General features: G+C 34.5%; 1 protein-coding gene across 7 annotated transcripts; it reads right to left on the minus strand.

Moving 5' to 3' along the window:
* Positions 1 to 4152: 4152 nt before the first annotated feature.
* LOC111057583 lies at positions 4153 to 79536 on the minus strand. 7 transcript variants are annotated; one of them, XM_039430709.1, is made up of 9 exons: positions 79296 to 79500; positions 25778 to 25905; positions 24484 to 24729; positions 22964 to 23161; positions 21505 to 21609; positions 9413 to 9647; positions 8617 to 8854; positions 6921 to 7126; positions 4153 to 5026 (listed from the first exon to the last, which is right to left on the minus strand). In XM_039430709.1, exons 3-9 carry the CDS (start codon positions 24568 to 24570, stop codon positions 4929 to 4931), a joined length of 1167 nt encoding a protein of 388 aa, XP_039286643.1. In that variant the 5' UTR covers positions 24571 to 24729; positions 25778 to 25905; positions 79296 to 79500; the 3' UTR covers positions 4153 to 4928. The 7 variants fall into 7 exon arrangements, with proteins under 7 accessions (XP_039286643.1, XP_039286644.1, XP_039286642.1 ...); XM_039430710.1 differs by lacking the exon at positions 79296 to 79500 and adding an exon at positions 28658 to 28737 and having other exon boundaries at positions 25778 to 25902; XM_039430708.1 differs by lacking the exon at positions 79296 to 79500 and adding an exon at positions 28658 to 28732.
* Positions 79537 to 144179: the final 64643 nt, after the last annotated feature.

Here is a 144179-nt window from a genome sequence, read left to right on the forward strand (position 1 = left end):
ATAATCGGAATTTCCGAATCATTTTTGAAGCCTAGTATTTCATCAAATTTTGTTGCATTGCCTGGATATAATCTTTTCCGGAATGATAGATTAAATAAAGCTTGTGGGGGTGTAGCAATTTATGTGAAAGATGGTATCAAAACAAAAGTTTTAATCACATCTAAACAAGAGTATTGTTCCAGACCAGAGTTTATGCTACTTGAATTATCCTTATCTAGTAATGATAAATTACTCGTTGGTATCTGTTATCGCCCACCAAAAATAGGTCATTTCACAGATTTCGAAAATGCCTTGCTTTCTCTTATGCCTTGTTATAACCGTATACTAGTTATGGGGGATATGAACACCGACTTGAACATGACGAATCGTAACTTTGACTACTTTCAACTGACTACAATTTTCCAATGCCTAAACATGACTATTTTACCCCTCGATCCAACTCATCATACTAATGAATCAGACACACTCATTGACCTTCTCATTGTTAGTGATCCCAATGAGGTTGTTCAAGCAGGCCAAATCTCAGTCCCAGCTATTTCTAGACATGATTTGATCTACTGTGTACTTTCCCATAAGATACCCAAGCCAGAACAGAAAATTATCACTTATAGAGACTTCAAAAACTTTGATGAAGCCGCCTTCCTGACTGATGTGGCTCAGACTCCATGGCATCAAATTGAAGCATTACCCTCAGTTGATGACATGGTCAAGACTTTCGAGAATTGGACTTTGACTTTGTATGACAAACATGCACCTTATGTGACAAGGAGGATTAATAGAAAACGACGAGTACCGTGGATGACTGAAGACATACTTAAGATGATGGGACGTAGAGACAAAGCACATAGAAAATTTAAAAAGACATTTGACTTGGACAGTTTGATAGAGTATAGGAGCCTTAGAAATAGGGTTAAACAGGAATTACGGAACTCAAAGATTAGGTACTTGAATTCGTTTATGACAAACAATAGACAAGACTCTAAATCACTTTGGCAGGGAATAAAAGAATTCGGGCTTGGCAAACAGAAATCGAATCCACAAATTGACTTACCATTGAATAATATAAATGACCATTTCGTTTCACACTCTAACCAACGCGACGAAGTTGTCATTGCTAATCATATAGATGATCTTGAAGAGCAGGTTACAAACTTAGATTTACCAATCACTGATCAATTTCATTTCCATCCAATCTCAGAAGAAGACACTTTCAGAGCAATTCAACGTATTCATAGTAATGCTACGGGTGTAGACAAAATTCCTATTAAATTTATCAAGAAGATGTTATTTGCTGTTTTACCAACCATTACATACATTTTCAACAAGTCACTTGAAGAAGGCATTTTCCCTGAAAACTGGAAGTTTGCTCTGGTTCGCCCTCTAAATAAAGTTCCATCACCCAATAAAGTTGAGGATTTTAGACCAATCAGTATTTTACCTGCATTGTCCAAAGTGCTAGAAAGACTCATTCATGCTCAAGTTGTAAAATTTCTAGACAACAATAGTAAGCTTCATAACTTTCAATCAGGCTTTAGAAAATTCCATTCAACTGAGACAGCTCTGCTTCGTGTCACTGATGATATAAGGTTAGCTATGGACCAAAGAAAATGCACCATCCTCACCCTATTTGATTTTTCTAAAGCATTCGATACTGTTGATCATACAGTCCTTCTGAATAAGTTGGCTATTCTTGGTTTCAGTCACAACTCGTTAGTTTGGTTTAAATCCTATCTATTAGGTAGGAAACAATGTGTATCTGTCGGTGACAAAAAGTCAACTTGGAAAAACGTTATGCATGGAGTACCACAAGGTTCAATTTTAGGCCCTCTCCTCTTCACTTTGTATGCTAATGACCTTTCTTCCATTATCAAATTCTCCAGTTTCCATACTTATGCAGACGACCTTCAAATCTATTTAAGCTGTCCCATAACAAAAATTAATGAAACAGTTGGAATAATGAATCAGGATATCAATTCGATAGTGGAATGGACAAAGAAAAATGGCCTTAAGCTTAATCCCATCAAAACACAACCCATTATAATTGGATATTCTCGTCTTATAAACAATATTGACCTTGAATCGATTCACAAAATTAGTGTAGACGGTAATGACATTCCTTACTGTAGCTCAGTTAAAAATTTAGGCATTATTATGAATAATACTCTTGACTGGTCAGAACAAGTGAACAAAACTTGTAAAAAGGTATTCTCAGCCATGCATGCATTGAAGAAAATGCACGATATCCTCCCTAGAAACATTAAATTATTATTGGTTCAATCTCTCATCTTCCCACATTTAATGTATTGTAATTCTGTTCTTAACGATATGCAAGTCACTCTGAATGATAAACTACAGCGTTGCCAAAATTATTGTCTACGTTTCGTCTACTCTCTCCAACGCCATGATCATATCACCCCAGCCCACATTGCTAGTTCAACATTGAAGCTTCCCGATCAGAGGCTTTTTCGAATAGTCAAGCTTGTTAGAGATATCTTGAAATACGGTAATCCGAACTATTTTAAAGATGATTTCAAATTTGTCTCTGAAGGTAGGAGGATAGATGCTTCACATACTAGAACCGGAGAAAGTACTTTAAGGATACCCAATCATCGAACTACTATTTTCACAAAATCCTTCTTAGTCAGTGCCTGTCGTGCATGGAATACACTTCCTGTTTCTATCAGGTCTATCGAGAGCCGAGCGAGCTTCAACCTGACTTTAAAAAAACATATTTTGGAACAAATGACTGAAACTGTCCGGCCCTAGAACGATCACATGACAACCATCCCTCACCCATTCCACCAATATAAACCTTTAAACCATGTTATAGAACGAATTGTATATATATATATATATATATATTATATAAACTCATGTTATTTCAATTATCCACTGCATACTGCTGTATATTACTGAAATTTGATAACCCTGATCTACTTTCAGCCTACTTCATTTTATTAATCAATTATTTGATCTTATCTACCTATATAATTATTTTACTTTATCAATTTTTGTTTTTTTCTCTTCAATATTCATATTGATTAAAACTTTTACAATATTTCCATTAATAAATAAATCCTTAGTTTAAATAACGAAATTAACGTTTTGGTAGAGAGTTAGTGGGGAGGATATTTTTAATATTCTTCCCAAAGAATGGACATTGATATGTCCAAAGCTCCGCCAATTTATGTAGATGCATAACAATATGATTATTATCTATAGTTATTATATTACAAATTGCTTTTTCATATCATATACAGTTCAATAGTTATTTTCTTAGTCTATATTATGTAAATTCATCTATAACTTTGCTGTATTGTAAGCTATTGTATATAAGTGTATAAGCCAGTATATATTGTAATCTACATAAATAAAGTACTCAATCAATCAATCAATCAATCAATCTCTAATAAGTACTTGATTATGATTTTTCAAAAATGAGTGAAATTTGAAGAAAAAAAAAATGTTGACGAATTTTAAGTTAGCTTTTGATCAACAATAATCTTCTGATTGTTTCCATTTTAATGTATAATTCAAAATCCCTCTGGGTCTATTTTTGTGCTCTATAATTTGAGATCAGGTAGAGCGCTCTATCTCATATAGATTTCCAGTTGATATCAACTTTTCCTGGAAATGATGGATAGGAAACCTTAATATTCGGTACAGAGGCTCAGTTCAAGTCTTATTTAAATTTTGAAATTTTTTTAAAGAAAAAGTTTGAAAATTTTGCCATCAATAACAACAGAATCGGCGTTTCCCAGAGTTTTCCTGCGTGATCTCAGTCAACTAGTGATTGAATTGAATCTAAACATTTGTATTTGACGGGAGGAAGCTAGCGCTTAAATGAAGAATGCAGGCGAGCGAAGCGAGTCTGCTGTTCTCATCTCTGGATGATTCACACGGGAGTCCAGGTTTCTGCCGAGCCTGCCGGCTAGTACATAATAATGACTATGCAAAATTCAAATATTTGTCTGAATATCGGCTATTCCCTACTTACTGGGAGTAAGTTGAAAACAGGCCATACTCCACATCTAAATTCAGATTATTTCTCCCTATTCCAGTGTTTATTTGGATAAAATTATAAATCTATTATGATTGTAATATAATGCAATACTTTGTTGACTAAAGGTTCTTGCATGAATACCATTAATCTGTAATCTTTGGAACACTTTATTTTCCATAAGTACATTCAACAGGTGGAACAATAATACATGCCTAGCCTAGATTGTATAAGCTGTGATGATTGTTAAAAGTTTTATATTTGCTAGTTTGGAATAAGTTTTTTAAAACTAAAGTCTTCAATAAAGACCTACTATCTAATATCACATCAACTATCCAATTGATTGCACACTGTATAAAACACCAATTACTTTTTTCAACAATTACCAAATCAGGACCTTTTTACATATAATCTTTATATAATGAGAATATATCCCATTCAATGGAAAAATATAATTATTATGGTACTTAATAACAAAGAATAGTTATATTCAATAAATAGCATATTACTTGTCTGATTTAAAATCTATATTTCATTCAATTATTGGAATAAAAATTATAAAGCTACAAAAATAAAAATTAAAAACATAGTCTACCGTAATCTACATTGCCGAAATAAAATGCTGACAAGGTTAACCGAGTAGAACAAGGCTGTTATATTATGCTCTATGTGAATAGAAATTTCAACTGTATTTTGATTGAGTCCGAGATTTGTTAATGTAACAGATGAATAACTGTAAATTATTGTCATATCGTATATGAACAACAAATAGGCTAGTATAATATTCCCTTAGAGGCCTGCGCTTGAGTTATATTATTATATTATTTTAAAATTATTATACATTCTATGCACATAAAAACATGTGAGATGTTATTAGGAGGTGGATCCAACTTTTCACGATGAAATAAAATTTTGTTTATTGAACCGTTTACTTTTTAATTTGTATGTGAAGTTGAACAATGGGATCACTGGTCTTTGGATTATCTGCATATATACTCCATGTTCTGGCCACACAATCGAAGATACCTGGAGAAAAAAATAATTATTGTAGAGTACACCACAGGACATTTTTATTCAAGCTAAGACTCAAATGAAAAAATCACTTACTCGTATACAATTCAAGAGATATTCATATTCCGTAATTCAAAATTTCTTAATTATATAATGTGATTTTATGAAACATGAATATTGTCAAAAGTTAAAAAAATATTATTCAAGCATCAAGGCTCAATTATTATTCAAAATGGCCTACTTCGTGTTCCACAATATATCTTCTCATAGGGATCACAGTACATTTTGTCATCAGTAAAAATCATAAGTCATGGGCTATTGTACCAAGGAAGAAGTTGTTGACAGTAGAAAGCTTTGTATAGATTCCAAAAAGTTGTAGATTATTCATCAGATATAATACAGGAACCAGTTTTATTAAAAAATAAAATTATATAATACTGATGAGTTGATCCAAGCGATGTCGATTTTAATTTGGGATTAACACACATTGCTCCAATCCTACAATATTGTTTTAACAATGCTCAATGGCTGATTTTGAAACTTTTGATCACAGTTAGTGCAACTCAACATAATAATCTTAATTCTTCATGATAAAAGCTTTTGATTAACTCCTTAGGATTTCAAGAATTCATTTTCGTAAGGATTTAATTACTTTTGACACTGTTTTGAAGCTTGTTCAGGATGCTATTGAAAGTTGGAGCAAAATAGACGTTCCAATAACCTAAGAGCCTATGACCAATCCAAAGCATTTGAGTGAGTAGAATATAGTATTTTAGCGGACAAACTATCTTACTATGGCCTTGAAAATTTGGCAGTGAAAATCATTTGTTCATACGTGATCAACAGACTGCAATTTGTGTATAGAAAAAGTAAATTCTCAAGTGGAAAAGTAGTCATGCGAAGCTGAGGAAAGGTTTATTTGTACCTCGCAGGCTGTATTACGCTCATGTCTTTAGGCATTTAGCTTATGGCACACAATTGTGGAGAAACTGTCCTACGATAATCACACTTTTCTGACTGCAAAAGAGGGCTGTAAGAATAATCATTAATGAACCACCCCTAGCTTTATGAAAAGCACTATTCCGTAAATAACCGTAGGGTATTGACTTTGCCTTCATTTTATGTGTTTTCGTGTTGTTTATATGTTAAAAAGCACCTGAGTAGTTTTAGATTAAATAGAGATATCCATAATTATTTCACCAGAGACAATTCAAGACTCTTTTTTGAGGTTTCACCACCGGAAAGGAGCCTGTATTTTGTGGGAGAGTTTTTTCGTATAAGTCCAATGTTTTCAATGGTGTTAGACGTCTTAGTGTTTGCTATTATACACGGTGTCCCAGGAAGAGGTTTATACGTTTAAGTTTATATTAGGCCTACATGCCCATTCATGCATCGAACTTTTTTAAATTTTACACAGTTTACAATGTGGGTTCTAAAATTATAAAAATATTCTAGGAAAATTTCAGTACCCAGACGAAATGGCTGGAGTAGTTTTTCCAGGAAGCGAATTTCATAAAATTTTCAATATGCCACCATTTTGTTCCTACAAAAATTAGGGAGCTGAAATTTTCCCAGAATATTTTTAGAACCTACTTTGTAAACTGTGTAAAATTTGAAAACGTTCGGTGCATGAATGGGCACGTTATATAAAATTAAACGTGTAAACCTCTTCGTGGGACAATGTGTACGGTAGTTTTATTACTCTTACTGTCGCGTGATAAGTAAATTGTTCTTTGTTAAGGCTAACTTATTGTAAATGACGTTCTTTGCCACATTATGTATCTTGATAATAAAATATTCAGTGATTTTAATCTCGCAGAGTGAGAAACCATACGATATATTATTGTTCTCTTTTGTGAAACATACACTTGAGGATAACTTATAAAACTGATTGGAGTAGTGGTCTTACCGACGGCTACAGTTTTGACAAAGTCGTCGTCGCCACTCTCTCTGAAGATTGTGAACTCCTCAGTGGCTGACTGGTCTCCAAGCACCTTGACCACATCGTTGAGGTTACTCGGACCTTTATTGCAAATGCACTGCATCGCTCTCTCTCTCGCGTCACTGCTCGACACTATCATCCCTCCAACTTCAGGAATCTTCAGTCTTAAAAACCTTGAAAAAATAAAATAGTTGTAAGCTCCAACATAACCTGAAAGATATTTTGGATTGCAGTTGAAGTTCTAATTTTACATTTGAAAATAATATTTTTACAGTATTATAATGTATTTTATTATTTTGTAAATAAAGTAAAGTTTATAGTTGATTGGGAAAATGGTTAATCCACTCACTCAGATTAGATAGCTTACTGATGTCAACCTGAAAAAATTGACTGTCATTTAGTTGCCAATTTCAAACGTAGCAACTGTTCCGAGAAGGGTCTTTCTCTACATCATAGTTTTATTAACATATTATATGGTATGGACATTACATTATGATTGAGAGATTGGAGAAAGGAAGATAGGCTACATGCTAAAGATGTGGCTTGAAAGCCACAGTCAAAGTTAAAATATTCTTTGATCCAAAAGATTTCTTAGTGAGCATCTAGGACCTATAAGGAGGCTTTATTTCAAGTTTTTTTGCAATCCTTCAGTGGTTTTTCAGAAATCGTGATCAGTGAGTGAGTGAGTGAGTCAGTCAGTCATTGAGTTGAGAATTTTATACGTAGGCCTATTTATTTATTCATTCATTTATTGTACAAAACATACTATAAACATAATGTAATTATGACATGGAGGAAAAACTAGGCTGAGTCTGTACTATTTCTCTCAAAATATTTTAATAAAATCTTAATGTAGGTAGTCCAAACTATTAGGTTATGAAATCACATACTTCTTCGTCACATGATTTTCGGTCCAGAAATAATGATTTAAAAATTTTTAAGGTTGACGTAATAGATTGAATCACAGAATTTATCACAATAAATTAAAAACTTGAAAAATATTGCACATATTTGAATACAAAATCACAAACCAGCAAGCCCCTATAGATGATTCATTATCAAAACTTGAGAGGAAATACAAACCACTTACACATTTACATCTTTACAATGTCAGCAACAGAGAAATATCGTATCACAAGTAGTATAGTGAGGACCACGTTATAATGGCAGTGGAAAAGATAGGAAAACAACGTTGCCGATTCTCTGTCTTGTCAATGCCGGTACCGGTAGCTGATACAGGTCTATTGATGAAATACTAACTGTCAATTCTAGTTAAAATTATCATTCATATTCTATTAAGCAATAAATTATATTTTTCAGTAATTTTATAATACATTTTCAATATTAAGATGAAATATTTTGAAATTAATTATTAATTTTACGTTGTTGAAGTTTTAAATCAAAAACAGCATTGAGAGCTTCATTTTTTTATTCTAAATATATTTTTGAATTTGTTCATTCAAATGCCAAGGTCATGATACTTATTTCTGCACCCTCAACACTTTTTTCAAACAAGACTTGGAAAAGTAGGGGGCTCAGGCTCTGGATTCGAGCCTGAGTCCACAGTTATCTCCAATGATTTGAGGGGGCTTTGGCTGTAATATTATTTAAACCAGTGATAATAATAATTTATATTTAGAATTTTGAAATTTGGGTACCGTACCTGTTACAGTGGAATATGAATTCCCCTGGTGATGCAGTGAGAATACTCAATGGTGACTCATTTGAGTTGACGGCTGGCGCAACTTCAGCGTTGTGGAAAAGTCTGTCGCCATCTTGTTTCAAGAAAGTCATGTTGATGCTGAAAGCGTCTCCCGCTCCGCAGCCTGTATCGCGCAGAATCTGCTGTGCTTGCAGCATATTTTCAGCACCCAACAGTGCTCTGGTCAGGATACTCCTCGCTGAAAAATTAATGTTAAATAAAACAATATGCAATAGAACAAAGTCGATAATCATTGTATTGTTCACTACAGGGAGAGGCAGATAAATAAATACATAAATTAGTTTGCTCATTATCAGTAACTCAATAAAAAATATCATATTTATTCCTATAGCAGCATGAATAGAATAGCCTTTGAATCTTATACTTTTTTGATTTATTCAGTTTTGGAAATTACCACTGGTAAAATGCGTCCTTATCATTTCAATGTAACATTGTTTCAGTCAAGTTGAAATTCAATTCAAGCTCTCTATGCCTATATCAATTTTGCCAGATACTGTCAAAACATACATTTAGATTTTTCGTTTGCTTTTTCTGAAGTTGAAATATTATGTGGTGTGGATTTAAAAAAAAATATCATATACCATACTACAAATTTCGATTTTACCTTATGAATTATTTATTTAAAAACATCTGGGGAATAATATACTGGTATATTTGTAGAATGACTGTTGCTTTTTTCTTTTCATATTTTCATTGTATTCTTCACTATTTTAAACAGATTAAAGATAAATCTCACGTGTTTTGCCAGCAACCAAAGTCCTGGCACTGATAATGTTGACTGAGAACACTAGTCCATGATGGTTGTAGGACATGGTGAACCCTGGTAGACAACCAGCGTAACACAGGGATGTGAACTTTTCTTCGGTGACCTTCCAACGACCTTGTGGCTTGTCTTCTTTTATATGGGCCGATACAAAGTAGATGTGATTCAAAACTTCTGACAGTGCATCCTCTGTGTGTCCCAGGAGTTCCTAAATGATAAAATCATCATTCTACACTCAATATTTTTCTAAGAAATAATTTGACGATTTTCAAGTTGAATTCAATCTAATTATAGCTGTCTTCTTATAAGTGAAATTAAAGATTAATAAATTCCACATTTTTTGTCTGAGATTGAAAAACAAAGTTTGATCGAATAAGAAAATGAACAGGTGAATAATAGTTATTTGAACATCTAGAGTAAAAGTACTGTTTGAAGCCTAAGGTGAAGAAGAGACCAACAATTTTCCTGAGGTAGAAAAAAACATTTTTCACTCGTGATGTACACAACATTTTTCCTTCACCTACATTAATTTACAGAAACTGCAAATCAAATAATTTCAATAACTCACATTATTGCTCATTGGTGACAATGTTTTATTTTACAACAATACAACATTACCTGAAATGTAAAAACTAAAAACCGGTCGTCTGGCACTGCCGATTGCGCTATCTATTGGCAAAAGTTGTTAGAATTATCAGCTGGCCGACAATCAAAAATGGCTGATTCCAGTTCACGCATTTCAGATTTGAATTGAAGATGAAAAATATTTGTTTGCTGGTATTTTGAATAGTATAATATATTTAAAAATATGTATACATTCTATCATCTACTAATATTAAGTATGTAATATTATACAAACATATATTTCATGAGTTGATAAAATTTCTGGTTGAGGTATTGAATTCAGTTGACAGACACCTCTATTATGTTTCCTCATCTGAGCTTAGACCTTCTAACCTATTTCAAAAGTGAGTTTTTGAATAGAGATGCTTTCCATGTTATTTAAATGGAGTTACTTTTACGCCCTGGGGAGTTTTTCCGTTTTTTTGTCCCGAGAGCGAAAAAGTGACACTTATAGTATTATGTTCCAGGGAATAAAGTAAGCACTTTAGAGAGAAGGTGGAGGAAAATCTTATCTATATCGCTATATCCAAGAGGCTAATTAATTTTGTCTGCATGAAGGATTATTAGGTATGCGCACACCTATCCATACAAATTTGTTGCGGGATTTTCAAGAATTCAGACTGCGGTTTCCAAACGAAGTTTTCGTTGCGAAATATTGGGGCACGCACACTGGGAAGCGAAATAATCGCAATGTGGAGCGCGGGAATATTCGAGTTGACTTACCAGTTGTTTACCAGGCAGACGAAACTAGTGTATAGTTCTAGAACTCGCCACAAAATTCGCAACACGAAAAAGCGCTGCAAATGCTGCATGTAGCAAAAGCTGCGAATTATTCGCAGAATCCTGGCAGATTATTTTGAATATTTTGCAACGCATTGGTTTGCGCCAGCACTATGTGTACACCGCAATGGTATTAAATTTCCGCACGGAAAGTTCTGCGAATTGAATTCACACCGCAACAAAACTTACGCGTTGGTGTGCGCCTGGTATTATAGTAGGCTACAGTTAGAGAGTACAGGCTACCTACATAATGAGATTGAAAAAATTGAGTGGGTTAGAGTACAGGATATTTTGAGCGGTAAGGCTAAACTGTTGAGTATTTCTATGCAAATAGGTACCTTAGGCGAGTTTTTGTGAAGAAGTTCACAAATAATAGTAAACTGTGAACAGGAAACTTAATCTATGATACTATTATGGGAATCTAAATTCAAATTCAAATTTATTGGAAAAAAAGCACACTTTACATATTCAATGATACAATACAAGTAAAATAAAAACAAATATGAAACCCCGAGATGATCCGCGTGTGGGTCTTTGAAAAGAAAATATAATGATGTTACAAATAATTAATGAATAAAATGATAAACATTAAGTTATAATAGAAAAAACTTCACCAGCAGGTATAAATACAACATAATTGCTACAATATGAGAAAAAAATACCGTACCATACCTTGTACGTTTTATAGGGCTAGCCTATATCTTGATTTTAAATTCTCATGATAAAGTCCGGGTGCAAATGTCATGAAAAAGACACTCCTTGGTCATTTTTGGGTAGTCTAACAGCCGTGGTAGATTCTCAATGTCTTTATTCTAGGTCTAGTATAATAAGGATCGTGATTATAGAAAATCTGGTGTAGCGCACTCACACAACTTTCCTTGCCGTTATGAAAATTGATCACCTGAGGCTAGTGTTCACGCACATCTCAAGTCTACTATTCTAAGATCTGAGCCAGCTGGTGACAGGACAATAACGCTAGAGACACACGAGGTCTGCTATCTCATCATAGTGAATGATTTATTAGAATCAACAGTTTGCAATTAGGGATGTCAATCCCGGGATCCCGGTCCATTTTTGATACCTAACAATCCCGGGATTTTTCAGCGTCAATCCCGGGATTTTCGGGATTGTAAACCTGAAATTGTGAATCATATGTTTCCAAAAACAATTATATTGAATTCATTTACGGTGATGAATATAAGTTTTTATAACTAATTTATTGTTCTAAGTGTTTGACTAATAAATTTATTCTACTGGCACAGCCTACAGTTGCATAAATACATAATATTGATTGTATACTGTACTCTTCAGGCCAGTTTCACACGGCAGAGACCTCGCTCCTGGAATATCATATTACAGAAGATCATATTTCATATTTTGCAGCTCTCCTGTACTTTCACATGGGGATCTTACGAATAAGCCGACAGATCTAACAACTATGCCGACGCTTGCTCAAACCTATGACTCATCACTTTTTCTCAAAGTCTAACTTCCTTAAAAATATAGACAGAAGATTTCTGATTTCGGATTTGGATTCAGCGACCCCAAATTCTTTAAAGCGTAAGTCCCATTTTCAAAAATACCCGAAAACAAGGGAGTTATAGCTGTTTTTAATATAGCTTTCCATTATCATATGATTATAATAGTACATACTAAGATAATAATACTCCTGCCTCACAAAGGGACAGGCAAAGGTTTTAAGAAGTTTTTGAACACCTGAGAAGTTTATACATAAACATTTTTAATTTTTAAAAGTTCTAGTTTTCCAAAAAAATATTGAACTATGAAAAGATGAATCCAAATATGAAATCATAAATCATCTCCACTCATCACCCAATAAAATAGGAGGAAAAGGAATGTTGTACAGTAAAATTCACTGAATTTCAATTGTCATTCAACAATCCAATTTATCAGGTTCAAATCGTTGAATATCACTTTAAATTCTCAGCAATTATTGACTATTTCTTTTTACAATCAGAAAAATCTATTATGAACATACAGTATAAACATTGTGCTGATCTGAATCGATCTATGGTAATAATAGGAATTGAAAGAATAGAAAATGTCATGGCATTCCAAGTAGTGATGTCTGTGTATTAGAACTGCTGAGTTGATAATGCATACTGAAAAAAAGTCATGAATAGCTCAGACCAGCCTGGCGACTTTGATGCTTTTGAAACCGGAATCTTGTTTTATTTTTATTAAAGAATGATACGGAATGAAAACCATGTATCATAGTACAAAGCTTTGTATCATGAGTAAGATTGACAATCATGGCTTGTCGATTTTAGTTGCTGACCTAAATCCTCATTCCTCAGTCGTAGAACTATGGACCAAGCGCGAGCATTTGCCTTTTATGTCATATACCGTCGACACAAACTTATGAAATTTATGAAAAGCTTGATAGCTTGAATAGTGATCTGATATTTGTTACACGTTTTTATTCTAAGACATAATATGTCTTGTAGACTAATTTTCAATGTTTCTTCAATCGGCAGGAAAACTTTGGTTTTTCAAAGTTATCTTACTCCCTTATTTTGGGGTATTTCCAGAAATCAAGATAAATAGCCTACCAAATTTCCTACACGAATACAGTGTAAGTTGTATTATAATAGCTAGAGTACTTACGTACTGTATAGTACAGTACCTGTTCGTTTTTACCGTATAATTATATGATAATAGAAAGCTTTATTAAAAACAGCCATAACTTCCTTGTTTTCGGATATTTTCGAAAACGGGACTTACGCTTTAAAGAATTTGGGGTCGCTGAATCCAAATCCGAAATCAGAAATCTTCTATCTATATTTTTAAGGAAGTTAGACTTTGAGAAAAAAGTGATGAGTCATACTTTGTGGAAACGGCGGCATAGTTGTTAGATCTTGCCTCTGCTTGCCTCGAGGGGAAAAGACGTGACAAAACGAGGTTCCTGGATAGGAGTCACCATGTGAAAGTCCTTACCGCAATTTACAAACTCATTTCTAAAGAAAATCTCCTTTGCAGAACGTATCAGTGCCTTCAAAATAGTGTTGTATTTCTTATAATAACGAACATTAAACATGTTGAACGGCTGCTCCCTTATTTTAAGTGACATATTATTCCTTTTCCTGATACATTTCAATAACCCTTTAGTTATCCAAGGTTTCAATCGTTTCTTTCTATTACTACTTTTCTGCTTCGAAGATGAACACGAATTAAAAACATGTACTATTTTATCATAGAATCTGCTAAAAGCTACTTTAGCATCCTTTTCATAATAGACTCCATCCCATGACACTTCTTTAATTTTAATTTTAAACAGGTGGTCGTCAAAAAATAATGCATCATACTGTACAGGCTTCTTATTAGGCTCTAAACTACTATTTTTTATAAACTGAATTCGCCCCATAATAGCTTCATGATCTGTTATAGAGCAATTGTATATAGCTGGGTTCAATGTACATATCTTAGATTTGAGAAACAGATGATCAATACATGATTCACGATATAATGAATGTCTAGTGCAACCGTGTAAATAATTAGTATAACCATATTCCAAGAGCATATTCAAGTATTTATGACCTATTTGGGTTAGATCATTACCCAAAATATCAATATTTGTATCTCCAATCAAGATTTTGTTTTCATAACAAGTTGTTTGACTAAGGAATATCTCCAAATCATCTAAAAAAGCCAAAGCGTCGGTATCATTAGGTGATCTATACAATGCTGTACAGCAAAACTCTACGTCTCCATATGTTATTTTAAAATTTAAAGAATTAGTATTACCAATATTTATATCCAGAATATCTAATTTTATTCCATGTTTAACATAAATTACTATTCCATCAGATTTATTAAATTTTGTTGGTTTCACAATCTTATTTTACAATTGTTCAACTCGAAACCAGAATCTTGTGATAGCCACGTCTCAGTGAGAACTATTAAATCATATTGCGCATCAACACTAGATAAAAATAAACACAATTCATCGAAGTTCTTATTAATACTTCTTATGTTCAAATGAAAAACTTTTAACGATATTGAATGAAAAAACGTTGCTATCTCGTTTAAATTTTTTAAATTAATTGTTTCACATCTGTCTATAAGATCAAGATCCTCTACTAAATCGCAAATTTCCATTGAAAATTAAATAGAAATATTAGCTGAATAGAAAAAACACGTTTTTGTTTTAAACCTAGATTTTCTTGAGGTCCATCTCATTTTTCACTTGTATAGGCTTCTCACCTTCCTCCTTTCTTACAAGAATCTTACCATCTCTTATCCAAACAAACCGATATCCTTTCTGGGTCGCAAGTTTTTTCGTTTCTCTGAAATACCGGGGTTGGAAATCAGTCCCGGGATTGACATCCCTATTTGCAATTGAATAATCACATTTTCTCGAATTTCGAGCTTATTTCCATTTTTAGGTGAAAATGTTACTAAAGATTAATTCTAGAGATTTTCATGTTTAATCCTTTTCACTTGAAATTTTTTGTTTAAATTGTATCTGAAGACTGATAATTGGGAATCTGAAATCAAACTTTGCATAGATGGGGCAAAGCTCCTGAAATTTTTACAATTGATAGAGATTATCAAGACTATTATAGGTATGAATTTGATCAAAATCGTTGGAGCCGTTTTTGAGAAATGCGTAGACTACTGCGCAGACGCAGGAATAGGAAGTTTACTCTGCATGTTGCTCTACATTTGAAGTTAATTTAATGAATTAAGTGAGTAATATAAAAGTTTCAACTGTTATGATATAGACCAAATAGTGATGGTGTGCTGTTGTATGTAGTGAATCCTTTGTGAATTGTATTTAAACTCTGGTAGCTCTAATATTGTGTTTCTGACTGCGTACTTAACCTAAGAATCGGCTAGTTGTTGAATTCATTCGGGAGTACCAAGTCAAATCATGTTTATTCACAGTAAACAGTAAACACTAAGAAGCTATTTGAATGAAAATATATATGTACTGTTAATATAGTCCAGTGATCGGAGCGGAACTTCTTATCTTCTTATACCGTTTCAAGTGATAAGATACTATAAGAACGGTTTCTAATTAATTTTGTATCGCTAGTGAATGCAATCAGCTGTGCGGACTTTTGTATTTTAGCGGGTTTATCGTATCATAGCAACGTAGTTTTGAACTGTTTCCAAGTGCTGGCGGGAGAGTTTGAATTACGATAGCTACTTACGTCAACAAACTGTTCTGTATGATATAGCTCTCAATCTTCCAATAAAGCATTTTTTCTCACGTTACGGTTACAACAACATAATTATTAATATGAACTTCACTATCAAACAGTGTAAAACATCCAGAGGTATGAAAAAAATATTTTGGAACAGGTCTCAACCCTGGGAAAATTTGCTGAAGTTCCTTAAGAAAGGATTATTGGTCCCTCAAGTAGCACCTGATCAAAAAAAAATTCTGTTGAAAATGTGAAAAAGAGAGTGTGAGCAAGTGATTAAGATTATAATAGCTGTAGTTGAGTTACCAAATTTGGCGACCTCATTTTAGAACATTGCAGTATTCATGAAACATCAGGAAAAATAGGTATAGAAAGTGACCAGATGATAGCAAAAGAAATTTAAAATCGATCTCTTCAAACATATGGTAGTTGAATGTAATGTTCAACTAACTTTTTCTCTGTTGCATTGGTTCCTCTGTTGCTCTATGTTTGCCTTGAGAGAGCCAGTTGCACTGTCTGTTAATTCCAAATCTGGACTAAATACCATAAGAGCCAATCGAAGCCTTCTATAAAAAAAACCCTGCTCTGATTAGTTCTCATGAAATTCAATCATGATTGAAAATTAACAGGTTTTTGTGCAACTGGGCCTAATATTTTCATGTTTCAAAATCAGCTAAAAACTAAATCGAAAAAAAAACATAATATTCCATCAGCTGCTCCTATTTCCTTTCATGATGTCATTACATGACACAAGACAAATCTATTGATATTGATAAATCACAAATAAATAATAAAGTTGGCAATTTAGATAGAAATTACATTGAGTTACATGTTAATTTACATCCAAATTTTCATCCCTAAGCTTTTGATTTCTAGCGAAGTATAATAAAGAAAGAAATCATAATTATAATGGTAGTCAATAATCGAAGTGATTGAGTAAACTCTATTCAGATTTATGGAAATTCACATTAAAATGATCTCACTCTAATTTTTATGATACTAAAGTTCGGGACATGAGAAATCAGCTACAATAAATGTTATACTAACTATTATGAATAGACTCTTATGCATGAATGGACTTCCATGGTTGAAAGAATCAGTGGATTGGCTGCTTTTACATTTTTGGATAAGTGAAACAAAAAGTAAGCGATAGGATATGCCAAAAATTCCAGAATAAGCAAGAGATCCATGGATACCAGTCAACAAATTACAAATAAACTGTATTTGGAATTTAATTTTCAATTGCATCAAACAAAAGCAAAAATAAAATGACCACTACTAATTTGATAACTGTCAACAGGAAATATTAATTGCCAATGAATAAAGACGAGGTCGACTCTTAAGCCCCGCCCAATATTCCACAAAATTCGCTGCAATCAGTATACTAAATTCTACAGAGCACTTCCAACACATCAATTAATTATTCATATAATTTGACTCAATAAAATTTTCATGCCAAGTTGTGGTCTAATTTCTTTATCTATTGCCGATAGAGGGCAGATCATAATTGACCGAGCGAAGTGAGGTCTAAGATTCAAGTCGACGGTTTGGAATTTCTCTTAATGTTTATAAGTTTATGTTGCGCATTTATGGCGAAACGCGGAGTAATAGATTTTCATGAAATTTGACAGGTATGTTCCTTTTTAAATTGCGCGTCGACGTATATACAAGGTTTTTGGAAATTTTTCATTTCAAGGATGATATAAAAGGAAAAAGAAGCCTCCTTAATACGCCTATATGAGAGTGAAGATCAGACTATAGAATTATTCATCATAAATCAGCTGTCGAGTGGATTATAAATCGCATGCCATGATGCATGCAATTCAATATCTTAAGCTGCGTACACATATTCGCGCTTCCAACCCGCACCGAGCACGCTCCTCCCTCGTACAGCCCTCGTACTGCCCTCGTACCACCATCGAACCACAGTCGCTCCACCCACGCACCCATCATGAACGTTACGGAAGATGTTAGATCTTCTCCCATTCCCCGGTCGAACCACTGTTGCTCGCCGGTCGATCATCAATCGCTCTGCTGGAGTGACGTTCGGTTGCGGAGCAGAGCGAAAGTCTGTACGCACCTTTAATGTAACTTGGTAAAAACTATAAATTGACTAATACTTGGTAGACTATAAATTGCATGCCTCATTGAATACAATGTTTATGCACTATAAAGGTGCTTACAGACTTTCGCTCTGCTCCGCAACCGAACGTCACTTCAGCAGAGCGATTGATGATCGACCGGGGAGCAACAGTGGTTCGACCGGGGAACGCGAGAAGATCTAAAATCTTCCATAACGTTCATGATGGGTGCGCGGGCGGAGTGACTGTGGTACGATGGAGGAACGAGGGCGGTACAAAGGCGGAGCGTGCTCGGTGCGCGTTGGAAGTGCGTATATGTGTACGCAGCTTTAAATTAATAGGATGCAAAGAACTTATAACAGCTTGTCTGGGCGCCTAGATGGTTTTCTTCTGGTTTTCTCGCGCTAAATTCCGGAAAGCGTTATATTATGATAATATTAAATATTGTGTAAGCATGATCTGATCAAATAAATAGTTGTTGTATCAGTGTGGATGTGCATATGGTTCGGGACGTCGTTCAGTTATAAATGTTATTTATTCTATTGATAACATTTTTGTTCATTATTTGTTATTATATTCTTTAATTATTTTTAAAAGTTTTGGAATTTTGAATTCTCAATTTGTTTTATTTTTACTTTTTCCATAAATATTTGAAATCTTTGTATTTTTCATTTTTGAATTAGGTGGTATTTTTGTTGTTTGTATTATTTATTATTGCATAAGTTCGTATTATTTTTATCATTTTTTTTTCATTTGTATCTGTACAATTTTTATTGTTAAGGAGACATATTTGGGGAAACCTGTTGTCTCCATTGTGAATTAATAAATAAATAAATGAACTATTGATTGCATGCAATTAATAACTAAAATAACATAGTATTGTCTCTCAAACTTTCTCTGCTTTGAACTTGGGCTGTCCTGTTGCCAGTATGTCTTGAAGGAGATTAGCTTTTGATGTTAGCATTTTTGATACACCAACCCTTGGTGGAACGCAGCCATTAGCCGTTTTCACACCGATATCTCGCCGACACGACATACAGACAGGATCTACTCTGATGGACAGTATAAGAGGAGGCTGCGGTTTATAACTGCGCGAGGTCTACTGTTCACAGAACTACTAGTATGCTCCTAGCAAATAGTAGGTTTGTGGTACAAAAATCTGAGAGGAAAAATTGATAATCTAAGTAGCAGCGGTTTGAAACACAAATTCCCATCGTTTTTAAAAACGAAAGAGAGAGGAAGAGAGAAACTTAACCCTTTGCGCTCCTTAATTTTAACATGAATGTGATTCAACAGCTCTCCTGTCCAGTCACACTGGACAGCACCATTTTCCCAATCCACTCGTAATTTACTGCATTACAATCGACACCTCAACTCTTATGTCCAGTAGTGCTGGACAACTACGTAGGTAGTTGTATATTTTGCTATGTATTATATTCTCTATCGTCTCTGTCTGTAAAGAGCTACAGTCTGTCGGTGAGATATGAAACTATTATAAGTAAGCATTGTGGGTATAATGCGTTGATTCCTCACCATCTAGTAATAGATATTGCTAACCTAGAAGCTGGATGAATTGGAGGGATGGTTTGTTTTTTTATTTTTTAACTTTAATTTTCGTTATGGCTGACCAAGAATCAAATCCTCAAGAAATAAGGAGTGTCTTGCAAGAAAAAAAATCAGAGTTTGAATTATCAGACAGTGATAGTGATGAAGAGTATACTACTGAAGACAGTGACAGTAACTCTGAGGATAATAATGTATTAATTTTGGAATTATTAAAAAACACAAGAAGAAAGAAAACATATGACTTGACTGTTATTGGGAAAAATATTAGGACATGGAATGAGGCCTCTAAAAACTTCAAAAATCAAATACTGTCTTTTCAGCTATGATAAGACTTGTTTGCAAAATCAAATCCGAGCTGTAGAGGCATCATTGGTGGATCTTATGATGAATGGGAGATGGATACAGCCTTGTCCAGCAGAACTAGACAGGAGAGCTGAGTGGAAGTGCAGACACCAAACAAATTCGATCTTACAAGTGAATCGGCTATGTCCAGTAACACTGGCCTGGAGAGCGCAAAGGGTTAATAGCTGTGATTATACAATTTTTGGCAATTCAATTCGAAAACATTGCATGATTCAAGAAACATATTCTCTGATGTCAAGATGAGTACATAAAGAGAGTAACTGGGTGACACCATAAGGCATCGCTAACTTGATTGCTTTTTAAAATATGCAGTTGAATGTATATTTTTCAACAGTGTTGAATGTGTTGTTCAAAGTGAGGTGATAGCAACGCAACTAATCATCGCACTTACTGACAACGATTTTTGGGTACCTAACTAAGTATTATAAAAATGTATTTGAATGAAACTTGGAACAGACCTATAGCATAGCCACCTCTAAAGGTAGGCGCACACAGATCGTCATCGGACGAACAGCACGCATTGGACGGATCGGAGGATTAGATTCAATGCATTGTTTTCAATTGGAGTGCTCATATTTGAAAACAATGCATTGAATCTAATCCTCCGATCCGTCCAATGCGTGCTGTCCGTCCGATGACGATCTGCGTGCGCCTACCTTTATACCTCTGTATTAGAGGTAGCTATAGGTAACCGTATTACAGGTAGCTGAGTGTAGTTCGGCTACTACAGCATGTACTTCTTCCCGTTTTCAATCCAATAAAACTGCTTGAGATGCGAACATCATATACTGTATATATGATATATTAACAATTTCATGGAGGGAGAACACCTTTCCGGATACAAAATTCTATGACATTGACGAGACTATGTTTATTTATTATTCCAGTTATATTCAGCAAGCAATTTTTGTTTGTTTGATAGATCTAAAAAACTATTATAAAGATTTTGGTACAATTTAGATTATAAATATTTCAAAAAAATAATCTTATCTTTTAATTCCCGTAGCGAAGCACGGGTGCCCTGCTAGTAACTATAGAAAAACACTAAACATTTTGGCAGCCAGCATCTTGTTTTTCGATGTGTCTGCCTGTGATTTCGACTTATAATCATCAAGATCCTTATTATGCTAGAAATTGAGACATCTTCCACGGCTGTTACCCAAAAATAACCACAGAATGACATTTGCACCCGGACTAATATAGTTTATTGACAGTAGCTAGTTAAAATAAGTCAATGATAATATTCATCAAAAAAACTTCGACTCCTATTCAAGTGGAATAATATAAAATATGGGGATATTTTCATTAATATTATATTGAGCGTAAAAATATATGTTTTACTGCGTATTTTCCCGGTTGATTAATGAATAGATAAGAGATGAATCCCAGTTGGTTTACTATAGAGTATAGACCTATAATTGTTCTAAAAGGCTAAGTTATGTGATAATTTCCATGACTTTTGTGAAACAATGTTGGTTACCTGTCCTGGTTGATTGCAGCACATTGTAGAGCAGCCATTTGTGTTCTCTGAAACTTTCTTCTGCAAAACATTGGGTAGGATTTCATCCATGTGTAGCAGGAATAACTGGAAATAGTTTTGAACAGTTATTAATTATTGTAGGTACTGCATGAGACATGCAAAAAATACTCTTAGACTTACGCCTAGACTGTTTTCTGTTTTAGACTGTATTCTAAAACATAGAATCTTATAATGATTCATATATAACATAATAATATAATTCTTTTACAATGATTGCGATGCAATATTCGCAATTTCTTTGATAACACTAATTTATATAGAGGCAGTCTACAGTGCTGTTTTTAATGTACGGTGCTCATAATTATGCTACCTACTAAAAATGTATTGTTATTCTATATGGTATTTTTTTTTTCTGCAGAGGGTGCTGCCCTCATGAGCTCCAGCTTGTGCATGGGTAATGAGGCGGATGATAATGAGAGATGAGTGAACCTACAGGCTGGTTTCAGGTTGGTTCCAAACCACCGGCAAGCGGTTTTTCAGTTCAGAGGAGTTGGCTCAATATGGTTACGCTTCCAATGGGAGTAGCAGGCGCATGATTCTCATCAGCTCATCTAGAGCGATATCTTTTCAGCGCAACCATTGATAAACTACTCCTCAAAAACATTGATTCACCTCACCATATGAGAAATAGCTTATCAGAGAAAATGTCCACTAATTACTTTTGATACAATATTCTAATATGCTTAATAATGTATTGGCGGCGAAGCTTCCCAGCTCACATTGTTGACCCCAGTACTCCTATCTATGGTGAGATATTTTCAAACTCATATTTTATATACTATTTATAATTCATTTTCAAAATATGGTAATAAAAAAGTTATTGTATTATATTCTCCTGTTTCATGTAAACTCTCCCACCATCAGTGGAAGAATCTATTTGTTATTTTCAAACTTTCGGATTAATTTCCACAACTGTAGTCTATTTTTCCGTAACATTTTGCATTATTCACAATTCAACAAAGCACAATGCTCCACTTCGATGATATTCTTCATTCAATTTCTACAATATTCTAGTTTACTCATTCCCTTATACTTTGTAAGTGATGAGTTGAACAAGATTCACGCCTGAAATGATTTTTTTGCAGAATTATAACAAATTCTCTTATTTGCATCTTAATAAGTTTTAAAATAGAATAGGCAAAAATTAACATAAAAAATGTATGAGGAAACGGCACTCAAGATACTTCTATCATGGACTTTTTCCAACTCCAGTCCCGGTTTTTCTTAGTGAGAATGAATCATCCAGGGTAGAGCTGGATTTTAGGCAGTATGTGGAAAAGAGAGCGGTCACTTATTATTCCTTAGGCTCACAGTAGTGGGTGTAAATGAGTCAAATCTGATTTATCAATTTGAAAAAATTGAACAAAGAATAACTGTCAACTCAAGTGACATATTTTACCTTATGAAATGGAACTTTAGCTCCATCGGCTGTTCCTTCGATCTCTCTCACATATTGAGGAAAGTTCTCCTTGACTGATGCCAAGGTCGACTCATAGACAGATCGCCCCTCTTGTGTTTCGTATAGTGGTAGGTAGACCTTATTCAGCTGATTGGATGCCTCCAAGTAGGACTTGATGAGGCCGCTGAACGTACGACCCTGTCCAATTGAATACCGTATATTACATATTAGGCTATATCTATATTAGGCCTACTATAAAATATAGATTCCTCATAGTGAGAAGGTTCAAGAAATAACAATTCCATATAACTATATTAGATCAATAATGATTATAAATAAATTATTGAAAATATTATTTTAGTTTCCACATATGCAATTTTTACTCTAATAGAAGTAAGCTACTATATATTAGAAATATATAGCCTGAAGGGGTTTATGATAATTTATACGCGGAAACGCCTTTATAGTTCTTAGACAAGGAATCCCTTTGTCAATTGGTCTATTGTTGCAAAACTGAAGATTTCTCTCTCAACACTAGAGCTGTTGCAACAGTCATAGGGAAATGCGTAGAATTGTGAAATTATGCATCAAATTGAAGAGAGTTTAATGCTCCATAAGCTTATAATCAGCATAGATTTCTTCCATTGTTGAAAATGGAATTTTTAAAATTGTGAAAATATACATCAAATTGAAGAGAGTTCAATGCTCTATAAGCTTATAATCAGCATAGATTTTCCTATCGATTTAAAAAAGTTAAAAATAGATATGAGAGTAAAAATAGTAAAACATTGGAAGAAAACAGGTTTTTTCAAAAATGTCACACATTCAAGATCGGATAGGCCTATCTCGAAAACTATAGAGGATACAGAAAAAGTTTTGAGATGAATATTATTGTAGTAGATTATGTGAGTTTCAATTATGTATGAAATAGTATAGCTTGTAAGAAGCATAGTTTCCGATATATATAATGCAACTAACAAAAAAATGGTACCTTTGAACCACCCCCACCTTCTTAGCACAGGAGGTAGAGGTGGGGACTTTTGATAAGTTCACCTCCTTACTACCCTGAACAGAACTGCGGGGTGAAAAATTGTCTTCCTAACTTTTCCCTCTATAACCTTTCTTTCATTGAATGGACTATTAGGCTACCCTACTAAAGAAGACTAGACAGAGCCTATTAGTCGTCCTCATAAATAATAGATTTAACTTGAAAAAATATATATAATAATAGGCCTAAACTAGTTTTATACAATAAATATTTGAAAAAGCTATCAAACCGAAGCAAATTGACAATTTTTCATGAGCCTAATTATTACAATGTTACATGTAGAATGGAATTATTAGTAAAATTCAATAGATAAAGCAAGGAATTTAGCAAATTAGTATATTGAATAGCAGAGAAAATGAATTAGAATAGTGAAAAGATAGTAAGATACCTATTAATGAGAGATTTATAAATATATTGCTGACTAAACTGAGAAAAAACGAAATATTCTGTTTGTACCGTAGGCTATACATACCACATCAAATCCAACTTCATAGTAGGTGCCTCGACAATGCAGGATTGGAATGCAATTCCTTCTTCCAATTTTTTCTGAGACGGGCATTTTCACACAGTGCTTTCACTGGCTGTTGATAAAAGTTTGTGTGCAAAGTTGAGTTGAGCTGAGAGATCGACAAACCTCTTAATTAAATTATCGTACCAGCTTCAACATATACATATACAGGGCTTCCCTGTTGTAAATCAAACTCTTATCGTCACCGTTCTGAAAAAAGATAAGATTTATTCCATATTGCAACCTCTCAACATAGCAAGGAAAAGTGTGTTACTGATAATAAAAATTGATTCGTTGAAAATTTCTCTCCAAAATTCATCATATTAAATGATATTATACCTGAAAAATATTCACTGTTTATAGCATTTTGATCACCTTATGAAGAATATTTTTATGATTTTCTATGACCTTACCTCCATATTATATCACCTGATCAATTTGGAATTGTATATCTATAAAAAATAATGTTCAGACTACTCGGTGCAGTGAAGTACAGTAAATTGAAAATGAGAACATTTAAGTAGGCTATTGCTGGTTATCATCACAAATGAAAAATATCATCGGAATTCTGTAATCGGAATATTCCTGATAAGAAACAAATAGGTAGCTTGTAACTTAGGTGCACCGTACCTCCCGACCGGAACTCCTGCTTGAAAAAATTGTTCTGGCTCTTAATTATATATTAGTATATGTATTGTGTAACTTAATCGATATGTTATTATGTTTTTTAACCAGTGTCTGTAAAATCTTAGTTTGACTATTTGTTCTTGTATAATTTTAGGGTCTTATCAGTTTTTGGTCTCTGTATGAGGACAGTTCCAAACTTGGGGAGTTAGAAGTTATATCCATTGTACTTATTTAGTACAACACTTGGAATAGTACTGTATATAAGGTCTATTAAATAAGATTCATTGTCTCATTACTGTATTTTGGGCAGTCTCCATGCCGATTTGTTTTCCGAATAAAGCCTTTTAAAAAGCATGTCATTATGGTTCCATTCAATTAACACATGAAAAATTGTCTCTTATCTTTTTAATTCAATATGTTACGTTGATTTCTGATGTAAGTTTTCCTCATGTTTTCTATTTGAAAAAATATATACTTTTTTAATCTTCTATTATTTCATTTTCTATTATTCTTTTTTATAACATAAATTTAATTCATTCATGAATAAATGTTTAATAGCTTGAAACTCAAATCTTTTGACATTTAAAGTCTCTGGTGCTCTTGTTATTATCCAAAAAAGGGTTAGGCTCACCTGAAGAATTTATAGTAGACTGTAATATTATATTCCAATAATGTAACAAGTGCATCAGGAACACTCATTCTAGAACATGTTCACTTCTCACAACACTTGACCCATAATCGTCCGACAAGCTACCGCTACTGAATCAAAACATATGGATAGGAAAAAACTGTTTGAGAGCAATTAGTACAAAATAATATAAAGCCGATTGATAAATTCAAATTGAATTATAAGACATGAACGAGTCATCTAAATTTCTTGCTTACAATGCGATGGTATTAGAAACTATCTAACAGAATCCAAATGTTCATATCTGTTCAGACATCAGACTTGCTCCGAAGAATAATAATTAGGACAGTTGAGAATCAAGAGATAAATGGCTAATTAATTATTACCAATTAGAAAGAATATTTCTCCGCAGTTTAAAATACATTATGGATAATTCGAGCATTGACATTCTTTTTAGATTCATGTTGACTTAACGTATTTTTATATTTTCATGAGAAATTCTGTGAATGAATTTATAATAGAACATGGATAAGATAGTTATTGAATGATAAGAAAAAAATTATTCATTCATAGAACTTTGTATTATTTTATCAAGATCAGTGTGAATTGATTAATTTATTTATCGATTTAAAAAAATCTTGTGTGGTACACTCATACAACTTTCCTTGCTCATTGAACTATAAACCTCATTCTTAAACAAGAATAATTTAGGGGAATAACATAATGACGATTGGCGGCAAAATATTTGAAACTACGATCAGAGTACTTTTTCCTTTATGTAAATTGTGGAATTCGATGATTTTTTTAAAAGTCGTCAAAACAGCTGTTCTACTGTTGAAATATCTCGACTATGTGTTTTTTTTTTCATAAACTGCTCACCTACCTACCTCATGCACGAGAAAGAGGTTACACAGTTCATTTCTCAAGGATGGGGTGGAACCCCCATTAGTTTCTCAGGAAAAAGACTCATGCCAGTTGTTAGAGCTGATAAATGAACTATACAGGGTATGAATTTGAAAAAAATCGGTCATTTTTGAGAAAATCATAAAAAACATGGTTTCTTAGTTATTATCCGCCATTTTTCTCAAGAGTATTACAGAGCTCCTCAAATTTTCCCAGAAATGAGACTCATGTCAGTTGATAGGGCTTATAAATCCAGGGTATAAATTTGAAGAGAATCGTTAGAGCCGTTTTCGAGAAAAACGTGAAAAACATGGTTTTTTAGTAATTATCCGCCATCTTGAATTGAATTTTATTGAATTTCTTATTGTCGGATCCTCATCGTATAAGGACCTTAAGTTTAAAATTTCAAGTCAATCGGTTAATTAGGAATGGAGTTATCGTGTTCACACACACACACACACACACACACACACACACACACACACACACACACACACACACACACACACACACACACACAGACCAACACCAAAAAATCATGTTTTTGGACTCAAAGGACCTTGAAACGTATAGAAAACTTGAAATAAGGGTACCTTAATTTTTTGGGAAAGCAATACTTTCCTTACCTATGGTAATAGGGCAAGGAAATTAATATGATATAGGTTTTGAATACAGATTATACATAAATATGAAAATATGTAGATTGTTAATATTCATCCAATAGTAGGCCGGTTACTAATGTATTTATGAATAAAGATTTAATAGATGCTAAACATTGAAACATTCTATGTGTTGGGACTTATAGAAGGGATTTCATCCTTCAAACTCAGTCAAGTAAGAATGAAATGCTATAATGCTAGATGCTTTTCAGATGAAAATTTCATAAAAACAATTGTGGATGATATATTTTTGGTCAAAATGTAATTTATTGATTTGGTGATTCATATTCTATCGATCATTGTGTACACTTTATGAACTTTAAATGTATTGGAAGTAGTAGGATACAGAATTATAAAATAAGCACTATGGTATCTTCATGAATTTTCACGAATTTTAGTAGTAAAGCTCGCAGGTCAGAGTAGATCAATATAGGACTTGCATTAAATTGTCGTTTACATGAGTGCGTTGCATGTGAGGCTTCACCTGTGGGGTTACGCAAGTCAAGTCAACCCCCATCCAAACATGAAAAGTATGTCAGTAAACAAGAGATAATTCTATGCTATTGATATTTATTGAATATATTCTGTATATTGTAGTCTATATAAAATTTAGTCTTCAAGTCTACTCTATCCTATTCTTTATAATAGATATCCAATTGAAAATTCAAATTACGGTGTTTGTATTACTTAGATTAATTTGATTTAGTAGATCATGATAAATCCAAGACATTCTAATTACCTATATGATGTGGTCTCTATTTGTCATGCACTGAAAACATCATTATACAGATATAGCAGAAAGCTGTAACTAATATATTAGTATAAATATTATATATAATATGTATATGTATTTATATATATATATTTTTTTTTTTTTTGAAAAGAAGGAAACTTCTTTTATTCATCATAAAACAAGTTTAATGCGAATTCTAATTGCAAAAAATACAAACATGAAACATATATTTGATATTTGGTATAAAATGAATTATGAAAGTGGTATTAATTCTCTTTATTTAATAAGATTCTTCTCTCAAATAACAATTGGTCGTCTTTTAGACTTGCCAAAATTCTCACTCTCAGGTTTATAAAATCATGAATATTCATATCCCCACCCAAAAACTAAAATTAGGTACTAAATCTTATTTGAATCTAAAGAATTGACTTTCCGGTAAAATATTTAGGCCCATTACGAAAAAAATAGTTTGAAAAAAATAAATTGTTAGGTCTCGTATTATAAGCATCTGCGATTCTTTTCAAACAGTACAAATAAAATTGGATATATTATGAGAAGGATGTATAAACAAATGAGTAACTTCTGTACCTGCTTTTATGATAAGGTCGATCACAAAATATCCAATAAATTGAAGTGAGTGGTAAGAGCAAGCACTACCGGACAAATGAACTGATAACGCGCAAACTCGACCTTATAAGACGCAGTCAGTAGCAGAGGTATGTTTTCAAGGTCTCTGGCAGAGCAGAGAACCACCTTACTAATCACTCCGTGTCTGTGAAGCGGTGTAGTGGAATATTTTGTCCCAATCAGATATAGTCGCCACGGAACTCTAGAAACACTGTGGTAGCCTACCTTATAAACATATACCGTACAATTACAGAGTGATAATAATTCAATGGTTACTCTCCAATAAAGAAATCCACTCTGTGATCAAACTTCTAGTACTGTAGTAAGGTGTAAGGTCTTCTCATCAGAATAGACGTGACTTGAAAATTCGTCTGTAGACATAAATCTATGTAGGGAAACTCTTGTATTACCAAGAGGCAGTGGTACAAAAATATTATTGCAAAAAAATGTGTTTCAATGACTTGATTTCGTTTTGCAGTTGATGATACTATGTGAAGAAAAGTTTTGTATCTGTAGAGGATATCGAAATATTTGGCAGGATATGCAAAAATACCATCTTCGAATTAATATGCATGAAGAGTGTTATTATAAGGAGGTGTAATTCCTTAGCTGCTATTATAGTAGCAATAGATTCTATGCTGGGTTGCTGAAAATGATGGAAACAGCTTAATATCTCTTTTACAAGGATAATTTGACAGTGATTTTCAATGGAGATCCTATTCGAATCGAAGAAAATACTTTTCTGTCGCTTCAAAATTTTGGTCCGCCATTATGAATCTAACTTCAGTTTTTTAGATGTGATGCATGTTTTCAATACAGAATTTCAGGAGAAAATGAATGGCAGAAACCGAACATCGATGTCTCAAACAGTTTCAAAGATATTCACATTAATAGTTACTTATAAATTATACAGGAATGAAATGAATACTGAATGAGTACGGTACATTGAAAATCTGAAAATAGTCTTATCTATCAAATTTTACTCTCTCAAGTGCTAAAAAATACTTATAGAAACATGTACTTTCATAATATTATTTAAAACATTCAACAGAAAATTTTGATCTCACAGATTTCTCATTTACTCACTTATTTCATTTTTGTATTATATTTATTAGTAACTTCAAATTTGAATATCATTAAAACGGATCGAGATATCGATGCTTACTATCATATCTTACCTACAATTTCCAAAAGCAACACAAATCAAGATACCAAAAATCATAAAAATGGAAATTCATTAACAGATCCTCTACAGTAGTAATTAGTACCTTTTCATATATAAAGAAGTTTTTTTTCCGACCTGTTTGGATAAACTGTATTATTCAGATGAGTTTTGTTGTCAGATAAGTTACGGTTCAGATTCCTCTTCCAGGAATTCCCAGTTTTGAATACAAAACAACTGTTTATAAAAATCTTCTTGTTTTTATTTAAAAAGTAACTTCACTTTCACCGAAATCCAACAGAATCACCCAACCAGAAACAGATTGCATACCAACATACAGATTCCCCGGTTAAATAACCCCATTCAACTAGGAAACTGTTTCCTCCTAGCTCATTGGTTTTACCGTAATATTCCAGTTGAGATTTGTGACATTGAGGGGTGTAGCGTCGCCTTATACAATCGTAGAGTGAGCAGGTGGCTGCTCTACATTGGGGCAGAAGCTTCGGAGGCTCTCCTAGATTCGCCTTATAGATGAATATTTCCTTTGAAAATGCCAGCATATTATTTCACATATTCATCCTTATTATTATGTTGTTAATTTTTCCCCCACACAATATTAAAATAATAAAGTTATGACTGCCGAGTGAAACCCTTAAGCGCTGTTGAGCTGAAAATTATTATTATTTGTATGTTTATACTGCAATCATATAAATATTTTTTTTTCATATTTTACTTTCAATTCCAAACTATGTTTAAGTATCATAATTTCCTTAATTCAAACCAGTGTAATTTAACTTTCTGATTTAGTTCGACTCCTCCCTCTGCACACTGACAAATCATCCACGAAGGGAGTATATTTTTTATATTTATTATTGTGACACTATTATTTTGTAAATACTGTATGTCTTTTTTGAAGAATAACTTTGAATTTTTATTTGAATTTGAGAATTCTTGAGTAGGCCTAACTATTATTCATAAGTAGGCCTATATGCAGAGAGTTGAGAAACACTTTCTGTATAAACCAAACTACAATGTAGCTATACTGTCCCGGGAGTGAGACTAAGGAAGCTCAACAAAGCTAAGTTTTCCTCGAGTAGAATACAAAACCGACAACTGAAACAATCGAAAACTATCTCTCTAATTTATTTACGTCAGCTTAAGGGCTTTGAGATAATACAATGCTATTAATATTTATTGAAAATATTCTGTATATTGTAGTCTATATAAAATTTAGTCTTCAAGTCTTCTCTATTCTATTCTTTATAATAGATATCCAATTGAAAATTCAAATTACGGTGTTTGTATTACTTAGATTAATTTGATTTAGTAGATCATGATAAATCCAAGACATTCTAATTACCTATATGATGTGGTCTCTATTTGTCATGCACTGAAAACAATAGCAGAAAGCTGTAACTAATATATTAGTATAAATATTATATATAATATGTATATGTATTTATATATATATATTTTTTTTTTGAAAAGAAGGGAAACTTCTTTTATTCATCATAAAACAAGTTTAATGCGAATTCTAATTGCAAAAAATACAAACATGAAACATATATTTGATATTTGGTATAAAATGAATTATGAAAGTGGTATTAATTCTCTTTATTTAATAAGATTCTTCTCTCAAATAACAATTGGTCGTCTTTATAGACTTGTCAAAATTCTCACTCTCAGGTTTATAAAATCATGAATATTCATATCCCCACCCAAAAACTAAAATTAGGTACTAAATCTTATTTGAATCTAAAGAATTGACTTTCCGGTAAAATATTTAGGCCCATTACGAAAAAAATAGTTTGAAAAAAATAAATTGTTAGGTCTCGTATTATAAGCATCTGCGATTCTTTTCAAACAATACAAATAAAATTGGATATATTATGAGAAGGATGTATAAACAAATGAGTAACTTCTGTACCTGCTTTTATGATAAGGTCGATCACAAAATATCCAATAAATTGAAGTGAGTGGTAAGAGCAAGCACTACCGGACAAATGAACTGATAACGCGCAAACTCGACCTTATAAGACGCAGTCAGTAGCAGAGGTATGTTTTCAAGGTCTCTGGCAGAGCAGAGAACCACCTTACTAATCACTCCGTGTCTGTGAAGCGGTGTAGTGGAATATTTTGTCCCAATCAGATATAGTCGCCACGGAACTCTAGAAACACTGTGGTAGCCTACCTTATAAACATATACCGTACAATTACAGAGTGATAATAATTCAATGGTTACTCTCCAATAAAGAAATCCACTCTGTGATCAAACTTCTAGTACTGTAGTAAGGTGTAAGGTCTTCTCATCAGAATAGACGTGACTTGAAAATTCGTCTGTAGACATAAATCTATGTAGGGAAACTCTTGTATTACCAAGAGGCAGTGGTACAAAAAATATTATTGCAAAAAAATGTGTTTCAATGACTTGATTTCGTTTTGCAGTTGATGATACTATGTGAAGAAAAGTTTTGTATCTGTAGAGGATATCGAAATATTTGGCAGGATATGCAAAAATACCATCTTCGAATTAATATGCATGAAGAGTGTTATTATAAGGAGGTGTAATTCCTTAGCAATGACTCTAAGATTCTAGCCGCGTGGCTGCTATTATAGTAGCAATAGATTCTATGCTGGGTTGCTGAAAATGATGGAAACAGCTTAATATCTCTTTTACAAGGATAATTTGACAGTGATTTTCAATGGAGATCCTATTCGAATCGAAGAAAATACTTTTCTGTCGCTTCAAAATTTTGGTCCGCCATTATGAATCTAACTTCAGTTTTTTAGATGTGATGCATGTTTTCAATACAGAATTTCAGGAGAAAATGAATGGCAGAAACCGAACATCGATGTCTCAAACAGTTTCAAAGATATTCACATTAATAGTTACTTATAAATTATACAGGAATGAAATGAATACTGAATGAGTACGGTACATTGAAAATCTGAAAATAGTCTTATCTATCAAATTTTACTCTCTCAAGTGCTAAAAAATACTTATAGAAACATGTACTTTCATAATATTATTTAAAACATTCAACAGAAAATTTTGATCTCACAGATTTCTCATTTACTCACTTATTTCATTTTTGTATTATATTTATTAGTAACTTCAAATTTGAATATCATTAAAACGGATCGAGATATCGATGCTTACTATCATATCTTACCTACAATTTCCAAAAGCAACACAAATCAAGATACCAAAAATCATAAAAATGGAAATTCATTAACAGATCCTCTACAGTAGTAATTAGTACCTTTTCATATATAAAGAAGTTTTTTTTCCGACCTGTTTGGATAAACTGTATTATTCAGATGAGTTTTGTTGTCAGATAAGTTACGGTTCAGATTCCTCTTCCAGGAATTCCCAGTTTTGAATACAAAACAACTGTTTATAAAAATCTTCTTGTTTTTATTTAAAAAGTAACTTCACTTTCACCGAAATCCAACAGAATCACCCAACCAGAAACAGATTGCATACCAACATACAGATTCCCCGGTTAAATAACCCCATTCAACTAGGAAACTGTTTCCTCCTAGCTCATTGGTTTTACCGTAATATTCCAGTTGAGATTTGTGACATTGAGGGGTGTAGCGTCGCCTTATACAATCGTAGAGTGAGCAGGTGGCTGCTCTACATTGGGGCAGAAGCTTCGGAGGCTCTCCTAGATTCGCCTTATAGATGAATATTTCCTTTGAAAATGCCAGCATATTATTTCACATATTCATCCTTATTATTATGTTGTTAATTTTTCCCCCACACAATATTAAAATAATAAAGTTATGACTGCCGAGTGAAACCCTTAAGCGCTGTTGAGCTGAAAATTATTATTATTTGTATGTTTATACTGCAATCATATAAATATTTTTTTTTCATATTTTACTTTCAATTCCAAACTATGTTTAAGTATCATAATTTCCTTAATTCAAACCAGTGTAATTTAACTTTCTGATTTAGTTCGACTCCTCCCTCTGCACACTGACAAATCATCCACGAAGGGAGTATATTTTTTATATTTATTATTGTGACACTATTATTTTGTAAATACTGTATGTCTTTTTTGAAGAATAACTTTGAATTTTTATTTGAATTTGAGAATTCTTGAGTAGGCCTAACTATTATTCATAAGTAGGCCTATATGCAGAGAGTTGAGAAACACTTTCTGTATAAACCAAACTACAATGTAGCTATACTGTCCCGGGAGTGAGACTAAGGAAGCTCAACAAAGCTAAGTTTTCCTCGAGTAGAATACAAAACCGACAACTGAAACAATCGAAAACTATCTCTCTAATTTATTTACGTCAGCTTAAGGGCTTTGAGATAATACAGTTTTTTTGCAAGTCTGATGTTCTGTTTGTAGTAGGTATACCGAAACGCTTCCTAGCCCTAAAGCAGAATTTGCGCAAAGGTCATTCTGGTAACTGAGCTGTCTAATAATACAGTTCCACGGGGAACAAAGGCGTGCATTAGTATACAGGCGAGCATTTTTATCGAATTTATAAGTATCATACTACAAGGAACATGCAGCTGTTTTTTACTTTCCTTGCCCTATTACCATAGGTAAGGAAAGTATTGCTTTCCAAAAAAATTAAGGTACCCTAATTTCATGTTTTCTATATGTTTCAAGGTCCCCTGAGTCCAAAAACATGATTTTTGGGTGTTGGTCTGTGTGTGTGTGTATGTGTGTGTGTATGTGTATGTGTGTATGTCTGTGAACACGATAACTCAATTCCTAATTAACCGATTGACTTGAAATTCTAAACTTAAGGTCCTTATACCATGAGGATCCGACAATAAGAAATTCAATAAAATTCAATTCAAGATGGCGGAAAAAATGGCGGATAATTACTAAAAAACCATGTTTTTCACGATTTTCTCAAAAACGGCTCTAACGATTTTCTTTAAATTCATACCATGGATAGCTATTTATAAGCCCTATCAACTGACATGAGTCTCATTTCTGGGAAAATTTCAGGAACTCCGTAATATTTTTGAGAAAAATGGCGGATAATGACTAAAAATCCATGTTTTTCACGTTTTTCTCGAAAACGGCTCTAACGATTTTCTTCAAATTCATACCATGTATAGATATTCATAAGCACTATCAACTGGCATGAGTCTCATTTCTGGGGAAATTCTATGAGCTCCGTAATATTCTTGAGAAAAATGGCGGATAATGACTAAAAAACCATGTTTTTCACGATTTTCTCAAAAATAACTTGACGGATTTTTTTCAAATTCATACCCTGTATTTATCAGCTCTATCAACTGGCATGACTCTCCTTTCTGGGAAACCAATGGGGGGTCCACCCCATCCTTGGAAAATGGACTTCCTCCACTTTCCAAATGGAAAAACCTCCTTCTCGTGCATGAGGTAGGTAGGTAGCGCAGTTCATAAAAAGAACACATAGTCGAGATATTTCATCTGTAGAACAGCTGTTTTGACGACTTTAAAAAAATGACGACTAAAAAAATCATCGAATTTCATAATTCACACAAAGAAAAAGTACTTTGAAAACAATTATATATACACATATACAGAAGTCTGATCGTAGTTTCAAATATGAGCAAGGAAAGTTGTGTGAGTGTACCACACCAGATTTTTTCATATCATTATGTATCATGTTTGAAACATGAAGGTTTGCGTTGGTCATTATTATTTTAGCAAACTTGCAAGTTAAGCTTTGCAAGTAGTGTCTTTTGTGTCTGGATCTGCGTATAAGTTGAAGTGTTGAACTTGCATGCTTGAGTAGTGCCATAATATTATAATATCATATCTATCAGAGCTACGAACGTTTATTCCTAACATATTCTTTATATAGCCTTCTCACCTCAGGCCTACATGTTGAAGGACGATTGAAAAAATTGAGGGTCACTGTTCACACAATTTACCTAATTTTGAAAAGTAGCCTGCTAAATTCAAAAAATGGAAACTTAAAAAAAAATATTTGAAAAAAATGAAATGAGTGGAAATTGATTGTGGCACCACCGCTTGGATTTTTGACTGCATTGCTTGAACTAAAATACTACCGATAGATAATTGATTTATTATCAAAAATTGAAATACTCAATTGAATTCAGACATTTCCATGACAATGTATAGGAATTGAAGTTTCTAGTAGTGTGTTTACAGGTAGACAGTTAATAGTAGTTATAGTTAGTATGTAAACACTTAAACAGAGCTTCAAAAGAAAATATTCACTGTGATATGTTGTTATGTCATAGACTCATCTTGTCATTATTGATGTCTCTTCCTCTTTACATGCTTATTTTAATTGACAGAATACCATACTCATCACAAAATTGGGCAATTTACTTATATGAAATGTCAATCAAATAATTGGATTATTCTTTTGCAACTTATAAAATCTGCGCTGTTTAGTAGTCTTCTCACACTAACTATCAACACGAGTGTACAGTTTGTATGCATGTTGCGTTGTGAAATTGTATTCGACGCCGCCATGTAATTCAGGTAATTGATGCTCTAGGCATATTTTGGTTCCAGGTTTGCACGTTTCTTACATGTTATATAACACAACAAAGTCACCTTGTCATTAAGAATTTCCGACTCTGTTGAAAAATGCACACATGGATTCACTGCGTGAAATTCTAACTTAATTATTACGAATATCCCACTTATGAAACAAGAAGTTTCAAGGTAGATGATTCTCTAATCTGATAATTTTAAATAATTGGAATTTCCATTTTTCCGTTGCATAACAAGATTAGTAAAAATCAATATTCTGGATGCACACTAGTCTAGTATCGAACAAGAGAATAAGACCATGTTTGAGAAAAATATGGTTTGAATATTTTTATGAGAGCAAACATTCATAAATGCAGCTTCTTCAGAAACTAGTCATCTTTGATGAATCAACTCCAAAGTATAACTGTGCATTTCGGCACAAATTAAATTCATTCATTGAAATGGATTATTAGGTCTCATTTAAAGAAACCAGAAACTTTTATCATCAATGATATTACCAGTCGACAATAAAGATAATATGATAAATGCTATGATTATTTGCAACAATTCCAAATGGAAGTCATTTTTTAATTATTCAATAACAATAATAATATTGTATTTGAGGTTAATTTCTTTGTAAATAACGCTTGCCAGCAACATCAACAGCGGTCAAGCTGTACATCTGAAATTCAGTCAGATACTTTCTAGCAAAATAATTTCAAGTAAACAGTATTCGATAAAGTGAGGACAAAAAGGGTTTTGTAGATTCTAGCATGCAAAATAAAGGACATAAACGTTTAAAAGCATATAAAAGTATTCATTGTGTATATATGAGCAAATAAAAATCATGAAAATGTAATAAAAATAAAAAAGAAATGGGATCTAGTTTTATTAGGCATATTAATACAATAAACAGGTACAAAAAACAGGTGATGTACAAATCAGAATCCAGTATTTGGTAGGCACTAAAAATAAATATTTCAAAAAGTCACCACGTGGTCTTTTTTAAAATTATAAAAATACATAATTATTGTAAATTGCATGTGTGTTTGTTACTAGCATAGGATCAAATTAAAGTGTAAATATATTCATATATAACTTATTAATATACCTTTGTATTACAAACTATTTGACAGTATCAGATTACGTCATTGGGGATTTGCTGAAATCCACCAATAGGAGAAGCTATGCAAATTTTATGTGAATTTAGAAATAGGAAGGATCATTGAGAAAGAATAAGGGAGGATCACCATCCCACTTGCTTGCCAGAGATTGACCGGGACACCAACCAATATGAGAACATTGGACTGAATCCCTTATAATTAATTTTTATTTTTACCAAAGTTTAAATTGTATATGTTCCTATTTGATAGTCAATATAACTTGGTGAAGTCGCTCTATGACATGAGTTATTGAAGTAATTATTTCCATTGGAGAAGACGACAGCAGCCCACCAGGAATAAGGCATAGGACACACGAGGCAAATCCATGGCACATTTTTAAATTTGTGAAAAATCGGCACTCATGAGTTGTAAAATATTTTAGAGGGCCCTCAGTGCAACAAATTTATAAAAATTTGATAAAGGTAGCTTGTCGAAGTTTACATTTAAAAATCAAGCTTTATTTAAACTTATTTGTGCAAGTAGTTATAAATAAGGGGAAAGTCTTATTTAGAACATTGATGAGAATTGAACATTTATGTATACATCACTATTCAAATTATTGCATGAATACTCATTTAATGTATTTGAATATCAGTATCATTTTTAAAAAAATGCATAGAAGCTCAAGGTTTCTAAGATAGCTATTTTATCTAAATTCCACTGATGGCCAAACTTATACCCTGAGAAATAATATTTAAATTTTTTATATTGTTTAAATGGGGAATTATAAATTTTCATTTGACAAGCAAAAGCACATTGACAGATTGAGCCACATAAATACATATAATATATGCTGATAGGAAAATTACAAGAATTATCAATCAATATTAGTAGGCATAATAAGATTTTGAAAGAGCCATCTGTGATATTTTTTCTTGCATACTTTCTCACATTGTTACTATATTCATCGTTTCATATTTTATTATTGTTCATTGGATATAATTCTATGTATAATTATATATTTTATTTGTTGAATGGTGTACCTTTCATTTTTAATCCTGTCTCCATGCATGACCAATCTTTTACTAGTATTTTTTAATTATTATTGACAAATTAATAGAATTATCAACCAACTATATTCTTTACCGAATGAGTTGGACAAATCAGCAATATACAGTATTGATCATGAAATGTTCAGAAGCATATAAAAGTATTCATTGTGTATATATGAGCAAATAAAAATCATGAAAATGTAATAAAAATAAAAAGGAAATGGGATCTAGTTTTATTAGGCATATTAATACAATAAACAGGTACAAAAAACAGGTGATGTACAAATCAGAATCCAGTATTTGGTAGGCACTAAAAATAAATATTTCAAAAAGTCACCACGTGGTCTTTTTTAAAATTATAAAAATACATAATTATTGTAAATTACATGTGTGTTTGTTACTAGCATAGGATCAAATTAAAGTGTAAATATATTCATATATAACTTATTAATATACCTTTGTATTACAAACTATTTGACAGTATCAGATTACGTCATTGGGGATTTGCTGAAATCCACCAATAGGAGAAGCTATACAAATTTTATGTGAATTTAGAAATAGGAAGTATCATTGAGAAAGAATAAGGGATGATCACCATCCCACTTGCTTGCCAGAGATTGACCGGGACACCAACCAATATGAAAACATTGGACTGAATCCCTTATAATTAATTTTTATTTTTACCAAAGTTTAAATTGTATATGTTCCTATTTGATAGTCAATATAACTCGGTGAAGTCGCTCTATGACATGAGTTATTGAAGTAATTATTTCCATTGGAGAAGACGACAGCAGCCCACCAGGAATAAGGCATAGGACACACGAGGCAAATCCATGGCACATTTTTAAATTTGTGAAAAATCGGCACTCATGAGTTGTAAAATATTGTAGAGGGCCCTCAGTGCAACAAATTTATAGAAATTTGATAAAGCTAGCTTGTCAAAGTTTACATTTAAAAATCAAGCTTGATTTAAACTTATTTATGCAAGTAGTTATAAATAAGGGGAAAGTCTTATTTAGAACATTGATGAGAATTGAACATTCATGTATACATCACTATTCAAATTATTGCATAAATACTCATTTAATGTATTTGAATATCAGTATCATTTTTAAAAAAATGCATAGAAGCTCAAAGTTTCTAAGATAGCTATTTTATCTAAATTCCACTGATGGCCAAACTTATACCCTGAGAAATAATATTTAAATTTTTTATATTGTTGAAATAGGGAATTATACATTTTTATTTGACAAGCAAAAGCACATTGACAGATTGATTCACATAAATACATATAATATATGCTGATAGGAAAATTACAAGAATTATCAATCAATATTAGTAGGCATCATAAGATTTTGAAAGAGCCATCTGTGATATTTTTTCTTGCATACTTTCTCACATTGTTTCTATATTTATCGTTTCATATTTTATTATTGTTCATTGGATATAATTCTATGTATAATTATATATTTTATTTGTTGAATGGTGTACCTTTCATTTTTAATCCTGTCTCCATGCATGACCAATCTTTTACTAGTATTTTTTTTATTATTATTGACAAATTAATAGAATTATCAACCAACTATATTCTTCACCGAATGAGTTGGACAAATCAGCAATATACAGTATTGATCATGAAATGTTCAGAAATATTAAGTTCTCAAGATTTATTTAAATGGTTCAACCTAATCACTGAAATCAAATTGATTGAAACACAGGGTCATAGAATTAAGCCGAAGCAGTACTACAAGTCATAGAAAGTATAAGGAGTTCTAACTGAAATACCATTGTTGATCACACTCGGTATTATCTCACACTGCTGACCCCTTTGTCAGATGGTAGCGAGTTGGATTGATGCCGGTACCATATTGTCTTGTGAAATATTTGGAATCCTTATATTCATCTACCTCTTCAGCATCTATAATTGTGGAGTCAATTGTAGTGGCAGTAAGAACTGCTGATTGGTAAAGCAGCAGCAGTTTGCAGCAATTGATTGCAGAATTTTATATAAGCTCCTTGAAGAGCTGGTAAGAACCATATGGTATTTTTATTTCAGCAGTCGCAATAAATATAAAAAAATATTCAAATCTTATTTGCTCTACCGACTACTGCCAGCTGGGCACATGTAGGTCAAATACGGCTTTACAAGAGTCAACTGGAAAAATAATCAAGGAATAAGGAATAAATAGTCTCGCACTAAAAGAGAGAGGAATCCAGATTTAACTAAGTCATGGGTGAAAATCTCCCTCTAAGCCCAAACACACCCCTCCTAAATATCCAAAAAAAGGTTGTCAGTCACTTTTTCAAACACCCTGACTAAACCATAGTATACAAAAACAGAACAAAAGTATAGATATCAGTGAATGAATAAAATAATTTTTTATGTAAATATAACCCATAGGAGTTATAGCTGGTCTCCTATCGGGCGCCTCCTCAGGTGGCGGATAGGGGGATGCTTCCTAGATATACGGGGTACCGGGGAAATTAAATACCTGGGGTGGACCAAAACCAGCAACAAAACTGCTGCCTTGCAGATGGAGTTCAATGAAACTTCAAAGGCTAAGGGAAGAAGACCCTGACTGTAAATTGGCTGCTGCCTTGTAGCTCGGCATTGGTTTGCCAAAGGCTAATGAAGAATACCTGAAAAAAATACCTGGTCCTCCAGGTTGGGGGTTGGACGAGGGGTTAACAACTCCTTCCTGGAAAACGATTCTTCTCGTTAGGGAACCCAATAAAGAGCCTCGGACGGACGGAATTAAAGGAAATAAAAATGGAAATGCAAACAAAAGAATAAAGGACATGGACTTAAAAATATAAGAAGAGTGTTGGGACCAGTGAGAACAGCGGAAGGTTGGTGAGCAAGGAGTAATGCGAGGTGAATATGTTCCTGAATGAAGAAGATATTGGCCCATATGAATAAAACCAGAGCAAATGCTCATGAGCAAGAGCATGGAGCATAAGGTTTTGCTCATGAGCAAAAGGTAGAAGCAAAAGCATTTGCTCATTTTTAATATGAATAAGCTTCACCTTATGCTCCTGAACTCTGGAGCAAATGCTCACATATTTTAGAGATTTTTCATCAGCTGATTGCTTTTGTAGCCTTAGTTTGTTTTTATAGCTCACGGAAGCGCTAAATATGCAAATAGGGTGCACCGCTTGTGTTTGCGTCGTCTGCTCTGTTTTTTATTTATGAATAGAGTTTTAGGTTAGTTGAGTTTAGAATTTCGAATTTTTGAAATAATAGCGTGAAAAAATGTCATCTCTATAATAATCTTTAGCATATTCTTCTAATATCAATAGCCTTCTTATAATCGTCCACACTCTCATCTTCTTAAATGCCAATCTCCTATTTTGTGATGGCTATCTTTTTTATTTATTCTTTTATAATGGTGATATATATCATGGTTGAATCTAATAAGAGTTTTATAGTTCTCAACTATTGGTTGTGATCGTATCTGGTATAGTTTCCTCTTCCTCATACAAATTAGTTGAGCTATTTTACTATGAGCAAAAGGTGATAAGCTGCTCTAGATTAGACTTACCTTTTTTGAAGCATTTGCTTCAAAAGTTGAGCAAATGCTCTAGTTTATTCATACAGTTTTGAGTATAAGCTTTTACTCCTGAGCAAATGCTCAAACTATTTTTTCGATGAACCTGAGCAAAAGGTTTTGCTCACGTTTATTGATAGAAAATAAAGCAAATGCTCCATATTTTAGAAGTATAAGCAAATGCTCAACTTTATTCATATGGCCCATTGTGCGGTTCATCAAAGTGCAAAGAATAAGTTGGCTTGGTCAAGTGACAAGAATTGGAATAGACAGGTTACCCAACAACTTGATGAACGCACAAATGATGGGGATTAGAAAGCGTGGGAGACCAAGGAAGAGGTGGCTACGGGATGTGGAGGAGGACTTGCATATCTTGTGAGTGCGGTCGTGGAGGAGAAGGGCAGGAGAATTGAATTGAATTGAATTGAATTGAATCGCTGCCTTTATTAAAAACCTAGGAGGGCGAAGTTAGGGCGCAGCCGGCCCTCTCTTACACTTAACCCTCCATACAATTCTAAGTTACGACTAAAACAACATCATAAACAATGAACTAAAGTAAAAGAAAACAATAACTTAGAAAATTTACAAGAAAAATATATATAAATATAATAACTATATTTAATTTTTTATTATATTATAATTATTTATAATTATATATGAATATAATAAAAATAAAAAAAGAGAAAACTCGAACTCCTTTCGAATTTGAGTACGTAAAGGTGGTTATGCAGAAAGAAAGAAGAGAAAAGTGAATACAGTTGAGAATTTTCAGTCCAAATCCATAGATTATTCCGGTAGAAGAAAGGGAAGAATGGAAAAGAAAGAAAAGAAAAGGAAGAGACAAAGAAGGAAGAAAGAGAGGAACCACACATACACACACACACACACACACATATATACACTATATAGACTTGAATTACGGGTTAGGGAGCATTCCAGCCGAGTCCACCACCTCTGATCCACCGCAAGACAGCCGCGCCGAACCGGCGACGTCCCTCAACTAGCTTCAGCTCAGCAGGCAAAGAATTCCATAAACTACAGGCTGTCACAAGGAACGACTTATTGAACATAACAGTCCTATGTGTTGGGACAGCCAGCAGATGGGATCCATGCCGCGTTCCTCCACGGCCAAAATCACCCAAGTAACGGTACTCCACTGCCAGATACTTAGGCGTTTTGGTTTTCAATATCTTATGCAGGAAGCACAAAGCATGATGTGATCTACTCTCACGCAGCTTCATGAGTTCAAGTCTGTTAAAGTATTCGGTCACATGGTCGTCACGTCTCAGGTTGAAGATAAAGCGAACACAATAATTATGTGCACGCTGCATCCTCTGCAAAAGTTGAACTGTCATGTCAAGAGTCACAATGTCACAGTAGTTGAAGATTGGGAAAATCAGAGTCTTGACCAGCATAACCTTTGTAGGAAAGGGAATGAAGTCAGAGATCCTCTTCAATGTCATGATCCCCCCAATGACCCTGTTACAAGTCTGAGTCACGTGGCTGGTCCAGTCAAGAGTCCTTGTCATTGTCAGTCCCAGATTTTTCACGTCAGAACTGTATTCCAATTGTATGTTATTCAATGTTATGTATGGTCCGTTAGATATGTCAATTGTGTTTAAAAGTCTTGAGTAACCTATCACTATAGATTTCGATTTTGTCTCGTTAATTTTTAGTCCATTATTCTCAGTCCACTGTACCAAACGAGTCAAGTCAGCATTGACCTCATCAACTGTGACGCCAAAGTCATTTTTCTTGCAGTGTCGGTATATTTGTAAATCGTCTGCATACAGGTGATGTCTGGTCGTAAGTAGAGTGCTTGTCACGTCATTTATGTAAATGCTGAACAATAGAGGACCCAATACCGAACCCTGAGGAACTCCTCTGTTCACTTCACGCCACCGTGAAGAGGCATCCCCAACTCTCACACACTGACACCGACCCCGAAGATAGGACCTCACCCATGCCACAGTGGAGTTGGAAAAACCTAATTTTCTGAGTTTGTAGAGTAGAGTAGGATGGAAAATACTGTCGAATGCCTTGCTAAAATCTATTAGGACTAGAACTGTTAGCTCTCTATTATCCATGGCCCTACGGATGTCGTCAGTTACTCTCAGGAGTGCAGAGGTGGTGCTATGACCACTACGGAACCCCGATTGAAAGTCACCAATCAATCCAGAGCCATGAACGAATGTGCTCAATTGAGAGTGAACAATGATTTCCAGAACCTTTGACAAGACGGACAATAAGCTAATAGGCCTGTAATCAGATGGAGAGAGAGGGTTAGGGATCTTGTTCAAGGGGATTACAATAGATGACTTCCAGCCATCAGGAAAAACCGACGTTAAAAGTGAGGTATTGATTAAATGAGTGAGGAAAGGAAGGATGAGAGGAAGGATAATTTTGATAAATTTGATTGGGATACCATCTGCACCAACAGCATTACTCTTTACTCTATGAACAGCCAAGAAGACCTCTTGCTCCGTGACATTGGAGAAGTAGAAATCCTCATTTTGATGACAATCAGGCAGAGAGTCAAAGTGAGCACGAGCTTGGTCCAAACTTACAGGGATGTCAGTGAAGAAATCATTGAGATCATCCAGCGAGTGAGCAACAGTCGGTACCTGCCTCTCCTTGCCAGCCCCAATCCCCCTCAGAGCACGCCACAAAGATGAAGTTGATGATCGCTTTGAGGAGATCAAGTCTCGGTAAAATGTAGCTTTAGAATTTCTAATTTTTTGCTTGCAAGAGTTTCTCAAACGCTTATAATGATTGAAATCATTAGGGCTTTTTGACGCTCTTGCTTTTTTGCACCAATAATCTCGATCCCTCATCAGCTGGCGTATCTCATCAGTGAGCCATGGAGCAGGATCCCTGGTTATTCTACGATTTTTCAAAGGAACATGTTTTTCAAAAAGAGAGATTATATTGTGATTCAAAATGTTCAACATAACATTAACATCGTTAGTATGGAATATGTGTAGCCAGTCAAGGTTAATTGCATCATTAAACAAGCTGTGGTAGTTAATATTCTTATAATCCCTATAAGTGATTATTTTAGGTTTAGGCTTAGGCCTCTTGATATTATAGACAAGGAATATCATATCATGTGCTGAAAGGCCTGGAAAAGGGATCTGCCCATGGCACACAGCTGACTTCTTATCAGCAACTGCAATAAGATCAAGCAATGTGTCAGAGGTGGATGTATGGTGCGTAGCTTGGAGAGGCAGCAAGGTCATACCATTCGCAAAAAACATAGTGGTCAGTTGTATTTTGTCATGAGTATCAGGTCCAAGTAAGTCAGTATTGAAGTCACCCATGATAGCCACATGTTCATAGGGCACCATCAGCTCAAGTAGTGCTTCCTCAAATTCTGACATATACCCAATATGAGGCGGCCTGTAGCAAACTGCTATTAACATTTTAACTCCGTTACACTTTACCTCAATAAACATGTATTCAGGTCTAGCTGCACGGGAGGTATCAGAGGAAAACTTATGAACAGGCAACAGAGAACGCTTGACAAACGCGGCAACCCCTCCCCCATTCTTGTGTAACCGGTCATTCCTAATGAGCACATAATCCTCTAGTGCGACAAGTCGATTAGGGATTGTCGGTTTTAGCCAGGTTTCAGATATAAGAATGATGTCACAATCTTTGCCCTCGAAAGTGTGCCTAAATTCATCTATATGGCAGAGAAGGGATTGTGCATTGACATGAGCGACTTTAAGACGATCAGGGAAAGGAGAGACAGCCCGCTTGAGGGCATCGCCGACACTCAGCACGGCCGCGCCGTCATCCTGCTGTATAGACAAGGTGGCTGCGACGAAGCAGCAAGGCAGAAGAGAGGGGTGAAACGGCGAAACAACAAGAAGATACAAAAAAGACACTTACCACATTCATACTGACACACACACACAAAGAAAGAAATGAGAAAAGAAATATAGAAATCATATGAGATAAAAGAAAAACAAAATCAAGTGAAGAAGTCGAGCGCTATGAACAATAGGATAACGCTGTATTAGATGGTCAAGGCGGTTCGGCTCCATTGATACAAGCATACTAATACTGTTGATCAAATACAAGTACCACAGGAATAGCGAATATTGAGAAGAAAAAAGAAGCAGAAGGCTGATAACTTAATCAAAATACTGTAATTAGCAAAATAATTAGAGAGAGAGAGAAAAAAAAAATATATATATATATATATATATATATATATATATATATATATACACATACATATATTAGGCAACAAACTGCATACTGATAGTGTATGAGCGGTAACTTATTTCCATTGTGACACAGAAAAATGAGAAGATCGCCATAAAAACATACATAAACATATACTAATATATGATAATAATAATAAAAGAATAAATATTCGAAAATAATCATAATAAGAGTGTTGGGACCAGTGAGAACAGCGGAAGGTTGGTGAGCAAGGAGTAATGTGAGGTGAACATGTTCCTGAATGAAGAAGATATTGGCCCATATGAATGAAACCAGAGCAAATGCTCATGAGCAAGAGCATGGAGCATAAGGTTTTGCTCATGAGCAAAAGGTAGAAGCAAAAGCATTTATTCATTTTTTTATGAATAAGCTTTACCTTATGCTCCTGAACTCTGGAGCAAATGCTCACGTATTTTAGAGATTTTTCATCAGCTGATTGCTTTTGTAGCCTTAGTTTGTTTTTATAGCTCACGGAAGCACTAAATATGCAAATAGGGTGCACCGCTTGTGTTTGCGTCGTCTGCTCTGTTTTTTATCTATGAATAGAGTTTTAGGTTAGTTGAGTTTAGAATTTTGAATTTTTGAAATAATAGCGTGAAAAAATGTCATCTCTATAATAATCTTCAGCATATTCTTCTAATATCAATAGCTTTCTTATAATCGTCCACACTCTCATCTTCTTAAATGCCTATCTCCTATTTTGTGATGGCTATCTTTTTCATTTATTCTTTTATAATGGTGATATATATCATGGTTGAATCTAATAAGAGTTTTATAGTTCTCAACTATTGGTTGTGATCGTATCTGGTATAGTTTCCTCTTCCTCATATTAGTTGAGCCATTTTACTATGAGCAAAAGGTGATAAGCTGCTCTAGACTAGACTTACCTTTTTTGAAGCATTTGCTTCAAAAGTTGAGCAAATGCTATAGTTTATTCATACAGTTTTGAGTATAAGCTTTTACTCCTGAGCAAATGCTCAAACTACTTTTTCAATGAGCATGAGCAAAAGGTTTTGCTCACGTTTATTGATAGAAAATAAAGCAAATGCTCCATATTTTAGAAGTATAAGCAAATGCTCAACTTTATTCATATGGCCCATTGTGCGGTTCATCAAAGTGCAAAGAATAAGTTGGCTTGGTCAAGTGACAAGAATTGGAATAGACAGGTTACCCAACAACTTGATGAACGCACAAATGATGGGGATTAGAAAGCGTGGAAGACCAAGGAAGAGGTGGCTACGGGATGTGGAGGAGGACTTGCATATCTTGTGAGTGCAGTCGTGGAGAAGAAGGGCAGGAGACGGAGAAGCATGGAGGCAAATCGTGAGGGAGGCCAAGGTCCACAACGGACTGTAGAGCCAGCGAAAGTCAAGTAAGTATCTAAATATAAATGAATAGGTGCGATGGTTGGAATTTATTCCATGTGAAATGAAATTTATTGCATGATCCTCTAAATGCTGTATTATTATTTTTATTCATTTATCCAATCTCTAATCAGTAAATTCTTCGACAATCCATGTTCATTTTCCATAGAAGATATTAATTGTTCATAACTTATTTATCTGGCTAATTGAAAAGAATTGCTGGAAATTCAACATGCCAATTAGCATTGATCGCGTTACAAGATTACTCTGTTCCAAATCAAATTTGAAATCTTGGTTGGCAAGAAAAAATAAAAGTTTATTATACTCGAAACTTAATAAGTTCACCTAACGTTTCCCTTGAATGTTTTTCTTACTTTCCATTATTCACGAAATAACAAACACATTTTCAAAGTGATTTCACGTGTAGGCAGCAGAAAAATGAAAGTAAATTAATATATTGCACAATAAAAGTCTTCAAGAATTCAAGGATGTAGGCTACTCGCCGTTTGCAATGAGATCCGCAACTTCAAACGAATTTCTCAGATTCCCATCCATTTCATTTCCTATTCATGCTGGCATCTAGTTCAGTTCCACTATGATCCTTGGGGCTTCATTACGTCTAGCTATACACAACGATATACAGATACATATCATAAACAACTAGCTCAGATATTGACACGCATGAAACTACAATACACACACAGCCTATTGCATTAATACATTGTGATGAATAAAAAAACGGTGGAAATGTAGAGGTTACTGCAGTTGGGAAGTTGAGTAGGTTTGGAACACCAAAACTCAGTAGGACTATACTTTTCATTTTTCGTTTTTGGTGTTACGATATTTGAACAACTAGCTCAGATATTGACACGCATGAAACTACAATACACACACAGCCTATTGCATTAATACATTGTGATGAATAAAAAAACGGTGGAAATGTAGAGGTTACTGCAGTTGGGAAGTTGAGTAGGTTTGGAACACCAAAACTCAGTAGGACTATACTTTTCATTTTTCGTTTTTGGTGTTACGATATTTGTATGTCAACTGTACCAATTGAAAAGGAACAATGCATAATATTATGTAAAAAAGTATGAAATCATGGTTTTGGAACTTTGATCACATTGCATGAGACTTAAAGAAGAAACTCAGTTTGATTTTTCTCATTCAATGAAATTGAAAACATAACAGATAAATATAATCTATGACTTATATATAATAGATGAGTGATTATACACACAAAGATTCAGATCAGCAAATAGCCAAAATTCTTGATTTGAAAATAACACGCTTTCAATCTGACAAGACCAGCAAAACTTATACATAGGTTTGTGCTCTGTTATAATTAGAACCATACTGATAGAATATATAAGGGGAAAGGAGCATGAATTCATGATCACAAAAGGATAAAATCTACGTGAGAGAGAGAAGAGAGAAAGTGGAAAAAGAATGAAAGGAGAACGATAGAAAATTTGAAAAGGTATGTAGTTTTAAACTACTACAAGATAATTATGCAATTTTTTCCTTGCAATTTTCTTCAATCCACTATTACTTGGTAAGTTGACTTTGAGATTTACGAGGAAACTTACCAGAATACAAATGATTTATTTATGGCATATATGATCGAATTGTCTCCTATACATACATTGAGATCTATTCGTAGCACAGGAAAATGGTCGACAAACGAAAACTGTACTTATTACATGAGCTGTGAATAGATTTTCATTTCTATCCATATATACAATTAAATTTTCCACTAACATTATTTTGCCTACTTAATTTGAACTCACTAAGGGAGCTGCGATGTGCAGCCCTGATGATGTGTCTCTGGATCACTTCTATCTTTCTGAAATGGGTCTTTGAAGCTCCTCCAATAATCTTACTTAATAATGGAAGATGACCTGAGCATAATCAAAGTATGTCATTTCAATAATCCAATTTCGCTTTACTAAGTTTGATATTAAAATACCTGAAATGACATTTTAAAAGTTGATAACTAACCATCCTAGAATTTATCCATAATCCATGCCAAAGACCTTAAAGATGCCAAAGACCTTATCTCTTTATGAATTTATAAAATTTGAGCCAATTTATGAAATTTATGAATTGCATAGGTCTATTTCATTTTGCTACGGATGCTGTTAATGTGAATATTCCATTATAAGTAGGCCTATACATCCAGATATACTCCTAAATACTTGAATGCATTGACTCTAGCCACAGCATTGAATGCCATTGCTGGGCAGTCACAGCTAAGAGGAGAACTGCTGTTAACTAAATTCCTTATCAACGAACTCATTCGGAAGAGTGGATATTTATTTTTCTTCACAGATTACCAGCATGCATCAATAAATTTAACCGACGGGGAGGAAACAAGGAAGTTTGGTTGTTTGATTTTTTTGTCACGGTAGGCCTAATGTATTACATTATATTATTGAATGTTGATTTATTGTTGCAATGGTCCAGGTCCAGTATGGTCTAGGACCATACTCCAAATCATGTGTATTGATTTTCCCCAACAGGGTGAAATCAATTACTCTATTCTTTATTAGAAATACATAGTTCTTCAAATGAATTGATGCTGTTTTTTATTCGGTACGGAACTTATTCCTTTATGCACTTTGAATAAGTAGACTCAGATGTGTCCTGTTTGATGTGCTGCAGTCGTCCTACGAAGTTAGCTCCATTCACTATTCCTTCAAATACTAACACTGGAAATGAAATTGTAAATAGTGCACTAACACTCTTATTTCCTCTGCAGTTTGCTCTATTGTAGGTGAGCGTGTATATTGTTCGTGTCATGTTCGATATAGTGAAGGTCAGATCAATACATTGTGCCTGAGAGTATTTTCAGTTCAGTTCTTGTGTATATCGCGTGCCATATGATAACAACATACATCAGTACAGTTGGAGATCTTGAAAAATGACCTACTGTCAGCAAATGAAAGTTGATATTGGACTAATAGTATTACTGTGAACGACCGACCGTTCATGGGCGTTACCTTTAGAAGTTGACTTCCTTCCGATCTACTGAAACTATTGTATAACACATTTGAAGAATCTAAACTTAATTTATCTTAATGCTTGATTAATCTTGATTTATCCTTCTGTTAAAACACATACTATTTTAAGCTTTACTGCTTCAAATGTGATTTTGTGTATATACATAACATTCGTATGACTCTATTGACTCATTTATTGAATTACGTGATTTATAAAAGACATTTAGAGAACTCGACATTTATCAGGTAAGAACAATAGAATTAAAATTATGGATAGTCAGTTTCTTTTAAATAATTGGGTTGGGTTAGGATCAAATGATGAAAACAATTGGGCGAGGGATCTTTTGAGGTATTCTCATCTCGTCTAATACAAACAAGTGCATAGTACCGTATATATTGGTAAAAATTGGTCTCTAGACTGTTCTCAGACGGGACCGCCAATTTCCCATGTCAAATTTGTGTTAATTTTGAGTCTCGTGTTGAAGGGATTCCCTGTCAAATCTTCATCATTGTCGATAATTGGTGATACCCTATGAGAATAAAGCCTTGTTTTTCCATGAATTTTTGTTCTACTGAATAGAGAGATAGTACCGTTGGTTTGTATGGGATAATTCATAAATCAGAAAATTGCAAATGTGTGAACACCACAATAAGAATCGATGGTTTTCTTCACCTGCCCAGTGAAGTAGAAAGTCATAGAAATACAGATTGGTTGAATTGAGAATTCTTCTGCAATAATTGTTACTTGTAATAAGTGGCTGCTATCACAGCTCCAGTCATAACTGTGATTCGCATTCATGATTAATCATTTTACCATCACTCACATTAATAATATAACAATTTCACTGATCACCTTGTTACAACAGTGAGCATGGAATTGCAATTGATTGATGTGGTCATGTGGACTTCATCAACAAGATGGAAGTTAGAAAAAAATTACGCGAAAATAATACGAAAAGATTATTTTGTAGACTAGAAAATACTTTTTTTTTCATGAAATATTGTAGCCTAACCCACTTTTCAGTTTCAAATTTACCTCAGTACGCCTAGAGTGAATGAAAGTGAAGAAGTGCGAATTGGAATTCTCCTGCAAGACTTGGAATAATTATTTTAGTTTGGATGGGTTTTATACGGGCCGTATACGATGCGTCATTATTCTAGTATACTATAATCAACAAATCTACAGGATTTTGCTCATGAAATTATATGTAATTACCGTAAATAATAGGAAACTGTAGTTTTCATTCCTCTTCTTCCTATTTCTCTTTTACCTTCAATAAGCAAGGCTCCGAGTTGTTCGTGGGGGACTGCAGTTGTTTTAAAATGCTTTTATTGTGGAAATCGATTAGATTAGAAAATTCGGGGCTATTTGGGTTAATCACGACACAATATCATTTTTGTGTAATCCTTGAAAAAGGTTTGCTTGGAACCACCAATTATTAGGCTATACTACTTGGAATTTCCTTGAAGATAATTCTTGCTGTAGAAGTATTGAAGATATTATGACGTATCGAAGATGAACATTTCCTGGATTGCTACTCTTGATAATTATAGCTTAATATAAATATAGCTTTATATCAGCCACATTTTCCACCTCAACATGTAATGTCATATATGTCATAATAATAAAACTCATTATTTAGGTACGGATCTGTCTACTTCACTTATTTTGTAGCTCAATTGTCTAGAAGTTAATTTGGATTGTATCAATTTATACCGTATTATTGAAGAATTGAACATGAACTGAAAATTTTACTTTGTGAATTTTACACATCAATTCAACAATATGCAAAGTATTGAGGTTGAAGAAATTTAATTTATCATCAAACATCAATGATAAACAAGCATTCATGATAAGATAAAAATAATCTTCTAAATATTCTTCTGGACATCTTGACATGTTAATGTGTTATATGAAATAATTACGGTACTTCAATCCTATTCATAAATTCACAGGCCCATTCTAATCAATAAATAATGTTAACAATCAAAGTTGTTATAATAAAGTGTAGCTAATTATTGAGGGGGGGGGTTAAAGAAGCAGACTGCGTCATTGAAATTCTTGGGAAGGTGGTTCAAAGGACATAAGTTTTTTTGCGAGGGTGCTCTTATTTTGATGGAAGTAATAGAATGATTTGGTATATTCAGGGAGGATGCGTCATAAGACTTGAGAGGGGTGGGCACCCCTATATAATAAACATCATTTGACTAATGATTGATCATTGAATTCTTGGACTGTCTAATAGTAGTTTTACTTGTCTGTGATTGGGCGCATAACTCTTAACGGTATTGAATTGGGTGAATGAAATATTTCAAATTCAATTGAGTGACATCGAGTAAAATTCGATCACAGCCGGTTGGTTGATAGGATCTTGAAAGAATCGGTGTAATAGATTCGATTTTTCATTACGAATGCAAATTACATTTATCATCGAATTTGCTTTCCTTATCCAATTTTCACTCTTTTTTCACTTCATTATCCATATCACCTGGAAACTTTGGGTTTTAAACAAATGTGTTTGAAAAGATTATGAATAAAACGATTAAAAGCAGGCTTATATAGCCCTTACTATTCCGTTCCCAAATTTTGATCGATAATTAGTTCAAAAAGAGGTTACGATTCTTCACCACTTCCAAACAGTAGTATTATTATACTAGCAGTTCTGTGAACAGTAGAGCTCGCGCTCAGTAAGTGACATTGACCTGTTGTTATGTTTTCTCAAAAATTAATAAACAATTTATCAATTTAAAATGTCTAGAAAAAATCCTAAATAAACATAGAGCTTTCTGTCCTATCGTACCGTGACGTGTCGTCCCGGAATGTGAGTGTGAGCGCTGTTACAGCGCCGTGTCTTTAGATACGGTTTGGCTGCCGTCGATTATCCAATCCAATCAACCCATCAGAGAACATTCTGTGTTGTCGTGTTGGCGAAAAATCGATGTGTTGAAATAACCAAAATAAACTACCATATTGCTGATTTCCTACAAACTTCATTTCTCACTTTTCATGATTTTAGAAATCAATTTCTTTTCAATAATATTTGTTGCAATATTAATCATCAGATTAAAAAAGAAAAATGTAAAAAAATGTTTTCTATCAATAACTCCAAACTCCAAACTAGAATCATGGCCTCAGCTTATGGAAAGACAAAGTTAATAGACAACTAATAATAATGATAAAAATAAAAATAATAATAATAATAATAATAATGAATTTATTTCCTTTGAAAAATGCAACAAACAATTTAAACATAAAAAGTACAAAATATCTAGGATATAATACAATGAGTCTATAAAGAAAATATGGAATTTAATTCTATTGGAAAATTATCTACTCAGCTATGGGAAACCCATGTACTAGAGTAGGTGTTAGTAGTAGTAATAGATTCTGGGTGGGGGTGCAAACTGCAAATACGTTGGGTAAGTGAGCTCACATATTGTTTGAGATTATGTTTCCTATATGATGTCTTCCAGTTGAAATAATCCAGTTCTTAGCGGCAGTTTTGAATCTTCTTGGGTTTTCTATTGACTTGATTTGTGCAGGAAGTAGATTGTGGAGTTTTGGAGCTAGTTGGTTGAAGTGTCGTTGATATATTGCCTTCCTAGCCACGTTTGTAATAAGAAGGTTTTTTTCTGTTTCTTGTGTTATGAATGTGGTTCCTTTAATGAAAGCCTTCCGGGTTTTTGTGTAGTCTGCAAATTATTTCCAAGGAGTAGAGCTATCTTATGTCTTGTGGCCTCTGCTTGATGATCTTCATTATTGGTTTTTGCACTTTTAAGAAGGGGTCAAGGTGCACGTAGTTTGTTCCCCCATCCTACAATCCCATAGGTAAGCAGAATCTGAACTAAGAAATAGTAGACCATCTTCATGTACTTCTCATCAATCAATTTTCACAGCATTTTAAACTTGTAAATGGTCTTTCTCAGCTCCTTGCAGAGGTTATCTATATGATGGAAAGAATACAGTATAATTCCAAGATATTTTATTGTCGGTTTTCTGTGGATAGTGAATGCAGTACTGTTGGAAAGGTTGACTATAAAGAGGTTTTCTGTGGGCTGTCCATGCTGTGTTGCTGAGAAAGTTAGAAAGTTGGTTTTTCATAGTTTAGGGTGAGCAGGTTCTGATTGAGCCAATGTGAGATTTTCTCTAGTCCCATTTCAGCCTTGTTCCATGTTATAATCCACGTTGGCCCCGAAAACAAAAGAACTGTGTCATCGGCAAAGGTGGTGATATTTCCTCCAATTCCCATACTGCATGGAGGATTTATGTAAATCCTAAAAGAAGAGTATTGGGCCAAGGACGGTTCCTTGGGGTAATCCAAATTCGACTTCCAGTTTGCTGCATGTCTGTCCATTCACTCTGATACTCTGGGTCCAGTTTGACAAGCAACTCTTGAATAGTTTATCACGTACACCCTGATTGGCTTCAGAGGTGGGTGATTGATACCCAGGTGTTGCTCCTGGATGACTTAGCTCAGTCGTAATGTGGGCGGGGAAAGGAGGCAAGTCGAAGTTCCTCTTCTTTCTTCTTTGTGCCTCAGCTGGCGTGGACAGCACCTCCTGGTGCTTCTGACGGCGTGAAGGTCACTCTCTTCTCTGATGACACCACTTCGAGGTGATTTTGTATTGGCCTTACGGCCTCGGTTCCACTCCAGTATAGCAGGAAGAGGAAGGATAGACAGGAGGGACGGCAGCCAACTGGCCGCTGTGCCCGGAGAGGATAGAAGGATAGGGACGGCAGCCAACGGGCCGTTGTGCCCTGGGAGAATGGGAGGATAGGGACGGCAGCCAACGGGCTGCTGTGCCCTGAGAGAATGGAAGGATAGGGATGACAGCCAACGGGCCGCTGTGCCCTGGGAGGATGGGAGGATAGGGACAGCAGCCAATGGGCCGCTGTGCCCTGGGAGGATGGAAGGATAGGGACGGCAGCCAATGGGCCGCTGTGCCCTGGGAGGATTGAAGGAGAGGGACGGCAGCCAACGGGCCGCTGTGCCCTGGGAGGATGGAAGGATAGGGATGGCAGCCAATGGCCGCTGTGCCCTGGGGAGATGGAAGGATAGGGACGGCAGCCAACGGGCCGCTGTGCCCTGGGAGAATGGAAGGCTAGGGACGGCAGCCAACGGGCCGCTGTGCTCTGGGAGAATGGAAGGTTAGGGACAGCAGCCGACTGGCCGCTGTGCCCTGGGGAGATGGAAGGATAGGGACGGCAGCCAACGGGCCACTGTGCCCTGGGAGAATGGAAGGCTAGGGACGGCAGCCAACGGGCCGCTGTGCCCTGGGAGAATGGAAGGTTGGGGACGGCAGTCAACGGGCCACTGTGCCCTGGGAGGATGGAAGGATAGGGACAACCACCAATGGGCCGCTGTGCCCTGGGATGATGGAAGGATAGGGACGGCAGCCAACGGGCCGCTGTGCCCCTGGGAGGATGGGTGGATAGGGACGGCAGCCAACGGGCCGCTGTGCCCTGGGAGGATGAGAGAAGAGGGACGTACGGCAGCCAACGGGCCGCTGTACCAGGACAGGAGGTCAGGGACGTATGGCAGCCAACAGGCTGCTGTACAAGGACAGGAGGTCAGGGACGTACTGCAGCCAACGGGCCGCTGTACAAGGAGCAGGAAGGTTGGGAGCGGAATGCTGTGGTCTGGGGCTCGTCCGGCATTTATATACTCTCCCAAAGTAGAGGGGATGGAGTTTCACCGCCGCCAGAGGCGGTAAGAATCATCTTGTTGAAAGATGGTGCATCATTGGTACCCTCTTTATCTCTGCGGTCAGCTAGCTTTGCTGATAGCCGAGCGTCTTTCAATAATATTATTAATCATTTTCTCATCACAATTTTACTTTGTGACACCCTACTCCTACTTGGGGGGCGGGGGTCTGAGCCCTCTATGGCACCACCTTAAAAGGCGTGAGTCATTTAGGCATCACCTTAAGAGGTGTACACCTCTCAGACATCACCTTTAGAGGTGTATGCTGCTCAGGCATCACCTTTAGAGGTGTATGCCACTGCCTATGGGCATCATCTACACCTGGTCCACAGGTACATATTTACATCGTCCATCTGAAAATCGGACTTTTATGCATGGCTTGACGGCCCGTTTACACTTACCAGGTGTTGAGACTCGGTGACAGAACACTGGATCCTTCCTCCTTGAGGTACCTGGTGTGGGATCCTGTGGGACTATCTCTTTGACAGTCAAAGGGTGTCTTAACTCTCCCACCTCCATGTCAGTCAATTGTGGCATTGAATCTTTCCTGGCCACCTTTCTATTTGTTGGGTGTGGCGGGAGGGTTGTATTGTCTTCACAGAATGATTTCCTACCTTGGGTTATCCTCTTTGTGTTGACTGTGATGCTAACATCTGACTTGCCATGAGATGGCATTCGTTCCATCCTAACTTCCACAACTTTCTCGGTGTTTAAAGTCTTTGCTCTGACAGTTGGAGCATAAATCGTGGCCTGTCGTTCAGAGTTGTTCATTCCATAACTGTGGTCAACTATGTCATCCCTGGATGCTTGTCTCGGAATATATGACAACTCTGCCTCTCTATCAATCAAGGCATTGGGTTCGACTCTGTTCAAACCATCCTGCTTGAACATCCTTCTGTTCCGACTCTTGTTGTCCAGAGATTTGGAGTCTACAGCGGCTATTGTTGGGACTGATGTTCTCTCAGTCCTCAATAAGAGCAATCGTGACATAATTCGCTGACTTGAAGGATTCAATTTGGGAGGATCCCACTCCACCTCTCTCGTAAATGTGTGAATATTCACTTTGTTATCACGCATGAATTCCATGCCTAATACCAACTTTTGTCCAAGTTCTTCCATCATAGATGCCAATAGTGGAACTGTGATTTGTTCTATAGTTAAATTGGTTGTCAGCTTCCCATTTAATGGGGTAGATCGTCCATCAGCTGATATGGCGTGGTGATGAGTTGGTATCTTCCTTATCATCCCTATTTTTTGGAGAACTTCATAAAGTTCATTACTCATATAATAAGCTTCAGTGCCAGTATCTAGCAATGCCCGACACTTTTTACCACCACTTGTCACAGTAATGAATAATCTGTTGTCCCTTGATGACTCTTCAATCACAGGAATCCTGTGTGCTGTTCCCATCACTGCTGTCTTATTTGGAGTTTTATTCTCCTTCTGCATATCACAGACACATTACAGTGCTCTCTTTCCACGCCTTTTACATGGTGGGATATCGGGACAGTGTGATCTCCAGTGCCCCGGGCTCTTGTATTGCCAACACACGGGTTCAGACTCACTAAGATATGGTCTGTTACTAGTAGGGGTTATAACTGTCTCAACCTTGAGCCTTGTAATCTTTTTCGTGTCCTCAGTCATGTGAACTCTCGAATTCTGTCTATTCTGTTTCTCCTCTGCTTTGATTTGTTCATACTCCCTCGCGAATTTTTCCAATTCGTTGATACTATGAACATCTGATTGCCGAATATACAATTTGTACTGTGGGAGGATATTCTTATACACTCTCTGTAATTTATTCTCGTCTGTGAAACCTCCTCGATGCCTCATGAGTGTCAGTACATCTTCAAGAAATTCGTCAAACGACTCACCTTCCTTTTGCTTCCTTGTCTGGATTAGATTCTCGAGGTCCTCCTCATAGGTAAGTGGATAGTAGCGTGACCTGAAATCTGTCACAAAATTTTCCCACAATTTCCACTGGTCATGACGATTACTCATCCCTAGGGTAACTTTACCAACTAGTAATTCAGGAAGCGCGACTAGAAGTTGGTTGCCAGTGATTGCATAGGCTAGTTGTAGCTCGTCTAGCCTATCTAAGAAGCTGGGAGCATCTGACTGGCTGTCAAATGACAGTCTCCAGCTTCATACTTTGTCACATACCACGCCTGGGTCCATGAGTGGAGTTTGTGTTAATGTTGGTTCTGAACTCAGCTTGGACAACTGTCGCTGAGTGGTTCTTACTTTGTTGCCTCATGCCCCAAGTGCGGGCGCCAATCTATCACGTACACCCCGAGTAGCTTCAGAGGTGGATGATTGATACCCAGTTGTTGCTCCTGGATGACTTAGCTCAGTCGTAATGTGGGCGGGGAAAGGAGGCAAGTCGAAGTTCCTCTTCTTTCTTCTTTGTGCCTCAGCTGGCATGGACAGCACCTCCTGGTGCTTCTGACGGCATGGAGGTCGCTCTCTTCTCTGATGACACCATTCGAGGTAATTTTGTATTGGCCTTACGGCCTCGGTTCCACTCCAGTATAGCAGGAAGAGGAAGGATAGACATGAGGGACGGCAGCCAATGAGCTGCTGTGCCCGGAAAAGATAGAAGGATAGGGACGGCAGCCAACGGGCCACTGTGCCCTGGGAGAATGGAAGGTTAGGGAAGGCAGCCGATGGGCCGCTGTGCTCTGATTGATTGATTGATTGATTGAGTACTTTATTTATGTAGATTACAATATATACTGGCTTATACACTTATATACAATAGCTTACAATACAGCAAAATTATGAATGAATTTACATAATATAGACTGAGAAAATAATTATTGAAAGTATATGATATGAAAAAGTAATTTGTAATATAATAACTATGGATAATTATATTGTTATGCATCTACATAAATTAGCGGAGCTTTGGACATATCAATGTCCATTCTTTGGAAAGAATATTAAAAATATCCTCCCCACTAACTCTCTACCAGAACGTTAATTTAATTAATTAAGCTAAGGATTTATTTATCAATGGAAATTTTGTGAAAGTTTTAATTAATATAAATATTTAAGAGAAAAAAAACAGAAAATTGATAGAGTAAAATAATTATATAGGTAGATAAGATCAAATTATTGATTAATAAAATGAAGTAGGCTGAAAGTAGTAAGGGTAATCAACTTTCAGTAATATACAGCAGTATGCAGTGGATAATTAAAAAACATGAGTTTATATAATATATATATATATATATAATATATATATATATATATATATATATATATATATATATACACACAATTCATTCTATAACAGGTTTAAAGGTTTGTATTTGTTGGATGGGTGGGGGATGGTTGTCATGTGATCGTTCTAGGGCCAGACAGTTTCAGTCATTTGTTCCAGAAGATGTTTTTTTAAAGTCAGGATGAAGCTCGCTCGGCTCTCGATGGACCTGATAGAAACAGGAAGTGCATTCCATGCACGACAGGCACTGACTAAGAAGGATTTTGTGAAAATAGTAGTTCGATGATTGGGTATCCTCAAAGTACTTTCTCTGGTTCTAGTATGTGAAGCATCTATCCTCCTACCTTCAGAGACAAATTTGAAATCATCTTTAAAATAGTTCGGATTACCATATTTCAAGAAATCTCTAATAAGCTTGACTATTCGAAAAAGCCTTTGATTGGGAAGCTTTAATGTTGAACTAGCAATGTGGGCTGGGGTGATATAATCATGGCGTTGGTGAGAGTAGACGAAACGTAGACAATAATTTTGGGAATGCTGTAGTTTATCATTCAGAGTGACTTGCATATCATTAAGAACAGAATTACAATACATTAAATGTGGGAAGATGAGAGATTGAACCAATAATAATTTAATGTTTCTAGGGAGAATATCGTACATTTTCTTCAATGCATGAATGGCTGAGAATACCTTTCTAAGTTTTGTTCACTTGTTCTGACCAGTCAAGAGTATTTTTCATTATAATGCCTAAATTTTTAACTGAGCAACAGTGAGGAATGTCATTACCGTCTACACTAATTTTGTGAATCGATTCAAGGTCAATATTGTTTATAAGACGAGAATATCCAATTATAATGGGTTGTGTTTTGATGGGATTAAGCTTAAGGCCATTTTTCTTTGTCCATTCCACTATCGAATTGATATCCTATGGGGAGATGGGTGGATAGGGATGGCAGCCAACGGGCCGCTGTGCCATGGGAGGATGGAAGGATAGGGACAGCAGCCAACAGGCCGCTGTGTCCTGGGAGGATGGAAGGATAGGGACAGCAGCCAACAGGCCGCTGTGCCCTGGGAGAATGGAAGAATAGGGACGGCAGCCAATGGGCCGCTGTGCCCTAGGGGGAATGGAAGGTGAGGGACGGCAGCCGACGGGCCGCTGTGCCCTGGGGAGATGGAAGGATAGGTACGGCAGCCAACGGGCCGCTGTGCCCTAGAGAGAATGGAAGGCTAGGGACGGCAGCCAACGGGCCGCTGTGCACTGGGAGAATGGAAGGTTAGGGTAGGCAGCCGACGGGCTGCTGTGCTCTGGGGAGATGGAAGGATAGGGACGGCAGCCAACGGGCAACTGTGCCCTGGGAGAATGGAAGGCTAGAGACAGCAGTCAACGGGCCGCTGTGCCCTGGGAGAATGGAAGGTTAGGGATGGCAGCAACGGGCCGCTGTGCCCTGAGAGGATGGAAGGATAGGGACGGCAGCCAATGGGCTGCTGTGCCCTGGGAGGATAGAAGGATAGGGACGGCAGCAATGGGACGCTGTCCCCTGGGAGGATGGGTGGATAGGGATGGCAGCCAACGGGCTGCTGTGCCCTGGGAGGATGGAAGGATAGGGACGGCAGCCAACGGGCTGCTGTGCCCTGGGAGGATGGAAGGATAGGGACAGCAGCCAATGGGCCGCTGTGCCCTGGGAGAATGGAAGGATAGGGATGGCAGCCAACGGGTCGCTGTGCCCTAGGAGGAATGGATGGTTAGGGATGGCAGCCGACGGGCCACTGTGCCCTGGGGAGATGGAAGGATAGGGACGGCAGCCAATGGGCCGCTGTGCCCTGGGAGAATGGAAGGCTAGGGACGGCAGCCAATGGGCCGCTGTGCCCTGGAGAATGGAAGGTTAGGGAAGGCAGCCGACAGACAACTGTGCTCTGGGGAGATGGAAGGATAGGGACGGCAGTCAACAGGCAACTGTGCCCTGGGAGAATGGAAGGCTAGGGACGGCAGCCAACAGGTCGCTGTGCCCTGGGAGAATGGAAGGTTAGGGATGGCAGCCAACGGGCCAATGTGCCCTGGGAGGATGGAAGGATAGGGACGGCAGCCAATGGGCCGCTGTGCCCTGGGAGGATGAGTGGATAGGGATGGCAGCCAATGGGCTGTTGTGCCCTGGGAGGATGAGAGGAGAGGGACGTATGGCAGCCAATGGGCCGATGTACCAGGACAGGAGATCAGGGACGTACGACAGCCAACGGGCCGCTGTACAAGGACAGGAGGTCAGGGACCTAAGGCAGCCAACGGGCCGCTGTACAAGGAGCAGGATGGTTGGGAGCGGAATGCTGTGGTCTGGGGCTCGTCCGGCGTTTATATACTCTCCCAAAGTAGAGGGGATGGAGTTTCGCCGCCGCCAGAGGCGGTAAGAATCGTTTCGATGCACGAAAGATGGTGTGCCATCAGTACCCTCTCTATCTCCAAAGTCAGTTAGCCGATAGCTGATTGTCTTTCAATAATATTATTAATTATTTTCTCGTCACAATTTTACTTTGTGATAAGTTCCCATGCTACTCCTCTGATTCCATAGTTGTGTCACTAGTTGAGTCTCACTAGCAGAATATCATGTGACACCGTATCAAATGCTTTCTTCAAGTCCAGGAATATTGCCAACGGTTTCTCCTCACAGTTGATTTTCTCTGTTATTTGTGAAATGTCATTGTGGTTTGCATCGTTGGTGCTACATTTTGATTTGCGGCCATATTGATTTGGTGATAGAATATTAATCTTTTCAAAGAAGTTAATAAGTCTTGATTTGATGCATTTCTCAAAAATTTTTGCTATGATATTTAAAAGTGATATTGTCCTATTACAGTTCAAATCTTCCTTATCCTCTCCTTTAAAAATTGGACATATAACAGCTTCCTTCAAACACTGAGGAAAGACACCTTCTCCTAGGATTTTGTTGGCTATCATTGTCAAAGGTCCAGCAAGAGCTATGCTGTTCTGTTTGGAGAGCTCTGGTCTGAAGTTGTCTGGGCCTGGTGCACTGTCTGATTTGAGACTCCTAATTATTATTTTTTATTTCTTCTCCATCTACTGGTGTAAAAAATATTGATTCAAATACTCTAGCATTGGTAAATGTAGTAAATTAGTAAATGTACAAGTTGTTGATTGTTCAATATATTCTGTGTCAGTTCAGATCCAATATTTTTGAAGAACTCGTTGGAAAATTTTGCAAGCTCTTCATCATCCTCTCCCAGTTTCAACTCTCTTCCTTGTACATTTAGTTGTTCAATCTGCCTTTTTGGTCTCTGAGCTTCAGTTATTTCTCTTATTACCTTCCATGTATGTTTTGCATCTCTCAAATCTCCAAGCATGTGAGAAAAATTTTGGTTTTTTGCTTCTTCAATGACTCTAGTTAGTAGATTTCTGAATTTTCGGTAGTATTGATGTAGTTGCAAATTTTATGTACTATTTCTACATTGTTAGTGAAGTTTATCTCGTCTCCTTATAGATGTTACTATCCCCAATGATATCCATGGCTTGATTTTCTTCTTTCTATGTGGAACACTAAGCTTTTTTACATTCTTCCACGTGCCTATTCATTATAGTCAAGAACTCCTTCAATGTGCCCTCAGCACTATTCTGCATGTGAATCGAGTCCAAAGTTTCTCCCACAAGCAGTGATGCAAACTTGACTTTGTTGAAGATTTTTCTGTGCATCTTCTTCTCCACATTATTGAAATTTTTGTTGCTTTTTATTCCCAGAATAGTGATGTAGTGGTCCGTTATCAAGTTTTGAAAGACTATTGGCATACAATCTTTTTTGAAGTTGACCAAAATGTGATCGAGGCATGTGGCGGTATTGTCGTTGATGCGAGTAGGCTTTTTAATACAGTGAGCAAAACCAAATTCACTTAGTAAGTTCTCATAATCATCCAGTTGACGATGCTTGTTTGGTTCTATGGTACCGTATTAATATTGAAGTCCCCTACAACTACATGGGAATGTTGACTTGATCCCTCGAGCAGATGTCTCATATCGTTGATGAATTCCGTCAGATCTGGGTTGGAAGGTGACCTATATATTGCAGTAATGACAAATACACTTCCTTGAGTTTCGAGGCGGAGATTCAAACAGTTGGCGTGTCGAATTTCTGGCTCCTCAACTTCAACGTTAATATCAGTTTCAACGTATACAATTACTCCATTATTCTGGAGATGATTCTTCTCTGTTGCATATAGATTGTAGTTACTTATTATGCGTGGAGTGTCACACTGTAAGTCCTCTAATTGGATCAGGAACTCATCGACATTCTTGTTGTAGCTTCTGATATTGAAACTAATTATTCTCAGATTGAACTGCTTCAAGCAATCAAACACATATTCAGGATCCAGAATTGCAATATCATTTATATCTTCCAAGTCAAGCTCTTCTACCAGATTATCCATCAATTTTACAATGTCTTGTATTGGCTTCTCCTAAGTTTTTTCTGTTCCATACCATAAGCTATTTTTCTGTCCTGTCCTTCACTCTATCAATAATATCCTGTACTGCATCATTGTAGCCTGTTGTAAGATATCTGAAGCTTTCTGTATGCCTGGATATTGCGACAATAGCGTGTGATACACTGTTATTTTATTGTCTCTTGTGTCAATCCTCACTAATACTACATCCTTTGATGTGAGCCCCTGCGCTTCGTGAATTGTGTTAATTCTTTGGGACTTATATTCCTTCATGCCATCAGTGAGAATTTTCTTCTCGTTTTGTGTGAATGTAAGGATTAGATTATCTTTCTTCAGCTGATGAGTTTCGCCATTTTTGAATGTTGGAAGTATTGATCTCACTTGGGCGTTCTTTGTGCTGATTCCTGGGTAGAATGATTGAAGTGCAAAACAGACATCCACTGGACACCGCTCAGTTACTGTTATATATTCTTCCGGCTCACAGAAATCTGAAATTTTGTTCCACTTGGTAACTACTTGTGATCTCTCTATGTATGGAATCTGGTTAGAGTCACCCACAACTACTATTATTTCCACTGCTCCACTTAATTCTGCAATGAAGCCAATGTAACCCGTATGCATCATTAGCCCCTCATCAATGTATACTTTTTCATATTTCTTGCCTTTATTATTAATAATATATGATGCCACTGTCCTGTAGTCTGTTCTAAGCTGGATAGGTGTGTTATGAATGGCGTATTGTGCTGAGACTGAATCTCTTATAATTATCCTTTATGCTTGCTCTAGTTTGAGTTAAAACTAAATCTTTTCCTGGAGAGTGCTTTCGTATTATGTAGATTTTCCACATCCAGGTACTTCTTCTATCCAACTGATTTGTGGGAATCTGGGCTTGTTGATGTGAATTTTATTAATTCCACTTATTAGCTCGCTATCTAGCAAAGCTCTGTATCTCTAGTGACTAATATGTATTTTTCAGTTGTTTTGAACTTATTCTCCTCTTCTAAGAATTCAACATATTTGCCTCCTTCTTCTAGACTGTATCCCATTCGGTATAGAGTGTTTGTATTTAATAGAAATGTTTTCATTCAATTATCAAAATATGTCCATATATTTTCTTTTTCTCCATCAATTGCTCTACTTGTCACGTAATGACATATACAATTATAGAAATATAATTAGATTTATAATATTGTCCAGAGAAAACTTTTATATACTCTGCTTCAGTGTTAGTAAGTTGTTGCCATTCATTCAGATCAATTTTTGAGCATTTTAAAAATTTTGAGAAAAATCCAGCAGAATACTCTGTAGCATTAGCATTATATTGACTTGGTATTTCTAAGTAATTGATATTTCTAATTCCTTGATTGTAAAATGCAAAACGTAGGGCTTCATTCTCCAATACAGAACTCAACATACTTATTGCCATACGTATATCTTGGATTGCATTGTTGAAAATATCAATTCCTACTATTAAGGGGTAATTAGCTAAACTCCAACTGTCCAGAAGAGCAAGTGTATTAATGAATCTCTGATAAGCTTGTTTGCTTGTTTCTATAATTAATACTTGACAATTAGATTTATAATTGTCCAGAGAAAACTTTTATACACTCTGCTTCAGTGTTAGTAAGTTGTTGCCATTCATTCAGATCAATTTTTGAGCATTTTAAAAATTTTGAGAGTCCCTTAGATAACAGCATGCTGTTGCCTTCCTTGCATGCAAACTGTCTACTAACGTTGATGGAAAGATACATTTTCAACATGTTCGATGCTTTTGAACGTGTAGTATTATCTACCCCGGTATTAACGGGTGAATTAGCTGTCCACTAGACAGCTTATTCATGATGAATAATTCTATAGTCTGTTTTTTACTTTCCTTGCCCTATTACCATAGGTAAGGAAAGTATTGCTTTCCGAAAAAAATTAAGGTACCCCAATTTCTAAATTTCTATACGTTTCAAGGTCCCCTGAGTCCAAAAAGTGGTTTTTGGGTATTGGTCTGTGTGTGTGTGTGTGTGTGTGTGTGTGGTGTGTGTGTGTGTGTGTGTGTGTGTGTGTGTGGTGTGTGTGTGTGTGTGTGTGTGTGTGTGTGTGTGTGTGTGTGTGTGTGTATGTGCGTCTGTGTACACGATATCTCATCTCCCAATTAACGGAATGACTTGAAATTTGGAACTTAAGGTCCTTACACTATAAGGATCCGACTCGAACAATTTCGATCAAATGCAATTCAAGATGGCGGCTAAAATGGCGAAAATGTTGTCAAAAACAGGGTTTTTCGCGATTTTCTCGAAAACGGCTCCAACGATTTTGATCAATTCATACCTAGAAAAGTCATTGATAAGCTCTATCAACTGCCACAAGTCTCATATCTGTAAAAATTTCAGGAGCACTGCACCATCTATGCAAAGTTTGATTTTAGATTCCCAAATATGAGGCTTCAGATACAATTTAAACAAAAAATTCAAATGGAAAAGATTGAGCATAAAAATCTCTACAATTAATGTTCAGTAGCATTTCACCTAAAATTGAAAATAAGCTTGAAATCAGAGAAAATAAGATTATTTAATTGCAAACTGTTGGCAACTGTTGATTCTATTAAATCATTCACTATGAAGAGATAGCAGACTTCGTGTGTCTGCAGCGCTATTGTCCTGTCACCAGCTGGCTCAGATCTTAGAGAAGTAGACTTGAGATGCGCGGGAACACTAGCGTCAGTTGATCAATTTTCATAACGGCAAGGAAAGTTGAGTGCACCACACCAGCTTTTTACGGTGATATTGGTGTTCGAAGGAAATTCCTTTTCCTTTTGTATTATCATTAAAATGGAAAATTAAAAAAAAAACCTTTGTATACGTCGACGCGAATTCAAAAAGGAACATAGTCTACCTGTCAGATTTTATGAAAATCTATTGCTGCGTTTCACTGTAAATGCGCAACATATTAACATTTGAACATATAAACATTTAAACATAAAAAGAAATGCAAAACCTTCGACTTGAATCTCATACATCACTTCGCTCGGTTAAAAATCAACATAATGCAAATGAATGTGATACGGTTGTTCCAATAAGGTTGGCTAGAGGAAGCGACAGATTATTAATCAATATTGCGTCTTCTATCATCCATAATGATGGATTAAGAGTATCTTGATAACCTCAAACTTAATTATAAATAGAGGATGACCGTTTCCATTCTCTGATAAATAATCTGCTGCTGAATTGTGTTATTCAAGTAGGTACCAGTATTCAAATTTATTCAGGAATTTTATCTGATTGCCATGATACTAAGTTCAAGACCAAATTTGACTCCATCCGAATATCGTACTTCCGTGACAGTTGCTCTCATCAAAATAATGACCTGATTATCAGTGATACATTTTATCGGATTAACAAATTTCAATCTTCATAAAATAAAAATTTAATTGAATCACTTGACCGACTCTTGACTAAAATTCTGTTCTCTTATTCAGCCTACACATAGGCTCCGTTGTGTTTCGGTTACAAATTAGCATAGCTGCGTTCTGTTTATAGGTAGTTGCAGTCAGCTACACCTTTTAATTATTTGAATATTGATATAGCTAATTGACCGAAGCGAAGCTGAGGTTTCAGCTTCGACTCGATTGGCTTTTGTCTGTTTGTTTGTTTGTACCGCAGTTACAGTCGCAGTGATTTTCCGATTTGGATGAAATTTGGTATGCAAGCTCTTTGAAACAAGGCGCAGAAACGTATGTGTAACGATTTTGGATAAGACCTCTGGTTTTTTTGTAATTTAAAAAAAAACCGTAAACTAACCTCTATCCAGAAAAGATGTGTCTTTGAAGATACAGCAATTCATGTTCATACTTTTTTGCAGTATATATTATAGTCAACTGTGTACTGACGTTGATGGGAAGATAAATCTTCAAAATGTTCGATGTTTTTGAATGGGTAGTATTATAGTCCACTGAACAGCTGATTTAATATGAATAATTCCATAGTCTGATTTTTACGGTAATATTGGCGTATAAAGGAGGCTCCTTTCTCCTTTTATATTATCCTTGAAATGCAAAATTTCCAAAAACCTTGTATATACGTTGATGCACAATTTAAAAAGGAACATAAATGTCAAATTTCATGAAAATCTATTACCGCGTTTCGCCGTAAATGCGCAACATATAAACATTAAGCGAAATGCCAAACTGTCGACTTGAATCTTAGACCTCACTTCACTCGGTCAACTAAAATAGTTTTTGATTCATTAGTTGATCAATTTTATGATTATAAAAATTGCGCACAACTAAAATAGTTTAGTTATCTGTAACATAGATAATGATAGTTATTTATGTATTGATATTAAAGATTTTTTTAAAATAATTTATCCAATTAATTTGATGAATCAATTTAATGATTCCATATAGTAATAATAATATTCTTATAATGATATATTATTAGAATAAGATAAAACAATTAGCAAAAATATCTGGTCGGAGTGAGATTTGAACCTGGGTCCAACAGTGTATCAAACTACGCTCTAACCGTCTTGGACACCATGCCCTCATAACAGTGAATGCGAAAAAGTAGGAACATGAAATGTTGTAGACAGACAGACAAAAGCTGATCGAGTCGGAACTAAGACCTCAGCTTCGCTTCAGTCAATTATTAAATTGATTTATCAAATTAATTGCATAAATTATTTAAAAAAATCTTTATTGTATTGGAGTCCAATACTGCAGTTGTAGAAAAAAAATTTGCATGTGAAGGTGTAAAGGTTAATTTTGTTTTTCTTTTTGTATAGCTGAGAAGTTGATATTGTGGTAATTATTCAGAAAAAAAAAATTTTCAGAAAAAAAAAACATATTTATTGATACTTAGAAAAACCGGTTTCGGTGATAACACCATTGTCAATCTCTGATAAAACTTTGATAAAGACCGAAACCGGTCTTTCTAAGTATCAATGAATCTGTGGTTTTTTGACAATTTCTTAGTCTTTTTCATTTGAAAGGCAAAATTTCTATGTATTTGATATAAAGGTACCTCCTTGATAAGTCCAGTGTCCTCTTAAACAGTGTCTCTAGCACTTTCAATGGGGAAAATAATAGATGACATGCTAAATCTTCACAATATTCTGTTCTTATTGTACTGGCCCTTCTCATTAGATTGAAAGTTGTATTCATGAGCGAGGTCTACTGTTCGCAGAACTACTTGAACTGTGGTTTGAATTTGAAGAATATAGTTCTAGGTAGAAAACACGTTGATTTTTCTAATCTCATCAAGTCAGAATAAGAGTGTATTACTGACTACAAGTCAGTACAACCATACAATAAAACAAATAACGTCAAGAGGAGGAAAGGGAGAGAATAAAAATAATTCTCTCCAGCTTGAATAGGTTATCGAGAAATTATAGCATGAAACATACATTATAGACCCAATGCATCATCAATACAAATTTTAATTAATTATACTCTTGTTAAAAATCTCCATCTGATGTGAAGAATGAGATGAGGTATTATACCATACCTGACGAAATATGAATCTTAACCAGAACAGTACAAGCGCTATTAGCGATGTCACAAGCCTTATTATTCAAAATTGGTTATGGTCCATGGTGAATGTTCTCTTATAATTTTTGAAAAGGCACTCATGTCTTTGAAATGATCAGTTCTAAAATTTCTTCAGAATAAGTCTATATACTGAGTGGCACGTTCTTTGTGTAAGTGCACTTTCAATTCTTGATATAAGAATAAGAAAATTAATCCAGGTAGAAATTGTAATTATCATAGGAATACTAACAATACAACCGTTTCGGCTCGATAAACAGTTTTCACAATGGAACAGATTTTCAGATTTTGCTCTCAGGAGATTGGTCCCTGGGTTAGAGCTTTCAGGCTTGACAGACCAGAGATGAATAACCAAGGAAGAGTATGCAACATAAAATGCTTGTTCAGATATTGCAGGCAACTCAGGCTTGTACGAGAGTTTCATACAAATTGAACTTCAACTGGTCTTGAGAAGTGACTCGGACTGCGAACCAGCGAAGAAGTGTACACGTTATAATTACATGTTAGACTACCTACTGTGAGTGTTTACTGACACTTGAAAAACTGACCATTTACATTTTTTAGATTTTCAATGTAGGCCTACATTACTCATTCATTTCATCTGTGTATGATTTATTAGCATCGTTGAATGTGAATCTCTTTGAAACGTTTTGATATATCAATGTGCAGTTTTGGTCATTCATTTTTTCTTTGAATTATGTATCAAAATAATGTATCACATGATCACCTTCTCATTTAAAAAAAAAAAATGAAGTTGTACTAAGTAAGGCGGATTGAAGATGGCGGACCAACATTCCGAAGCCACAGAAAAATAGTAAAAAATTAAATAAGATATTCAATAAAACCTATAGTCAAATTATACTTCCAACATATTAAGCTGCTTTTATAATTCTCACCAACTCCGTATACTGTTGTATTCATCTATACTGTACTATTATATTAAAATACATCAATGTTTGCTTACAATATCTATTTGAATTGTTCAGGCTTATAGAATGAGCTGAAAAGTAATTTTGAATGAAAATTTAAAATGCCCTTATATAATTGAACTTTAATAATTGATTTAAATAATTCTCCATTAGTCCTTTTTAACCACAACGCCCACTTCTTCTGGATCTTCATTATGTCACATCCCAGGCCTCAGCATTATTGCTGGATATGCTTGAGCAGTATATAGTTCACTCTTCCTGCTCTCACAGTTTCGGATACATAAATTATTGCCATTTTGCATACGATGAGGAACAGTAATACCTGGGGAGCTGCAGGCCTTGCTGTTGGAATTGGTCTCAGACTTTCCCCAATTTTCTTCTTCCCCCAGTCAAGCGGGTTCTTCTTCACAATCATCTACTACTGTACCTGATGGTACTGAATGATTGAATGCTCAAAGTAGGGGACAGTGCAGCTAATTTTAAAAATTGCAAGAAAGGAAATGCTATCCAGTATCGGCCACTGCACTTGATTCAGCGTTGAGGCCATTGAATACTATTAGAAGCTTTAAGCGAAGAGTATTGTTGGCTTGTACTTTCCCATATGGTGCTATTTTCCTTTTCTAGTAGATAACTGAAACCTTGTCACATCCTTTAAAAACTTATTAATTGTCAGAAGAACATCTTACATTTTCCCAATTCTTTGTTGAATGTTGGAAATAGTGTACACTTCTTCTGCTGGTTGCCTCTCTGGTGCCACAATTTTAAATTTGTTTTCAAATGCATGGACAGTCAGTGAGATTAACAAACCTATGTAAACATCAATTGAACAAGCTTCAATTCCTTTCTTAGCCTTATCAATTGCTGTAGAAACTATTAATAAGTCAGCTTTACCAGATGCTTGACAAACAATGCAGCCAAATATTTTGTACTTGTCCTAATCAATAAACGATCAATAAAGCCATTTCGGTTTTAGAATTAGCTAGAAAGTCACTTTGGTTGAACTGTTGACAAACGTGCAGCTATTATAGATAATTGACATTGGGCTTCACTCCAACCATAAGGTCACAGCTTTAAAAAAATGTGGTTGAAATGATATAAATATATTAACGATTTGCAATTCTGCCAGTGTTAGATATGGCATTAAACATTTGATATAAATTACAAATAATAAAGTAGTATTTTCAAAAACATGACTCATAAGCCTCTTTTCTCTGCAAAAAAAAAAAAAAAAATGTTTCCAGTCCTCCTAAGAAGGTTGCGAGGTTGAGGGCTAATCATTAGCATATAACAAGCCACTACTAGAGGCTCATTCCATATTGGGTAAACCAAGGGGGGTGGCTAACGGGATGTATTCTTTCAAAACCCCAAAACGTGATAGTACAGTATAAACGAACTGAACAGTATGTTTATTTAATACATCAAGCTGGCATATCACCCCTTTTCTGAGTTTTAGCACGGTTTTTGTGAAGTTAGAGGCGTGAATTTTTGGTGAACGAGTCTTCCAGTGCAGTGCTGAATTTGTGTAAAGTTTTATATCAGTTCGAACGGTGGTTATTTAGCTATTATAAGTTGAAGTTTATTTGAAACTGAATTGCTGAAATGTCATCGAATAATCGCAGCAAGACGACGAAAGATAAAACAGACGATAAGAGCCCAGCTAAGTCCACCAGCAACCCCCCTACCACTTCATCACCAGCTACTGCCGACATGAGTGCGGGGGAAGGGCAGCTGTTCGACAAGCGGCTCGTTCAACAAACTATCAGTGAATTTCTAGCCCAAGATAATCAACTTGATATGATTGTCGAAAGACTGTTCAAAAAGTTATCCGATCAGCTGCTGGAGTCGGTTGCTGCTCACGTATTGTCTATCTTTGAGCCAAGGCTGGCGGAGGCAGAGCAGAAGATAGCCGCACTCACATCTGAGATCGAGACTATTAAAAAGGATTCTGCGGCGCGTGAAGAGGCTATGGACGAGAGATTTGACGGTTTGGCGCAATACCAGCGACGAAATAGCATTCGTATCTTCGGCATCCCTGAATCACAGGGAGAAAAAATAACAAACACTGTCACAGGATTCTTTCGCGATAAACTGAAACTGGAAGTTGATCCTGCTAAGATCGATAGATGTCATCGAGTTGACCGTATGTATGCGTCACTGCCCCAAACAAATAATAAACAGCAGCCTCGTCCTCCATCTCGAGCAATTCTAGTAAAATTCGTTAGTTTTGAAACGAAGCGGACCATCCTGGCTGCAAGACGAATACTCAGCGGCACCGGTATTACTGTTCGTGAAGATCTGACACAGCGTCGCAACAAATTGTTCCAAGAAACAGCTGACAGAGTTGGTATAAGAAATACATGGACATTGATGGCAGGATTATGTGGCGGGAGAATGATAAAGTATTGGCAGGCGGAAGATAATATCCTGATAACTATGAATTAAGATGTATCACAATTGATTTAGTATTTTCAGGATAGACTCAAAAAATTTTCCCCTTTTTTATTTGTCTCTTTGTGCCATGTTACTGAAAAGCACAACCATCAGTCGTAATATATAAATATAGAAGTGCAGGAGCTGATTGTGCAATTCAGGTAATTTGATAATATACTGTACATTATTTACTATTCTTCACGATTTCGACTAGTGATTAGATTTTTCCTCCCATATCAGATAAGAACATAGCCTACAACAATGATACAACTCGAAGACGAGGACTTGAGTACAGATTATACATTTATAAATTTCTCAGACTGGATAGATACGAAAAACCTTTTAAAACAGACTGATAAATCAATAACTGAATTTAGATGTATATGTACAAATGTAAGATCTTTGAGGAAACATTGGGATACATTGAACATTGAATTAAATTGATGAAATAGATTTAATTATACTGAGTGAGATTAATCTAAGGAGTGAGGAAACTGAATTGTATGGCATCTCTGGGTTTTCTAGTATTTTCAGATGTAGACCGGATGGTCGAGGAGGTGGGGGATTAGCAATCTTCTATAGGGAGAATTTGAAAATAGAAGAGATTACATGTAATTTTGAATCTGCTGAATTGATATGTTTGAAAGTTAGTGATAGGGATAAATCAGTAATCGTAGCAGCATTCTATAGACCTCCAAATCAAAATGTTAATTCTTTTAGTGATGAATTGGAAAGTTTCTTATCTCTGGAGAGGATAAAAAATGAAGAAAATATTATCATGATGGGGGATATTAATATATGTTACTTGAATGATAGATATGGTGCAGATAATTATCTTAGCGTTTTGTATTCATATGGTCTCTATAATAGTATTCAAAAGCCTACTAGAGAGGAGATATATAATAATGTATTAGTGTCATCATGTTTAGATCACGTAAATGTTAAAGTGAATGATGAAAGCTCTTATACTTCTTTTATTGTTGAGAACAAAATCTCCGACCATTATTGGACAGGGGTAAAGATCAGTATGAATAAATCCTCAGATAGACTAGTGAATGAATTAATGAATTAATGAATTAATGAATTAATGAATTAATGAATTAATGAATTAATGAATTAATGAATTAATGAATTAATGAATTAATGAATTAATGAATTAATGAATTAATGAATCAATGAATTAATTAGAAAGGAAAACTGGTGGCCTATTCTAGATCTTAGAGACCCATCAGATATCTACAATGAAATTGTTGAGAAATTTGAATTCATTTATGATAATAGTACAATAAGGATGAAAGTCAACAATAAACAAGATAGGAATCCCTGGATTAATAATACTATCAAGCAACTAATAGATACGAAAAAGAGCACATGGCAAAGGCTTAAAAAGGACAAACATAATTTAGAACTAAGAAACCAATTCAAGGCCATTAGAAATGACCTGACAAATAAAATTCGCTTGGAGAAGAGACTTTATTACCATAGATTATTTTTCTGTAACTGAAGAGAATCATATGCATGACTTAACCGAGAAATTTAAGGAAAAATTGAAATTGACAATTGAAGAGGTTAATGGTGGGATGAATGGGCAACACTTTGACTTATCTCAGCATTTAAAAGAGGGAAATCATTCAATAGGCAATAAATTAAGCATGAACTTCAAGAACATGACTTTGCATTCTCTGTATTTAGCTATCAATAAACTGAATAGTAAGTCATCCTCAGGACCAGATAGAATTAGACCACGAGATGTAATAAGCAATATATTTTACCTGAGACTAATATTGATTCATTTGATTAACAGAATTGTTGAAACTGGTAATATACCACAACCAATGAAAGTAACTCATCTTAGACCCATCTTTAAAAAAGGATCAAAGAAAAATCTGGGGTGTTACAGACCAGTAGGATCGATATCAGTTGTTATGAAAATTCTGGAACACTTCATAGGAATGCAATTGCAACAGTAGGCCTATCTATCCAGACATACTATAATAAACAAGACTCAACATGGCTTCATTCCCGGAAAATCAACTATTGATTTATTAGAAACTATGACAGGTGACATTAATAGATCTCTGAATGATAATATGTTTGTAATGGCAGTGGCAACTGATTTGACTATGGCATTTGACCTTGTGAATTATCAAATCATGCTTCGCAAATTAAGTGAAATAGGTATTGGAGGTAAATTACGAAGATTATTAGAGAATTATTTCATGGATAGAACTTTGCATGTAGGTATAAGTAGCTATATTAGTAGCAGCTATGAGCAGACATGTGGATTAGTTCAAGGCAGTATCTTGTCACCTACCCTATTCAACATATATGTGAATGATTTTGCTAGTTTAAATTTTAAAAGTAAAATTCTGCAATATGCTGATGACAATATATTCTATGTAATACACAAAGACTTGGAAACTGGTTTGAGACTCATACAACAGGATCTTGATTTGGCAACTAAGTACTTCTTTAATAACAGTATGAAAATTAATGCCCAAAAGACAAAGGCTATAGTGTTTAAGAATCAAAGAATTAATGTTGATGAAAGAGAAGTTGTTAAATTGACTTGCCATGAAACAGTATGCCTGATAAACCAAAGAATGAATGATTGCAATTGCCAAAAACTTGATTACAGTAAAAGTATAAAACACCTAGGAATAACTTTCGATTCTGATATGAGATTCAAATCACACAACGATTCACTAAAAAACATAATGAGAGCAGCACTTTATAAGTGTTCTAGAATAAGTAGCTATTTTCCGGTTGGCACTAAAAGAATTATTTACTATTCAATGATACAGAGTACCCTGTACTATGGTATCTCAATATACAGTTTAGCTCCGAAATATATAAAACAGCCATTACAGAATATTGTAAAAAGGATAATAAGAACTCTTTCTAATGGTATTGATCGCCAGCTATTGGGAATTATGTCCATGGGGGCCCTAGCCAATTATACTGATTTGACAAGGAATTATTTCATAAGCCAATTTAGAGAAATAAATGAAATAAACTATGAATTGAGAAACAGAATATTTAGACCCCAGAGATTCAACAATAATTATGGTAAAAGAACTCCAGAGTGCAGAATACCATATCTGCTGAATTCATTGCCTCTGGAATTGCGAAATTTACAAAGAAGGGGTGAAGTTCGGGCAAAATTGAAATTATTTTTCATTGCAATAATATTGATGATTGACATATGACATATGGTTGGATTTACAGTAGAAATGCAAGCTCACAATAGTTTCTCAGACTAGCGATCATTTAATAGTTATATGGGAAGGTTTTACATTTTATTATAAGTAATTATTTATGAATTTCTAATTTGCTTTGTTAATAACATTCATTTAATATATTATATATTTATATTTCTTTATTATGTAAGTTATTGCAACATAGTAAATGTTTTTAGTATTTTTTTTTAATATTCCTCAAATAGCTTAAAGCTAGAGGGATTAAAAATATATATGAATTTTGTATTTAATGAGATGTGTATTGAAATTGAAATAGATAAAAATAAATTATAAATCTATATGAAGTGAATTCAGAGCTTGTGTCAAGTTCTCAGGGAAATTTGTTCTCAATAGTTTTTCAATGGTTTTCGATGTAACTATTTCTCTGTTTTATGATAGTAGAATATTTTTAATACATTAGTAACTGTATAAATTGTGTTAAAGTTTAAAATGGAATGAATTTACTAGTAGATGTAAAGTACATAATATATGCAAAATAGAGATTGAATAAAAGTGATCAGGTACCCTATTTTATATTTTATCAATAGAAATGCCAACTACAATGAACAAAAGAGAAATATGAACTCAAACTAAGCTATGTTCACACAATTGGCAATGAAATTGAACTCAAACTAATCACACTTGAGTGTTCAATTTATTATCAAATACAAGTGTGGATATAATAATCATTCAGTACTTTATTAATTGCTGAAAAGCCTATGACCTCAACAAAAGAAAATGTGTGAAGAGAATTTTCTTACATATTCAACGATTGTAGAAAATTCAGTATTCTAGATCGAGGTCTACAAATTTTTATCTTTATCGTTGATTGAAGAATTGATGTATGAAAATACCCGATGAAAAGGCGAATTGGACTCAGCAGGTATTGTGAAGTACGAGTTCAAGGCTATGCAGAAGGCTGTCCCTGACTTGAGGAAGTTATGATGCAGAGATAAACTTGAATCAATTTGAAACTTAACCAGTTATTCATAGAGAAGAGAGCGGCGCTGTAATCAATTTATCCACGATCCAGTTTCCTGTAACTTGTAATCAACGCATCAATGGTCATTGACCGATCTGTTCGATGCTAATTTCTGTTTACTTGTAGAATTTCATCTGACGTTAAACACTGACGTCAATAAGATATTTTCTTCTGGGTTCCAAAACAAATTAAAGCTTGACTTTTCAGAAAAGCTGATATTATAAATGCAGGAAAAATGAAAGTTTTGAAAATTGGTTCCATAGTAATGGATGATTATGGAATTTATAGTATGGTACTTTTATTGTAACGGAAAGAATTGAAGCTGTAATTTCAAAGTAGGCACATATAAGTAGCTTGCAGTACACTTTTTTGCGATGTATTATATTAATTCATTAAGATCGTGTTTTTCTTATGAAGTTTAAAAAAATTATGCTGTTAAAAAACTAATTTTCTTCCTCCAAGTGAATAAAATAATTTTCTATATACGGCTACTGTACACTACTTATATGCAATAAGAAGCTGAAGAGTAGTATTTCTCAATCAAATATCACCAATACAAATGAAATTGATGATCTCAATCATTTATTATGAAATATTTTCAGATTTTTTGACCTGGAATTATTGATGACGTGATTTTAATTTGAATTTTATTTGTGAAATCACAATATAATCACGAGTAGAAAACTGATTTGATTTGAAACTGCTGAAGAAAGTATAATTCTAGATAGCCCATTCAGAATAATGCATTAATATTGATGCTTATTTGAGTTTGAGTCCTTTTTCTATTTTTATGTTTCGGAAACTCAAACAGGGTTGCCCGCTCTCACCGGTCATCTTCAACTGAAGCCTAGAGTACGTATTTCGTCGACTGAATTGGGAAGGCAGAGGTCTTACAATCAATGGACAGCAGCTCACAAATCTTCGATTTGCCGATGACGTGATGTTAGTAGCAGAGAGTGCTGTGCAGATAGAGATGTTGGAAGAACTAATAACGGAAAATGAGGTGATGGGCTTGCACCTAAATGCCCAGAAAACCAGGGTAATGACTAACTCGGAAAAAACAAGAGTTGAAGTTAGCTGCGGGAATATTGAATACGTAGATGAATACGAGTATCTGGATCAGGTACTGTCATTTACCAACCGTACAGCCAGGGAAATCAAACTTAGAATAGAGAAAGGATGGAAAAAGTACTGGGGGTTGAAGAAAATTTTCAAAGGAAACTACTCCAACGATTTGAAAGCAAAAGCTCTGACCATATGCATATCCTGCTACATTGTATGGATCCCAAAGTTGGTCGCTTACAAAGGTACTGGATAAGAAGCTCGAAACAACGCAGACAAGAATGGTGCGCAGCATTCTAGGGATTGAGTTGACTCAGAGAGTTTGGAACACAGATATATTAAGAAGAGTGAGGACAAAGTATCTACAAAAGGAGGCACATATAACGAAGTGGAAATGGGCTGAGCATGTTGCAAGAATGTCTACCGAACGATGGACAAGGATGTGCACAGAGTGGGTTCCTAGAGACAGAATCAGAAAGAGAGGATGGCCAAATACCAGATGGAGGGACGAACTCTGTCAGCGAGTGGGGCATGCCTGGGCAACAACTGCCAGGGATAGAAAATTGTGGAGCCTGATAGTGAGCAGATTATAATATTACATGGACTCACAAAAATTGATATTCTTCAACCTGTATAATAAATATTGTAAATATGTAAAATCTATTTAATGTCAACCAGAAACTTACCTCATTTAGAGAGGCGTTTGTTCAATTGTGGATGTAAATAAAGCTTTATTATTGATGCTTATCTACAATATTGATGATTCGAATTTAGGATTTTCTCACAAAAATACTTCTAGGAGAAGAGTAAAATATACGACCTTATAAACTGTGCAATATAAACTATGCAAACATTTGTACATAGTATCGTTACATCAATTTGTGATATCAAATTGATAACAGACAACAGAGATTATCTGAAAGATTTCATTTTCAATGAGTCATAACTCATGGAAATACTTTTGTTTCCTGAATACAGCTCTTAATGTCATATGATGACAACACACTGACGTGAATATGAATTCTACAACAATTTTTTAAGGCACTGTGATAAGAACTTAAACATTCAAATGGAGACGATTAAAAAAGTAAGCAACATTTATATGACAATACGTACTTGTTTCCTTTCTCGACTGATGAGATAGAATAGAAAATTGTCACTAACTGCCTGTAATAGCACTCAGCAATTCTTCCAACAGTTATTTCTATGAAAACAAAACTATAAAATACCTTTTATGAAGGCGAGCTTCAAGTAAATTCAACTCTTGCACTCGGAATGCACCATGGAGGATCAACGTCCAGCCTGATTCCTGACCAGTTCGCAAATAAAGTATATGCTACTTCGTTTCGGTGCAAGTTACCTTATCTACCACTAGCAAGGTCAGCTAAGGCCACGGTCAATCTTTTTTCCTTCTCATTCACTCGCTCCTCTCTTTCTCTATTTCGTTCAAATTCTCTCACCCTTTCTCTCGTCTCTCCATTCCGCTTTCTCCTGTATTTTCTTCTTCCACATCCATACATCACCCCCAACTACCATAGAATCTATCGATCTTGGAAACGTTTTCCATGTCAGCTCATTGAATACACGCGAATAAGGGGATCAATGAACTCCAGGAACACTCCTTATAATGGTAACAATCGAACTAATGTACACGCTCTGAGAAAGTTCCCAGTAGGCACAAATTTAACCTTGAAAATGTAATAGCAACCACAGAAAAGTTTGAAAGCGTTGTGAGAATTTTCAATTACGTGTCGACTTTAATGAGAATTGTGCAAATTGTTGTTGTTCTTATTTTTCTGGCTTGAATTCACGCTTTCTTTTTTTTTGTTTGACACATCACTGACTCAATTTGATAAAAATGAATTTAATAGTAATGAGATGTTGATGAGTCTATATGATATTGAAGAATAATTGGTTTCTGAAGAGAAATTACGCATTTGTGAATTTGATAAAAGGAAGAATAGAGTAAATTTGTCAATATGGCTCTCGTGAAGCAAATATGACAGAACGTTATTTATATGGTAGTTACTATATAAACAGTTACTATATCTCTCATAGTTACTATATCACTCATAGTTATTATACCTCTCATTTACAGTAACTGTAGCAAAGGAATAAGTAATGTAACAGTAGATGTAATTCTTTTGATTGTGATACAATATGTCAACTGAAATCAAATTGATATAGAAATGTGATTCAATACTATATAGTGTGGATTTGAAATGTATAGATTGTGAATATATGTTGAATTTTTTAGATTAAAACGAAATTCTATTGGAATTAAGAACATCCTTACAAGTCTATGAAAATTTAGAAGCATAAGGAAACAAAAATCAAAATATAGACCATGGGTTTGAGAAAGAAAATAGTCTATCGGCCTTGCAGTCTGAGAAGTCTGTAGGTAGTCCTGGTGTGAGTTGTGATAGCACCAATTTATTATTTAATATAATTGAATTATTATACAACAGGTTCACAATTGAGTGGAATAATTGGCGAGCAAATAATATTTAATGGCCTGTCAGCTCTTGTGAACAGGTCACCCATCTTGTTTGTAAAATAAACCATCTGTCATCAAATTTGATAACCTGATACATGAACAATTGGAAAACTGTAGAACTAGATTACTCATTCAATCAGTCTGTTGATTTACGAGTACATCAACCATGATTTTTCCCAATCTAATAGATAATGTATTAAAAGATTATTTATTTTCTTTTAGTAATTCCTACTCCCTTCAGAAACTATCTGTATAGCCTATAGCCTAGCATAGAGAAAGAATTCGCCCATGCTTATTCTATAATTTTCTCAGTTATCAGAAAAAAACTTTTAGACCTAATTACGTATGTTGAATAGAATCACCAATTTTCTATGACTATTGAAACTATGAGTTACATTTAAAGAAAATGATGCTTCCAATTATTTTTTTATAAATTTATTCGGCCTGATAGATGGTTTCATTGATCATGATTCATGAATGTATTGGACCTTAACAAACATATGTTTTTACTTTCCTTGCCCTATTACCATAGGTAAGGAAAGTATTGCTTTCCGAAAAAATTAAGGTACCCCAATTTCTAAATTTCTATACGTTTCAAGGCCCCCTGAGTCCAAAAAAGTGGTTTTTGGGTATTGGTGTGTGTGTGTGTGTGTGTGTGTGTGTGTGGTGTGTGTGTGGTGTGTGTGTGTGTGTTGTGTGTGTGTGTGTGTGTGTGTGTGTGTGTGTGTGTGTGTGTGTGTGTGTGTGTGTGTGTTGGTGTGTGTGTGTGTGTGTGTGTGTGTGTGTGTGTGTGTGTGTGGTGTGTGTGTGTGTGTGTGTTGTGTGTGTGTGTGTGTGTGTGTGTGTGTGTGTGTGGTGGTACCTAAAATAGTCATTGACAGGCTCTATCATCTGCAACCAGTCCCATATCTGTAAAAATTTCAGGAGCTCCGCCTCATCTATTCAAAAATTGATTTTAGATTCCCAATTATCAGGCTTCAAATACAATTTAAACAAAAAAAATTAAGTGGAAAAGTTGAGTATGAAAATCTCAACAATTAATGTTCAGTAACATTTTCACCTAAAATTTTAAATAAACTCGAAATTCGGGAAAATGCTATTATTTCAATTGCAAACTGTTGGCAACTGTTGATTCTATTGAATCATACACTATGAAGAGATAGCAGACTTCATGTGTCCAGCGTTATTGCCCTGTCACCAGCTGGCTCGGATCTTTGAATAGTAGACTCCAGATGCGCGTGAACACTAGCGTCAGGTGATAAATTTTCATAACGGCATGGAAAGTTGTGTGAGTGCGCCACACCAGATTTTTTCGAAAAGTTCATGAACTCAGGTATACAAGTAGCGTGTTAGTCAAGGTTATTCTTAATGTGCTCTGGCCTGGTGTGAATAGAAATAGTCTATTTCTCTTCGATCAGAAAAAATCAGAAAAAATAGCACATTATCACTGGAAATGACTAATCAATTTCAAATTGAAATGTTTTCAATTATCGTTCTGTCATCTTCAAATTATAGAAATTAGTCATGCTACATACGGAGCTTGGTTTTAGCTCGATTAACACTTGAAAAGTAGGTATTCGTTGCCTTCCACTACCTTGCCTTGTATTGAAAAAGAAAAAACTGTCTTGAAATTATAATAAGAATAGACTATTTTCAACTCATTATTATAAAAAGAGTGAATGTGAATATTGTCTTCTAATTTCCAGATAGAAAAGTTGAAAGGTGATTTGAAGAGAACATAATGAGACTAGACTAGTTTTGAAGCACAGTACGTTATTATAGATGTTATTCATAGATTATGAATGCTCAATATATGGAAATATTATTGATGAACGTGAATAATATGTTGTATTTCAAGTTGAAATATGAAGAACTTCAGGAGAGCTCATGAATTTTCTCTGATTTGATCCTTTATAAATTGATTGATTGTTCAATCAATACCGATACTGCATGTAACCTGTACAAAGGAGAACAATTTCTTCTGTGAGGCTATAATATCATCATATCATCATTATATCGCTATTCATTGTACAAGGTTGTTGTAATTACAAATCAAACATTACGAACGATCACATAAACAATTTCGAATTTTGGACCAGTGGATTATTTCAAATTACTCATCAAAGTTAGCGTTGTGAATAAAGCATTCCTATCGATTACTGTGAATCTTCAGGCCTCATTCAACTCCTACATTCTTTCTATTATATAGTTGGTGATGGCACAATGTGTAGCTTAAAACACTCAATTTTATCAAGGACATCCGAAGAATTGATTTATCAAATGTTTGGAAGAATCCACAAATTACAAAATGCAAGAATAGAATACTTCAATAACTCCCTTCCTCCTCTCAGCTTAAGAAGAAAACTTATCTTTACAAATTTCACAGTAATGGTGAATAATTAAGGTCTTATCCAAAACTTTAAAAACACCAAACTTTAAAACTTTTAACACTTCAAAACTCGGTATGTTGATTATAATACTGCAAATTTCACAATAGACCAATAAAATTCACGTTTTATACGAACTCATACACGTTTTATAAGGGGTTTATTTGTAATGCGTGTTGCCTATAGCCTACTGTTCCCTCATATTTTGGAAAGTCAATTGCAGCTTGCAAGTTTGATTTTTCCATTTGGGATTCAAAGTACTTTCACACTCTGGTATGGTCGATCTTCACTTGAGCTCTGCTCAACAGAAACTAAAAATAAAGAAGATAGGTACCAGTTTTTGATACGGTACAATAAAAAGTACTGTTGTTTTTGTTATAGGAACAATGATTTGAGGTAGAGTGTGAATCTAATTTAATAAATAATGAAGTACCTACTTGATTATTTCAGTACTTGAAAGTGCAATATAGTATAATTGTACGGTGTTTTTCAAAACGGACAGGAATATAAAACAAGTGGGGAGGTTGGCTGGACTGTTTCTGCCTGTTACGCGGTTCCGAGTTACAGTGCCTTTGTTTTTTCATTTTGCGAAATTAATCTACCCATCTCGTCATTTTCATGAGTTTTATGTGAATAGTGAATGCGTATCCTGATGTGTGATGCTTTGGTGTTCATACTGATTTCAGTTTTAATATTGTAATCATCTGTTCTTCTGTTACGTTACGGTTAACCTCAAAATTGTTATACTGCCGGAAATTAATCTACCCATCTCGTCATTTTCATGAGTTTTATGTGAATAGTGAATGCGTATCCTGATGTGTGATGCTTTGGTGTTCATACTGATTTCAGTTTTAATATTGTAATCATCTGTTCTTCTGTTACGTTACGGTTAACCTCAAAATTGTTATACTGCCGGCTCTCAAAAGATCAGCTGTGTGGTGTTGCAGGCAGGCAATTTCCTGTGAAATAACGGGAACGGTGTTTACGTCTGTCAAAATCTGGGCTATTGGAATTCGGGTGTTGTGAACTATCGCTCCAGATAAGCTTATCGGTACAGTTCCTCGTACTGAGTTAGATAGCATTCCTTACTTCTTTGAACGGTTTACTGGCGTCGTTGGTTACCATAGTAACGGAGCATTGTTTACTTGATCGCTTCCATCAAAAGCAGCTGTTCGGCGGCAGTGGCGCAGACGTGGCGCCAGTTTTTGAAAACTACTTGTGGCTGTGGCTTGTGGCTCTTGCTCCCCGGTCGATCATCAATCGCTCTGCTGGAGTGACGTTCGGTTGCGGAGCAGAGCGAGAGTCTGTACGCACCTTTAGCTGACTAGATTACAAAAAAATTCTTATGCACTTTCAATATTATCTATTATATCCTGAAAAAGCAAGACGAAGTGAGTCAATTTTGTTGCCCAACAAACTTGACCTGTAAAAAGTTTCGGAGAATACGTGTTCAAAATTTGAAGCTGATTGATCAATTCTAACTATGATGAAGTAAATTTCAATCCATCTTACTAATTAATCACCAATTAAGATGATATAATTCAGGAGTTAGGATAAAGTTTTTCTTATTGTAGTAATAGTGTGACAATTTTCATTGTAGTTTTGTTTATTTTAGTACATGAGTATTAAACACAATAGAATCCGTTTGGATTAGTCTCCAAAATGGAGTCTTAAAGACTTCTGATTGGGATACTTCTCGTTTATAATTTTTCAATTTCAAATGTTCATTGTTGTAAGGTATGATAATGTTCATACCTCAATGGCGTCCAATCATACAAAATTATCGCGATTTACGATATCATGAACTTATTATACATGTATATAGTCCTAAATATTTATATAAGAATTGTTAATCTCCCAATTCTAATTCTTATAATATATCTTGCTGTTATTCTTCTAATTCTATTCTCATTTGCATATGTCAAAAGAATAATGTATAAAATAGCAGAGTAATTCAATAAAGAACGATAATATTTTATGCTATAATCACATTAAATAAGTACGGTAATTGCCAGGCTTTCATGCGTAACGAAAGTGTCTAATATAAAGTTGCACCCTGAGCTATGCATTAAAAATAGACTACATTTTACTGTTATGCACGTGCTGAAATAATAAAAAGTCTCCTTAACGGGCTTGAAGGAGTTTTCTGACAAGTCGGAGAAAGAATGAATGAAGTGTGCGCGAATATGTACGTGCGTGTTATAATCACTTACTAATAACCACACCCTTTAAGAAAAGAAACGCCTATATAAGTTAACCTTTATTTTATGAAACGGCACAAACATTTCACTCAATAGTTGTTCTGAACGTACAGAAAGTAAGAGAAAATAAAGCTCACACGATATTATTTAATCAGCAATGAATAAATCAGATTGTTGAATCTTATTATATTAAAGCTAATACAATATAGACAATAGGCCTATAAGAGAAAATTAGACTCACATGATATTAGATAGGCAATGAATAAATCAGTTTCTTGATTATTTTGAAAAGTTTGATAAGCTGAAGTTGCACACGTTCAGCAGTGAGATAGTAAAAATGAATTATCAGTTTAATTGAATTCTAGTACCAACTATACAATGCACAACTAGCTATTGCGTAACAATGAGTTATTGGGCTCACAAACCCCACCCCACCCCACCACACCACAGTCCACTAGTCTCGACTTGAACTATTATTGATTTAAATAGTAACTGCATTTAGAATTAAACGCCATTAGTTAAAAGTGGGTATCGATTGTTTCAAGGTTGATCACGAAAAACCTTGGCATTGATACTAACTTGTCAGCTTAGGCTGTTGGTGCACAATAAATATCTCCACCCGACTCGAAATAGGATGTAGAAGGCTTGGTGAACAAGATTGCCCTTGTAGCCAGCGTTTGCTATTCCACAGTAAAGATTACTGAATGAGTTCTCCAATTGTTCAAGTAGATTGCGCTGGATAAGGGATACTTGAAACATTCTTTTTAATTCATGATTGTTGATTCAATTTCAGGGCTTTTTTTTGGATAGAGTAAAAATTATTGCGGGTTAAAGTAAAAATACATACAATTCAGTAAAGCTGCAAAAACATTTTAAAAACTCGAATCGCCATTTTTTCAATCGGCTGTAACATTTTAATGATATTGAAATCGGAAGTGCCATTAATTGGAGTGGAAGAAGGAGAAAGTACTTCACAACCATGAATATAGATTTTGGATTTTTGTTTAAAGTAAATTGGTCATTTTTGTGTATCCAACGAATTTGATCTATGATAAATGAATTCCAAATGAGATCCATGTATATTTCATATATTTGTTGATCAATAAAATGTATTCTATTCTATTCTAAAAACGCCTTGACGGGTAAAGAAGAATGAGCTGTAGTACAAGGAGATCCGATTATTGTGTCAACAAGTTATGAGTGCTTGAAATGTTGATCCTTGAGGTGATTACGCGCGCCTCTCCATCAGGAAATACAGGAATTAGAAGTACATGATTCCCAATAAACAAGATCTTTCCAACTCATATAATGTTGCAAAATTTCAATATGATGACAATGAAGTTAGTGATGATGGTTGAAGCTAAAAATTGGGTGTTTTTCAAAATACAAGGAGCAATCTGTGTGAGATAGATATCCTTGTTTTAGCTTGTAAGGCAGAAAATTACGCCTAGAGGGATTTTGAGTTATATATGCGCTGCTGACAATCGGAATATATTGTTGAAATTTTTCAAAATTGATTTTTCCTTAAATTTAAACTAATTTTTGGAAAGTTCCAACTCTTTACTCAATAAGAAGATAGAGAGCTGCAAATCTGTCCGATAACTGGATTTGTATGAAATAGCTGGAAATTGAACAGAAAATGCGAGGTTTTTTGGCTACTGTGTATTTAGTACAATGAAATTTTGCAAAAGACCTCCAGTGGAAGTTTTTTTAAATACGGATAGGATCCTCAAAAATAAAGGGAATGAGAAGTTTATTTTCACTTGTAAAAAATATTGAGCTGTTTCCATGAATTTCACCACATTGAATAAATAAAGGTTGCTGATTTCAAAGATCAATACAACTGTACAGTTAATGAGCGAGTTCTCCAACCCAGTGGGTCACTATATAGTTACACATATGATTTATGATTGGAAGAAGAATATTCATGCTAGAAGACGAAATTCAAGCCCTTAAAACCAACCTTAGCGCTGGAATAACACAAAAAGATTTTTAGTGACCAATTAATTAGGACCTTTTAAAGGAAGTACTCTATACTCCGTGTTTTGTTGTAATCCAACCAATAGCTTGTTAGAAATCATGATCATGAGTGAGTGGGCAATTGATGAGCAAAAGCTTCACATGGAATCGGTAGTAAATTGCTTATTTTTAATCTAGATTGAACTAGATAATAATAACAAAGCTCTTATTAACAACAGAAAACAAGAAATTGTGAGATTACAGCAATTTCGATCCAGTACTCCCCTATATTGTTGCTAATGGTGATTGAAACATAATAATAATACGCACTGTTAGATCTTGCTCATATCAAGCATTATCCAAGCCAAAAGTTATTAAATTTTGATCACAGGGAACTCTTGATTATTATTCGTATTTTCCTGTACGCGTCGTTTGGTCTTCTTCAATTTTTTGCTCACCACATTACGTTTTTATAGTCTTCCGTTTGATATGAAAAGAAACTGGTCACAGTAATCACCTTGGCATTGAACCTCCTCAATGACACCAGACTGTGTCTGTGTTTAGTCCTCTTACAGTGTGAATCCTGTATGCAGGTAGTAGTCAAATAAGAAGAGCTTCAATGCATTCAGTCAGACATTACTGGAGAACAAAGGCTGAGTAATTCACTAAATTATAATAACAAAATGGGCACAGCGAGGTCTGATGTGTTCAGTACGCTAAGTCTTCTAGAATTGAGTCAACTCCACTGTAGGCTATCGAATAGGCTTCAAAGTGGTCTTTGTGAAAGGCCCACGTACAGTCTTAGTATAATATTATAGTAATTCAAGTTTAATTGAATGTATGTAACAAAATAGCAGACTGGAGATGAAGAATACCTAGCCTACATTCTGATTGTTGATTACTTCTTCAGTCGTAGTAACTGGAGTACAACCTTCTTCTTCTTCTTCTTCTTCTTCTTCTCTTCTTCTTCTTCTTCTTCTTCTTCTTCTTCTTCTTCTTCTTCTTCTCTTCTTCTTCTTCTTCTCTTCTTCTTCTTCTTCCTTCTTCTTCTTCTTCTTCTTCTCTTCTTCTTCTTCTTCTTCTTCTTCTTCTTCTTCTTCTTCTTCTTCTTCTTCTTCTTCTTCTTCTTCTTCTTCTTCTTCTTCTTCTTCTTCTTAGTAAATTTTGGAAGTTCCTATAATTTAGACATTACTCAATTTAAAAGTTATCTTTAAGAACAAGATACATGTAGAGCTTGGAAGAACCATCATAAGAGCTCGCTGTAAGCATAAAATTGTACAAGCGAAGAGTAGGTTCCTTAAATTAAAATATTTTCTACTCTGGTGCTTTTTTTATTAAACGAGGGAGCCTTTGAACTTTCAATTGGATACGATGTTATTTTCAAAACTCTTACTAAATAGAAAGATAGAAGATAATATAAAGACATATTCTATTACTGATTAGCTATCAATTTCCCGTCACTCAGTATGTAATCTTCATTACCTATAACCGTTGCTTATAATTACAAATTCAGATTTCAACTTATGTCTATCTATGTGAGCATCAATTAGCTGAGCTTTTCATTGTCAAACATGTCATCTAGCCTGTCATTATTTCAATGGAACCACGAGTAGAATAGGAAGCTATTAAATACCATATAATAATTACACTCAGTAGCCACACACATGCGCGGTACTACAGGCAACTTGAAATAATACACTCTACAGGAATGAATAAACCAACCGATAAGCAGCTTGGAAACCAATAAGGAAATCAGAGAGTAGTGATTCAGGAAACCGCAATAATTATATCAAAGGATCTAATGCCATTGGGATCACAACATGCTTTCTTTACATATTAATCATTTCCTCACAAGATGTGTGAGCTTTGCAGAGGTGCTGCAATTTTGTTCTCAAAAATAGAAATGTTATGAGGCTGGGTTTTCGGATCCTGTACCGTATTCAAATATCGTGTATTACAGAAACACTATTGATTATTGTATACTATTCTTATTCTGATTTTCTATAATCTGCAGTTATAATGAGCCGAACTCGATCATTTACAAACATTCAGAATTCACTCTCACAACAAGGGAATTAATGTGCCTTTGCTGAGAAAAATACTATAAATCAAAACATTTATCTGTTTCCGAGATATTACAATCAGGAAGAGGAGTAGAAGCAGAAGAAGAAGAATTCGATCTGAGCTTTCTGTCCACGACCTTATCTTCTGTCCAACAGCCTGCTTACTTGTGTCAACCGAAGCTGTTTGCTCTGGTGTAGTCATTTCAGCAACGGAAAATTTAAATAGTAAACTATTAAAAATACCTATTGAGCTCAGAGTAAGGTTGAATTATACAGAACCACAAAATCCAACAGCTTGCCAAAATTCAGGAGAAAACTCGAAATCACCACTAGAAACTGTAAACTTTGCAGAGCACAAACTGCCGTGTCTTTCACTCACAATCCATCTTATCGCTACTGAATTCAATTTTTCATAACGAAAAGGAAAGTTGTGTGAGTGCGCCACACCAGATTTTTTCATTTCTTATGTGATCTCGTCTTGAGTATCCCTGAATGCTGCACAGAAACCTCATCTCTGATGCCTGAATTCGTGAGTCATCATTCTTGGTCTTTGTCCATACCTCACTATCCACATGATGAAGCAGTAAAGTCTTCAGTCTTTGATTTGATTCTTTGAGGATAAATAGATCTACAAATCAATGTCGTATAACATTCCATCTTATATATATATATATATATATATATATAATATATATATATATATATATATATATATATATATATATATATATTGTCCAAGAAGTTATTCCCATACAGCTAATAAGATGATAATGCTATTCAGAAATCAACTGTCATAGCTGTCATTTATGAGCTTCATAATATTAATTATTTCACGGTTTTTAGTGTTGGCTTCCTCTTCTCTCATCTCTGTTAATCTCTCATCAGCATACACCAAGCACAAGCTTAGAATTGTATTGATAATTATATTCATAATTATAATTATATTTATAATTAGATTTATATTCACGCACAAGCTTAGAATTATATTGATAATATTATATTCATAATTGGATGAAATTTATTTCTCAACATTATTTGTAGTTCCAGAGCTCAAAGATCGCCAGTAGTCAAATCATAATCTTACAATAAACACCATCATTCTTTTTGAAGCATTTGTAGCGGCTATCATAATTTATTATCATGGATAATCTTCTGATTGGAATAATTATTATATGTGATCGGTAGCTTTGGGAATTGATCAAAGTTGCAGCTACATTGCTTCTTGATAATAACTACGGTACGTCGTCACAGAGATCTGCTGGAAATACGAGTACGGTGAAAGAGGAAAACCGGATTTTAGTCAATTTGGAATTTCCTTGCACAGTTCCCGATCATATCAGAGGACTAGTCAGCAAATGGTAGGTGAAATCATTCAATTTTTCATAATGTTTTTCTTGGTAGAGAACAATGATAGAATCTACTCTTACTTCGTACCTCTAAAAAATCCATGTATTTATGATCATCAAATACTCCGAAATACTCATTTATCAAAACATGAGATCTTCAATGCATATTATAAAGGATATAGTTGATCTCCTCTCACACCTAAATACCTGCCCCATCAGACAAAAGATATTCATTTCATTTATTCATTTATACAATAAGTACTTCATCGAAATGATAGGGAGAGGAAAAATAAGGTAACCTTGTGCTATTCTTCTCTCAAATTTAGATAACACATAGTACGAAATAGGTTAAGAGTCTCGTAGTTCTTCAATTCACAAAATTCTCAGTCCTCAATTATTTTCACAATGCAGATTTCAAATGAAGATGCTTCGAAACTAAACGTAGAAGGAATATTCCAAATTATTATAACTAAAATAGGAAATATTCACAACTTATAGGATATATATCTTCAGGTTCAATGCAATAATTGATAAAGAACTTCATAGAGTGTAATATTACATAGATAAATAGATGATAGAGTGATTCTTGGTAAGGTATTAATAATCAATGCATTTTGATTCAAGAACAAATAATCATGTGGATAGTTAGGTATGGACAAAGACCAAGAATGATGACTCACGAATTCAGGCATCAGAGATGAGGTTTCTGTGCAGCATTCAGGGATACTCAAGACGAGATCACATGAGAAATGAAAAATCTGGTGTGGCGCACTCACACAACTTTCCTTTTCGTTATGAAAATTGAATTCAGTAGCGATAAGATGAATTTTATTGTGAGTGAAAAGACACGGCAGTTTCTTTGATATCTTTATTTTTATTAATATCATATTCTTATCATTTCCTCGCTTTATTTTGTTTTCTCATTTCTGTATGAAGTTTTTTCTTCATTATAGCATTGAATTTAAATTTCTCTATACAAGTATTTTATTTTTCTGAATTCTTTGACTCTTCACTTAATCTCAACTTGATATGTGAACGATAAGATGCTGTGTTCTTTGTCAATAATGTTTTCTTAATATCAATATCTTCATTTATTGTATCTTATTTTTTCCTAACCGTAGGAACGGTACCTGCTCATTTTGTTCTTCTCATTTTTATAGGACTCTCTTCTTTAAAGTATTGTAATCCAATTTTGCTCTCTTTCAATCTTTTATGTGTTTATTTTGTTCTTATCATTTTTCTAGGACTCTTTTCTTTAACGTATTGTAATCCAATTTTGCTCTCTTTCAATCTTTTATGTGTTCAAGACTCTATAGGCTACAACTCATAACGTTTCACTTAAACTTGACTCGTCTCATTTGTAACACAACAAAAAGATGTTGCCTTCCTTTTCCATTTTCAGCATATTCACCCATTTCTCATTAATTTTTTTGTCATAGAGCACAAACTCTTTTCATGTCAAATACTAAATCATGAATCCCGATTTTAAATGTAAATATATTTCATCAGTGGATGAGTATAATGAATACATTTGTAGTAAAGATGGAGTTACTTTCTTCCATATGAATATCCAGAGTGTGAATAGAAACTATGACGAATTATAATTATATTTGAGTAATACGTCAAGGAAACCGGACTTTATAATTCTCTCCGAAGCTTGGATTCAGCCAGATCAGGATATTGATGTGTTTGAAATTGAGGGCTATTCCTCTGAGTCTGCTTGTGCAGATGATAGATGCGGTGGCATAATTATTTATCATAAAAATGAGTCTTCTTGTAACCTAGTACAGAGTAATGTTGAAGGATCTGACTCCTTGGTCTTAACTTGTGCTTACAATGATGTTAAATTTACTGTTGTTGGAATTTATAGATGGCATAGAGTCGCAGTTGACTGTTTTTTAGACAGCTTTGATACATTTCTGCAGGACATAAACAGTGATATATTGATATGTCTTGGTGATTTCAACATTGATCTTAATAGGCCTAATAGGGTTGCTGATAAATATCTAGAGATAATAGCCTCGGTAGGTATTGAAAATTTAATCAATATTGATACTCGTGTGACTGAGCGTTCTGCAACATGCATCGATCATATCCTGTTCAGAGGTATGCCACCTTCATCTGTGCGGTCTGCAGTTGTTGAGGCAGCTATAAGTGATCATAGAGCAATATGTCTCTCTATTGCTCTCGCCAAGCCAAAGGCCAATTCCGAGCAAAAAATATTTGAGAGGATCGACTGGGAACGTCTAATAGGTGAACTAGAGCATGAGGGTTGGTCGGCCGTCTATGAATCTGTTCACACCGACATGGCTTATGACAGCTTCTGCTCTATATTAGATGATGCTATTCGGACATACAAGCATCAAATCAACATTAAAAATCACGGAGGTAGACTTTTGAAGCCTTGGATGAGGGAGGGTCTGTGTGAGGCGATAGCATTGAGGGATAGGCTATATAGGAGGCTTAAAAAATTATTCAAGTAATGTTAGGCTGAGACATGAATTTGTTAAACTCTGATGTAAGATCAAGCGGTGGATAAGAAATGCCAAAGAGAAGTACTACTTTGATTGTTTTGAACGCACAAAGGGGGATTCCAAAAAGCAATGGAGACTGATAAATGAGTTGGTGGGGAGAGGTTCATCAAAGCAAAGTGTTTCAAAAGCTGTAAACAACAATGAAGTAGTAGAGGATGAACAGGAAATTGCTGATTTATTCAATGATTATTTCATTGATTCTCCCAAGTCAGTTGCCCCACCACCTTTCCCATCATCATCAATTGATGATTACTACAACTCATTCAGGGATGATCGCTGTTCCTATTCATTGTACTGGTCTCCAATTCACTCCATTGAAATTGATGGAATTATACGTAGTTGATCATTGTGGATGTGGGGGAATAAAGCAATCTCAGGTAGTCAAATATCTTGGCCTATCGGTTGATGATAATATGATGTGGAAGAGTCATATTGATTCTATTAAGAAATATTCTTGATGCCTACTACAGAGATTGCATCATTAGAAAAGATTGTGTCCAAGGTTCGTTTAAGGGATATCTATTTTGCATTGTCTCAATCTCGTCTCTCTTATGGACTGGTGTGCTGGGGTAGCACATATATGACTCACCTGAAATCACTCATCACTCTTCAGAAGTCTATGATGTGCCTCATTGATGAAGGATGTAGACGTGGGGACTTCTTGAATGCTTGTCAATCATTGGATGTCATGCTTCTAAGATACTTAGATGTATACTGAAGATGTATGTCTTCAAAGTAATCACTCAGTTCTTGAGCTATTTTTCGAGAAAATCGCGTAAAACCCTGTTTTTGACAACATTTTCGCCATTTTAGCCATCTTGAATTGCATTTGATCGAATTTGTTCGTGTCGGATCCTTACAGTGTAAGGACCTCAAGTTCCAAATTCCATTCCATTGATTGGGAGATGAGATATCGTGTACACAGACGCACATCCAGTCTTACAGTAGCGCTCGTAGAGTAAACATCTTAGTAGTTTAGTTTCACCGTAGTGATAGTTTTCAAAACAATCATCTTTCATCAATAAGTGGGTCACTGGAACATAAACATACAACAGCTATCTTCATACGTCATCGTCGTCGGATAGATGAGGTCACCAATCAAACCACCGGATGGACTGATCCCGCAATTCGAGGAGGAGGAAGAAGAGGATAACTTTCCAGGAAAGGACTCAAAGTACGAGAACAACCAGGTAAAATGGAAACTGTTGAACAATTATTGCTGAGTGAATTCAACACAGACATAATGAACATGGAGAGCATCTCTTCGGAATTCAAGGAATGGGCTTCGTCAGAATTTAAAAAAAACAAGGTTTCCAGAGCCGAATATGATAATTTCTTAGAATTAGTTCAGAAATTAGCATTGGTAATCGTGAAAGTAGAAACGAGAGCAGTTACTATTAGCCAAATAAGTGATTCTTTAGGGCATCCGAAAATTCACGACTCATTACAGGACATAAGCAAATCTGTTCAGGAAATTAAAAATAAAGACAGGCCTATTACTTACACAGACATGATACAACTACCGAAAAAAGCTACTTCAAGCGATCCCCAGTCCAATAATCAAGTCAGGAAAATCCTTCCAAAAGAACAGGTAGTCTTAATTAAACCCTCAAATTCCACAGGTAATGAGAAACAAGACAGTGAACAAATAAAAGGAACACTGAAAACCAACATCGCGAGAAAGGATAACATTAAAATAAAAAAGACAGTACCCGTTAGAGGAGGAGGTTCACTCATTGTTCTGGATTCTCTAGAGGACAAAAATAAATTATTGAAGAATAAAGCTGTAAATAATGATCAAATCAAGATAACTGAGCCCCAAAATAGAAAACCCAGGATAATTGTTTATGATGTTCCATCTGATCTCACTAACAAAGAGGTAACTGAAGAAATATATAATAAAAATTTTGTCAATTCAGGGATAGAAAAACAAAAATTTGAAGAAGGTTGCAAGCCATCATTCAAATTAGGGCCGAAAAACAAGCATTCCGTGCATTGGGTAGTAGAATGTGAACCCGAAATTAGGAAAGCAATAATCAATAAGAAAAAAATATTTATAGATATGACATCATGTAGAGTTAATGATTACCATGCAGTGCAAAGGTGCTATAAATGTCAAGTCTATGGGCACATCACAAAACATTGTAAAAAAGAAGAAGACATCTGTGGTCATTGCTCCATCACAGGACACAACATGAAAACCTGCCCTTCAATCGATAAACCTCCAGTATGCTTTAACTGCAAAAGAGCTGATAAACCCTCAGACCACAAAGTAAACTATCTAAAGTGTCCCAGCTGTGTGAAAGCATTGCAACAATCAATTGATCGAACAAATTATGGAAGTGCTTAAAAATAGAATCTCCAGCTCAAAATCATCGAATAAATTCACAGCATCAAATATAAAAATAGATATTCAAGATTTCCTATCATCTATTAAAAAAACAGAATTAATAAAACAGTCAGCGAAAAGTAGGACGTCTTTGATTTTCAGCTTTGGTCAATATACAGATTTTAATTTATCATTAGCTCGCTGGAATAAAAATAGTTTACGTATTTCAGAAGGCCTTGCACATTCAATCAAGAAGGAAACGCTGAGTCAAGATGATTACAATAGCTTACCTACTGTTTATTTACGAAACGTAAATAATAGCTCAATTCGTTTTCATCTTGCTAAAAATTCATTGAAATTGATATTAGCGCAAAATAATAACAATGAGGCTCAATTAGGTATCCGTGACCTCTTACTGGTAATAGACAAATATGCATCGATGAATAAATACAACATTACGATTGGAATAGATCATTTTGATATTGACTCCGAATTTACATGCTTGGACATTTTAAGTTTAGTAATTAAAACTAAAAACCTGAATTATGTATTCTATTACAGAGGAATAAACAATCTAAATTTTTTGGATATACCACATGAAAACGATGGCTCTGAAGATTGTCCAAAAGAATACCTACCGTATGATTCTATTCTCTATGCTTATTTGAACAGTATGATAGAACTCAGGAACTTTATTCAACAGTATGATGTTCTGAATGGGGATTTATATAGGGGAGTACTATCATCACTGAGTAGTAGTATTTCTTCTTCAGCAGCATGTATACAAGAGATAAGGCGAAACGAGATGAACATCTACGACAATCAACTTAAGACTTTCCTTTGGCCGACATCCACTACATATCGAATGGGCTTCTGTTTTGAAAATGAAGGAAAATACGTACCCTACAATGAAACAACAAAGTCATTCTTAAACTAAGGAAAAGTATATTCTAGTCAGTAGAGACACCCAAATCATGCTGAATGCTGAGCTACTGAAGAATATCCTAAAAGCTGACATCACAAATTGTAAGATGCCAAAAATAACTTGGATGGATGGAGTTCCAGGGTGTGGTAAAACTCACTTTATCCTTCAACAACATACACCAGGTAAAGATCTCATCTTGTGTCAGACAAGAGCTGGAATAGATGAAATTAGGCAAGAGTAAATATTAAAGAATAATTAAACAGGATTATAGAACAGTTTCATCTTTTATAATAAACGGATCAAAAAATCAGTACAAACGTGTATTCATAGATGAAGCAGTATTAATGCATGCAGGTTTCGTGGGATTTGTCTCATCTCTCGCTGGTGCTTCTGAGATTATTCTGCTAGGAGATTCGAACCAAATACCTTACATAGAGAGAAGTAAATTAACAGCTGAATGGTCACACATTTCATCTCTCTGTGAGAAGAGAATCCATCAAACAGTAACTAGAAGGTGTCCAATAGACGTCTGCTACATCCTTTCCAGCTACTACCAGGACATTGGTACGGAAAATGAGGTCCTGTTATCCGTCAGACCTCCAATAACAAATGGAGAACTTGGACCACTTGAACCCAACACTCTGATTCTTACATTCACTCAGCTAGAGAAGAAAACAGTGCTAGAAGAGCTACAATCAAAACTTCACCCTTCAATTAAAGTCCATAAAATTCATGAAGCACAGGGCTTAACTCACAAGAATGTAGTTCTGATAAGGAACAATAAAAAACAACTTGGAATATATAACAGCACACAACATGTAATAGTAGCAATGAGCAGACACACACAAACCTTCAGATATATCACAACAGGGCAAGAAGATTTAGTGCTGACCCTAATTCGAAAACTAAAGGATGTTAGTGGAGAGTTTCTCTTAAGCTTGAATGGAAGAAACATGGAAAGGATTAATGAGATTTTAAATAATGAGTAACAACAACTTATTAAATTTGCTCAGCTTCGAGGATCTTGATTATTTTGAAGAAATAAATGATGAAGTGATCAACAACAGTCAACAACTTTGTGCAGCATTGAGTTCTTGTGATTTGAGCATCTTCTGTCTCAATATAAGGAGTATCAGAAGAAATTTTGATGAGCTGATGATTCAATTGTGCGACGTTAATTTTTCTTTTGATGTTATTATTCTAACCGAATGCTGGATTAGGACTGAATTTGTACTCCAGTCCATTCGAGGATATGATGTATTTTCCACCATAAACAACCCATTACAAAATGATGGTGTAGTTGTTTATGTTAAAGATAGTATAAATGTACAATGTTTTGAGCTACGGATTAACCAGGCAAATGTCCTACATATCCGGTTGGATGCAGCAGACAAGAAGTGGAACATCCTTGCAATATACAGATCACCGTCCTCCGATGATATTTCAGATTTCCTGAGTGACTTAGAATCGATCCTGAATGAATTAAGAGGGCAACAAGTCATATGTGCAGGAGACATGAATATTAACACCCTTCAAATTCATCCACATCATCAATTGAATGACTACTGCGATCTTCTAAGCGAGCATGGGCTCAGACTCTGCATTAAGCAAGCAACCAGAACTACAGCAGAAACTGCTTCTTGCATAGATCACATTGCTACCAACTCCAGAGATTATCTTTTTCCAATCATTTATGAATCAACAATAACTGACCACTTCACCACAATTCTAGGAGTGCAACATATTTCGAGAAATAGTGCAAATGAAACTGGAACACATGAAATAAACGAGAAAATAGACATTAATAGCTTGAAGAATGAACTACTGAATGAGGAGTGGATTCATGTTTTAGAAGATAATAATCCAGATACATCTTATGACACCTTCTTATCAACTCTGAGACAACATATACAAAATAATATCAAGCAGCATCGGCGGCAGAAGAAGTACAAACCCATCAAATCATGAATCACCAGAGGTATAGTAGCAGCAATAAGAACCAAAAATCTTCTCAACAAAAGAAGAAAGGAAGACCCAAACAACATTAACTTAACCAACTTCTATCGTCGGTATAGGAATACACTCACAGCTTTAATTCATGAAACAAAGGACCAATACTATAGAGAGAAATTGTATGAAGCTGGAAAGGATAATGAAAAAATGTGGAAAGTAATCAAAGATGCTACTGACTCTAAATCAAAAACAAAAATGAAATTCAATGCTATTAAAATAGATGATAGGATTTTCAATCTAAAGGAAAATCCAGAAACTGTGCTCAACCACATGAATAACTTTTTCACAAATGTAGGTGAAGAAATGGCGGAGACAATAATAGATTCCTTGAGAAAACCACTTGACCAAATCATATCCCAATATAAACCTGTTACAAGAACTCTACACCCCATCTACTTTCACCCAGTAACTGAAGATGAGCTTCTTGAAGCTATTAGTAGTTTGCGAAATGACAGTGCTCCAGGACTTGATGGAATCAATAATAGAACATTGAAGTCGATAAAAAATGTAATTGTAAAACCATTAATTTACATATTTAATTTGAGTCTGTCAAAAGGAATTTTTCCAAAAGCTATGAAAGAAACTTGTGTTAGACCATTACATAAAGGAGGTGACAAAACAAATGCCACCAATTACAGGCCTATTTCACTTATAAGCAATATTTCTAAGATTTTGGAAAAACTGGTAAAGAAACGTCTTGTGAATTACATGGAAAAAAACAACTTACTATCTAGGAATCAATTTGGCTTTCGTGAGGGGAGAAGTAGCTACAGAAGATGCGGTATTAGAATTGTCAAATTTTGTCACAGATAAGCTAGAAAATAACAAAAAATGTGCTGCAGTGTTCCTGGACCTAGCAAAAGCTTTTGACACTGTTAATCACAGTTTGCTGCTGAAGAAATTAGGAGCCATGGGAATTAGAGGAGTTTCTCTAGCATGGTTTAAATCATACCTCTGTGACCGGCGTCAAAAAGTCAAAGTTGAAGAACATCTCAGTTCAGAGGAAACGATGAAGTTTGGGATTCCCCAAGGAACAGTTCTTGGGCCAATTCTGTATTTGGCATATGCAAATGAGCTATATTCAATTGAGATAAGAGGAAGAGTAATAGCTTTTGCTGATGATACGTGTATACTATTTGAAGGAAACACCTGGGAGGAAGTTTTTAATCTGGCACAGGAAGAATTGATGAAAGTCGATAAATGGTTAAGAGAAAATTTGCTTACAGTGAATGCAACAAAAACGAAATTTTTAGCCTTTTCTCTGACAGAACGGACGAGACCACCGGATTCTTCAATAATCCTGCATCACTGTGGAAGCACCAACAACCCGTGTGATTGCCCTTCAATTCAACAAGTCAATGAAATAAAATATTTAGGAACAATAGTGGACAACAAATTCAAATGGGACAAGCACATTGATCTATCAATTACCCGGATCAGGAAGCTTCTCTACAAATTCTATCAACTCCGTAAAATCCTCAACTAAGAGACATCAAAAACTGTTTATTTTTCTTTAGTGCAATCAATTTTAAGATACGTCATAATTATCTGGGGAGCTATGAATATTACACATGTTGAACCTCTCTATCAACTTCAAAAACGAATACTGAAAATAATAGGCTTCAAGGAGAATCAATTCCCCACGAACATTCTTTCCAAGGACAGTAAAGTACTGAGTGTAAGACAACTCTACATCAAGGCTATCATCACGCGAATGAGGAGAAACAACGAACACATAAGACTGGCAGATCATAACCATCAAACAAGGCAGAGAAACACGCATTCAATAGTACCAAGGATGAACACTACAATTGGGCAAAGAAACTACATATATTTGGGACCAAGAATTCACAATTCAATACCAAGTTACATTAGGGCAGAATTCAATAGACACAGGTTCAAGAAAAGTTTATTTTCCTGGTTGGTTGATATTGGGGTGGAAAAATGTGAAAATTTAGTTAGACTGTAAATATTGAAACTATCTATTCTTCATTCTTCTCTTTACTGTTTTTCATTTTTCTGGAATAACCTTTCTTATTATTATCCTTAGTAGAATATTAATATTTATCTACTAATTCCATAATTTTGTTTGTATTATAAATTTTTACTAATTTTATTATAAAAAACTTTAATTCTATATCAGTGAATGAAGTTTGTAAATAGTAATTATAACATGCAATAAGTAACTAATTATGTATACCCCAACACATATAATTTATATTGGGGTGTATATTTATTCATTGAAGTTATCATCTATTCATTGTTGAAACACCGCTGATTTATGTAGTTACATTACAATACTATATTATCAATATTCTAATGTTCCATTCAATCTTCATTGTAATCAAAAAGTTTTCATAATATGTGAAATTTGTTGCATAATTAGCTGTTGTACTGTAATTTATTGTAGATTCGTGTATAGACCAGAATGTGTTGTGACTTACTTGAATAAATAAAATTTTGAATTTGAATTTGAACATACACTCATATACACGTAGAAAATCGAAGTGAGTGCAATGTGCAACCACTTACAGAAATCATAGAAAATACAATTGAAGTGGACAAATCACCTGCGTCATATGCAAACAACTCGTCTTCCACTACAAGCTTGAAAGTTGCAGTTGGATGGGAAAAGAGACGTCGGAAGACCGAGGAAGTGGTGGACACTGGAACAGGCTTTACAAGCCTAGTCCATGATGGATGATGATGATTTTGTCTGGAGCTGTGGAGGAAAGAGAAACACTCTTTTTATGCTTATTGATTCATTCCCATTCAGCTCAAGGTAAAGCAATTGTTAAGAATTTTTTTAGATCCATTTCTGTCTATTTTGAACTCTTTTGAATTGTAAACATTGTCATGGGTGATTGGCCAGTTTCACACGGCAGAGACCTCGCTCCTGGAATATCATATTACAGAAGATCATATTTCATATTTTGCAGCTCTCCTGTACTTTCACATGGGGATCTTACGAATAAGCCGACAGATCTAACAACTATGCCGACGTTTGCTCAAACCTATGACTCATCACTTTTCTCAAAGTCTAACTTCCTTAAAAATATAGATAGAAGATTTCTGATTTCGGATTTGTATTCAGCGACCCCAAATTCTTTAAAGCGTAAGTCCCATTTTCAAAAATACCCGAAAACAAGGGAGTTATAGCTGTTTTTAATATAGCTTTCCATTATCATATGATTATATAGTACTACTAAGATAATAATACTCCTGCCTCACAAAGGGACAGGCAAAGGTTTTAAGAAGTTTTTGAACACCTGAGAAGTTTATACATAAACATTTTTAATTTTTAAAAGTTCTAGTTTTCCAAAAAAATATTGAACTATGAAAAGATGAATCCAAATATGAAATCATAAATCATCTCCACTCATCACCCAATAAAATAGGAGGAAAAGGAATGTTGTACAGTAAAATTCACTGAATTTCAATTGTCATTCAACAATCCAATTTATCAGGTTCAAATCGTTGAATATCACTTTAAATTCTCAGCAATTATTGACTATTTCTTTTTACAATCAGAAAAATCTATTATGAACATACAGTATAAACTTGTGCTGATCTGAATCGATCTATGGTAATAATAGGAATTGAAAGAATAGAAAATGTCATGGCATTCCAAGTAGTGATGTCTGTGTATTAGAACTGCTGAGTTGATAATGCGTACTGAAAAAAAGTCATGAATAGCTCAGACCAGCTGGCGACTTTGATGCTTTTGAAACCGGAATCTTGTTTTATTTTTATTAAAGAATGATACGGAATGAAAACCATGTATCATAGTACAAAGCTTTGTATCATGAGTAAGATTGACAATCATGGCTTGTCGATTTTAGTTGCTGACCTAAATCCTCATTCCTCAGTCGTAGAACTATGGACCAAGCGCGAGCATTTGCCTTTTATGTCATATACCGTCGACACAAACTTATGAAATTTATGAAAAGCTAGATAGCTTGAATAGTGATCTGATATTTGTTACACGTTTTTATTCTAAGACATAATATGTCTTGTAGACTAATTTTTAATGTTTCTTCAATCGGCAGGAAAACTTTGGTTTTTCAAAGTTATCTTACTCCCTTATTTTGGGGTATTTCCAGAAATCAAGATAAATAACCTACCAAATTTCCTACACGAATACAGTGTAAGTTGTATTATAATAGCTAGAGTACTTACGTACTGTATAGTACAGTACCTGTTCGTTTTTACCGTATAATTATATGATAATAGAAAGCTTTATTAAAAACAGCCATAACTTCCTTGTTTTCGGATATTTTCGAAAACGGGACTTACGCTTTAAGAATTTGGGGTCGCTGAATCCAAATCCGAAATCAGAAATCTTCTATCTATATTTTTAAGGAAGTTAGACTTTGAGAAAAAAGTGATGAGTCATACTTTGTGGAAACGGCGGCGTAGTTGTTAGATCTTGCCTCTGCTTGCCTCGAGGGGAAAAGACGTGACAAAACGAGGTTCCTGGATAGGAGTCACCATGTGAAAGACACGATTTGACTCAATGTACTTCGACAAAAAAACGAGAACACTGTTCAGTGTTCAAGTTGCACGTCTCCTATCGTGTGAAAGAGGCCATTCTATGCCCCATGTTGTACAGCCTTATATCATGTCATTTGATATATTGGGGTTTAAAGTATATGTCCCACGTTGTATAAGATTTATATATCCTCCATGTTACAGCGTTGGTGGCGTAACGGGCGATCACTTTCCAGAGGAAATAAAAGACGATCCTTAGCAGCTCAATGTCGAGCTCGAACCGATATCAATATTTTCTATTCCAAGATATTATATTTGTCCAATGCAGCATATGTCTGCTCCAATCTCGGTAGATGTTGTAGAGATAGAGGAGACCCAGTATTGTATAAAACAATTTAATCCTACCTCCAAACCGATCCGTAACCATTCAACAAGTTGGTCAGAAATGCTGAATCATATCAGACAGAGTCAAAGATAGAATAGAAATAGGAACACCTTATAACTTTCACAATCCATTAAGCTGGCTTCTCCAATATAGATAAGTGACCTTGTGATGATTCAGACAACTGTAGTAGGGCTTGATACCTTAAATAAATTTTAGAAATTATTATTTCCCAAATTGATCCAATCAATATTATATATTGCTGATTTAAAAAAAATATGTTGTTATATGTTGTCACGTGATATTCTAGCACCACAAAATATTTTTGAAATGAACTGTTGAGCTTTAATAGGATTATAAAATAGAAAGGGAAGATAGCCTTGTCAAAGTACCACTCAAGTAAAATCGAATGTTATTAGTGATAAAGAGTAATCATATTATCTAAAACGATAAGAAAAAACATGCATAATTGTAATTCAACAATAATGAGCATACATTGGCAGAATTAAAAATTATAAAGCGGCTTATTTATTATTGGCAGATCATAAAAAATAAAAGTTTGCATGTACATTTGAGGTTAGAATTGTTTGTTTTTATTTAAATGAATCAATCAAATTTCAAATTTCAAATTTTCAAATTCAAATTTTATTTATTCAAGTAAGTTACAATACATTCTGGTTCATACACGAATCTACAATAAATTACAACAGCCAATTATGCAACAAATTTCACATATTATGAAAACTTATTAATTACAATGAAGATTGAATGCAACATTAGAATATTGATAATATAGTATTGTAATATAACTACATAAATCAGCGGTGTTTCAACAATGAATAAATGATAATTTCAATGAATAAATAGACACCCCACTATATATTATATGTGTTGGGGTATAAGTAATTAGTTGCTTATTGCGTGTAATAATTACTATTTACAAACTTCATTCACTGATATGGGATTAAAGTTTTTTATAATAAAATTGGTAAAAATTTATAATACAAACAAACAAAATTATGGATTAGTAAATAAATATTAATGTTCTATTATAAGGATAATAATAAGGAAGGTTATTTTTAGAAAAATGAAAAACAGTAAAGAGTGGAATGAAGAATAAATAGTTTCAATATTTACAGTCTAACTAAATTTTCACAATTTTCCACTCCAATATCAACCAACCAGGAAAATAAACTTTTCTTGAACCTGTGTCTATTGAATTCTTTCCTAATGTAACTTGGTATTGAATTATAAATTTTTGGTCCCAAATATGTGTAGTTTCTTTGCCCAAATGTAGTGTTCATCCTTGGTACTATTGAATACGTGTTTCTCTGCTTTGTTCGATGGTTATGATCTGCCAGTCTTATGTGTTCGTTGTTTCTCCTCATTCGCGTGATGATAGCCTGGATGTAGAGTTGTCTTACACTCAGTACTTTACTGTCCTTGGAAAGAATGTTTGTGGGGAATTGATTCTCCTTGAAGCCTATTATTTTCAGTATTCGTTTTTGAAGTTGATAGAGAGGTTCAACATGTGTAAAATTCGTAGCTCCCCAGATAATTATGACGTATCTTAAAATTGATTGCACTAAAGAAAAATAAACAGTTTTTAATGTCTCATAGTTGAGGATTTTACGGAGTTGATAGAATTTGTAGAGAAGCTTCCTGATCCGGGTAATTGATAGATTAATGTGCTTGTCCCATTTGAATTTGTTGTCCACTATTGTTCCTAAATATTTTATTTCATTGACTTGTTGAATTGAAGGGCAATCACACGGGTTGTTGGTGCTTCCACAGTGATGCAGGATTATTGAAGAATCCGGTGGTCTCGTCCATTCTGTCAGAGAAAAGGCTAAAAATTTCGTTTTTGTTGCATTTACTGTAAGCAAATTTTCTCTTAACCATTTATCGACTTTGATCAATTCTTCCTGTGCCAGATTAAATACTTCCTCCCAGGTGTTTCCTTCAAATAGTATACACGTATCATCAGCAAAAGCTATTACTCTTCCTCTTTTCTTAATTGAACATAGCTCATTCTCATATGCCAAATACAGAATTGGCCCAAGAACTGTTCCTTGGGGAATCCCAAACTTCATTGTTTCCTCTGAACTGAGATGTTCTTTAACTTTGAATTTTGACGCCGGTCACAGAGGTATGATCTAAACCATGCTAGAGGAACTCCTCTAATTCTCATGGCTTCTAATTTCTTCAGCAGCAAACTGTGATTAACAGTGTCAAAAGCTTTTGCTAGGTCCAGGAACACTGCTGCACATTTTTTGTTATTTTCTAGCTCATCTGTGACGAAATTTGACAATTCTAATACCGCATCTTCTGTACTCCTCCCCTCACGAAAACCAAATTGATTCCTAGATAGTAAGTTGTTTTTTTCCATGTAATTCACAAGACGTTTCTTTACCAGTTTTTCCAAAATCTTAGAAATATTGCTTATATTTATTTATCTATTTATTTATTTATTTATTAGAACAGTCACAAACACGATATTTGGAAAGAGAAACAGGCAAATGCCCAAAACTTCTTCAATTCCTTGATTTTGGCACATAAATAGTTCAAAGTGAGGTTAAGTTTAAAATTCCTGTTTTCACCAAAGATTAACACTCAGAGAATACATATTCGAGATATGACTGATGAATTTTGAATTTCGAAACTTATAAGTGAAATAGGCCTGTAATTGGTGGCATTTGTTTTGTCGCCTCCTTTATGTAATGGTCTAACACATGTCTCTTTCATAGCTTTTGGAAAAATTCCTTTTGACAGACTTAAATGAAATATGTGAATTAATGGTTTTACAATTACATTTTTTATCGACTTCAATGTTCTATTATTGATTCCAACAAGTCCTGGAGCACTGTCATTTTGCAAACTACTAATAGCTTCAAGAAGCTCATCTTCAGTTACTGGGTGAAAGAAGATGGAGTGTAGAGTTCTTGTAACAGGTTTATATTGGGATATGATTTGGTCTAGTGGTTTTCTTAAGGAATCTATTATTGTCTCCACCATTCCTTCACCTACATTTGTGAAAAAGTCATTCATGTGGTGTCACGTGGTACTTTAATACCATCAAATATTTTAAAATGAACCAATGAATTTTTATAGAATTATAAAATGAAAAGAAGGTTAGACCTAGTCAAAGGATAAATCAACTTAAATCAAGTATTATTAGCAATTAGGAGTAATAATATTATCAAAAAACAATAAGAAAACATGTATAATTGTGATTCAATAACTATGAGAACCCATTGGTAAGATCAAAAAATTATAAAGCGGCTTACTTATTATTGGCGGATTATAAAAAAAAATAAAAGTGCATGAAAATTGAGGTTAGAATTATTTGTTTACATTTTGAAAAGAATTAGTCGATCTTGAATAAATCGATAATTATTAGAATCAACGCTGAACAAATCAGCTGATTATTCGATCAACCAGTATAACAGGTTGAATTATATAAAATTTACTCACAAAGGATATATTATGTATACTAAAGGAAGTCGATGTGTAAAAATACGAACAACTATTATCTCTGTATAAATATTTATTATAATCTGAAGAAGCACGTAAAATCAAGAGTATACAAAACTCATATAAAAAAATAACTAAATGTATTAAAATCGTATGTTATGATTTATTAATGAAATCAATTTAAATAAACACTCCATATATTTGTATAAAAACTTTTTTATTTAATTTTTTCTATTATAAAGTCGAGGAAGCCCTGTTTTCCAAGGCAACCATATGTATTGAGTTTATTAAATTGAAGACCAATCAGAGAGTAGCTTACAAAATTATTCTTGGAAGAGACAAATTTTTCTGAAAACTTCCTTCTTCTGGCTTAAGATCCCGACCTGAGAGGATGCACATGGAGTTTAGGGTTCTTTCTTCCTCTTTTTAAAATTTTAAAACTATTGAGCCAAACCCTTTTTTAATGTGAAATATTCGTATTAAATGTTAAATTGTCTGTGAACTCAGTGCTGTCAAAGAGTTCGTAATTTGTAACTATTCCCCATAAATATATCTTTAATTCGGAAAGAAACTTATAAGAATCTGGATCACACGCTAGCACAGCAGAGACGAAAGGAGCCTACCTAATTAATTATTGGAAATAATTAATTCAATCCACGAGACCGCCAAGAACTTCATTTAAGTGAGTGATAAGTCAAACGAGCTCGTTTCAGATTTTCTGTGTGTAGTGGGGGAATTATTCAAAAGCGCTATTAAAATTAACTTAAATCCAATAAGAAGTCACCATGTGTTGAATAATATCACATAGTTCATAAGAACATTTTAAAAATTTATTTAATATATGTAGGAAGCTTACTTCCACGCACGGCCCGAATTCATATAAATCCCTGAGATCTCATGTTTGAATAATAATTTTTCAATTATTAATTTTGTTAATTGAACAAAGTACAGTATATCAAACCTATAGACCAAACAGGGTTTTATTTGCAGAATTTTGTATTGACTGGAAGTCTAAGTATCAGTATTAAATATAATATATTTATGAATTTGAAACTCACTATTGTGAATATTGGCAAAACCTGTGATAATTATTCAGATTTTAGAAAACATTTATTTAAGAAAAATTATAGATATATTGAATATCTTATACATACATTTTTATGGGAATATATTTCATGTTTTATGTCAGCATACAAATCGTAGAAATTTATTTTATCCTAGTTCATCTCGTGATATACAGTTTGAGCTGTTTTGGTACCAATAGATATTCAGCAGCACTTAAAATTATTGAATCAAGTGATATTAATCTTATTCAGAGCACTCGACATTTATCATCCTTTGATGATAATCACTTTAATCTGCCAGAACAAGTATATTGAAAAATTATATTAATAAGGCTCCAGTTATATCATATAAGGATCCAGAGAGCTTCAAGAACTGGCGTTGTAAGTTCTAAGGAATTTTGGAAGGATATATTGGTGAATATCTGTATTCACGACGAGCGTTTTAAGAATCAACTAGAAACAACTATAGTTGGTCCTATTCATTCTCTAGTGGTATATGGTTACTGATAATCAGTCATCAAATATTCTTTTAATTTCCTCACTGGTATTCTTCAAGAACTTCATAGAAGCAGTGGTAAGAACTATTAATCACAGGTCATTGAACCTTATGGTGATTACTTGCATTTGTAAAATTCATGTATCTACCACTGAGCTAGAGCTGAGGTTTGAACCCAGTAATTTTACGAGCCGGACGGCCTTATTTTTTTGTGAATTTATTCGCAAAAGAGGGAATTTAGCGACTGCTCTTATAAATACCAATATCATCGCTCTATCATGAGAGGTAACCCTCCAAGGGCAAAGGTTTACAATTTGACAGTGGTTGAGCACAGTTTCTGGATTCTCCTTTAGATTGAAAATCCTATCATCTATTTTAATAGCATTCAATTTCATTTTTATCGATCTAGGATAAATCAATGGTTATTTGAATCAATACCTAACGAATCAGCTGATTGCTCGATCAAGCAGTAAAAATTGAATTATAAAGTTTACTCACAAGATATGTACTATATATTCTAGGGAAGGTTTATGTAAAAAAATAGGGACAACTATTATTGCTGCATGAGTATTTATTACAATCTAAAAAAGTATGAAAACCAAGAGTATACAAAGCTCATATAAAAAATCAAATGTACACTACTTGATAGTATCGCATATCACGATTTATTTATTGGAATAATCTAAGACAATCACTCCATCTATTTATATAAAAACTTTTTATTTATCTTTCCATAACAAAGTTGAAGAAACAATGAATCTGAAGTAACCAATTGTATTGAGTCTTGCTAAATTAGAAAGCCAATCAGAAGGAAGCTTACAAATCATTCAAGGAAGAGATGAAATTTTTCTGGAAATCACTTCTTTTTGGCTTGTGATCCCGATCTGTGAGGACGCACATGGGAATTAGGGTTCTTTCTTCCTATTAAATTTCTAAAATCAGCAAGCCAATCCCTTTTTTAAATGTAAACTATTTGTAATTAATGTTTATTTATCTGTGAACTCAGTGTTGTTAAAGAGTTCTTAATTGTTACCTGTTCCCATAAATATATCTTTAATACTGAAAGAAATTCATAAGAAATCTGGACCACGCGCGAGCCTAGCAGAGATGAAAAGGACCTGCTTAATAAATTATTGGAAATAATTAATTTATTCTACAAGACCTTCAAGAACATCATTACTGTGAGTGTTTAGTTCAAACGAACTCGTTTTTTAAAGGCCTAGTAATAAGAATTGGGGAATTGATCAAAGCGCTATATGAATTAATTCAAGTTTAAAAAATTTGCAATGTGTTGAGTGCTATCATATAGTCTATAAGAACGTTTTAGGAATTTATCTGATTTATGTAGGAAGCTTACTTCCATGCACGGCACGAATTCATAAAAATCCTGAGATCATTGTATAGTTTATTATTATTTGCTCATTGATTTGAATATGTCATGTTAAATCCACAGACCGAACAGGTTTTAAGTTGTAGAATTCTGAATTGACTTGAAGTCCACGTATCAGTATTAAATACAAATTTATAATTTTTAAAGCTCACAATGGTGAATGCTATTAAGCCTTGTGATAATCATTCAATTTATAGAAAAGAACTTATTTAAAGAAAATTATAGATATAAAAATATTTTATATACATTATTTTATGGGAATATATTTTGTGTTTTATGTCAGCATACAAAATCAGAGAAGTTTTTATTATATCCTAATTCATCTCGTGATATACAGTTTGAGCTGTCTTGGTACCAAGAAAAAATATTCAGCAGTACATAAAATTATTGAATCAATTAATATTGATCTTATTAAGAGCATTCAGTACTTATCATCCTTAGATGATAGTCATACTGGTCCGCTGGAAAAACCATATCAATAATTATATCAATAAGGTTCCAGTTATATCATATAAGGATCCAGAGAGCTTCAAGAACTGGTGTTGTAAGTTCTAAGGAATTCCAGAAGGATAAATTGGTGAATACCTGTATTCATAGCGAGCGTTTTAAAAATCAACTTGAAAAAAAACCATAGTTGGTCTTCATTATTCTCGATTGGATACATGGTTACTGGTAATCAGTCATCAACTATCTTTTTGATTTCCTTATTGGTACTCTTCAAGAACTCAAGAACTTCACGGAAGCAGCGGTAAAAATTAATGATTACCAGTCATTGAACCCTGTGGTGATTAATTATATTTGGAAAATTCATGCATCTACCACTGAGCTAGAGCTGCGGTTTGAACCCAGCAATTTTGTGAGCCGGACGGCCTTAACTTTCTGCGAATTTATTCGCAAAATAGGGACTTTAGCGACCGCTCTTATAAATATCAAGAATACCACATCATCTGTAAAGGATTTGCAATTTACCACTTCACATAATAATGGCACCATAAGCGTGAGGCATGATGAAAAGCTTACCTACTCAACCTTACTATCAATGCTAAATAAAATTATTAATAAAACTGAAAGCTGAAAGAAGTATAATCTGAAATTGATTCAACAAGATATATCTGATGATCTATTGTAAGTTTCTGGCTGAAATAATTGAGTTGCTCTTCAAGTTGAAATTTTTCAAGCTGCATAAATACAGACAAACTGTATCACACGAGTTTGATAACATAATTCTCAATAATAGAGAAAAATTGGATGGAAATTTCCATAAATTTTTATAGCAAAATTTTGATCTTGATCTTTGAATCTAAATATTGTATGCTGACCAGGGTTATAGGTTATCTTAAATATAAGGATACTATTGATATTAAGGAAGATAAGACCCTACCTAAAATTTTAAGAGCTATATTAGTAGTAATTTTCTCCATGTTTATATTAGTACCTGTATCACTAGGAAGATCTTTGTGTAATACATGTACATGACACTGGAAACTTTTAACGACACACAATCTTATCCAAAATAGGCACTTTCAGTACGTCCATTTCAATATTCCTGCAATTTGGTAGTACACTTGGCAACTTATTCGAAGTATTCCATGATACCGTCACCATGAACCAGTCGCCGGCTAACTCACAAATTTCCTACTTTAGCGACCACCCCCAAAACCCTACGTCCATGACACCGGCCGATCAACAACCCCAGGACAATGCAGCGGAGACCCCATGGGAGAGAGAAGGAGGCAGCGTATGCTCCATCAATTTCGACCCACAAAACCTGGCCCAATTGTCTTCTACTCGGATCGATAATGCCGTCGATGCAATAAATACCAATGAGAGTCCAGCTGGGGGAGATGAAGGAGTGAGGGCGTCCAACCCGGTACCGGCGTCTCCGCAGACCGCTCCAAGCACCACCGAAGAAACAGGGAAAGCCGCCATCCAGTCGCCACCCGATGTAGACAGTCAACCGCCAAAAGCGCAACACCACATTAGACTCTTCAGTCGGTTATGCTACCAATCTCATGGCAAATGATTCCATAAATTAATTTAAACTCTTGCTCAGCCAAGCCTTAGAGGGGCAAGCTAAGAAAAATACAAGGAGATATAAAAGCAAGCCAGGATAAAGGGGAAGAAAATACCAAAATCATCCAAAAATATATCAAAACGGTCAGACAAGATGTCAAAACTATTGATGAAAAATTTTCTAGCTTCAAAGAGGAAGTGTGAAGTATGATAGATATCAAAGTAGGCATGCAATCTACAGTCATCAAAGAGTTAGAAACCCGTATGGATGAAGTCACTTGTCAAGTAAATGAGCGATTTGATGAGGTACCCCGGGAAGTAGGAAAACAGGTGGACATATTAGGTGAAGAGCTAGGCACCAATATCATAGGAACTGTAATGGAAAAAATATTAGAAAATAAATGTGAGATAGAGTCAAAGGTGGAAGAAAATAATAAGAAAATAGTAAAGATAGTCAAAGAACAGAGTAATGTGCAGACATGTATAGCAAGCTTAACGGAGGAGGGGACTTAATCAAGAGAGAGATACGGCATGTTGGAGAATACCATAGGGGGACAACAATTAAAGTTGACTAGAGCATACGACGAAGTGAATGAGAACATAAAAACTATAGATGATAAATCGACCGCAAATGAAGAAAGAGTCTCCAGACTAGAGACACGTATGGAAAGTATCCCAGTCAGTCGAATTCATTATACACCGACTGAATTAGTAAATGGCACTCAACTTTTCCAAAACCTTGGAAAATTTGATAACTCCTACCGTCACATGGAACCAAAACCATTTGTGGATCAAATAAGAGCCGTTCAGGAATTGATACCCACCTCTTGGTTAGTATGGTGTTTCCAATTGTCCAGTTTATTACTCGGCGAGCCGCTGATGTTTTTCCAGAGCAGGGTGCAAGATATTAATAGCCTGGATGATTTCCTCTCCCAGTTCCTGCAGCAATATTGGAATAGGCATAAACAGATGGACTCACTATCAGAAATTATTTTATGCACTTATGATAGTAGAAATGGACAATCCTACACTGAGTTCGTGACAGATTTAATGAGTAGAAACTATCAGTTAGACGAATCTCTAGCTGACTCATCACTGGCCCACATATTATTGAAAAACTTCCTTTTTGTGTTCGCATGACATTAGCTGTGCCACCTATCTCTAGTTGCAAAGAGTTGATGCAATGTTTGCACCGCATTCAATCAGCTACTTCTGAGCCAAATCACATAAATAGTCAAGCAGGAAATTTTAATCAACAAAATAGTAATTTCAAACAAAATTATAATAATGAGAATCATTTAGCAAATGCTGGAGCAAATGCGCAAAGGGCGAAGTATGCTGAGAATACCAACAGAGGTCAATCATTTGATAGTAAGTACAGAAATAAGTTTCAGTATCGAAACAGTGAACGGTATCATAGAGAAGCACACTATGACAGCAGACATCATTGGAATAGAAATAATCAACAGGATATAAATACCACAAATCAGGATGATCATAATCAAAATAACAATAGAGTAAACACATCATATACAGTGGCATGCACAATAAAAACAAATCAACAACAACATGCAGATAACCAAAAACCAGGACAAATCCACCACCGCAATAACCCACCACCAAATAAAGAAATCAAATATGCATCAAATTCAGTCTGTAAAAAGCAACCTATACTAAGCCTGCTATTCCCCCCCAAAGATCTACCACTAGCAACCAATCCACTACTGAAAACTGCATGCAGCATCAACACAGAAATAATTTAAGAGTTGCCAATAATAAAATCTGAAAATGATATACCGCCTCCATGCACTGAACCTGTGTACCAGCATGCAACACCCCCACAACATACCCGGTTTGAGCAGTCACCACCCAATCATCATTGGATCCACCCGCGGCACACTAAATTCAAGGAGCAGACCACCACCACGGCAAGCCGAAAGTGTGACCGGCAGGACGACGTCAGAGTGAAGCCTAGGGTCCAACACCAGAAGGCCCACCGGAGGAAGCAACGAGGAAGGCCCCGGAAGAGAGGTTATCGTCCTCATACTAAATTCAAGTACCGCCAAAAAGAAGCTCAGAAACCAGGCAACCATGGGAAGAAGACAGCATGCAGAGAGGAGTACCGACACCAGGATGAAGTGAATAATTGGACTAACATGCACCTGAAGCACACACGGTTCAAGCAAGCAGCTTACCGTCGTGATTGCAACTTCAGGATAAAATAAAAGGAATATGCTAAAAGTAAATGGAAAATTAATAACAGATACGGGCCTAGATTATGATGAAAGAAATTATTGGAAGATGAAATGTGTGCAATAAAATTGAAAGAAAGAATGGATTGTTTATTGGAGGAAAGAATATCTGGTTATTGTTTACTAAGAGGTTATGTTATGAGCTTAACAAGTATGTTGATCTATTTTGTTATGATTATTGGTATGACTATGATGTCAATTAAAGAATATGTTGTAAATATAATAATGGATGATAAAACGTGTGAAATAAAATTGAGAGGAATAGTGAATTGTTTATTGAAAACGGGAGTATATGATTGTTGTTTATTGAGAGGTTATGTTGTGAGAAATATGATAAATACATTGATTTACTTTGTGATGATTATTAGTATGGCTGTGATATCAGTCAAAGAATATATTATTAATGTAATGATGAGTGAGGGCATGACATATACTGAGAAAATCAATTCTAAAATTTACGAAAATAATCTGAAACCCAGAAGAATTCAAAATACGCAAAGTGAAGATCCTAGGCTATCACAGGTAAGAGAGTTGATGGAGAACCGGTCATCAGAACCACCAGATTATTTACAATATTAAAGTTCAAGGTCTATAATCTCAAACCAAATTATTGAGACACTAAAAGATAAGAAGGTAAATAATAATATTGGGATGAATGGTCACTTGCCTCAGCATTCACCGAATACGTACCTAACAAATGCCAAACAACTCAATCATCCAGCAGACAAGTGCCCAATGCAACCAGCGAAACCAATGCCTAAAAACAAAGAAATAGAAAATTCAGAAGCCATCTGTAACACTATCATCACTCACAAACCAATTAGCCCAGTCAATAAAGGTCCAAAAAGGCGATTTCCGTCACAAAATTAGGAGAAAGCTGGATTTCTCACCATCGATAGAACCATCCCAGAGGGTCATTTTCCCAAAAGTCCCAAAGAATCCCGCTGGAGCTTTACCCCCCAGCCCCCCCAAAGTTCCGAAATGCAGGCTATCACGGGAAATCAATTATCTCGGTACCTATTTATCGGAAAACCTTTAATTATATGTTATTCGATTTGTAATATTATGGGCTACAATATTGGTCCTATTAATTTTTTCGATAAAATTGATAGATTTTAGAAAAAACTATATATATGTCTAAATTTCGGATTTTTGGGTTCCAGTGAGAACTTGCTTCTGTGAGACTGCCATTTATAGCGCTACTACTTTGGACGGAGACCTTGTCTCTATGAAACTGCTTGTCTCTGTGGGAACTTGTTCCTGTGAGACTGTCATTTATAGAAATACTTGCTCCTGTGAAACTTGTCTCTGTGACACTAATATCGCTCAAAAACACTACTTGTCTCTGTGAGAACTTGTCTCTGTGAAACATCCCCAGATTTTTCAAAGTCCACTATTCAGTTTTTTCCGTTTAACTTTTTAGTAAGCCATTTTTTATAAAAAATACCCAAAATAAAAAGTTTAGCCACTTTCATTGCGAATCCATTGTTGTATATACTTATGCATTTACGATCCGAGCTGACGCAGTGGAAGGGGAAAGAGATGACGCGTTACGCCGCGGTCAAGCACATACTGAAACTTTGTTTCAACTCTCGTTTGTTGTCTAACTGATGTAACAGTCTGAATTCCGTCTACAATCCCAAATATATAATAATATCATCAGCATAGTGAATCAACGTAAAATAATACGTTGTATAGTACAGATTACTGTTTGTTGACAATAGCGATTTCTTGGAAAACAGGAGCGTTTGATGTTTGCTAATCTCACGGTTCTCAAGCGGAGGCGCCGAAAAATTCTCTGAATTTTAGAATATTTTTCTCACACTCCTTCCCTTTGAAAATATTTGTATCCCCTCCACTTTGCTTGTAACAAGCAAAATAATCAGTCAGTCCGTCTGTTGCTTTCGAAGAGAGAAGTTCTTCAGTTTATTCAGTATGGTTTTGTCCTGTGTTTTGAAATACAGTATAGTGCAGTGTTGTATGTACAGTGTTGAAGTAACTTTTTACTTAGGGCTATTTATAAAATTGATGTATAAAATATAAATGAATCAAATACCCTTAAAACTTTTAAAAAATATTATTCTCACATACATGTTTCAGGTCTAAGCCCATTTTCAATGTATTAGCATTCACATTGAAAATGGGCTTAGACCCGAAACATGTATGTGAGAATAATATTTTTTAAAAGTTTTAAGGGTATTTGATTCATTTATATTTTATACATCAGTGTTGAAGTAATAGTACGTGTTGGTAGTTCTCGTTATTATAGATTTATTTCAGTTATAAATCAAGTACGGTAATGATTTTTCGCTCTACTTCGATTCAGTAATTTTCAGAAAATGTCGAATGAACATTCTAGTGCATCGTGTGTTTTTTGCGATAAAGAGCTCAAAGACGATATAGTTCTAGTGAAGAAAGGACTTGAAAGGATAAGAGAAGTGAGCCTGCAACTCAATGACTGTATTAATAGTAAATTAGGAGTGAAGACCAGTGTAACTGTTCACAAGAATTGCAGACAGAAATATACTCACCCTTCGAGAATTCAAACTGTTTTGAATGAAAAAGAGAACTGTGAAAGTGATTGTTCATCGAGTTTAGCTTTAAGAGATTTGGAAAATAAGTTCGATTTCAAAAATGATTGTTTTCTTTGTGAGGAACGTGCTGCTTCTAACACTAAAGCTCCGCATGAACGACGAGAATCTGTGCATTTGGTTTCTACTTTGGAGGCAAAAGAAAATTTCTTAAAAAGATGCGACGAAAGGAACGATGATTGGGGTAAGCGAGTTCAATGTAAACTTCTAAACGTTACCGATCTTGTGGCACCTGAAGCTAGATACCATAAGAAATGTCTCACTGATTTCTACAGAACTACTAGTAGTGATAAAAAAAGTATAGGGAGACCAAGCATTATCGGAGATTCCTTCAGCAAACTCTGTGAGTACATAGAGAGCACCGATGAATGTCAATTCACCGTGGATGAATTGCAAAGTAGAATGGATGATTTCTCTAATAGTGAGCAACGTTTTAGTGACAAATATTTCAAAAAAACTTTTAAAAGATCATTTCAAAAATCGTATATATTTTTCAAAAACCGAGGGGAAAGTGAACATTGTTAGCTCTTCAAACTCCACCAAAGATATACGTGAAAATACTGAAGCTGAACGATTGAAAATTGTTCTATCAGCGGCAGAAATAATAAAAGAAGATATTCAGAAAATGCACTACGAATCAGAACAGTATCCCAGCATGGAAGAAATTAAATCTGGAGGGGAAGATTTAGTTTCAGCTAGTCTCCAAGCTTTCATGGCCCGACTTTTGGAAAAGAAAAAGCCAGCGAGTGAAAGAAATTTTCTAAGAAAACGTACAGTGTTGAACCACGTGATAATTTCATCTTTAAGGCCAAGATCATTTATATCACCAATACTCACCGCCTTTGGACTAACAATTCATCGATTATATGGATCCAAACATCTGATTGATCTTCTTTCAGCAATGGGAGTTTGTGCATCTTATAGTGAAATATCCATTTACATGAATTCGTTAATCAATGCAGGTTCACCAGAGATAAAGGAGGACGCTTTCATCCAGTACGTTTTCGACAATGCTGATGTCAATGTACGGACTTTGGATGGTTTAAATTCATTTCATGCAATGGGAGGAATACAATGTGTAACACCAAGTTCAAGTGTTGAAGCCCAAGTGAAGGTAAAGCGTTGCAAATCAGGAGGATTCAACTGTGAGGCAATCCGTGAACTCTCCTATGCCAAGAAAAAATCTAGGAGTGGACTTTCCAATACTTCTATTGAAGATGTAAAGACATTATTTCCCCCTGAAGTTTCTCAACTTGGAATTCAGAACCGCTTTATATTCCCAGCTAATATTTTATGGCTGGCTGGATCAAATATTCAACCTGGATGGAATGGCTTAATGACATCTATAATGAGAGAAGAGAAAAACTGCGAAATTTCATATATTTTAGGTCTACCATTCATAAATTTGAATCCCAGCAACCCATCCACAATTTTCAGTGCACTCTCTTTTGCATCTGAACAATGCCGAAAAAGAAATCATGCCTGTATTGTAACTTTTGATCAGCCGTTGTTTCTGAAGGCATCCGAAATTGTAGCTTCTGCTGAAAATGATAGTGACTTGTCGAGGGTTATAGTACGGCTTGGTGGTTTTCATTTATTTATGTCGTTTCTAGGTTCAATAGGGAAAATAATGGAAGGAAGTGGCTTGGAAGAGCTATGGGCCACTGTTTATGGACAATCGACAATAAATCACATGTTGAATGGACATGCTTATGCAAGGTGTGTGAGAGCATACAATTTGACTGCCGCAGCTCTACTTGATGTGATGAAGGAAAGTTTTCCAGATGTGAAAGAAGTGTTTGAATCTCTAGAAAAATATTCTATCCAACTTCTCAGAAATGAGAGAGAGAAATCAGAAGTTCTATTGGAAGCAGATGTTGTTGAAGCCTTGGAGAAGGTGCATGAATGTTTCAATCACATCAAATCCTTGAGTAGGACAACAAGGCTGTGGGTAAATCTTATGCAGTGCATTGATATAATTATGAAATTCATTTACGCTGAGCGAACAGGAGATTGGGATTTACATATGTGCACAACTATTGAGATGCTACCATATTTCCATGCAGCAGGGCACTTGCTTTATGCCAAGTCAGCTCAATTATACGTTCAAAATATGTCAAAAATTGAGTCCAAACTTTCAGTTTCAGATTTTAAAAATTTCAAACAAAATGGGTTCTTTACTGTCAGACGAAAAGAGTCATTTTGGTCAGGAACATGGGCCGATATGTGTATAGAGCAGGATCTAATGCGCCCTATGAAAGCGGTTGGTGGTCTTACTAATGGTAGGGGTATAACCAATAGCACACTCTCCAAGTGGATTTTGGGTACACCACACTTCCTTAAAGTACACGAGGCTATTGAAGAGTTTCTAGGGACTTCAATTCATTATAATGAACAACATGCAGAACTGAGAGAGTCGAGAAAACAAATCGATTTGAGAGATTTAGAGAAATATACAACTTGGTTGAAACAACATAATCCATTTGCTCAACTCTCCGGCGAACTTGTGTCATTGGCTACTGGTTTTGTTTGTGACGAATCTGTAAATTGTGATCAGGCTTATGAAATAGGTCTCAGAACATTGAATAGAATCACTGGGAGAAATTTTGGAGAGCTCACATTGCATAGAAAGGACATGGTGAAAACCCAAAACCAATCCAAAAAAGTTAAATGTCGATCTAAAGAAGTTCTTGTGAACTCTCAGCAGCTCTTCAATCGCATATTGTGTGTTTGTGACAGTTCAACAAAGTTGAAAAAGTATTTAGAATACGAGCTCTCATCAATTCCCCATCTTTATTTGATGATGTATCACTTCGAAAGGGCACAAAATCTTCGGCAATGAAGATGTTTGAGGAAGGTATAGTGGACGAAATAAGCTCAAATGATACCTACTACGTTTTGGATGGAGGATGCCTGCTGCATCATGTAATTTGGGCAAAGAATTTGACGTATGGAGAAATTTTGAGGAGCTATTACTTGTACATTAAGGAGAAGTATGGAAGTAATGTTGTGATTGTTTTTGATGGGTATCCTGATGAGCCCACCACAAAAAATGAGGAGCAAAATCGAAGATCAAAGAATTCGTCATGTGATATTCTTTTTGAGAGAAATACTAAATGTGTCACTCCAAAGGAGAACTTTCTAGCAAACAAGAACAATAAGAAACGATTTTTAAAATCTCTGCAGTTGGAACTTCAAGAAAAAGGTTTGAGAGTGGTTGAATCACTGGACGATGCAGATTCAGACATCGTGACTACAGCAATAAAAGAAATTAGAAATGATGGTAAAGTAGTGGTAGTTAGCTCTGACACGGATGTCATGATCCTTTTAATCGCATTGACACCTGCTTCAGGAAGCAATATATCCTTTCAAAAAGACAATGGGGCTGTTGTACTAACTTATTCAGTGGAAAAATTACTTCGAAAATTTGAAAATTCAAGGAAGTCTCTCCTTTTTGCTCATGCCGTGACTGGCTGCGATACCACATCCTCATTTTTTGGTATTGGAAAGTTGAAAGCAATAGATATGCTGAAATCGCAAGAGATTCGAGAGTCAGTAGAAGTTTTTCTTCAAGAAAGTTCGTCAAAGGAGGAATTGACTAAAACTGGTGAGAGATTTGTTCTAAAATTGTATAACCTGAACAAATACTTGACGTTGAATGAAGCTCGCTATTACAGATTTCTTAGTCTCACAAAAAAGAGTACATTGAAGAGTAACTTCAATCTAGCCAAGCTGCCACCAACAACAGAAGCTTGCCATCAACATCTACTGAGAGTCCACTTGCAAGTTCAAAGTTGGTTGGGAAACAGACTCTCCCCATCTGAATGGGGTTGGAAAATTGAATATGTAAAGCAGCATGGTATGAATAAAAAATCATTGAGGCCAGTGATCTCGATGAAACCATTCGCACCCGATGAAATCATACATCAATTGTCATGTGCTTGTAAACAAGAATGTGGAAAGTATTGTGGCTGCAGAAAAGTAGACATGGTTTGTACAGGAATGTGTGAGAACTGCAACGGACTTTCATGCTCGAATTCAATAATCTATGACGAAGAAGGTATTGACAACATGCAGAATAATGAAATGAATGTTTAATATGAACCCGTTTGAACAAAACCTGTAATCAAGTTCAAAGCTTAATTAGTGAATATGTGATTATGAAAACATGTGATTATGTGAATTTGTAAATATCTGATCAAGTAAATATGTGAATTTGTAAATATGTGTATTTGTAAATATGTGGATTTGTAAATATGTGAAAATTTACACATAAAATGGACATCACTGTAAATCAAATTGACAGCAAACAAATTACTAGTACAAACAGAGAAGATGATAGATATTCAGAGAAATCCATGTTGTAAATAATAATAAACAAAATTTAAGGGATGGTGGTGGGTCCGTGATGCTGTTTAATTCTTATCACGATGTTTTGATTATAATATTATTGGCAACAGCTGCCGGTTCAGCCAGTCCGGAACATGGCGGGTCCATGGGTGGTGGATAATGGAGTGGCTCTTGCATGACGAGTTAGGGAAATAATAATCCCCCCGAACCAAAACTGGCAAATGTATTTAATAACGCAGGATAAGTAATAGACTCTTACGTTATTCGATACAAAACTATTATCGAATTCTGTAAAAACAAAAAAAGAAATAATTAGTTGATGTTTGCTATTATTTTCATTATTGATAGTCTATAATAAAGTTTGATTTTTATTATTAGCATGGTAATTGAGGTATTTGGAAGATTGAAAAATGGAAATTGGGATTCAGCGAAAGTTGGAACATAAGGTGGATTGAAAAAATTGAATCATTCCGAGCGCCGTGTATAAGAACATGAATGAAGTGATATGCTGAAACGGTAGTTGGCTGTGATGAGGGTACTTGACTGCGGCGTAACGCGTCGGCTGTTTCCCCTTCCACTGCGTCAGCTCAGATCGTAAATGCATAAGTATATACATCAATGGATTCGCAATGAAAGTGGCTAAACTTTTTATTTCAGGTATTTTTTACAAAAAATGGCTTACTAAAAAGTTAAACGGAAAAAACTGAAAAGTGGACTTTGAAAAATCCGAAATTTAGACATATATATAGTTTTTTTCAAAAATCTATCAATTTTATCGAAAAAATTAATAGGACCAATATTGTAGCCCATAATATTACTAATCGAATGACATATAAATGAAGGTTTTCCGATAAATAAGTACCGAGATAATTCATTTCCCGTGATAACCTGCATTTCTGAACTTTGGGGGGGCTGGGGGGGAAAGCTCCAGCGGGATTCTTTGGGACTTTTGGGAAAATGACCCTCTGGGATGGTTCTATCGATAGTGAGAAATCCAGCTTTCTCCTAATTTTGTGACGGAAAAAACCTTTATTGACTGGGCTAAATAGAATAATAATTATCCAAATTAAAAGCCAGCTTACCTTATAAATCAAAGACAGCAAAATGGTGACAGTTGAGTAAATAAAAGCCAACAAAATCGTTTGTACACTGTCACGAACCCAAGTAGCCAATGCCTAATGAATCGCCAACTACCAAAATGGCTTCCCCCAGAAGTTCAAGTGTCATAAAATGTGAATTATATGTAAAAATATTGTAAAAAGTACTTTATTATTATTATTAATGTGTTACTCAAAGGGAGAAAATAAATAAAGTTATCTGCCAAGTGACAAAACCGCATTGTTTCCACCAAAGAATGTTAAGCCAAAATTTCATGTGTTAATGACTAAGGATTTCTTGTCAGTAAATTACCAAAGATTAGCTATTAAAATTACTCATTGTGTAAACATAAAGCCCACATTAATTAAGAAATAGAAATCAAATGTACAAGCCACCATTCGATATCGAGGGAAAGAGAATGTTAGATTCTACAAGCCTGAGAATTATAGTGTTGTTAGGTTGGCAATGATTTTGCACCAACGTTCAAATTTGCTTCCAGCTGAGGGCGGAAGAACTAGTCGAAAAAGATGTTTATGTTTTTGTATAGAGGAGGAGATTATTTATATTTTATGTATTGTATGTAGTAGGAGGTTAGCCGATGTGAGGCGTATATATTCGAATTGAATTCATTTATTATACTTATTGTTGAACTTTTAGGAGATACAATTCTCATTGGATCTATTAACAGGCTTTGTAACTTGTATGATTTCTGATCCAAAACCAACAGGATCATAAAACTATATTATACTCTCAAATTATGGTTTTGTATCAGAAACCAGAGGGCGCATTATGTCACGTGGTATTTTAGCACCACAAAATATTTTTGAAATGAACTATTGAGCTTTAATAGGATTATAAAATAGAAAGGAAAGATAGCCTAGTCAAAGTACCACTCAAGTAGAATCGAATGTTATTAGTGATAAAGAGTAATCATATTATCTAAAGTGATAAGAAAAAACATGCATAATTGTAATTCAACAATAATGAGAATCCATTGGCAGAATTAAAAATTATAAAGCGGCTTATTTATTATTGGCAGATCATGAAAAATAAAAGTTTGCATGTACATTTGAGGTTAGAATTGTTTGTTTTTGTTTTAAATGAATCAATCAATCTATAGTTATTTGAATCAATACCTAACGAATCAGCTGATTGCTCGATCAACCAGTATAAATTGAATTATAAAGTTTACTCACAAAATATGTACTATATATACTAGGGAAGGTTTATGTAAAAAATAGGGACAACTATTATTGCTGCATGAGTATTTATTACAATCTAAAAAAGTATGAAAACCAAGAGTATACGAAGCTCATATAAAAAATTAAATGTACACTACTTGATAGTATCGCATATCACGATTTATTTATTGGAATAATCTAAGACAATCACTCCATCTATTTATATAAGAACTTATTACTTATCTCTCCATAACAAAGTTGAAGAAACCCTGAATCTGAAGTAACCAATTGTATTGAGTCTTGCTAAATTAGAAAGCCAATCAGAAGGAAGCTTACAAATCGTTCAAGGAAGAGATGAAATTTTTCTGGAAATCACTTCTTTTTGGCTTGTGATCCCGATCTGTGAGGACGCACATGGAAATTAGGGTTCTTTCTTCCTATTAAATTTTTAAAATCAGCAAGCAAATTCCTTTTTTAAATGTAAACTATTTGTAATTAATGTTTATTTATCTGTGAACTCAGTGTTGTTGGAGAGTTCTTAATTGTTACCTGTTCCCATAAATATATTTTTAATACTGAAAGAAATTCATAAGAAATCTGGACCACGCGCGAGCCCAGCAGAGATGAAAAGGACCTGCTTGATTAATTATTGGAAATAATCAATTTATTCTACAAGACCTTCAAGAACATCACTACTGTGAGTGTTTAGTTCAAACGAACTTGTTTTTTAAAAGGCCTTTTAATAAGAATTTGGGAATTGATCAAAGCGCTATATAAATTAATTCAAGTTTAAAAAATTTGCAACTTGTTGAGTGCTATCATATAGTCTATAAGAACGTTTTAGGCATTTATCTGATTTATGTAGGAAGCTTTCTTCCATGCACGGCACGAACTCATAAAAATCCTGAGATCATTGTATAGTTTATTATTATTTGCTCATTGATTTGAATATGTCATGTTAAATCCACAGACCGAACAGGTTTTGAGTTGTAGAATTCTGAATTGACTTGAAGTCCATGTATCAGTATTAAATACAAATTTATAATTTTTAAAGCTCACAATGGTGAATGCTATTAAGCCTTGTGATAATCATTCAATTTATAGAAAATAACGTTTTTATTATATCCTAATTCATCTCGTGATATACAGTTTGAGCTGTCTTGGTACCAAGAAAAAATATTCGGCAGCACATAAAATTATTGAATCAATTAATATTGATCTTATTAAGAGCATTCAGTACTTATCTTGATGATAGTCATACTGGTCCACCAGAAAAACCATATCGATAATTATATTAATAAGGTTCCAGTTATATCATATAAGGATCCAGAGAGCTTCAAGAACTGGCGTTGTAAGTTCTAAGGAATTTCAGAAGGATAAATTGGTGAATACCTGTATTCATAGCGAGCGTTTTAAAAATCAACTTGAAAAAACCATATTTGGTCTCCATTATTCTCGATTGGATACATGGTTACTGGTAATCAATCATCAACTATCTTTTTGATTTCCTTATTGGTACTCTTCAAGAACTTCACGGGAGCAGCGGTAAGAATTAATGATTACCAGTCATTGAACCCTGTGGTGAATTATTATATTTGGAAAACTCATGCATCTACCACTGAGCTAGAGCTGCGGTTTGATCCCAGCAATTTTGTGACCTGGACAGCCTTAACTTTCTGCGAATTTATTCACAAAATAGTAGGGATGGGTATCGAAAGACAAAACATTGATGTTTTGAACATCGATGTTTTTTTCATCCTAACATGAATAAGTGAAAAACATTAAACAGTAAACATTGATGTTTTTGAACATCGATGTTTTTAGACATCGTTTATCGCCCTATGTTTTTATGGATGATACTATTAGTCCAGTCAATATAGACATAAAAAAGGGGGTGTGCTTGCAATTTATATTGTAGTTCTGATTTCTTATATATTATTTGGGTACATAAGAGGAGTCCAGAACCAATTTCTTCATGCAAGATTTCCTTGTGCTAGATACAGAATAGCCCAAAAATCTCGTATTTTCGGCTCATTTTCCAGTTTTAAGCTATTACTGCCAAATCTCTCCCAGATTATAAAATTCTGAAAAAATGAGATCACTCAGAACTCTCTATCTCCAATGAGTACTTAGTTATTATTTTTCAAAAATGATTGAAATTTGAAGAAAAAAACAATTTTGATGAATTTTAGTTTTTGATCAACAATATCTTCCGATTGTTACAATTCAGATGTATATTTCAAAATCCCTCTAGGCGTATTTTTGTGCTATACAATTTGTAATTAATCGTAAGTTTCTATGATTTATCAGACTCGTTTTAGAAACTCTTGATCAACAGTAAAATTACGAAAAAAATGTAAAAACTGAAATCGCCATTTTTAAAATCTTAACTTCCACAATGTTTTGAATCCGAAGTATTATTTATTGAAGTGGATAGAGGGGGACAATTTTCACATTCTCACTAGATTTGGAAATTTTATCAGAGGTATTACACAAGACATGCAACTTTGAATATAGAAATTGGTCATTATTTGTGTATTGGAATATGGACTTAAGTACACTCAACAATGAATTTTCCATTTTTCGACCGAATTTGACTTATTATGCATGATTTTGAACCGCCGTGACGAGCCGAGAAGGATGAAGTGTAGTATGATGAAATCTGAGCATTGTGTCAAAAGTTATGTGTTTGAAATTTTGATCCTTGAGGTGTTCTTAAGCGCGCCTCTCCACTAGGAAATACTGAAATGAAGTGTATCTTATGGGTGATTCTCATAGAACATAATCTCAAGAACTTATGTCGTTGTGCGAAATATCAATGTGAGGACAATGTAGTTGGTGATGATGCTTGAAGCTGAAAACTAGGTGTTTTTCACAATACAAGGAGCATTGTTGTCAGGTGTATCTGGAATATGAGATAGAGCGCTCTACCTGATCTCAGATTGTACAGCAAAAAAGAGCTTCTAAAGTGACTACAATTTTATCTGGAGCTATTGTTCCAATATTCTCACAGTTACTAACTGAAATCACAGCAATTTTGGACTTGTGGTATTCAAGTAACAGTCTTTCGAATAATTGAAGTCAGGTTGTGACTAGAAAGATACATCAACTCTAGTTCACAAGATTTGTCATCTTCATGGTCTAGTCTGAAACCTCTCGGGATATCCTTGAGGATTCGGTCTTGAAATTTCACCCTAAGCTAATTTTAGCAATCATTGATACTCATATCGTATTCATTCAATACCTGATAGATTTTTTAGGAAATGAAAATGGATTAAGTTTTTTTATATGGATATCTGCACTCCTTACAATACGAGGACCTCTTTTCCGGAGCTAGATTAATTAGTGTTAAACACATGTTGAGGAAATAATTGTAGTAAGAAAAAACACTTTCTTCCTAAGAAGCGAAGAATCCGACCTCTTATTCAATTCTAAATAACTAACTATCCAACCTTGAAACGGGCCACAGAAGTAATGTAAATCTTCAAGAGTATCCAACAGTCTCACATAAAAATTCAGAGAGCCTGATTGAAAAATGAAAATAGCAATTTGCAGGAAATCAAAACTTATGCGAGATCTTTCACAAGAGTGATCTTTATTCACAAAAAAACACTAAACAGAATACTACACTAAATATAATATGATAGAGATAATGATTGTAATTCTGTTACTATTGCTTATTGCTCTCAAGATAATCCTCTTTAAACAAAAAAATGAAAAAAAACTTGTATCAAATTAAAAAATTAGAATTGTTTTTACTTTTTAGTTGGAAAAACATCGGATGACCGATGTCTAGGTAAAACCATCGATAAGTGAAAAACATCGAACAGTAAACATCGATGTTAAAAACATCGATGCTTTTAAACATTGATGTATCGATACCCATCCCTAATTACAAGACCTAGTATTTAGATTTTATAATAAATTCTGATATTTATTCATCTATTGATGTTCAAAACACATCGTTACAACATGAAAAAGAATGCTACATTTAACAAAACTATGTAATTTGGATCTCTTTGAATAGATCACTTCAGATACATATGAAAATCTATTCAAAATGTACATGATGCACAGTAATTGAAATATGTTATCCAATATTATATAAAAAATCACTGATTATACATTTCCTATTGGACAAATTTATAGGTCCTTTAAAAAATTCTCAAATAAAAGAATTAAAAATATAGATTTTCATGATTGAATCACAATAAGGTCGGGACAGAATATTGAGACAATGAAAGAGCTAGGTAAATCATAATCATCAGATGATGAGTATTTCATTTTCCATAATGAGGTTAGACTTGGACCTATTGATATTGATAACACGTTAATGCTGCCTTTACACCAAAGTTATTGTATTAACAAAAAGTTAACAAGTTAATCCTTATAAAGAGTCTATTAGATTGAACATAACTTATCATACACATTATGAACATATGTGTTTGTCAAGTTCCATTCAATCTAATAGAATCAATAAGGATTAGGCTATTAACATTTTGTTAATAGCTGGTGTAAACCCAGCTTGAGGGTGATTCACTGTCTCGATATCTATAGTGCTATTATGCAATAACTATTATCAGAGTAAGATCATGAATGAAAAATCCGTACACATTACGTGAAGTGATGATTGGCTACCCTCAATTGAAAATAATCAATTTAGTGTACTCTAGATCTCTATAATAATCAGATAGTGTACTCATAACTCATGAAAAAAAACACAGTTCTATTCTTGTCAAATCAACATTTTTATTAAATTCACCAACAGAACTGCAGTTTCTTGTTAAAACCCACAAATCTTTAGTTGTACTGTACTGAACTACAGCTCTCATGATTTTATGGAGCTCTCTAATAATCAATTGTAGAGTTTTAGAATACAAAGCCAGCCTAGTATGAAAAATGAAATACTGGTCTATAAGCCGATGATGATTTTTTCATCTTCAGAGCCATCCAGGAGCTGTGTTGGAATGAGATTGTGTTGGTGGGGTATGATTTAGGAGATAGTGATGAGTGGTTGGAGGATGATGTATCCATGTTCACTATGTTGAAAATAATTTGAAAATGAGTAGATAATAATTTTTTCCTCCACCCACTGTTTAAAGAGCCTACTTTACTCCCTGAAACATAATACTAAAGTGTCCCTTTCTCGCTCTCGGTAGGAAAAAACAGAAAAACTCCCTAGAGTGTAAAAGTAACTCCATTTAAATAACATGGGAAGCATCTCTATTTTAAAAACTTACATTCGAAATAGGTTAGAAAGTCTATGCTTAGATGAGGAAGCATATAGAGTAGTCATTAAATGAACTAAATTCAATACCTCAACCGGACATTTGATCTATATATGAAATATATGTTTCATGCTAAAATTATTACAACCTTCATATTAGTATACTATAAAAATGTATAAATATTTTTTTATATTATATGTTATTCAAAATACCAACCAACTGAAATTTCACATATTATCTTAACTGGAATATTGTTTCTAATATGCATAATTTTGTTACGAGCAAATTAAATTAGATTGGATTTTCAAATGTACCGCCATGAAGACCCCATAAAATGACCACTCCATAAGGAACATGAGTGTCATCACTCTATTCATAGACCTTGCAGCTAATCAAGGTCCATAAATACAGGCATATACAGGTCGTGACACAATCCCGTGATGCATTGCAGAATCGCCATTTTATGGGGTCCTTGTTCACCAATTTTCAAATTTATCAGCTGTTATCATTATAGATTGAACAACATGATGTGTTTTTTGTTATATTGTTCAAGGAATATTGCTTGGCTTTTAATTGTAGAATATATTCTTCCGACAGAATAATAATATTCAGATTCCAACTAGGAACTGGATTGATGATTTTTATATTTAATTGATTGGGAACTTGAAACTGTTTTTGAGATTAGCCTTTAGTCCCTATGCCTTATGAATATGTAAATAAGTTACAAGAATAGGAACAATTTTTAATCACAAAAAATGAATAATTGAAGCAATCATTATTGAAATTTCATTATTAAAAAATTGAAAACCTGAATTCACATATTATCTTAACTAGAATATTGTTTTTAAAATGCATAATTCTGTTACCAGCAAATTGAATAAGATTGGATTTTCAAATGTACTGTCATGAAGACCCCATAAAATGGCCACTCCATAAGGAACATGAGTGTCATGACCTCTATCTATAGACCTTGTAGCTAACCAAGGTCTATAAATACAGGTCATGACACAATTCCGTGATGCATTGCAAAATCGCCATTTTATGGGGTCCTAGTTCACCAATTTTTAACTTCATCAGCTGTTATCATTATAGATTTAACAACATGATGTGTTATTTTGTTATATTGTTCAAGGAATATTGCTTGGCTTTGAATTGTAAAAAAAATTCTTCTGACAGAATAATAATATTTTGATTCCCACTAGGAACTGGATTGTTAATTTTTATTTTTAATTGATTGGGAACTTTAAACTGTTTTTGAGGTTAGCCTTTTGTCCCTATGCCTTATGAATATTGTTACAACTCCCCTCCTGTGGTGGCTATCGTTTTGATAGTTCACACCAAACACACCCAGGATTGCTGAAAATAAAACTCTCAAAAAACTATTCTTTTTGATTCCTCAGATATTCAGCTGGTGAGACAGAAATATTGTGTCAGTTTTCAATTGACTCAAGACCTCAGTCTCCAGACTCCCATTCCACTCACCACACAACACTAATCCTGACGTAGTACACTTGAGGAACTGCCTTATATATAATGTTATAATTACCCTGAAAGAGAAATGCAGCTTTGAAATGAACTAATGAATGCAATTCCCCTAGAATCAAAATCGATTCTAACCTGGGTAGATTACACTCGGCTATTGAAGGTTCAATAGTTGACTACTATATTAAATTGATCTCTAATGCCGCTTACCATATGAAATGACACCATTAATATTATCTGACTCCAGTTCACACGGAATTGCCGATATACCGAGTGCAATGAGTCAAACAATATAATATACTCACACTCTACTTGCATAAGTAATTAAGTCCATGGGAAATCGATTTCACACGGGCCCAATAAAAATTTGAGGGATGAAAAAATATGGAAAAAACTGCTGTCTCCCTTCAGCCAGTATCACTATTAATGCTCAGTGAGTATCGGCAATGTATTTTTCTTTTGTTCATGGAAAAAATACATTCTTGATACCCATAAGAGAATTGGAAATTGAATAATAAGTTCAATATTCAAGTAAGGCATACAATGAATTTTAATTTGATAGAAAAAATAATTTAATTCAACAGTAATATACATTTTAAAATATGCTGAAATAAAAATATGCGTGTTACAACTTTTTGGACACCACACAATCCTGCCAAGACTTGAAACAACCCTATCAAAAATGTGTATCTTCATCCAGGTTATCGGATATTATATGCTGCTTATTGTAATAGTTTCACTATTTATTCACACTTATGTCTAATACTCACACAGTATTTTTTTCCTTGAATTATATTCAATCGAAGCACTTTTAACACCTTTAGAAAAAAATCACCTCCACGGTAACCTGGGCAAATGAGAATTTTACAAGAATCAATAAGCAGGCAAATCCATTAAGTGAACCCTCAAAAAATTATATCCAACACATCTAACAAACAATTAATTTTACGGATAATTGAAGTAGTTACAAAACAAAATTGAATGAAAGCTAATTGGCATTATAAACTACTCCATCACATTAAACAAGATTATCACAGAAGGGAGCAAGAATGAGTATATGAACGAATTAAGAGCAAGAAATAATTGTCTCTTGCAGAACAGCTGTGATGCTAGTCAGCTGTATTAATTGGACAAAAATAATTTGCAAATTGGGGCAGAATTATTCATTTTGTGTTCATGGGATAAATTAATACACTTCTTACAAATTTCTACATTTCCAATAAATGTAAAATATTTCAATTTTTTAAATTGGTTTTACAAACACCAAATCCAGTAGATCTAACAGGCATAAAAAACATATGATCAGAACATGTTCTTACACCCCAGTGTGAGACGCCTTAAAACTTTATACCCAATTACATTGAAATAACAGACACAGGTATCCAGCCAAATAAATAAAGACAAACCCACCTTTCTAACTTCATGGGACATCCTAACAATGACATAATGCTGAATAGCATAGTTTTGATGAGTGACGTCTGCACTCCTACCTACAGGAAAGCAATGGCCTTTGATAGTACCCGATAGTACCCGGTGACACTAAGCATCCACCAGTACAAAAATGCAACAAACTGGGTCTTACCTCTGCCCAAAAAACGCACATATTTCGCCATTTAAAGAAACAATCACAAATAAAGAGCAAATCAAATATGATGAACAATAAATTTAAACAAAATACAAGTGTTAACTTAAAAATAAGAAAATAATAATACAAAATCATAAATATCTCTTTACGTATGTATATATAATTCACTTATTATATATGGCATCAACAGCAAAAGAATAAACTTTGCCCGCTGGTGACCGTTGCAAATCGAAAATAGTATACTAATATTCAAAATAAAAAAAATCCTCATCATTGAGTCATTTCTGAGAATGAAGAAAAGAGGAAAGTAAATATATATTGAGGGATACAATAAATTTTAATTTAAATAAGGTTTTCTATTGAAGTGAAATAGTTTGCAATTATCCAAATTTTTAATATCATTACTGGTATCTCTAGTTATAATGTGTTTAATTAAAAGGTAATATATTTATAAACTTGCTGCTTAAATTGTATCAACTGTCTCTTAACTCTTAACTAGTGTAAATTTTGCATAATAAACTTTGTATTTAATGATAGTATTTGGTCTAAAATTGTAATGAGATTCATTTATCATAAAAAAATTGTCTTTATACTTAATAATATATTTTGTTAAATGTTCAAGTAGAGTTGTCTCAAAGTCAAAACGTTAAATTTGTGAAATAATAGATTAGTTGAATAAAGTCTATGTTCATTTTATATTGTTTCAATAATATATTTTTGGGTGATGAATAAATTATTTACATGAGTGTCAAAAGCTCCACCCCAGATTACTATCCCATATTCCAAAATGGATTGCACCAATGCAAGATACACGGTTTTTAAATCTTTCAGTTCTAATATTTTATTTATTTGGTAAAATTTATATGAAATATATTCTAGTTTTTAGTTATAAAAGCAGTATGGGGCTGCCACTTCAAGCATTCATCAATAGTTATTCCTATATACTTTAAATAACATACATTTGGACAACTGCAGAGGTCCTTGTTTGTGCACTTTAAGTGAAGTTTTATTCTTAAGTTTCTATCAGGCTTTCCAGTTGCATTCCAGTAAAACATGCTCTGTAATACAATGTAATCTGTATTTTGTATGGAATAAAGAAAAAAAAGAAAATTTGCTGAAAATGTAATATATTTGGTTTTCTGTACATTCAAGCTCAATGTATTTAGTTCAAGCCATTTTTGAATTTTGGACATTTCACCTTCAGCAACCCTGAAAGCATCTTCCCAGTTTTTTGCGAAAAAATTATAGCTGTGTCATCGGCAAAAGACACCAGTTCACCACAGTCTAGTTTCAGTTTAAAAAGATCATTCACATAAAGCAGAAATAGTATTGGAGATAGCACGGTACCTTGAGGCAAACCAAAAGATGTTAGGGTTACAGAACTTTCTTGAGAATCTAAAGATAGAATTTTGGATATGTTTTGCAGGTAACTCTTCATTAGATCAAGAGGGATTCCTCTAATACTCATTTTATCTAGTTTAATAAATAAATTATCATGTGGAACCATGTCAAATGCTTTCGATAAATCTAAGAAGACTGCTAAAGGTTTTTCATTTCTATTAAGATTATTTGTGACAATGTTTATAAAATAAGCTAGTGCATCTTGGATGTTTTCATTTTTTTGAAAACCAAATTGATTTTTTTGGATAATGTTTTACTTATCAATATAACTCAATAAACTCATTTTTATGCATTTTTCTGCAATTTTTGCTATATTACTCAAAAGACTAATAGGTCTATAGTTGTTGGGGTTGCTTTTGTCTCCACCTTTAAATAACGGTTCTAAATTTGCAATTTTAAAATGATTTGGAAATGATGCTGTGATGAAGAACTTATTAATAACATGAGATAGAGGTGTTGAAATGTATTCGGCTATGTGCTTTAAAGTCATGTTATTTATGCCATCAAGACCAGGACTAGAACTTTTTTTTAATTTTTAATTATTTTTTCTATATCAGATGAGTAAACTGGATCAATGAACCAAGAATTTTGAAAATGGTGATCATATTTTTCGAACTGCAATTCAGTTTTTTCATTAGTTATTTTGATATTCTGAGCATGTTTCATCCCAATAGAGGCAAAATGGGCATTTAATGTGTTTGCATCAATGGTAATCTTATCTCTGCCTATGGTTTTTTCATTAATAATCTCATTTATACACTTCCAAAGATTCTTGGGGTTATTATTGTGTTTATTAATTTGATTTTTATAATAATGTGTTTTAGCAGTTGTAATTACTTTATTCAATATTACCCTGTAATTTTTCAAATCTTGTTTTAATCTTATATTGAAAGGCTCTTTCTTAATTTTTAATACATTTTATCTTCGGTATTGATCGATTTTATCAATCCGGAACTATCCAAGGTTTTAGGGGTCTATTTTTATGAGTAACCGTTTTTACCTGAGTTGATTTCTCAATATGTTTATTAAGCGTATTTATGAAATATTCAACCATATCATTAACATCATCAAAAACATCCTCCATGATAGCATTCCACTTTTCCTCAGCCATAGCCTGCCTTAAAATGTCATAATTTATTTTCTTAATGTTTACTGGGGCAATAATGTCACTAACAAAACAGTCTACATACCCCAAGTGGAGAGAAACCGAGAAGTGATCTGTAATATGAGTCTCCAATATATTGCCTATTTTACATTTTAATTTCTTATCATTGTTTCTCGGAAAAATATGATCAAGGCAGGAGACGGAAGTCTCTGTCACTCTCGTATTTCCATTTATGTAAGATTTAAACCCGTTTCCACTAAAAATATCAACATACTCAATAATAAGCTGATTACTTAGACTCATATTCAAGTTGATATCGCCTGCAAAACAGACGTCAATATCTTTTGGAATTGATGTTATATAATTATCTAAACTAGATAAAAATCTCGGCACATTACCACTAGGGGATCTATAGATACCAATAAATTTAAGAGTTTTACCACTAATCGTTTTGATATCAAGACATATTGAATTGCATTCATCAATCTCACAGTTCAATGTAGAAAAGTCGAAAGAATCTTTTACATATATACACAAACTATCGCATGTATGGCAACAGAAAAATGTACACTGCAGGGAAACTCTTGTACAGTGACGTCTGCTGAGAGCCTAACCTCAAATAATATAACCTTGAAAAATGTTCTTGATGACAATAAAGGTTTCAGTGAGTATTTCATTTTTAACCATATTCTAGTATTAAATGTAAATTTCCCAGGTCATGAACGCTCAGGTGAATCGCGTCATCACATAAAGAAAATAAGTTACAAGAATAGGAACAATTTTTAATCATAAAAAATGAATAATTGAAGCATTTACTATTGAAATTTCATTATTAAAAAATTGTGAACCTTAATTCACATATTATCTTAACCAGAATATTGTTTTTAAAATGCATAATTTTCTTATGAGCAAATTGAATTAGATGGATTTTCAAATGTACCACCATGAAGACCCCATAGAATGGCTGCTTGATAAGGAACATTAGTGTCATGACCTCTATTTATAGACCTTGCAGCTAACCAAGGTATATAACTACAGGTCATGACACAATACCGTGATGCATTGCAAAATCGCCATTTTATGAGGTCCTAGTTCACCAATTTTCAAATTTATCAGCTGTTATCATTATAGATTGAACAACATGATGTGTTATTTTGTTATAATGTTCAAGGAATATTGCTTGGCTTTGAATTGTAAAATAAATTCTTCTAACAGAATAATAATATTCAGATTCTAACTAGGAACTGGATTGTTGATTTTTATATTCAATTGATTGGGAACTTTAAACTGTTTTTGAGGTTAGCCTTTTGTCCCTATGCCTTATGAATATGTAAATAAGTTACAAGAATAGGAACAATTTTTATTCATAAAAAAGGAATAATTGAACCATTTATTATTAAAGTTCCATTATTAAAAATCGAAAACCTGAATTTAAATATTATCTGAACCGGAATATTGTTTTTAAAAAGCATAATGCATGATTTTGTTATGGGAAGATTTGGAAATTCAAATGTAGCGCCATAATGACCACACATAATTGCCGCTCCATATGGAACACGAGTGTCATGACCAGTATTTTTATAGACCTTGCAGCTGACTGATACTCCTAGCGCAACCTATCAGCAATACGGAGAACTAGCTCCTCAACTAGTGTGAAGTCTAAAAGAAGGGCACTAAGGCCTGAAAAAAGAGCTCTGTAGAAACAATTTAATATCATTTCACCATTTCACCGCCGTGAAGCTGGCCCCAACATATCGAGCCCAAAAGTTGAAACAATACCAATATTTAGGGCTTTTTTCGGGCTTCCAGTATTTCCAAGATTCAATTTTTGGGCTCAACCGGAAATGGGGTTTATGAGGAAGGGTTTATATATTGGCGGACCAGCTTCACGGTTAGCCCGCGACCATCACTGATCTTGAAGATGAAGGTGTCGTCAGATAGAGTGATTTTTGGGCTTCCTTTCTATACCATTTTCAAATTTTGGGCTCAAAAAATACGACCGTGAGAGACTTCGAAAGTTTTCAAATTCGGTGGGCCAGCTTCACAGTTAGCCCGCGACCATCACCGATCTTGAAGATGAAGGTGTCATTCAATAGAGCGAATTTTGGGCTTTCATTCTATACCATTTTCAAATTTTGGGCTCAATAATTACGCCGTTAGCGAGGGGGAAGGTTTGTAAATTACCACGTCACTTGCCGCCCCCAGGAAAGGTGATATCTAGAAAAACTTGATGGAAATCGATGTAACAAGTCTACAGCTATCATGTGATACCACTTTCAAATTTTGGGCTGAACAATTACGCCGTCAGCGGGGGGGAAGGTTTGTAAGTAGCCAGCTACCTTGCCGCCCCCAGGAAAAGTGTATTCAAAAAAAAATTGATTGGAATCAATGAAACAGGTCTACATCTATCATATGATACCACTTTCAGATTAAGGGCTCTAGAATCACGCCATCAGTGGGTGGAAGGGTTGTAGGTAACCAGGTCACTTGCCGCCCCCAGGGAAGATGTATTTCATAATAATTCTATGGATATCGATGTAACAAGTCTACAAATATCATATGATACCGCTTTCAAATTTTAGGCTCAACAATTACGCCGTCAGCGGGGTGGAAGAGGTGTAGGTAACCAGATCCTTTGCCGCCCCCAGGGAAGTTGTATTTCATAATAATTCTATGGATATCGATGTAACAAGTCTACAAATATCATATGATACCGCTTTCAAATTTTAGGCTCAACAATTACGCCGTTAGCGGGGGGGGGAGAAGGTTTGTGAGTAACCAGGTCACTTACTGCCCCCAGGAAAGGTGTTATCGAGAAAAATTCGATGGAAATCGATGTAACAAGTCTACAGCTATCATGTGATACAACTTTCAAATTTTGGGCTTAACAATTATGCCGTCAGCGGGGGGGAAGGTTTGTAAGTAACCAGGTACCTTGCCGCCCCCAGGAAAAGTGTTATCGAGAAAAAATACAAGGAGCATTGTTGTCAGGTGTACCTGGAAATCTATATGAGGTAGAGCACTCTACCTGATCTCAGATTGTAGAGCACAAAAATACGCCCAGAGGGAATTTGAATTATACATCTGAATGGTAACAATCGGAAGATATTGTTGATCAAAAACTAAAATTCATCAAAATTGATTTTTTTCTCTAAATTTCACTCATTTTTAAAAAACCATAACTCAGTACTCATTGGAGACAGAGAGTTCCGAATGATCTCATTTCATTCAGAATTTTATTATCTAGAAAAAAGGCAGGAGCAAATTTTTCTGTCCGATTACGAGATTTGGCAGAAATAGCTGAAAACTGGAGAATGAGCCGAAAATACGAGGTTTTTGGGCCACTCTGTATCTAGCACAAGGAAATTTTGCATGAAGAAATTGGTTCTGGACTTCTCATATGTACCCAAATAGTATATTGAAAAATCAAAACTACAATATGAATTGCATGCACCAATGTATACAGAGTGATTCTTAATTGAACTATCATTCAACTTACATAACTCTTTTCAGAATTAAATTCTCTACAATTTTCATTGCAAAAAATTATTTGTCTACTGGTCATTAAAGGAAGTTATTGGGCATCAAACGTAGAAGTCTGTGTTTTTCTACTTAGATTTTTTGCATATTTCAACTTTTTCCTCAAAAACTACCAACACTACAGCTTCCAGACTAATTTTATTCAATTTTTCAGATATTTTTCCATATGAATCCAACATAAGTTTTTCAAAAACCAGTCCCCAAACAATTCAGCATCAGTGTATTTTACCAGAGGAACTGAATTCCGGGCGAAATCTTTCACCTTGTATAGCTCGCTAATGAAGCGTTTATAGATATAAGTTTATAATTTTTTTTTCTTTTTTTTTTAGCTCTGCTATCACGTATTAAATTATTCTATCATAATTAAGAATCATCCTGTATAGTGACTGGACTAATACTACAGTAGTCTATTTAGCTTATAATTCATTTTGTTTTTAATATTTGAATCACATTTTGTGTTGTCACACCTGAACTGACCAGCCAGAGTTTCCCTTCCCTATAAAATTTCCAGTTTCCTCAATCTACCGCTGATGATGATGCCAAGTGCTTCGAAACTAGTTTGGACTCAAATAAAAAATTTGTGGAATTGACAACATCTTTTTATTTCACCTTAAATATTGAAACCCTACCTTATAGAAATATATGGGTACGCGCCACCTTAGTCCTTCGACACACTCAGAACCTGACAGGAGTGGACAGCGACTATCTCATCCATCGACACCGTACGCCAGCGACAGGGAAAGACTGTTTTTAGAGAGTCTCGAATTGGCGTGTGCGTTAGGCGCCAAAACCGGACACTTTTACATCCGTACAGAAACGACAAAGTCAGACACATCGAATCTCTGACACTTCAAAAACAAGACGGTCAGGTTATACTTCTTGGACGGACTGTACTATGCAGAGCTGTCTGGTTTTCAAACAATGGTATTGTTCTGATGAATTAGAGTTGCGAGTCGAAATTGGTCGAGTGTACATCGTTGGTTGTTTCTTCCACTATTTGTATTTGTTTTCTGTGAGTAGTTTTTGACGTATTGGTGCTTGTGTGGTGTTGTTTTGAAGAGAAAATTCTGCACTACAAGAATTCGCCTTCACTTTTTTGTTATCATTGCTGGATAAAAAGATAAGTCACATTTTAATTTCTGCTAAACAAGAGTTTCTACATGAACGAATGAACCCGGTAGGAAATTTTTAATTTCTAACTCGAGCGATAAAGGCAGAGAGGAGTTATCAAGAAGAGATAACAGTCGATAGGTCTATTATTCTTTTTTCTCTCTTATTCCGTTTAAAACCAAAATTCATTAATCAGGAGCTTCCAATTCTGACCAGTGCCTTGAATGCTCTCTAGGCTTCTCCTAAAATATTCCTTTCAGTATCTATCCAATTATACTAGAAAAGAGAAAAAAGAAATTTGGTTTTATTTTACCTGTCTGGCTATATTAACAAATTTTATTTAAAAAAATGAAAGATCTTCTACTATGTTGAAATGCAGTTGTAGTTGCAATAAAAATTATACGGAAAAGGAAATAATCTCTTGTAGCATCTGTTCATTGCATTTTCATTTTAAGTGTGTCGGCTTTAATGAAGTAAACTTTAAAAAATTTTCGAAACAAAGAAAACAACATTGGAAGTGTCATAATTGTAGATATAATAAGAAATCAGAAATGGATAACAATACCAGTATTTCTACAACTTTCAAAGATGAAATTATTAATGAAATCAGAAAATCGATTTCATTGGAAATGAAGGATATTAAGGGTGAAATGAGGGACCTTCGTCAGTCAGTTGAATTTGTCTCTACAAAGATGGATGAATACAAGGTTCAAATTGAGAAATATGCATCTGAATACAAATCTATCATAAAAGAAAATAATTGTTTAAAAATAAAAATGACCGCCATGGAATCACAACTAAATGAGCTGCAACAGTACACGAGGTCAAATAATCTTGAGTTTCACGGCATCCCAGTTACGAGAGAGGAAGATATTAACTTGATTGTTAAAGATGTTGCAAAGTATCTGAAGATGAATATTAGAGAAGAAGACATTGATGTTGCACACAGACTTCCTACCACCAAGGGCAAAATTCAGACGATAATAGTAAGATTCACACGTCGTGACATAAAAAATAATTTGCTTTCAAGTTATAGAAAATGTCTTAAAGAACTGAAGGATAAAGCTAAATTGAATGAGAGAGATGGTGGGGGAAACGCTGGAAATGTGCAGACGCAATTGAGAACTGTAAATGTGAACAAAAACTTACAAGATGGGCCTGTGTATATCAATGAAAATCTCTCACCTTATTATAAAGAAATTCTTTTTCACGCAAAGTTGTTTGCAAAGAATCATAAATTCAAATTCACATGGATCCGGAATGGGAAAGTATTCGTCAGAGAGAGTGAAGAGACCAGAATAATTCGAATTTCCAGTATGGCTGATCTGGAAAACCAGAATGCGAAATTGTTAAATGTCAACTTGACTTCTGAGAGTGGATAGGACTGGCCCACCGGACATTCAACAGGAGGAAAAGACTTTCTTTTGATTTGTTTTAGTATTTACAAATGGCTGATATAGAAGAAATCTTTAATTTATATGATAGTGAAAATAATTTAACAAAAGAAATAGATGATTATTTTAATTATTTACCCTTTAGTGAAAATAAAGATATAATTTTTTTAAATATTTATGTAATGAATGTACGTAGTTTGAGCAAAAATTTCAATGAATTCCTGTGTCTTCTTCAAAACTGTAAAACTTCTTATGACATAATTATCCTTACAGAGACATGGATAAATGAAAACACTCCTTTTACTTTTAACATACCAGGTTACAGAGTAGTTAATAAAAGTTCTAAACTGAATAAGTGCGATAGTATTTGTATATATGTAAAAGATTCTTTCGACTTTTCTACATTGAACTGTGAGATTGATGAATGCAATTCAATATCTCTTGATATCAAAACGATTAGTGGTAAAACTCTTAAATTTATTGGTATCTATAGATCTCCTAGTGGTAATGTGCCGAGATTTTTATCTAGTTTAGAAAATTATATAACATCAATTCCAAAAGATATTGACGTCTGTTTTGCAGGCGATATCAACTTGAATATGAGTTTAAGTAATCAGCTTATTATTGAGTATGTTGATATTTTTAGTGGAAACGGGTTTAAATCTTACATAAATGGAAATACGAGAGTAACAGAGACTTCCGTCTCCTGTCTTGATCATATTTTTCTGAGAAACAATGATAAGAAATTAAAATGTAAAATAGGCAATATATTGAAGACTCATATTACGGATCACTTCTCGGTTTCTCTCCACTTGGGGTATGTAGACTGTTTTGTTGGTGACATTATTGCCCCAGTAAACATTAAGAAAATAAATTATGACATTTTAAGGCAGGCTATGTCTGAGGAAAAGTGGAGTGCTATCATGGAGGATGTTGTTGATGATGTTGATGATATGGTTGTATATTTCATAAATACGCTTAATAAACATATTGCCAAATCAACTCAGGTAAAAACGGTTACTCATAAAAATAGACCCCTAAAACCTTGGATAGTTCCGGGATTGATAAAATCGATCAATACCAAAGATAAAATGTATAAAAAAATTAAGAAAGAGCCTTTCAATATAAGATTAAAACAAGATTTGAAAAATTTCAGGGTAATATTGAATAAAGTAATTACAACTGCTAAAACACATTATTATAAAAATCAAATTAATAAACACAATAATAACCCCAAGAATCTTTGGAAGTGTATAAATGAGATTATTAATGAAAAAACCACAGGCAGAGATAAGATTACCATTGATGCAAACACATTAAATGACCATTTTGCCTCTGTCGGAATGAAACATGCTCAGAATATCAAAATAACTAATGAAAAAATTGAATTGCAGTTTGAAAAATACGATCACCATTTTCAAAATTCTTGGTTCATTAATCCAGTTTGCTCATCTGATATAGAAAAAATAATTAAAAATTTAAAAAGTAGTTCTAGTCCTGGTCTTGATGGCATAAATAACATGACTTTAAAACACATAGCCGAATACATTTCAACACCTCTATCTCATATTATAAATAAGATCTTCATCACAGCAACATTTCCAAATCATTTTAAAATTGCAAATTTAAAACCGTTATTTAAAGGTGGAGACAAAAGCAACCCCAACAACTATAGACCCATTAGTCTTTTGAGTAACATCGCAAAAATCGCAGAAAAATGCATAAAAATGAGTTTATTGAGTTATATTGATAAGTATAACATTATCCAAAAAAATCAATTTGGTTTTCAAAAAAATAAAAACACGCAAGATGCACTAGCTTATTTCATAAACATTGTCACAAATAATCTTAATAAAAATGAAAAACCTTTAGCAGTCTTCTTAGATTTATCGAAAGCATTCGACACGGTTCCACATGATAATTTATTTATTAAACTAGATAAAATGGGTATAAGAGGAATCCCTCTTGATCTAATAAAAAGTTACCTGCAAAACAGATCCCAAATTCTATCTTTAAATTCTCAAGAAAATCTGTAACCCTAACATCTTTTGGTTTGCCTCAAGGTACCGTGCTATCTCCAATACTATTTCTGCTTTATGTAAATGATCTTTTAAAACTGAAACTAGACTGTGGTAAACTGGTGTCTTTTGCCGATGACACAGCTATAATTTTTTCGCAAAAAACTGGGAAGATGCTTTCAGGGTTGCTGAAGGTGAAATGTCTAAAATTCAAAAATGGCTTGAACTAAATACATTGAGCTTGAATGTACAGAAAACTAAATATATTTCATTTTCAGCAAATGCAGCTGGAAAGCCTGATAGAAACTTAAAAATAAAACTTCACTTAGAGTGCACAAACAAGGACCTCTGCAGTTGTCCAAGTATTGTAAATGTATGTAATTTGAAGTATTAAGGAATAATTATTGATGAATGCTTGAAGTGGCAGCCCCATACTGCTTTTATAACAAAAAAACTGAAATATATTTCATATAAATTTTACCAAATAAATAAAATATTAGAACTGAAAGATTTAAAAACCGTGTATTTTGCATTGGTGCAATCCATTTTGGAATATGGGATAGTAATCTGGGGTGGAGCTTTTGACACTCATGTAAATAATTTATTCATCACCCAAAAATATATTATTAAAACAATATTGAATAAACATAGACTTTATTCAACTAATCTATTATTTCACGAATTTAACGTTTTGACTTTGAGACAACTCTACTTGAAAAATTTAACAAAATATATTATTAAGTATAAAGACAATTTTTTTATGATAAATGAATCTCATTACAATTTTAGGCCAAATACTATCAATAAATACGAAGTTTATTATGCAAAATTTACACTAGTTAAGAGACAGTTGATATATTTAAGCAGCAAGTTTATAAATATATTACCTTTTAATTTAACACATATAACTAGAGATACCAGTAATGATATAAAAAACTGGATAATTGCAAACTATTCCACTTCAATAGAGAACCTTATTTAAATTAAAATTTATTGTATCCCTTATAATTTATTTACTTTTATCTTTTTTTCATTCTCAGAAATGACTAAATGATGAGGATTTTTTTTATTTTAAATATTATTATACTATTTTCGATTTGCAACGGTCACCAGCGGGCAAAGTTTATTCTTTTGCTGGTGATGCCATATATAATACGCAAATTATATTTACATATGTAAAGTGATATTTATGATTTTGTATTATTATTTTCTTATTTTTAAGTTAACACTTGTATTTTGTTTAAATTTATTGTTCATAATTTTTTTATTCGCTCTTTATTTGTGATTGTTTTTGTTTTTTTTTAAATGGCGAAATAAAATGATTTGATTTGATTTGATTTGAATCCCCACATGTAGGCTATTCTTAACAAGACCATTGACAATTTATTTCTGAAACCCATCACTCTTTTCTATCCCTCTTCGTAGTAATATCAGGCGATGACTTATCTTGTAACTGTATAATTCCTATTTATCAGTCCTATATATATATATATATATATATATATATATATATATATATTATATATATATATATTGTAAGGGCGTAAACCTTTGCCCCACTGGTTGGGTGACATTATGTGAAGTTGTGCTCCTTGGAGGGTTATCTCTTATGATAGAGCCCCACGTTATGAAGCTATAAAACTGTGTAAGGTGGTAAATTTCAAATCCTTTACAGATGATACGATGTTCTTGATATTTATAAGAGCAGTCGCTAAATTCCCTCTTTTGCGAATAAATTCACAAACAATTAAGGCCATCCGGCTCGCAAAATTACGGGGTTCAAACCTCAGCTCTAGCTCAGTGGTAGATACATGAATTTTCCAAATACAATTAATTACCATAAGGTTCAATGACCTGTGATTAATAGTTCTTACCGCTGCTTCTAAGAAGTTCTTGAAGAATACCAGTGAGGAGATTAAAAGAATATTTGATGACTGATTGTCAGTAACCATGTACCACTAGAGAATGATAAGGACCAACTATAGTTTTTTCTAGTTGATTCTTAAAACGCTCGTCATGAATACAGGTATTCACTAATTTATCCTTCCAAAATTCCTTAGAACTTACAACGCCAGTTCTTGAAGCTCTCTGGATCCTTATA

Source organism: Nilaparvata lugens, chromosome 6, assembly GCF_014356525.2.
Source record: "Nilaparvata lugens isolate BPH chromosome 6, ASM1435652v1, whole genome shotgun sequence".
NCBI classification, from domain to species: Eukaryota; Metazoa; Arthropoda; class Insecta; order Hemiptera; family Delphacidae; genus Nilaparvata; species Nilaparvata lugens.

Coding starts and splice junctions, on each gene's coding strand:
- LOC111057583 (XM_022345019.2), bottom strand. CDS start 24,570: ATGCCCGTCTCAGAAAAAATTGGAAGAAGGAATTGCATTCCAATCCTG. Junction 9,648..21,504: donor GCTGCAATCAACCAGGACAG/GTAACCAACATT, acceptor TTTATCATTTAG/GAACTCCTGGGACACACAGA. Junction 7,127..8,616: donor TTCATATTCCACTGTAACAG/GTACGGTACCCA, acceptor TATTTTTTCAAG/GTTTTTAAGACTGAAGATTC.